Genomic DNA, 110,000 nt, shown 5'->3' with positions numbered 1-110,000 from the left:
CCGTCTGGGTTTTTTTGCGGCCTAGGAGGAGTCGAGTGTGTCACAGGCGCCAACGTCACCGCGGCAACAGGCGCTGGGTGACAAGAGGGAGGGGGCGTCTGGCTTCACTCAGAGGCGACTCACCCAACACTCACCAGTCACCCGGCGCTGAGTGCCCGTTGCCTGAGTTACCTGCGGAGGACATGATAGCGGAGATGTCTGGGGATTTGGAGGCCATTTTGTCACTGTCAACGATAACGTAGCTGTTTAGTTGTTAGAAGGACTCTTGTCGACCATACCGAAATGCTCCTTTAAGACCAATCGATAGAAGAAAAACCTAACTAATCAGGATAATACAGTCCCCTCTCACAATAAAATCCAGAATATAGTATTATTTGACACATTATTTGACCCCTTGAACCCCCAATCATCCTCTCCTGCCAGCTCTCTGTTCAGCGTGTTCTTAGACCGCACACTTCATCTGGTTTTACAAACCACGTCAAGGAACAGTTGCTTTCAGAAACACTCAATCACCCTGGTAAACATCGACTTCCCCTTAGGCATCAGTCATACAGAAGATCCTAACAGCGCAGATCACAGAGTCGCACATGAAATACCCCTGGAGGAGATAACGTATGCTTGTTTCAATCAGCCTCAGGGACTAACATGTCACTGGAAGAAGACAAACAGTGAGAGTGAGTCCCGGTGGTTCTGTGGTATTGATACACTTAAATTAGTCTCCCGCACCTCTTTGATCTCTCGGAGGAACAGGAACAACAGCAAACAGTCATCTGACATCAAAGCCGAACGTAATGAGGGGAAGAGTTGAGTCTAGAAGCCCCGCCTCCTAACTCCTAACCCCGCCTCCTAACTCCTAACCCCGCCTCCTAACTCCTAAACCCGCCTCCTAACTCCTAACCCCGCCTCCTGACACATCAGACAAGAGACATCATGACTGGACCTCGTGCAGCGGAAGCCCTCACGGTGCATGACAGCATCGCAGTAAAACACAAACTGTCCGATGCGTAAGCCGCAATGCAAGACACCTAAACATTTACAGTACACATTTACACTGATGATGTGGTCGGATCACATGACCGCCCCTGGGGAGCAGATGACCACTGTTAGAGACGCAGTGCGGTTGTGGGTTGTTGGGTTGTTGTAGCAACGGCAGACAGGACCTGACAGGTTGGGCCTGCAGGCCAGAAGGAGGGGGGGGTGGAGGGGGAGGGGGAGGGGGAGGAGGAGGAGGGGGAGGAGGGAGAGGAGGAGGAGGAGGAGGAGGAGGAGGAGGAGGAGGGGGAGGAGGAGGAGGGGGAGGAGGGAGAGGAGGAGGAGGAAGAGGAGGAGGAGGAGGAGGGGGAGGAGGAGGAGGAGGAGGAGGGGGAGGAGGAGGAGGAGGGGGAGGAGGAGGAGGAGGAGGAGGGGGAGGAGGAGGAGGAGGAGGAGGAGGAGGAAGGAGGAGGAAGGAGGAGGAGGAGGAGGAGGAGGAGGGGGAGGAGGAGGAGGAGGAGGAGGAGGAGGGGGAGGAGGAGGAGGAGGGGGAGGAGGAGGAGGAGGAGGAGGGGGAGGAGGAGGAGGAGGAGGAGGAGGAAGGAGGAGGAGGAGCAGGAGGAGGAGGAGGAGGAGGAGGAGGAGGAGGGGTGAGCGCATATGAATCTTACCTCGGGGGCCTTTAAGATCTACTGTTTCGTGGGAGGCGTCCAATCAGAAGCCTGTAACAGATTTGCACCCTTGATGTTTCAGAAGGCCTTGGCTCTACGGCAGGCTGAGCTTGGCAGTGCATCTCACCCGCAGATGGTTCCGTGGTGCACACACACACACACCATACACACACACACACACACCATACACACACACCATACACACACACACACACACACACACACCATACACCATACACACACACACACACACACACCATACACACACACACACACACACACCACTCACACACACACCATACACACACACACACACACACCATACACACACATGGTTCCGTGGTGCTCTCCACCTGCCTCGCGGACATAGCCAACTCGCTACCATGTTTGGGTCTGCCTGTGTCTGTCTCCAGTCTTCCTCACTGCTGCCATCATACCTATGATCTCTGCAATCCTAAACCAAGTAAACGGATTTACCGTGTTTGATGTGAAATGGTCTTCACGTAACGTGTAATTAGTGGCTGGTTTGGTGTAATCTAACCTGTGGGAAAGATGTCGCTGCTAAATCTCTCCCATATGGTTGAGCATATATGCTCATATAGAGCACATGTGGTGAAGGTATAACCTGGTGATAGTGTAACCAGGTGCTCAACCTCAGTGTGTGTGTGTGTGTGTGTGTGTGTGTGTGTGTGTGTGTGTGTGTGTGTGCATGTGTGTGTGTGTGTATTGTTACTGATTGCTAAAAGACGGTTAACGTTGTTAAAAAGGTGGTATAGTTTGACTCCATTTAGTGCCCCCTGCTACATTACGTGAGCTTAGAATGGTTCTATCTCCGTTTAGGGTAGTTTAGAGATATTGAGCGTCAAAGTTTTTACATTCCATTATGTTTTGTGAGATGGAACCTTTGTATTTTATTAATTACTAACTCAAAAAAGCCAACATTTTAAAAATAACACCACACAGGCATTAATAAACACCTAAAGAATCAGATTATGTAAAAAAAAAAATTTGACCAAAAATGGAGAACGTCACAATTAGTGGGCTTAGTGGAACTTCCTGCAATGCATATCAACAGCTGCCAGCAGAGGCAGGAACTTTACCTAGCCTACATTTGGCATAATACTGATTGTTGTTTTGGTGTTGTGTAGCAGTAGTCAATATGGTGTGAGCTAATTGGTTAAAAGCGATCCCCTCCATTATTATAAAACCCACTTTATTTGTATAATAGGAAATGTTTATGCTGTGTTAATGATCTCCTTGGAGTTTATGCACCCCTGTTAAAAAAGTCGAGCAGAACGATTTGCAGACGCGCTCATAGACTGATCGTCAGTGTTACAATACAGTGTGGCAGATGTTGTAATCACCTCACAGCACAAACATGGGGATATGGGTGAACAGTGACGCATCAGTGTTCGACTGCTCTGTTATGGCGGTGTGATGCCTGAGTGATGATCTCTATGTATCTGTGATGTATTGCTCTGTTCTGGTTAGTTGGTATTCAGTAAACACATGGACCATGAGCTCACGCCTTGCGAAGAACTCTCTGTCTTCCTCACACCCTGAGCTGAACGAGTCACACATGGATTCACTCTCACACCGTCCATCAGCGGGCGGCCTGCTCCCTGCCCAACGGCAGCTAGCACATCACCGCTCCACTAACTCTCCTGATATCAGACAATATAAAAAACACTGGGCCGACATCCTGACACCACGGCCGCTCGGCGTGCTCCCCTCCCCTCCCCTGTGACTCAGCAGACCTCCAGACCTCCCTCCAAGGAGCTCATGACGCCCTTTAGCAGCATGGATTGTCTTAGAGGGTTCCAGTAAATCAGGATGAACAGCGGTTGATCCCCCCCGCCCCCCCCCCCCCCCCCCTCTGTGTATCTTGGCCCTCCGGTCCTCCTTGGCCCACAACCCACCACGCCTCAGCCCTGTGTCCTGCCAGGAGGTTGATTCATACGCCACGTCTGCAGAAATCAATTACTGTAAAAGTCTGTCCTCGCTGGACATCCACGGGCCCTGATGGATGTTCTCGGGCTCGTGAAAAAGAAGAAGCATTGTAGGTGAAGACAACGGCGCTAACCCCTGGTTTTCACTTCACGGTAGTCTTGCCTTGAAGTTGTGCTCCTGATTCAAGCTGTGTAAATGTTTTGGATCAAGCCTTTTGCTCTGACAGCTCTCTGGCTCATATTGTCAGTCCAGTGGGTTGGTGTCCAATCGTCCACAAGGCAGTATCTCTCAACTCAATCTATGGTACTGATAGACAACAGGAGGTCTCGTGACAAATGAAGTGGCTTGTCAAACCGAGCTGCCTGGAAATAGACACTACGAGGCTATGATAGGCATCGATACGAAGTGGGAAAGACGCCGTGTTTCGCCGTTCCACTGAAAACAAAACCGATTTTGTTTTCGCCAACCTCTCTACACTTTTGAATGATCTGTTCATTTTAGGAAATAAACTATGTTGAGATCCTGGAGCCATTCCCACCCGAATTAGCTGCGCAATTAGGCCGACAATTATTGCACTTTAAACCCGTAAACACTATCATTATGAACATGACAGTTAATGGCACCCTCACTTGAGAAGTGTTCCGGCGTGCTCCATGACTGCCTAGGAACTGGGCTCTAGCAACAAAGCCACAACCTGCATACAAGGAAGCAAACCCCCCCCCCCTGCCGCGTACACATGCGCGTCTGCCAATAATAACGCACAGTGGTGCCAAAATAAAAAACACTCTTTGCCGGGCCACCTTGCATTTAACTCTGGGCTAAGCTGGACCACCCCAGCCAGCGCCTGGGTCCACTAGACATTCCTGCCACTTCAAGTGGTCCAATCAAGTCATTACAGGTACTCGTTTGTGGCAAAAGGTGTTTAATGCTGCTATTGTGTCTCTAAAACTCTCCCTCCATACCACAGATCTAAAATTACACGGATAGCTCATGTGGATTAAACACTAGAATAAATATTGTGTTCGTAGGAGATTTCTGCAATGACTTTATCAACAGCCGTTTAAGGTTGCGGGTGATACTTTGACATTGATATTTTGCCACAGAAATATTGTGAAAACAACAAGAGTCAGTATCTGGTTATAGCTGATACAATCCTCTCACACAACATTTGTACCAACAAACACACATCACCTACTGAAAGCTGATCCAGCCATGCGGCCTTGGGTTACCGTGGGTTACCACCCTATCTGAGGCCAAGGAGGAAGTCAACAGTTTTCTGCAGTTGTATTGTTGCATACTGGCCGCTAAACGGTGTCCGATATTGATCCACTGACTGCTGCAGAACACTAGGGCTGGAGCCTCCCACTTGTCTGTCATATCTAATGTAATTACCTCCTGAACTCCTCTGCTAATGTTCCAGTGGCATCGGTCTCTGTCTCTAATGGCTCGTCTGAGGAGGGGCATCCTGCTTACACAGATGGGCACAGACTGAATACGCTGATGCCCTACCACAATAACACAACCACACATTTCATTGAGACATACTGTATTTGGTGAACTACTGTTATTTTTATTTTTTTTACAATTTAATATGTCTGATTACCTGAACATATTACATATGTACATATTACATATGTAAATATGTAATTATTACTATAATTAGTACATATTCTATTACATATTTACACAATGACTCAATTGAAACCTATTTGGGAGAACTTTCCTTCAAGTTTCCTTCATGGGTTACATGAATGCAGTTGATATATTATATGACTCTAATGTTTGCAACATTGCATTACAAGATTGCATTACCGTTACATTCTTGATGAATAAAGGCCTATCAGAATGTCACTATATTTGGCCTGTTTGTGTGTCTGTCTGCTGTCGGCTCTGCAACATTGATTTCACTTCTTGTTTTGTGGAGAGTTTATGCAAACAGCAGCCAGCTCAATTTGCCACCTTCAATAAGCTGCGAGTTCTGCTTTGGGGGCTTAGAATTGCACCCTTTTAGAATCGGTGCTGTTATATAAGAGTCAAGGATTAGATGCTGGCTAATTTCCACTGTCAGTATTTTTATTTTTTTTATTGGCCGTCAGTTGTATGGCTATTTCCGACGGATGAGCAATAACTTCTCATCTGAACGTTGGAAATGTAAAAGACGAAAATCTAAAGACGAAGCTATAAATTCAGTTGATCTGTTTGTTTGATTCCCATTCCAAACTACACAGCATCATTTTAAATACATATTTTCGAATCAAGAAAACTATTTCGCTTAAATGAAAAACAGCTGAAAACATCTCTGATCCAACTTACAATGACAAAACAAGACATAACACTGGGCTCGAGGCCTTAATCTGATCAACAATAACACACTACCCCTCATCTGCGTATGACTATGATGACGTTACACTGCAGATCCCGACGGTGACGTACATACTCTGGCTGCGTTCGTCAACTCGCTCTGGAAACTAATGCGCGCTCACTCACTCGCCTCTCGTCCAATCAAACGACTTTGATTGGACAAGAACGAACCCAGTGTGCGCTCCGGCCATCCCATCCCCCACTCACCAACACAACCCCCCACAAGTCTCGCGAGTTTATGGAAAACAACCCAGAAAGTCTCGCGAGTTTATGGAAAACCGCGAGTTTATGGAAAACAACCCAGAAAGTCTCGCGAGGTTATGGAAAACAACCCTCTCAACTCTCTCCCCTCTCCCCCCCCGACATCCCACGCCCCAGCGCGCTGTGGGATAGTGGCCGTGTATAAAGTATATCCTCCGTCTCTCCCGATAAGAAGCTCCGAGACAGACCCAGGAGGAAGGAAGGAGAAGGAGGGGGTTATGAAGATGGCGGACAACGCCAAGCAGAAGCGGAACGAGCAGCTGAAGCGCTGGCTGGGCTCGCAGACGGACCTGGAGCCGCCGGTGCTGAAGAAGACCCGGACCCGGGTGAAGTTCGACGACGGCGCGGTGTTCCTGGCCGCCTGCTCCAGCGGGGACACGGAGGAGGTGCTGCGGATGCTGCTGGACCGGGACACCGGGGGCACCGGGGGGACCGGGGGGGGCAGAGCCGACATCAACTACGCCAACGTCGACGGGCTGACCGCCCTGCACCAGGTGGGTTGGGTTGGGGGGGGTCCGGTGTTATATAACATAACGTCCGGGGGTCGACAGTTGGTCGACACTGACCGTGTGTTGTTGTTGTCAAAGATGGTAGACACTGTCAGTTGTCAGTTATGGGGGAGAGAGAAAGAAAGAAAAGTCGTTGTTTGGTACCTGTACTGTAGCAATGACAAATAAAGTCCATTCCATTCCAAAAGGAGTCTCTCGGTCCGTGTTTACCATGTTTACCTGGCCTCTGTCTCGACGCAGAGACTGGGCCGTGTACTGTACTGGGGCTGTGTGGTGGTGTTGACTGTGTTGAATGAGGAACGCCATGAAACACCCTGGTCTGGTCTGATCTAAGCAACACGTCCCACAGTCATGGAGAACAGAGCTAGCTTGGCTTAGCTTAGGAGCTAGCATAACTAGCAACAGTAGGCTGGTAGGAAGGCTAGTAGCCTAACGTAGAGACTGGGCCGTGTACTGTACTGGGCTGTGTGGTGGTGGTTGTGTTGAATGGGCGAGGAGGAACAACCTACCACCCTGATCTGATCTGAGCAGCCAGGGTCTGTCTGTCGGACGAGATCTCTGACTAACACCCCCGTTCTAGAATGAAGGATCTATGCTAATGGTTCTAGAATGAAGGAGACGCTAATGGTTCTAGAATGAAGGATACGCTAATGGTTCTAGAATGAAGAAGGATACGTTAATGGTTCTAGAATGAAGGATACGCTAATGGTTCTAGAATGAAGGAGACGTTAATGGTTCTAGAATTAAGGATACGTTAATGGTTCTAGAATGAAGGAGACGTTAATGGTTCTAGAATGAAGGATCTATGCTAATGGTTCTAGAATGAAGGAGACGTTAATGGTTCTAGAATGAAGGAGACGCTAATGGTTCTAGAATGATGAAGAATACGTTAATGGTTCTAGAATGAAGGAGACGTTAATGGTTCTAGAATGAAGGAGACGCTAATGGTTCTAGAATGATGAAGAATACGTTAATGGTTCTAGAATGAAGGAGACGTTAATGGTTCTAGAATGAAGGATACGCTAATGGTTCTAGAATGAAGGATACGCTAATGGTTCTAGAATGAAGGAGACGTTAATGGTTCTAGAATGAAGGAGACGTTAATGGTTCTAGAATGAAGGAGACGTTAATGGTTCTAGAATGAAGGATACGATAATGGTTCTAGAATGAAGGATACGTTAATGGTTCTAGAATGAAGGAGACGTTAATGGTTCTAGAATGAAGGATACGTTAATGGTTCTAGAATGATGGAGACGTTAATGGTTCTAGAACGAAGGATACGCTAATGGTTCTAGAATGAAGGAGACGTTAATGGTTCTAGAATGAAGGATCTATGCTAATGGTTCTAGAATGAAGGAGACGCTAATGGTTCTAGAATGAAGGATACGCTAATGGTTCTAGAATGAAGGAGACGTTAATGGTTCTAGAATGAAGAAGGATACGTTAATGGTTCTAGAACGAAGGATACGCTAATGGTTCTAGAATGAAGGATACGCTAATGGTTCTAGAATGAAGAAGGATACGTTAATGGTTCTAGAATGAAGGATACGCTAATGGTTCTAGAATGAAGGATACGCTAAATGGTTCTAGAACGAAGGATACGTTAATGGTTCTAGAATGAAGGATACGCTAAATGGTTCTAGAATGAAGGATACGTTAATGGTTCTAGAATGAAGGATACGCTAATGGTTCTAGAATGAAGGATACGCTAATGGTTCTAGAATGAAGGAGACGTTAATGGTTCTAGAATGAAGGAGACGTTAATGGTTCTAGAATGAAGGAGACGTTAATGGTTCTAGAACGAAGGATACGTTAATGGTTCTAGAACGAAGGATACGTTAATGGTTCTAGAATGAAGGAGACGTTAATGGTTCCGTTCCACAAATCGGTGCCGTTTAGTGTAAACAATGGCGTACAAAAAGACGTTTATTTCCTCGGTTTGCTGGTCAGCCAGAGGCTGCTAGACGAGCTATTCTACTTCTACAGGCAAACCACTGCTAGCTGTCTGTAGCTGGTATTTGCAAAAAAAAATGGTGGAAAACGTTTAGCTAACCCTAACCTGAAGCGGCTATCTTGTTAGCTAGATTGTCAGCTAAGACAGCCAGCTGCCTAACCATCTGGATATTAAACCATTATGGGAAATGTAATTTGCTAGCTGTCAGTTTGGAGCACATCGAGTATGTAATGCAGAGATAATAGTGACAGCAGTGACAACAGTGACAACAGAGATAACAGAGATAACAGTGACAACAGTGACAACAGTGACAACAGTGACAACAGTGACAACAGAGACAACAGAGATAACAGAGATAACAGTGACAACAGAGACAACAGAGATAACAGAGATAACAGAGATAACAGAGATAACAGAGATAACAGAGATAACAGAGATAACAGAGATAACAGAGATAACAGAGATAACAGAGATAACAGAGATAACAGAGATAACAGAGATAACAGAGATAACAGAGATAACAGAGATAACAGAGATAACAGAGATAACAGAGATAACAGAGATAACAGAGATAACAGAGATAACAGAGATAACAGAGATAACAGAGATAACAGAGATAACAGTGATAACAGTGATAACAGTTCAAATGGTCGTTGAAGTGCTCTTGTTCTTGGACGGGAGGAGGGTGTTTCTTTTTCATCAGAAAAGATGTTAGCTTCCAAGCTATGCCGCAGTCTACTTTGAAACAGGGTAGAACGACCGATTTACTGCGTCAGACACATACGTGTTATATTTTTGTTTCAATAAATGTTAAGGTTAAGCATACCCCACAGTCTTTGATGATTATAGCTAGCCTACTCGTTGCTAACGACGGTTAGAATAGGAGCCGCGTCTCTTGACATTGACCATAGATTCTCTTCTAAACAAGAAATGTCTGACTTGGTTTAGATCCGAGAGCGGTGTCGTTTATATGACAGTATTGTGATTGACAGCGGCCGGGACAGTTCATTTTCACCATGCACTGTTGATTTTGCAGAATTCCATGGACCAGCACCATTTTCCCTATCTGCTACGATCTGTATTACCTAATCTGTGTTAGATCTGGCCTAGTTTTCCTTCTCTGCTCTTGTAAGGTAGACGTAGTCCAGCTATATCGATATCTGGTCCTGTAATATAGTTTTACAAATGCGTTATGTAATTTGCATGAATTGCAAATTGCAAGCTGATATGCCCTACCTATCAAAATCCCTTTTGGCCACAATCAATTTTAGGCATTCACCGAAATGTCATTAGTTATTACTGTTACACTTTGGATTGGAATCAAAGATGTATTCTATGAATTACCAAGGTGGACCTAAAGTTGTTATCTTTCTGCAGCCTAATAATGGCAGACACATCTGACAGGGAATGCAATGTTTACTATAGGCTACCGGTCGCTTTCAGCTGGATGAAATAAACCACTTTATATTTTGCCAAACAAGTCTACATGATGGTCACTGACCAACATGTTAATGTGATCACTGTGCATTGTGCTACTGATTAGGCCTAACTCTCCATCAAGGCACACACGGCATACCAGTCTCCTCCATATTACAAAAGTAACATTACAAACAGTTGATGATGATAAAGATGTAATGAATGGTTTGTGGATGAGCTGTTACATACTGGAAGTGTCTAATCGTCGATCTGGAGTGATCTCATTGCATTACTCACCACCCAGATGTCCTGTGTGCTAAAGCAATGCATCATCCTCTGTGTGGAAGTGTTGTGATGTGCACCTTGATCAGCTAGGCTGGGCTATACGACGCTAATGCAAGGCTCTGTCTGACCAGGCTTACTGGGCTGTGGAAGCTATGTCCTTGCATGCTGTACCATTGGTTGTTTGTATTTTTAATCACCCCTTCGTTTAGCAGTGACTGAGTCTGCTTTAATTTCAGCTGGAATTAGCCAGCCCCCCCCCCCCCACCCCGCACAGCCCCCACCCCCGCAGAGCCTCGCTGGGTGGAAATGTTGCCTTTTTTTGGACCGGTGTCCAGGGACGAACAGAGAGAAAATAATTTGCGATGCAGCACTTGAGACCATGTCTGGAGAGAGTAGGAGCAGCTCTGTAGGTGTGTGTGTGTGTGTGTGTGTGTGTGTGTGTGTGTCCAGCATGTGATCCCTGGCTTCGGGGTCTTAGAAAGGAGTTGAAGGCGATATAGGGCTTTTGAGTTTAACGTGCTAATCCTAGGATTGCAGGAAGGTCATGCTGATGTTGGTTCACTTAGGTTGCCAGACTCGTCTGACATTCACAGTGAAAGCGTCTTGTCTGTCTGTCTGTGTTGCCTCTCAGGTTTGTTTTGGTTATCCGCCTAATCAGTCCTTGATGGGGAAATTATTATCCACTGTGTGAATCTCTCTGTTCAAGGTGGATTTGTTCAGTGATGTTACCCTGATCATTGAACCTCCCAAAATGGGCTGAGCCTGTCATTAAGAGCCTTTAAGATAATGGAGGCCTTTAGTGTTAATGTGTCCCAGGCCGAGTCTAACAGAATCACGCCTGGTAGATCTGATGTCCCCCACCTCCCCCAATCTGTAACACATTCATCCCTAATAACACCTCTCCCTTTACTGGGTGGATAGGATTAGTGGTCTTCTGCCTGCGGTTTGACCTGCGTATCTATTTATAGAGACAAATGGGGTGTCAATATTCTTCATTGTTGTAGGCTAATAGTTTGCTTAGTGACAATAGTTTGACCTGTCACACTGAAATTAAGATGTATTATTATTATTATTATATCTCCATTAAATGTTTCTGGGGTTGTCTAATGTTGACGACACAAGTCAGTGACCTCTTGTTGTGTTGGGGGTAGCTCCTCAGGTGTAGTGGTGGTTATACTGGTGAGCGCTGACGTTATGAAAACCACACACAAGTTCCCCTGTCTGACTGGGTTTCAGGAGCTACTAAGTTTGGGTATGAGTCACTACAAATGCTCTAGGTAGCATGGCTTTGTAGTGGAGACCTGTCATACATTCAGAGGTTGTGTCTGTCGGTGAGTCACACAATGTAGTCCGGCTCGCTTAAGAGGGTTTAGTCTGTGGGGATCTCTATCAGAAGGCCTCCGCGGTCACGGCGTGCTCCCGCTTTTCCCAACCGCTCAGTGTCGTTCTTGAGGAACCGACAGGTCCTCCTCGGTTCAATTAATTAGGGATGAGTTGAATCTGGTGTTTAACAAAGGCCTGCAAAGGCCTCTGCAGCCCTTCAGGTCCAGGAGTAAAGGGCTAGCTGCAGAACGGAGAGGAGAGGAGGCCCGGGGAGTTGTGAATGAGCCGGGCAGGACGGCGAGTAGACGTGCTCTAGTCAGGGTGGGTAGCATTCCCCGACCCGTCGTCCTGGCGTACATTCCTCAAATGACAGTCGGTGGAAACCATGGCAAAGAGAGAGCAGGCATTCCTCAGCTGTCACCTAACCCTCCCTCTCCCCCACCTCCCCCCCTCTCTCTCTCTCTCTCTCGGCCTTCCCTCGCTCAGGCCAGCTGACTGTTGCCCACTCTGCCCCTTCAAGGCCATGGCAGAGAGAATAAGAGAGGCAGGGTTTGCACGAGAAAACGACCACATGGAACGACTCATACCTGACCTCTCTCTTGATTGATTCAGGACTCGCGGTCCTTTTTAAAATATAATTTACAATCTCTAGCTCGCGCCTTCATCTTTTCGGAATGATATTGTCCAGGGTCTTCCTTACAGTAGATCTGTCAGGTTGGTATGGGTGCTGTGGTATTGATAGGTGTGTTTGCTGTGGTATTGAGAGGTTTGATGTGGTATTGATAGTTATGGTTGCTGTGGTATTGAGAGGTTTGATGTGGTATTGATAGGTATGGTTGCTGTGGTATTGAGAGGTTTGATGTGGTATTGATAGGTATGGGTGCTGTGGTATTGAGAGGTTTGATGTGGTATTGATAGGTATGGGTGCTGTGGTATTGAGAGGTTTGATGTGGTATTGATAGGTATGGGTGCTGTGGTATTGAGAGGTTTGATGTGGTATTGATAGGTATGGGTGCTGTGGTATTGAGAGGTTTGATGTGGTATTGATAGGTATGGTTGTTGTGGTATTGAGAGGTATGATGTATTGATTAGGGATGCTCCGATTTATCGGCCACCGATTTAAATCGGCCGATTTCACTCCAAATGACTCGATCGGTGACCGGCAAAAATGGGCGATCGCAAAAACCGATCTTTTTTTTTTTTTTTTTTTTTTTCTTTTTTCTGGGGAAGACAGATAACTGAACAGAAAACATAGGAGGACGTAACAGTATGTAAACCATGAAGGCCACGTTTATGATGTCTTTTATACAGCCATATCGACTGACTTGGGCTTCAGGCCCTAACTGGGTGATAGGCCAGACTTTTACTATGCCATAAAAATGGGTCTGCGTTTGCTTGGTGCCTAATGGATCAAAACTTTTGTCTAAAAAGCAAAAAATATGTAGGCTGTCCAGTCAGTAGGCCTACAGTTATGTATTTTGTAAAAAATCGGTATCGGTATCGGTATCGGTTGATCTTGAGGAAAAAAATCGGTGATCGGTATCGGCCCCAAAAATCCAGATCGGAGCATCCCTAGTATTGATAGGTATGGTTGTTGTGGTATTGAGAGGTTTGATGTGGTATTGATAGGTATGGTTGCTGTGGTATTGAGAGGTTTGATGTGGTATTGATAGGTATGGGTGCTGTGGTGTTGAGAGGTTTCAGGATACAAGCCAGTCCGTCGGAGAGATGAACGGTAGGCATGACATCAGGAGAAATGTCTCCCTGGTCAGTAGGTCACATGACACACCAGAATTATCACACTGGAATCGATTAAAGATGTCTCTCAGTGTTACCGTGCACAAAGTCTCTTGCCAGGTTGTTAGTCACTTGTGTCTGCATGCACAGGGAGTTGCATAACCCTGACAGAGCAGAGAAAGCCAGCCAACAGCAGCAGCAGCAGTAGTTTAGAATCACACACAAACTGCCTGAATCTCGAAATGGAACAAACTGCCAGGGCACGGGGCCTCACTGCACTCCGGTCCAAATCAACACCAGCTTCATTACATAATTACCCCTGCTCCAGCCCTGGCCCTCGGGTGCTCTCCAACTCACGGGGTGGGCGGGGCCTAACGCCTGAGTCAGACTAACATCTGTACATCGCATTTCTCTACTAGCTCTACCCTGACTCACCTGTTCATAGCTATAGATGAACAAACTGTCACACAGCAGGAGGTGTGTAGGTGTGTTGAAATGCTTCTTGAATCCACCTCTTTTAGTTGGTTAGTTCTTTGTTTGGGAGATGGGTTTACTGGTTTACTGGACGTCCTGAAGGCCTCTAAGTGTTGCCGTCCTCTTTAGTCCCTGTGGCGGAGGTACTAGGCTAACTTTGGGAACGCGTTATGTCTCAGTCATGCAGCGCTCCTAAAACTCTGGTTCCCATGGCTGTAAACTCACTTACCTTTGAGTGAAACGAGGGGAGTTTAAGATTACCCACGGATCAGCTGATCCAAAGTGTGAGTTTGCGTCTGTCTGGACCTGAAAGCTTAGCGCAGGCCGGCCTAATTTGGGCTAAATTAAGTTTAATTGAGTTGAATCAAGCTGTGACTGCTTTACAGGGAAGCATGGCACTCCTTCTCATTACAAGGGACATTTGATACAGTTCACCTTTGAAGATAATGAAAGGAATGGTGAGACTCAGGAGAGGCTGAATACTTTGTCGTTACTGTTTCACACCAAGGCAGAGAGAGAGTTCTCCCATAAATCACAACTTCTGACTTTTCACTGTTTGGACTCTTTCACAACTTTTCACATATCTTAAGATGTTGACCAATAATGACACAATCTGTGAAGTGTCTGTGATTTTAATTGGCCACAGCAGCCGAAATGTAGCATATAGTTTCAGTTAGCAGTTTAACATGGTTTCAGTCAAACTTTCTTGATTGATTTATACGAACAAAGAAGTCCACAGTGCATTCACGTAAAGCCTGCGTCACATTAAGGAAAAGCAGTAACAAGAATGTGAGTTTAGCCTACATATTCGTTAAGACTAATATTTCAATTTCTCATATTCTTTCAAGTAATAATTTAATTAAGACATATAAGAAATGTTTACAGATTTGGTATTTCAGTTTTTCAGCAGTGCAGCCCCTGAGTTCATGGGGACAAAAATACCCCTGGGGAAAAAAGGAAGTGAATATTTCCTATACTGCTGTATTCTAAATGTCTCTGTGCCTCTCTGCTGTATTCTACATGTCTCTGTGCCTCTCACAACACGTTACCTGACTATGTTGGTCAGTCTCTGGCCCTGGCCTGTTTGGCAGAGTACTGTCTCTGCAGGCCTAGCCCAGCACATGGCTCTGTTTGGTCTGTGGAGGAGGGGAGGCGGTACAGTAGGGTGGCCCACTTCTTTTGTTGAAAGCTCACAGAGGAAGAGCCTGAACCCCTGCCTCTCACAGCCCTCCTGACCACAGAGGACGAGCCTGAACCCCTGCCTCTCACAGGCCTGAACCCCTGCCTCTCACAGCCCTTCTGACCACAGAGGAAGGGCCTGAACCCCTGAACCCCTGCCTCTCACAGCCCTCCTGACCACAGAGGACGAGCCTGAACCCCTGCCTCTCACAGCCCTTCTGACCACAGAGGACGAGCCTGAACCCCTGCCACTCACAGGCCTGAACCCCTGCCTCTCACATGCCTTCTGACCACAGAGGAAGAGCCTGAACCCCTGCCACTCACAGGCCTGAACCCCTGCCTCTCACATGCCTTCTGACCACAGAGGAAGAGCCTGAACCCCTGCCACTCACAGGCCTGAACCCCTGCCTCTCACATGCCTTCTGACCACAGAGGAAGAGCCTGAACCCCTGCCACTCACAGGCCTGAACCCCTGCCTCTCACATGCCTTCTGACCACAGAGGAAGAGCCTGAACCCCTGCCACTCACAGGCCTGAACCCCTGCCTCTCACAGCCCTTCTGACCACAGAGGAAGAGCCTGGACCCCTGCCACTCACAGGCCTGAACCCCTGCCTCTCACATGCCTTCTGACCACAGAGGAGGAGGCACAACCGGCTTAGCTTCACAAAGGTCAGCTGCATTAGAAACTCTGTCAGCTCTGAATGAAATGTAATTGTATCCAATTGGGTTTTATGGTGAAGTGGTCCAGTGAGATGGCTCCATGTTGTAATGTGATCTCGCTGGTCGTCCCTCACTGTTTATGCCATTTTAAGATATTTGAGCGTTTTCAAAGAGAGGGCTTTTAATTCATATTTCATAGTTTGTTTTGTTTTCTACAAAATTGTTGTTATTAAAAATAAAGCTTTTGACCTGCCCATATATGCAGCCACTCACGTGTTTAGAATTGCAAATATAGAGGCACAAGAATACATTAAAATGCCACTAAATTATTTATGATATAGCATGGAGACAGATGTAGATGTTATTGTTCTTTTGTCTGTTCAGTCGCCGGTCTTGGAGGAGGGTGACTCAGGGAGGTGTTCGTTGATTGTGTAAGGTGACTTAAGTTTCCGTTTTACGATGTCTACGATGTGTGTTTATATTCAGCTGTGTGGTATGGCGCTCTCACCCAAAAATATGAATCACCACAGAACCAGTCCCCCAGCCCGAGGACTGACAACACTAATATTAGAAACAGGCTCACAGTTTGGCACATTTTACCTGTTTATAATTGGCAGTCTTGCCGTTTCACGCAGACAATGTTGACGTTTCCGATGGAACCTGTAATCATGAGCAGGGAGGCCTCCATGCGTGGAGTTGCACTCGGATGCTTTCCAACATGTCGGGTCATCTGCTGATTCTGACATGTCTGCATTGCTTCCTTGCCCGCTATCTCTCCCTTAGTCAGACTTCTCATAGAAAGCCAATACAATTTCCCTCAACTCATTTAAGATATCCTTTAGTCGTGTGCGTCTATGGCTGCCGACTGAAGGCCCCCCGTGATATACTTCAACCTGATTAAGTTAACTCCTTAACTACTAAATTCAAAGACCAGGTACCATATCTCTTGAATGTTTCTCAAATGTCATTCCAGAATGTTTGTGTTGTAATTATCCCACGTTGACGTGGTGTGTCGGTGCGCCTTTCGTCTGGAAGGTCTGCAGTGGTGAGGACAGTCCTGAAGTATTTCAGATGAGTGTCACTGCAGGTTGGAACTGGTTTCCTTCGCGGTTGAGAGTAGAATTCCTCAACAGGATCCGAGTCGACCCCAGCTCTGCCACGTACTGTGCTCTTACGTGACGGCGGGGCTCTGGACTTGACCTGTCACTCAATCCGACAGGCGCTGTGCGGATGTCAACAAACAACCGTCCCAATGGTCCCAATGGTCCACTAGCTCACGATTAGAAGCTGACACTCGTTATACCGTGTAATTAGTTACCTCGCTCCAGTGTTGTTACTAGAGTAGTACGTGTTACTAGGCAGGTTTGGCAACTGACAGATATGCGATCATTTGTATAATTTCAGACTGTTGTGTTAAACGTAGGGCTTCTGAGTGAGTCCTGATCCCAGTCGTGTGCCCTGTAGTCAGTCTGCGTGTGTGTGCCCATAGTCAGTCTGCGTGTGTGTGCCCATAGTCAGTCTGCGTGTGTGTGCCCCATAGTCAGTCTGCGTGTGGTACGTCTGGGGTCCAAGCCACGGCGAGGCGAGCCAACAGTGAAAGTGAAACTTCAAATATTGCTGCTTCAGAATACTGGCACTGCTAAAACTAGGGAATCCGTGGCTGGATGAGGTAAGACAGCGATTCCGTTCACAGATTATTTTTGTACGAACTTTAGACACAGTGAGTGGTTAATAAGAAAAAGACAGATGTAGTCCTGAAGGTCCTGTGGCGTCTCTCTAATGTAAAGCATCATACATAAGTATTACCATATTTGTAACCAGAAGCCGAGGCCCCCCCCCCCCCCATCACTGGTACTTCCGCTCTCCCCTGCATGCCAATTGATGATGTCACTGTGTGTTCTCCTGCCTATGCAGACTATTTCTCAGCCACATGAGAGGCCGTAGCTCTCTCACTTCGTTGCTAGGGCTCCTCAGGTCTGTGAGAAATAGTCCCGGTGAAGAGTTACCTGTTGACACATTTCTGATAAAGGTAAACCGGGAAAGGGTAAGCTGCCAAGATCTTTGACAGACAGACGCCTCCCCCCCCCCCCCCCCCCCCCACGTCTCCGGCCATGCTCAAGCTTGGCATAGTATCGGGCTGCTGCGAGATGCTTCTGGGATGACTTCAGCCTGTCTCATTCTCTCTTCCCCTGTGGCACCGGCTCACCTCTCCTCTCGATTGGTCTCGAAGCCAACCCAGTGTTCTGTCTCTCCACCAGTCACATGCCTCGCGCTGTGTGTGTGTGTGTGTGTGTGTGTGTGTGTGTGTGTGTTTTTTGGGGGGGGGTTTATGAGATGTTTTTGAACTGAAAACACCTGGACTCGAGACCCGTGAATTCCTCATTGTCTTATGTGTTGTCAGTGGCAGGGAGAGTGTCTGTTGTGGTGTCAGTGGGAGGAGGGAGAGTGTCTGTTGTGGTGTCAGTGGGAGGGAGAGTGTCTGTTGTGGTGTCAGTGGGAGGGAGAGGTTACAACATTCTTTCCATTAATCTGAAAACGGCCTCATCCCTGCAGCGGATGAAGTGGGTGAAAGGTGAAGTGAATGCACCCAACACACCACAGGTAATGCACCCAACACACGGCACCACAGGTAATGCACCCAACACACGGCACCACAGGTAATGCACCCAACACACGGCACCACAGGTACATGCCCTTCCAGGCTATTTGCAGAAAGTTGAAGGGAAACGCAGACCTCCAGACCTCCACTGCCATACGACTCACCAGAACATCAGGAGACCTTACAGGTCGTACTCCGCTGCGTGTGTGCCCCCAATTTCTCTATTTCCCTAGCCTAGCCTAGCCTAGCCTAGCCTAGCCTAGCCTAGCCTAGCCTAGCCTATAGACTTAGTCCTAGCCTATAGCCTTAGTCCTAGCCTAGCCTATAGACTTAGTCCGCCACATGCAACACAAACCTCTCTGTTGTGAAGCCGTCTGCCCCATCCTCCTCCTCCTGATCAGTCCATTGATCTTGGTCTTGTTTTGTGCTGAGCCACCACAGGCCCAGGACTGTGTGCCAGTGAAACTGCTGTGTGCAGTTGTGTAGCCAGGGCCTTTTAATTAGTGTGTGTGTGTCTGTGTGTGTCTGTGTGTGTGTGCGTGCGTGCGTGTGTGTGCGTGTGTGTGCGTGTGTGTGTGTGTGTGTGCGCGTGTGTGCGCGTGTGTGCGTGTGTGCGTGTGCTACTGACAGTTGAAGAGGCTAGTGGAATTAACACTGCAGGCGTATAAACATTCTATAAGCAAATGTTTTCGCCTGTGAAAGCGGAATGCACATCTTCCGTTAGTTGTCTCTTTTGTTTTTTTTGCATTCATTATCGTGTACATTATTATCTGATTGACATATTTTTCTTCAGAGCATGAATACCTGAATACATGAGTGTCAGGTCAGAGAGTTTTAATGAGCGTCTATCCCAGATGTTGATCGCTTGCCAAATAAGTGATTAAGCGCTCTGCCTGTCACGACCTATATGCATCTGGATGAGGGAGAAGCTGTAATGTAAAAGGCACGCGGATCCTCCAATCACAGGTGGTCATTCCTTTTCTGTTAAACTGGAATAGCTTCAGCCCAAAGGCAGCTTAGCCGTCTTGGTTTACTACAGTCTCCTCAGGTCCAAGTGGAGAAGAGGACATTACAGTGCAGTTTACATTCTCCAGGGGTCTGCGTGTAGGAGTTGCCAAAACTCTGCCTCCACCAGAGCTTTTGTCAGTTCAATCAGTTTATGTTCCCTGGCTAGTGGAAGGTGTCTCTGCCCTCTGTCGTCTGTTTGAAAGCTCAGGACTGGGAGAACGCCAGTGCCCCTCTTCTTTCCTGATTGGGGGGAAAGGGAGGAAGGGGGGTGGTTGTGGTGTCAGGGAGACATTCAGGCAGAGAGAGAAACAGGAAGTGTGTGTTTATTTTTCTCATTTCCTTACCAAGGCTCCACGAGTGAGCTCTGCTTCATTTGCTGCTTGCTTTTTTTTTTTTATCACCGAAGCTTCCCTCCCTCCCTCCCTCCTCCACTACCTTCTCCCTCTGCCCCCCCAACATGGAACACACACACCCAGCCACATTGGCCCAGCACTCTCTGTCCCTCCCGCCTGAGAACCCAGCCAGCCAGCATGCATGCATGTCCCTCTCTCCATTGGAGAGCAATGCAACAACCTTCTTAATTGTATAAACTGTTCAGTAGTAGTATGGCTGTGTCGCGGTTCAATGAGTCAACTGAACACTATCTGATGACTGTGGGTTTGTGGGACAATTGCAGGAGTTTGGCCGAACCAGGAGCCAGTACGGTCATGTCTGGTTAGCTTGGCCCCAAACAGGGAAACTCATCTGATCCTATGTGTGACATTCAGCCCAGATCATGTATGGATTCGGATGTGTGAATGGCTAGAACCATTACTTGTAAAATAGCAGTGGTAGGTAGCGATCCATTTCTGCTGTGGTAATGGGTATGGATCCATAGCATGCGTGGCGGGCCGACACAGGCCTGTAGCGTACCCTATCTATATACCCTTACAGGCCTGTAGCGTACCATATCTATATATAATACCCTTACAGGCCTATAGCGTACCCTATCCTAGACCTGTAGCGTACCCTATCTACCCTCTCCGTCCAACCTCTGCCGCGCGGGCTCGGGTAATGACACGGCTGGTGGTTTGATGGTTTGGGTAGAAACGTCAACATTGAACACGGAAGCTCATCAGCTATTTTCCTGCGAAACGACTGTTGGATTACACTGTGTTACTGTACCGTTTTAGATCAGAGAAGTTGGGACAAGACAAGACACACTGTCTCTTGTGTTTCTGTGACCTGTCTGTCTGTCTGACCTCCCTGGCCTCCCCCCCTCTCTGGTGCCCCTCCACAGTAACAGCTCACGGAAACTAACGTGGCTCTCTAGCAGGGCTCTCTAGCAGGGCTCTCTAGCAGGGCTCTCTACAGGCATGATAATCGCTCACCTTTCGGCGAAATTCGCCGTTTTGAATCCAAAATAGGTGACCTACATTCATTTTTATTTGTTTTTTTATTTTATTTTTTTGCAATCTTGTAATTCTGCATGTGACCACCACTAGAGTAAATCTAAAAGAAATCAGATATGAGCACATGGAAGCTAATTTTTCCACAAAAAAAACTTTCCGCCGGGACCGCCTAGCAGGTTCCTTCTCACCTTTTTCACCCCGACCCATTTTCATGCCTGATCCTTATAGTGATGTACACGTAGAGGAGGTCCATATAACAGGACTCTCTAGCAGGTCTCTAGCAGGTCTCTAGCAGGTCTCTCTAGCAGGTCTCTCTAGCAGGGCTCTCTAGCAGGGCTCTAGCAGGTCTCTCTAGCAGGGCTCTCTAGCAGGGCTCTAGCAGGGCTCTAGCAGGGCTCTCTAGCAGGTCTCTCTAGCAGGTCTCTCTAGCAGGTCTCTAGCAGGACTCTCTAGCAGGTCTCTAGCAGGTCTCTAGCAGGACTCTCTAGCAGGTCTCTCTAGCAGGTCTCTAGCAGGTCTCTAGCAGGACTCTCTAGCAGGGCTCTCTAGCAGGTCTCTCTAGCAGGGCTCTAGCAGGTCTCTAGCAGGTCTCTCTAGCAGGTCTCTAGCAGGTCTCTAGCAGGTCTCTCTAGCAGGTCTCTCTAGCAGGGCTCTCTAGCAGGTCTCTAGCAGGTCTCTAGCAGGTCTCTCTAGCAGGTCTCTAGCAGGTCTCTCTAGCAGGTCTCTCTAGCAGGTCTCTAGCAGGACTCTAGCAGGGCTCTCTAGCAGGTCTCTAGCAGGTCTCTAGCAGGGCTCTAGCAGGTCTCTAGCAGGTCTCTAGCAGGTCTCTCTAGCAGGTCTCTCTAGCAGGGCTCTCTAGCAGGGCTCTCTAGCAGGACTCTAGCAGGTCTCTCTAGCAGGTCTCTCTAGCAGGTCTCTAGCAGGTCTCTCTAGCAGGTCTCTCTAGCAGGTCTCTCTAGCAGGTCTCTAGCAGGTCTCTCTAGCAGGTCTCTCTAGCAGGTCTCTCTAGCAGGTCTCTAGCAGGTCTCTCTAGCAGGTCTCTCTAGCAGGTCTCTCTAGCAGGTCTCTCTAGCAGGTCTCTAGCAGGTCTCTAGCAGGTCTCTAGCAGGTCTCTCTAGCAGGACTCTAGCAGGACTCTAGCAGGTCTCTAGCAGGGCTCTCTAGCAGGGCTCTCTAGCAGGTCTCTCTAGCAGGTCTCTCTAGCAGGTCTCTCTAGCAGGACTCTAGCAGGTCTCTAGCAGGTCTCTAGCAGGTCTCTCTAGCAGGACTCTAGCAGGACTCTAGCAGGGCTCTAGCAGGGCTCTCTAGCAGGGCTCTCTAGCAGGACTCTAGCAGGTCTCTAGCAGGGCTCTCTAGCAGGGCTCTCTAGCAGGTCTCTAGCAGGTCTCTAGCAGGTCTCTCTAGCAGGTCTCTCTAGCAGGTCTCTAGCAGGTCTCTAGCAGGTCTCTAGCAGGTCTCTCTAGCAGGACTCTAGCAGGTCTCTAGCAGGGCTCTCTAGCAGGGCTCTCTAGCAGGTCTCTAGCAGGTCTCTAGCAGGTCTCTCTAGCAGGGCTCTCTAGCAGGTCTCTCTAGCAGGTCTCTAGCAGGTCTCTAGCAGGTCTCTAGCAGGTCTCTCTAGCAGGACTCTAGCAGGTCTCTAGCAGGTCTCTCTAGCAGGACTCTAGCAGGACTCTAGCAGGTCTCTAGCAGGTCTCTAGCAGGGCTCTAGCAGGGCTCTCTAGCAGGGCTCTAGCAGGTCTCTAGCAGGGCTCTCTAGCAGGGCTCTCTAGCAGGACTCTAGCAGGACTCTAGCAGGACTCTAGCAGGTCTCTAGCAGGGCTCTCTAGCAGGGCTCTCTAGCAGGGCTCTCTAGCAGGTCTCTCTAGCAGGGCTCTAGCAGGTCTCTCTAGCAGGTCTCTAGCAGGGCTCTCTAGCAGGTCTCTAGCAGGTCTCTAGCAGGACTCTAGCAGGTCTCTAGCAGGGCTCTCTAGCAGGGCTCTCTAGCAGGTCTCTCTAGCAGGTCTCTAGCAGGTCTCTAGCAGGTCTCTCTAGCAGGACTCTAGCAGGTCTCTAGTAGGGATGGGACGATTATCGTGTTTATCGTTAATCGCGATAAAAACACCCGCGATAACTTTATCGTGGAGAATTTTAATTAGTTGAATAATCGTCATAATCGTTTTTTTTTTTTTTTTTTTTTTTTTTTTTTTAAATGACTGGACTTTTTAAATAGGCATTACGTTTTATAAACACTGCTTTGTCTGACTGGTGGTCCCCAGCTGATGACCCAGTTAGGCCCACATAGGTGTTCAGTGAGGTGTCACAGCACACCTGTTCTAAAGGCACTGTTGGAGGTGCGTCAGGCAGCAATGCCCAGCAGGAGTACCATCACCTGTATCATGATTTGATCTGTCTGTTTTTATTGTATGTATTAATGTATGTGACCTATGTGTGTTTTTTGTTGTTGTTAATATTTTTATTGAGTTTCACAGAGACATGTACACAACAGGACATAACAACAACAACTAGTATCCGTGGGGGAGGTTATTGTCCCATTAATAGTAGAAAACTAGTTTTGCACTTTGTTATGCAGTACATTGTCCATAAACAATAACAGAAAATGTTCTTTCTCTTTTTTTTTTTTAAACAAACTAACAAACAAAAAACAAAGACAAACAAAACAAAACAAAACAAAAACAAAAAAACAGGGGGGGAGGAGGCCATGTCACATATCAGAAATAAACAGAAAAGAAAATGACAACAAATGCCATAATATATGGGGGGATCACCCCCATCGGAGACAGCATCCATGTCTTACAGTCCTAAACACAGCGGCAGCACAACACCAGCACAGTAAATAATATTGTGACCCATACATTGTAGATCTGTTACACATTAGTCTTGTGTACTTTCTTGAGTGTAATCCACCAAACCTTTCATTACAATGGCAGCCAGTCTGGTACCAATATAATCTAAGAACGGAGACCAAATCTTATAGAATGTCTTTATCTTACACTTATACCTATATGTCAGATATTCCATAGGAATCATATCAAAAATTACCTTGTGCTATCCAGCTATTGTAGGCGGTTTGCAGTCTATCCATTTCAGCAATATATTTTTCCTTGCACAAAAAGTGAGGATACACAGAAGTCTTTTGGAATGCATACTTTTAAGTTGTTTGTCTGGCAACCCAAACAATAGACACATGGGGTCCTTATCCAATGTAACATCTAGAATTAGATGAATTTTATCCACTATATGTTTCCAGTAATCATCTATATATCTACAAGTCCAAACACAATGAACAAAGCTCCCAACCTCGGTAATACACTTTGTACACATTTCCGATTTGTTATGATCCATTTTATGTCTAAGTTGGGGAGTAATCTGCAAACGTTGTAGTAGTCTAAATTGCGTTTCCTTCGTCCTATTACAGATTGAGATGTCGTTTGCCGATTGCCATATTAGTGACCAAGTTGCTGCATCAGTATTAATGTTCAGGTCATTATTCCAGTCTTTGGGCGTAAATGCAGGTTTGCCTTTATCATATTTCGAAAGTGCTCTATACCCAAGCCCCAGAATGCCTCTCGTCTTTCCAGCAGAGACTATCTCCTCCAGCGGAGAGGGTTGGTGACAGAGGCCAGTGTCTTTTTGGCTATTTAAAAAACTTTTGTATCTGAAGGTATCTGAAAAACTCATTTCGTGGTAGGTCATATTTCTTACATAATTGGTCAAATGAAAGTAGTATTTCCGTATCATATAAATGTCCGATAGTAACCATCCCTTTGCTGTCCCACCGCTTGAAACCCCTATCCGTGGCACCAGGGGAGAAGTCTATGTTGCCCCAAACTGGCGAGAGGGAGAATGTAATAATCTTATGTTATAAATAAATAGTAATATAATTGAGATTTCTCACATGAGCCGCGCGCGAATATCCTCACAGAAATTTGTCTCGCGCGATTGTTCAGCCTGCATGGGTAACGTGACTGTCAAGTCAGCCTTGTCAGTCAGTCACTAACGTATGCTAGCCTTCTCACCATGGCTGCATCGGCCCCGTGTCCATTGCCTCACCTTTCCAGGGTTGCACGCAGGCTTCTATGCATACCTGCAACTAGTGTTCCTTCAGAGAGAGTGTTTAGTGCCAGTGGGCACATACTCACACCTCTCCGAGCACAGCTAAAGGCAGAAAAAGTGAACATGTTGACATTTTTGCACTTTAACCTATCTTGAAGCTTTCAAGTCTCTAAGCCACAAGGCTAGCACTCAGTTTGATGACAGAAAAGTGTCAGTGTTCAAGTTTTGTTTGACAGTATTTTTTTCCTTTATTTATGCAGTGATACCTTATAATTTATCATTACCTTATTTAAGATTTTATTAAAGATTTTTATTTTTGTCAAGATGTTTTTAAAATGATGTTAATGTTATTAACATGATTCAATAAAAATACAACAAAATCTAAGTTAAAGTGATTACAGTGTGTTTTATTGGCATTCTAAAAAAAAGTTTTTTTTTTTTTTTTTTTTTAAATTCTCGCGATAATATCGTGGATCGCGATTATTTTGCCCACGATAATCGTGACATGACATTTTCTAATCGTCCCACCCCTAGTCTCTAGCAGGTCTCTCTAGCAGGACTCTAGCAGGACTCTAGCAGGTCTCTAGCAGGGCTCTCTAGCAGGACTCTAGCAGGTCTCTAGCAGGTCTCTCTAGCAGGGCTCTCTAGCAGGTCTCTAGCAGGTCTCTAGCAGGTCTCTAGCAGGACTCTAGCAGGTCTCTCTAGCAGGTCTCTCTAGCAGGTCTCTAGCAGGTCTCTCTAGCAGGACTCTCTAGCAGGGCTCTAGCAGGTCTCTCTAGCAGGTCTCTAGCAGGGCTCTCTAGCAGGTCTCTCTAGCAGGGCTCTAGCAGGACTCTAGCAGGTCTCTAGCAGGTCTCTCTAGCAGGTCTCTCTAGCAGGTCTCTCTAGCAGGTTTCTAGCAGGACTCTAGCAGGGCTCTCTAGCAGGGCTCTCTAGCAGGACTCTAGCAGGGCTCTCTAGCAGGTCTCTCTAGCAGGTCTCTCTAGCAGGTCTCTAGCAGGACTCTCTAGCAGGTCTCTAGCAGGACTCTCTAGCAGGACTCTCTAGCAGGTCTCTCTAGCAGGTCTCTAGCAGGACTCTCTAGCAGGTCTCTAGCAGGTCTCTAGCAGGTCTCTAGCAGGTCTCTCTAGCAGGACTCTCTAGCAGGTCTCTAGCAGGACTCTCTAGCAGGTCTCTAGCAGGGCTCTAGCAGGGCTCTCTAGCAGGTCTCTAGCAGGGCTCTAGCAGGTCTCTCTAGCAGGGCTCTAGCAGGACTCTAGCAGGTCTCTAGCAGGTCTCTCTAGCAGGGCTCTAGCAGGGCTCTAGCAGGTCTCTCTAGCAGGGCTCTCTAGCAGGTCTCTCTAGCAGGTCTCTAGCAGGTCTCTCTAGCAGGGCTCTAGCAGGGCTCTAGCAGGGCTCTCTAGCACTAGAACAGCCGTGCCTTTTTTACCTACTATAAGAGCTGCCTCAGGGGTCAAATGACCATAGACTTTACAATGGGAAGTTGCTCACGGAACTGCCGAAGAGTTCCGGAACCCTCACTAAACCAACTGTTTTTATTTTATGTGGTATTCTACCTAGCAACAATACTTTGATTGGCTACGAAATACCCATGGCTGCTCTAGTGCTAGCAGGGCTCTAGCACGGCTCTAGCAGGGTTCTAGCAGGGCTCTCTAGCTCTCTATTGTTTCGGCGGCCAAGCGTAAACCACCAAAGTGAAATGTACAGTTACAATCTCCCTAACCCCCCCCCCCCCCCGCTGCCTCAATCCCGGCCTTCTTTTTCCATGGGAATCCCAGGCCCATATATGGTGGTGCTCTAGCAGAGGCAGAGGCAGCAGTCGGGTTTATGGCTCCCGACAGGCCTCATCAACTGCAGGAGCCCAGCTGGCCGCCCCGCAGCGCCGCAACCCTGCCCTGGCCTCCCGCACCAGCGCAGCGCAGTAGCCCTGTGTGCTCTTAACTCCCAACACACTGGCGCACACACACACACACACGCACACGAACGCACACACTTTATTTACCTCCTGTCTGTACTCATACATTTTCTCTCTCACTTTTCGCTCCCTCTTTTTTTTCTCTTTTTTTTTTTCATAGATTCTCTCTCCCTCACTCACTCACACACACCCACCCACACACACACACACACACACACACACACACACACACGAATGGACGCACACACTTTATTTACCTCCTGTCTGTACTCATACATTTTCTCTCTCACTTGCTCCCTCTTTTTTTTCTCTTTTTTTTTTTTCATAGATTCTCTCTCTCTCACTCACTCACACACACACACACACTCACACACACACACACACAAGCGGTAAGAAGGAATTCCTTTTGTGGAAGTGGCTGCTGCTCTGAGCCCTGTGACGCAGCCCGGGAGGCGGGACGGCCGGAGCGTCGGTCCTTGAAGCCCAGAGCCCTCCCGAGTTTTACTTATCTGGGAATTTCTCTGCTGGTATGCTAGACGAGGCCGGGGCCGCGGGCTCGCTAGGTGGCTGCAGAGAGGAAGCAAGCCTGGTGGGGGAGGGAGAGAGAGAGAGAGAGAGAGAGGGGCCTTACTTTGGTCTCCAGCTGAAGAAGCAGCGTTGCCCTCCATACTGTTGCTTTATAAGGGAGTAAATTGGGTTTCCCCCCCCCCACCGAAAGAAAACAAGCGTGGTGTTACTTACCGAGCTTCACCGTGGATGCCCTATCTCTCTCTTTATTACATGAGCTGTTGACACAGAAAGCCAGCAGGCATATTTGGGTTGTACATGTGATAGTTTAAAGCCCAGCCCTTGATAAACGATGTTTTGATTAATCTGACAGCTACTCAAATGTTGCAACCCTCTCTCGCTCTCTCTTCCGAACCGTCTCTCTCCGTCTCTCTCTCTCTCGCCTCCGAAATTAAATTACCAGTTTCATTTTTTCCCCAAAAAACCATCGAGGCTTATCCAAAACACATGAGCAGATGACGGCAGCGTCTGAGGAGAATGACAGAATGGGGGTAGTGGATATTACTGAGTGAGTGAAGGGCCAGTTGAGTTCCACATTTGTATGATTCGGTGTTGATATTGTGCAGGAGATTATGCTATCATTGGGGTTCTATAATGTCGTGTTTTGAGAGGGCTCAGAGTGCCTGGTGGCTGTGCTGCTGCTGTGATCCCGTCCAAAGCCCTGATCACAATTGCAGCAGCGAGAGAGAGAGTGACTCAGGCCTCTGTGGTTTGGGGTTTGAACAGATGATCCGTTAGCGAGCGGCTCTCCCCTCATGGCACACGGTCACACTGCTCAGGTTTGTTTTGGTAGTAGTAGTAGTTTGGTAATCTGCGCCGAAGTGAAGCCCCCAGACGGTTCTTCTTCTTCTGGAAGGTTTCTTGAACCAGGACACACACACACACACACACACACACACACACACACATGACACTCATAAAAGCCAAACTATCCATGTTGTATTTTTGTTGCGAAATCCTACTTCAAAAGAATAAATGCTCGCAACTGTCATGGTTGCTAGTGGGTGTAATTACGTTATGGACGTAATAAATCATGCTGGGAAGTGGACGTTATAGAGGAAACAGGAGTCTCCTACTACTGCTCGGCGCTAGGTCCTACTGACAACCGGGCACACTCACTCAATCCCACTTGGTGTCAGCGGTGGGGGTTTTAAACACCGGCATGTGCCACTGATGCTGGCGTTAATGTAGCGTAGCTAGCGCAGTCGCTGCCAGACCCTGGCGTCCGGCAGAGAGCCCTCCTCCCTCAGCACCGTGGGCGGTCCTGGGCCGGGTGTTTTACTTGGCCGGGGGAGGGCCCTCCTGGAGGAAGGGAGGAAGGGGAGGCGTCCTGGAGTGTCTTCTCCTTGATGTGGAGTGGTGCTAAAGTTAGTTTAGAGCGCTCTGCATGACACCCCCCCCCCCCCCACACACACACACACACAAGCATGCATGCATACACACAGACTATGCTATTTTTAATCAGTCAGATGTCTTCAGCCATTAAGCTACCTTTCTCACTATATTACCATCAAACTATTTCCTTTTGTAATTTGTCCTTCTATTTTACTGTGATGTCTTACGAAGCTCTTGAAACTGTCTATTTTTATTGTCTTTAGAGATTGCCCTAAAAATAAATAATTTTCCTACGGGCTAGAAAACCAGTTTGGATTTAGATATAATTTCTGTATAATAAGAAGCTTTAATAGAGTGCAATGCCTTAATATTTAAGTTTTAGCCCACCCACTTATGTTCATTATTCTAAATAGATTGAAAAATGATTTGCTCAGACAACTTCTAAAAAGAGTTCTCCATAAGTCAGTAGCGCTATGCATGAAATGTGTCAACTGCGGAATCACTATTGAGTTAATCAGGGGAATGTTTTTTGTAGATGGGCCGGTGTATCCCTGTCCACGGTGTCAAGATCCTATCTTTTTTTTTGCAAAGACGGTGCCTTTTAAAGTATGGAAACATACTCTGTCCTTCTTCTGAACTCTGCACACGGGGGTGAGCCTGTCACGGCCTCCAAAACCTCGTTTCAGTTTCTTGGAAGACCAGGTTGAATCTTGTGTGATTTCGTAACGAAGTACTGTAGATACTTTTGAGTCCGTAGCATTTGATCATTTCTTAGTAGCCAGATGATTTTTTTGCGGGGTAAAAACTTCTCCCAGGATAGCAGCATTGAATCATCGTGCTGACTGTCAACACACTACTGGATCAATTGTATATTCAGCTATTGACTTTGCAGATACTTCCACCCTGTCCAAATACTCCTAGACTTGGAGGCTGTAGAGATGAGGTCTGGCTCCTTACTGAGGGGTCGGTCTGCAGAGCAGCGTTGTGTTTCTGTCCTCTGACCATAACGGGTCATGAGAACTGTGCCGGTGTGACCGACAACTTCAACCACGGCTAGAAGTAAAAAAAGAAAAAAGAGAAGGAGAGAAGGAACCCCTCGCCCTCTGTTCTCCAGATTAGCTTTTGATCTGGTCCTGCCAGCGCTGCTCCGTGCGGCTGCCTCCAGGGCTATCTGAGCAACCCCAGTGTGCCTTTAAATGAAGTCTTTTCTCTATTTATTTATGTTTCGTACAAAGTCCCGACAAGGCTGAACTCTTGTCCTCTTTTGGGCTTGGTCGCCACGGCAACGGCCAGGCTCTTAGTGGGAGGGGGGTGGGGGTGGGTAGGGGGAGGAGGAGGACGTCATGGGTGCATTTTTGGGCCTACATTTCGAGAACGGCTTTGCCCATCTTCTCCGCCCGCTAGCCGGGGCTCGAGCCTGACTGAATTCCTCTGTATTATTTTAGGATTAGGCCAGCGCAGATGATGGACACTGTTGTTTCTGCTCTTAATCTGTTCCATATTTATATCCCTGCTGGTCTGGGAGGGTTTATTAAGTTAATCTATAGATAGTGCCCGGTAATCAGCCCCATGTGGGTTCAGCCTTAAACTGAAGAGAATGTGTGAAGTGTGAGACGCAGAAATACCACTTCACTTTCTTTCCCTGTCCTGTCCGTCTGAGAACGACGTGGGTCCTCGTAGCGCTGGGCACAGCCGTCGCGCAGGCTAGCCAACGACTTAGCGTAGCGTCTCTTTAACAGGTGGCTGGGTCCGGCCATGTGCTCTCCGTCAACACTGACAGGGTCAGCCGCCCAGGAACAGAGCATTTGCATTAACCCACTGATGTTATTTCCTGCAGCCACCACACATGTCTGCAACTAGCCGTGCCAGAGTAGCGTAGTCCTGTGCTAACACTGTGGCCAGCCTGCTGTGTGTTTATATGGATCAGGTTTCATTGGGGGGGGCTCTCATCGTTTCTGACTACAGAGAGACGGGCCTTCCCCCCGCCCCCATCGCCTTTCTTGGGTGAAGTGGCACTCGAGGCCGGCCTAGTCACTTCCTCGCACACACACACACACACACACACACACACACACACACACACACACACACACACACACACACACACACACACACACACACACTGACGCGCGGCCAGCGTTCAGCGGATGTTCCCACAGCCGAGAGTTTTCGGGAACCAGGCGGAATAACCCGGTGGATAAACACACAGGTTTGATTTAAGAGTACACCGTCGAGTGTTTTGAGAAAAGAGCGCAGTTAGAACAGTCCCGTATTGTAGCGTTTCTAGATCCCCTCATGTGAAAACGAGGTACTAAGTTCTCTCTCTGTCCGCCAGCGCGGAGATTGAGTGGGGCGCTGCTGAAACCATCGCCGATGCAAGCGAAACCTTCTGTAAACTCCCATCGCTGAGTCTTGTCTATTTTGAAACTGTTTCTAGAATTAATCTGCTACACTCAAATAATCAGATCCTCAGCGGAAGGAACAGGCTAATGCTTCTTCTCTTCCATCTCCAGTTGGCTGATAAACTTGATCGACCCCCCCTAATTGGGTTTTGTAGCACAATTGTGAGCGAGAGACACAGAAAATGGCAGCCTGGCGTCTCCCATAGCAGGCGTGTTGGGGACAACCACAACAAACAACCACAACATACCATAACAACCCCTCTGCCCTGCCCTGGTCGATCCATGTCATGGTTAAGCAGACCTTTGTGTTGAGAGGGCATGTCGGCTACATGAAGTGCATTTAACTCTATTGACTGTCTGAAGTGGAGGAATCCTCCCTGCATTGATTAGTTGACTTAGTAAAGCTCTGTGTCTGTAATTGTCGACTTCCCAGAAGCCCTCTGTGCCTCCATTAGGCGGGCGTTTTCCCAGAAAGGTCACCTAGCCTAGAGGCTCTGCCCTTTACTGGCAGCAGGCTAGGCTAGCTTTAGCTTTATCTGTTCTGAGGCTGGAGCACCTGCTGCGCTGCAGTGATATCCAGCTGACCAGACCCCCCCCCCCCCCGCCCCTGTCTCTCACACCCCCTTGTTCTCTCTGTGTGTGTCCGCGTGCGTGTCAGTCAGTCAGTCAGTCAGTCAGTCAGTCAGCCAACCTATCCTGCTGTCTCAACACTGTGATGAGCGCTAATGAAAGTCACACTCAGCCCTATAGAAATTCCCTCTGTGTCGGGGGGGGGCGGGACCTTCTGCACTTTTTCCAGGAGAGAGAGGGGATGGAATTTTATCCAGAGCATCCAGCGCTGTACTGGCCTCTCACGCAGGGGACTCAGGCTTAGTCTCAGGGCCAAGAGACTCTGACTGATCAGTCACATCTGTCATCAGGAGCACGGAGGTCCACGATGGAGCAGTGGTCCCTGTTGCCATACTTAGACTGTGTGTGTGTGTGTGTGTCTTTGTAGTGTGTGTGTGTGTGTGTGTGTGTGTGTGTGGTCTGAAAGGCTTCTATTAATGTCATTGTTCTGTATAGTTGAGTGTTTATTATAATAATAATAATAATAATGCAGGAACTGAACTGTTAAGTAATGAGTCGTGATGACGACTAGCAAACGTTACTAGAGACACCACGGTCCAGCGCTGCTCCCTTCACCTCTCTAGCCAACCATAAGCCAACAGGCCTTGGATATAGACCCCCCCCTAACCCCACAGCACAGCGTTGCTTCTGTTTGCCTCTCCTGCGCTGCGTAGCCCCTTAACACGCCTGTGACACAGCCGTCTCTCTCTAGCGCACCGGCCCAACAGGTCCGAACGGCAACATGTCGGCCACAGCAGCGAGGTCGCTACATGTCTGCGCTCTGTGTCTGCCCTCTGTGTGTGTGTGTGTGTGTGTGTGTGTGTGTGTCTCTGTGTGTCTGTGTGTCTGTGTCTGCCCTCTGTGTCTGCCCTCTGTGTGTCTGTGTGTCTGTGTGTCTGTGTCTCTGTGTCTCTGTGTCTCTGTGTCTCTGTGTGTCTGTGTGTCTGTGTGTCTGTGTGTGTGTGAGAGCAGCCCCCCCCCCTCTCTCTGACAGAGGCCAGTGGCGGGTGCGAGGAGGCGGGATATAACCACAATGCCGCCTATTATCACCCAGATTAATAGTCAGATTAGCTCCTCCACTCTCTCTCCCCGTAGTGTGTTTAGCCGTCAAATAAAGATGGCTTTGTGTCTGTCTAGATGGCGTTAACCCCCTGCATGCCAAACCCCCGTCCATAGAAGATGACCTAGCATCGGTGTTAACCCCCTGCATGCCGAACCCCCGTCCATAGAAGATGACCTAGTGCTGCTCCCGTTGCATTCCTCGCCGGCTCCTATGTTGGTCAAGGAATGCGCAGTCCCCACCCCCCCTTCACTTAACAGTGTCAGCGTCCCTCCTGTGTGGATTTGTCCCGCAGGCCCCTGAGAGATGACAACGTACAGCAGGGAAGGGGCAGGTATACTTATGGCCCCACCTCCTCCTCCTCCCCTCCCTCACACTGCCAAAGAAAGACACTTGTCTCCTCTCCCCCCCCCCTCCCATCTTCCTCCTCCTCCTCCCCCCCCCCCCCCCCCCTGCTCGCTGCTACGCTACGCGTCCCTTGATGTGGGCAATAACTCTGCCACCTGTCAGCCGTGGACAATTACAGCCATTAAGGGATTACCATTGTTGGAACTCCTGTTGGAGCACCAGAGAGAGAGAGATGGGCTGCAGCTAGCTACTGTGTTAGCCTGGAGGAGGAGGAGGAGGATAGAGGAGGAGGATAGAGGAGGAGATCATAGAGGATGGCTGTCACTTTGCGAGAGACGGAGGCGGGATTAGAGAAATAATGAAGTTTAATATTTTAGCAGCAGTCACTTCTTCTTGTCTTGTTTTTTTAGCAGAACTGGGCAAACACATTGGTCCAGCTGCACGTGTGTGTTTGTACCCAAGGGATGGTGCTGGTGACACAGAGGGATGGCTGAGCTCTGGGCAGCCCAGAGTCATCTGTCACTCAGCCCTGAGCAGCTGGGGCTGGAGCCCCTCACGCCCTGAAGCAACACTTAGACGAGCCCGGGAAAGGTGTCTGTGCACCTGGAGAAACTGTCAAGCAGAGCCTCTTCACAACCTCTTCCTTACCCCCGCCCCCCCACCCCCACACACACACTTACACACACACACACACACAGCCCTTGATAAGAGTGGTTAGGCCCACGCAGGCTCTCAGCCCTGGCCATGTACGGAGCTGTAAACTGCCCAAATTTGGACAAGGACTCCAGCCAGATAGTCGTGTGCCCCAAACATGAAGCCGGTGTGTATCTGTGTGTGTGTGTGTGTATCTGTGTATGTGTATGTGTTTCCCCCTCGCTGATTTTGTCGTCATAGCAACTCGCTTAGAGAGCTGGAGACTTTACATGCTTATGGAGCAGAGGGAGGGGGAGGGGGAGGTCTTAAAGTTATCGACATCAAGGTTATGGCAAAGCAAAGCTTTAAACAGATCGCTGAAGGACATTAATGGCAATATTACCCCTAGTTAAAGCAGCAAATAAACACACAATTATGTTCTTCGTCCCTTGTCCACTGGATTTATTTTTTTTAACGCCAAGAATTTTGGCGAACCGTGTCCAAGTTCAACATCTCTGACCAGCCGTGTTGTACCTGTCCTGATAGACTTCCAGCAGCGAGAGAGGGGTCGAGGGAGAGGAGGGTTGAGGGGGGTCGAGGCCCCTTTGGGGCATTACCGCCGCTTACTGTAATGACTGGTAACTCTGGACCTGTTGCTGTCAGAGTGAAAGGTTGCTGCACTCGCTTGGCATCTTTGATCATCTGGCTGCTTATCGCCTCCCCAGAGGCGTTCTTCCTCCGCTGCTTCTCTCTCAGACACCTTGTTGTCACCTTGTTGTCACCTTGTTGTCCGGCCGGCTTTGAAGCAGGTGACATCTTCACCCCGGGGTCGTCTCAACCCCCCAGGTCATCCTCGCTGAGCTCACCCTGAAGCTGCCCCAGCTCCCTACCCAGCTCTCTCCTTCTCTCGCTGTCTCTCACTTTCTCTCTGTCTCTCTCTGTCTCTCTGTCTCTCTCTCTCTCGCTGTCTCTCTCGCTGTCTCTGTCTCTCTCTCTCTCTCTCTCTTGCTGTCTCTGTCTCTCTCGCTGTCTCTCTGTCTCTCTCTCTCACTGTCTCTGTCTCTCCTTCTCTCTCTCTCTGTCTGTCTGTCTGTCTCTCGCTGTCTCTCTCTCTCGCTGTCTCTCCTTCTCCCTCTGTCTCTCTGTCTCTGTCTCTCACTCTCGCTGTCTCTGTCTCTCGCTGTCTCTCTCTGTCTCTGTCTGTCTCTCTCTCGCTATCTGTCTCTCTCTGTCTGTCTCTCTCTCTCTGTCTCTGTCTCTCACTCTCTCTCTCTATCTCTGTCTCTCTCTCGTTATCTGTCTCTCTCTCGTTATCTGTCTCTCTCTCTCTCTCTCGCTGTCTCTCTGTCTCTCTGTCTCTGTCTCTCTCTCTGTCTCTCTCTCTCTGTCTCTCTCTCTGTCTCTGTCTCTCCCTCCCTCTCTGTCTCTCTCTCTCTTTCTCTCTCTCTCTCTCTCTCTCTCTCTCTCTCTCTCTCTCTCTCTCTCTCTCTCTCTCTATGTATGTGCTATAGTTGGTGGAATGTGACCTTGCTTGTAGAGCCACAGTCCACTGCCTCTCCTCTCTTGAAGGCCTTGGTCTCTCCTTATAGCGTCGCTCTTCAGCCCTAGGCTGGGGACGCCCTCAGCCCGCCCGCACGTGTGTGTGCATGCACACCCACACATCTACACATGCACACCGGCCCACCCCACGCATCTACACATGCTTGCTAGTACACTCCCACAAACGTTGTTTTACATGGTCGCTCTATGTCTGTGTTGTTATGCTGTTGGGACATTGCATTATAGCCTGTGGTGCATCGTCATTGGGTAGCCTAATTGCAAGGTTGCTCACTAAGGAACAGACTAACTCCCATCACTATGCCTTTACAAAGCGCACCAAGGTAGGCCCACCGTTAACCACAGGTTCATTGTGTTCTAACAGAGTTACGATGACACAGGTCTGTAGCTTTCGCAGTGCTTAATAATCTAGGACACGCAGGCAGGTTTCAGTTTGGTGCATGTAGGCATTTTGAAGTGTCATCATTTCAATGTTTTTCCCATTTCCACATTTGTCCTCCTCGACTCGTGTCAAGTCCTGGCACGCTTAACATGAAGACTAAGCAAAGTTTCCTTCCAATCTCTGACTTACCGGTTCCTTGTTTTTTAGCACGCGAAGGATCAGCATATGCTGGGTGACTAATACAGAACCCTGGGTATGATGACACGTTTGTTTTGTATAGCTCGGGGGGTCTTTCCTCCTCTACCACACTTGACTAGGGTGAAATATCAATATCGCCGTGTTGTTTGCGAGTTGCGCATAAATCCATAGGGAGTAGGTAGGTACTTCATCTGAACAATCAGAGTAATGATGTGTGTATGACTGAGAGGGTAGAGCAGTGGTGTAGTCTAGGTGATACGCAGGACTACGTCGTATACCCACTAGGAAAGGCCAAGGATTTCCATATACCCACTTAAAAATGTGTGAGGATACGTAACAGCGTTTTGTGACAAAACTTTCACTTTCATTCATAACATTCACCCCGTCTGTGTTACGAAGCACTTGACTTTTGGACCATTGGGACTCACTATAGCGTCATATACCATCAACGGGGGGAGATGCGACATGAAATATGTCAAAATGCAGCACTATCATGCACAGATCAGCCTTATAACATGTAATGTTAGATATATATAACGTTAGGGAGCACAGATTTTTTTTTATGGCGTTCTGAAATGAACGATATGAGGCTGGGAGGGAAAAATCACAATATACCCACTAGAAACAACTAGACTACACCACTGGGGTAGAAGCATGCGTGTCTTATGTAAGTGAGAGTCAGTGGAAGCCTCACCAGCAGCAGTAGTACGCTGCTCTCCTCTGTGGTATTCCAAGCACCTCCGCTATGTCCCGGCGTTTTGGGAATACCGCCCCGTGCCAACACATTCCCCCCGCCGACTTCTGGAGACGATCGGGAACGATCCATCACAAGGAGCGCAGCGCTCCCGGAGCTGGCCGCCGTTCCTTTAAGCACAGGCCGCCCCCCCCCCCCCCCCTCTGACACAAGCCTCCTGTCAGAGGGAGGGTCAACACACACACACACACACAGAGACAGGTGATGCCAGTTCCTCACACTCTTCTCAGTGTCTTTGAGCCCCGGTAAAGCGCTATATAAATATAATGACTTATTATTATTCTTATGACCTTTCTAACATGCTTCCCTCCCTGTGCTCTGCAGGCCTGCATAGACGACAACGTGGACATGGTGACCTTCCTGGTGGAACACGGCGCCAGCATCAACCAGCCAGACAACGAGGGCTGGATCCCCCTGCACGCCGCCGCGTCCTGCGGGTACATGGACATAGCAGAGTGAGTCTGCCAGAGGGGGAGAGAGATAGAGATATAGAGAGAGATAGAGATATAGAGAGAGATATAGATAGATATACAGGGCTTGACATTAACGCCGTTTTACTTGTAAGTAAAACCTTCGCCGGGTTTGTTTGCGCGAGCACGACGACGCTGCTAGATCCCGGATCTGTTTACCTGTGTGCAGGAAGAACAACAGACGGCGCAGGCGCCAGACTAGACTAGATGATCATGAGTGAAGATATTATCAAAGCCTACGCGCCTGTCGATCACCCGTACGCTTTGATAATATCTTAACTAGCATGACATATCCTAATTCCTGCTTTGCCTATTTAGTGTTCATGATAAACATTTTACTCTCATGCATGTTTGTTTAGTATGCCACTCTTTCTGAAATGTCATGAAGAGTTCAGTTTCCGTTATAAGCGTGTCATGTCTGTGAGTAGTCATGCTGCGCCGCACTGGTTTCAGTCAGTGAAGGCTGTCATGCTGTCATGCTGTCATGGATGGAGTCCAGCTGAGGGGCTACTGAGACCTCTGGAGATATTAGCTGGCCCAGCCCCCCCCGCCTCCACCCACCTCTCCCTGTCCCCCACACAGGGGACCACCAGGACAACACCTAGACTCCATTAGTGACCTCTGTTTCCCCCCCCCCCCCCCACGCTGCCTGCTTGATTGATGGTCCGCCTCTCCAGTTTACTGAGCTGGATAAGGTGACTGTGTACTGGCCCTTCCACCTTTAGGAAACACACTCTTCTTCTATGGTAGCAATAACTCACCAGTGCATCAGGAGTTGTTGGTCAAGAGGTTAGAAATGTAACGATGTTGTTTCTGGATTTACCAAGCGTTACAAGACTCCCCATTCCCTCAACTTTATGGCTGACTGAATGTAACTTTGCTGCCTTTTCATATAGAGAATCTATCCTGGTTATTGTAGGCAGAGCTTGGTGTTGGCAAGGAGCTCACAATACCATATGTATCACCATACATGGGTCACAGTGCTATTGGAATACAATGCCCATACTCTACATGTATTGTAGCTCATCGGCCTTGCGCTTAGCGTCTCCGCCCTGAGATTGGGAGGTCGTGAGTTCGATCCCCGGCCGTCGTACCAAAGTCTATAAAAATGGTACCCGATGCCTCCCTGCTTGGCACTCAGCATTAAGGGTTGGACTGGGGGGGGTAAGACCCTGCGACATACCAGCATCATGTCCAGGGCCATGTTCCATGTTCTCCTCACGCTATGGAAAAGGAGATAGGCTCCTGTTAGGCTCGAGAACCATCGGTTCTCAAGGCTACTTACCTACTTACTACATGTTTACTGAACATTGGATGAACTGAAAAGGTAATCTAGTGCGTTGTGTGTCGTGTGTGTGTGTTGTGTGTACCACATGCAGTGTTTCCCCTACCATTGCCTTGGGGGGGGCGGGCCGCCCCCCCAACGGGACCTCCCGCCCCCGCAAGAAAAATGTTCAAAGTCAATTTGGTTCATGTTTTTTATTTTATTTTATTTTTCTTAATAATAATATTTTTCTCCCAGTTGTATATGGCCGAAATATGTTTATGTGGTCGAAATATGTTTATTCTGTGTCATTTGCCTAATTTATGTGCACCCTCATTTAATATGTTTCTCCTCTGTGCGTTTTGCTGCCACGCTTGTCCGCTTGTCTCCTCGTTTCACGAAGGGCGGGGCTCAGCTCCCTCCACACACACGCTCTGACGTGCTCATCTCAAACAAGCCATTCGTCTCTGCTGGAAGTGCAAATAAAGGCCAACAATCATAGTTTTAGTAATGGACGGACGTAGACCCCAAACCTCTGACAAGCAGGCTAACTTCCCACGTTTATTAAACGCACCCAACCCGAATCTGGCGATATGGACGATTTTAGACGCTTTTTAGGGGTGCTTGAGTATCCCTAAATTTCATCTCAGCACGACCTAAAAAAGAATAATCATTATTATTATTATCATTATTATTATTATTATTTTCTGAAATCATTCTAGCCCAATTACAGTCATGATGTTACACACTCCGGTCCAGTAGCCTACATACACGCACCTCGTTGGTCCGCAAGTAGTCTCGCGCTTCGCCCAGAGAATAACTGTTTAGCGCGCGCGTGTGTGTGCGTGCGTGTGTGTGTGAGAGGTAAGCAACCGTAGCAAATATAATTTCTGAATTTCTGACAGAAAACATTGGTTCAAATTGTTCGTTATTATTGTGACTTAACTAGAAAGTGTCTGATTGTAGTTCCATGGTGACTATATGAAAGTGTCTAGTTCCATTGTGTGAATAGTGTTAACGAACTAGCAAGCTAGCTAGCTAGCTCAGAGGTGATTAGTAATAATAGATGGTAGTAGTAATAATACAATATGTCTTATTCTGCTAGACTTGGGCTTTATGGTAATAAAATACAATAAAAAAGTGGATTGAAGCATTGGAACAAACCCTCACTCATTGGAAATGGAACAAACCCTCACTCATTGGAAATGTCTGTTTCCCTTTTTTTTTTTTTTTTTTTTGGACATAAGATTGTTTTTCAGGTGAGAGAGTCAAGTCAAAATGACATTATCTGACTGCATTGCCCACAGCAACCCAATATACAATTAGAATGATGTTATAAATTGATATGGATCAATGTATACCTCTTATTAGATTATACATATTCTGGTTGTTATGTTTGCCTTTCGGTGGACAGCAAAAGAGGGAGAGAGGAGGAGAGAGAGGGAGAGGAGGAGGAGAGAGAGCAGGATGGAGTCAGCACACCAAAGAGACAGCAAGAACCAGGTGAGAAAGTGGACAGGTAGTCAAGACCACAAGTAGCCTTGAGAACCTATGGTTCTGGTGCAGCACCCTCAGCACCCCCCTTCATTACTTGTAATAGGATGTAATAAACGTTTGACACACATGGCAATAAAAAAACATGAATCTTGAATTAGCAAAACATTTTTGCTATTTTAACATGTCAGCATGTCATCACTGACAGATGACAGGTAGATAATGAAAGGTAGTAAAAAAACAGAAAAATGATGTTGCCAGACTTGCAGACTTTTTAACCAGACCCTGTCACATATGTTTGTGTGTGATTGTCAGTGCAAAGAGGGAGAGAGGAGGATGGAGATGACACAGAGAGAGAGAGGGAGCAAGAGCAGGAAGAACCAGGTGAGAAAGTGGACAGATAGTGAAGTCAAGATTGTTATAGTGTCAAAACAGTAAAACAATTAATACAAAATAAGTGATGGCTTTGTGGCTCAACAATAAAGTCTATAAATTATCATATTTGTTCTAGTCACATAATTGATATTATGATATTACAGAGATAACTTGTTCTGTTACTAATCTGCTACACTAATTGTGGTGGGGGGGGAGAAATTAACATTTCACAACCGGGGGGGTGGGGGGGTGGAGGATCCATGCCACCCTCCCAAGGCAGCAAACCTAGGGGAAACACTGACATTGTACAGTGATGATTGAGTTTTTTATAGTTGGACATATGATTTCTTTTCAGGTGAGAGAGTAAAGTCAAAATGACATTATCCGACTGCATTGCCCACAGCAATCCAATATTCAATTATAATTATGTTATGAATTGATATGGATCAATTTATGCCTCTTATTAGATTATAAATACTCTGGCTGTTTTGTTTACATTTTGGTTGACAGCAAAAGGGAGAGAGGAGGATAGAGAGGGAGAGAAGGAGAGAGAGCAGGATGGTGTCGGCACACCAGAGAGAGAGAGAGAGAGAGAGAGAGAGAGAGAGAGAGAGAGAGAGAGAGAGAGAGAGACAGCAAGAACCAGGTGAGAAAGTGGACAGGTAGTCAAGACCACATAAGTAAGTAGCCTTGAGAACCGATGGTTCTGGAGCCTAATGGCCCATAGGGCAGGAGCCTATCTCCTGTTTCCGTAGCGTGAGGCGGCTTAATGTACAAGTACACCCCTGGACATGACGCTGGTATGAGGCAGGGTCTTACCCCCTGGGGGGGGGGGTCCATGCCACGGTCCATGCCACCCCCCCAAGGCAGCAAACCTAGGGGAAACACTGCTGTACTATATAGGCCTATTATAGATGTAACACCCACAATCCCCCAAAGAAACACATTGATGCTATGCCTGGATTATCAGTACAGTATTGTGAAAAAATACTGCGATAATCCGCTGGACCATTTTTGTTTCACAGCCGTAGTACAGACTGATTTCATTAGTACAGACATGGTAATTCATGGATCTCTAGGTGGACTACAGAGTCACATGAGTACTTCATGTTCAATTGTCTTAAGGGCTCTGCACACAGCGTGCGATTTCTGTTGCGCGTCAACATTCCATTTTGAAGTTTGAATGGAAGTCTATGAGAACATCGCATTTCAACACACACGGCCCCGATTTTAATCGCACGGCGAAAATTCGATTCCATTCATTTTGAATGGGACAAAGCACACGGCGTGCGAGTTTTGTCGCACTGTCAAATTTGTGCTTTTTGTTGACGCGCAACAGAAATCGCACGCTGTGTGCAGAGCCCTTTAGACTAACTAACACCAGTGCAAATCAATACAATCCTAAAAGCTAGCCTGTACATTCATCGGCCACTTTATTAGGTACACCTTGCTAGTTCGACCCCAGTTTGCCTTCAGAACTTTTTTAATTCTTCAACTAGGTACTAGAATCATTCCACCGAGATTGATCCATATTGACACTAAAGCATCACACAAAACTTGTGCCAAGTGACAGTTGCAATATTTTCCCCCCACCATTACACCACCACCACCATTTTCGTCCAGAGAACTGCCGCTCACTGGATATTTTCTCTTTTTCTGACCATTTTCTGTTACCCTAGAGATGGTTGTGCAGGAAAATCCCAGTAGATCAGCACTTTCTGAAATACTCAAACCAGCCCGCCTGGCACCAACACCCATGACACGTTCAAAGTCACTTAAATCACCTGTCTGTCCCATTCTGGTGCTGGTTTGAACTCCAGCAGATGGTCTTGACCATGTCTACATGCCTAAACGCATTGAGTTGCTGCCACAGGATTGTCTGATTAGATATTTTCGTTAACTTTCACAGTTGACAAGGTGTACCCAATAAAGTGGCCGGTGAGTGTATATCACTATAGATCAGCCTCATCTTGTCAAGGGGCACCGTGTTCAGCCTCCTCTTCCTGGTTTGTGATCACATGTTCATGGCAGCAGCTGCCTATCAGATGGCTGCAGTGTCTGGCATGTTTCTGGTGGTGTAATAAATATGGAATAAATATCAAGGAATCGGGGTCATCGGCCATTTGTCGAGTTTTGCTTTCTCGAGTTGCTTTCGGGGTGTTTTCTTTCCCTTGTCCTTTTGAGGCAAGAAGGCCGTTTATCGGGAACAGAAGACAGCGGAGATCTTATCTGTGGACATTTAAACAGGCTAAGGAGGGCTGAAGGAGCGCACTTGCACTCGTTCTTGTGCATATTGGGAGTGTGCTGTTGTGTGCTGTGACCTGTTTTACTTTCTTACTGTGTTATGTTACGGGAGCCGGGCTCGAGCACTGTCATCCTACAACCAGAGACCGCAGGGCTGTCCAAGTGAGAGCAGAACGTGTTACGGTTATTGATGACTGCAATTACATCTTTTACAGTGTTCCATCACTATAATTGGTTGAGAGAGAGAGAGAGAGAGAAATAGATATATAGGCTATAAAGACCCTAACCCTCTCCTATAAAGACCTCCCCTATAGGGGTCATAAAGACCTCTCCTATAGGGGTCATAAAGACCCTAACCCTCTCCTATAGGGGTCATAAAGACCTCTCCTATAGGGGTCATAAAGACCCTAACCCTCTCCTATAAGGGCCATAAAGACCTCTCCTATAGGGGTCATAAAGACCCTAACCCTCTCCTATAGGGGTCATAAAGACCTCTCCTATAGGGGTCATAAAGACCCTAACCCTCTCCTATAGGGGTCTTGCCTTCAGACCTCACCATCACCTTCAGGACTCACTCATGTATGAACGTTGTGTGTAATTAGCTGTCAAATCTTCCGATTGATAATTTTCAGACCGTGGCACCAAACGTTTCCCTAGCGAGTATTCTCTGGTTAGCTCTGGTTAGCTCTGCCCCAGGACAGGCCTGCTGTGTCCCCAGAGACAAAGCCTCTCTTGTCTTTCCTCCCAGTGAGATGAAGGAGAGATGTGAGGGGCCTTGTCTGATGCAGAGTGACTAACGGAGGAGTCCTGTCTTAGTGTGTGACTCTGGGACCTGGTGTGGGTGGGGGGGTGCATAGCAGAGCCGTCTAACCCCCCAGCCCCGTCTCCAGTAATGGGGCCCGCAGAGCCGGAAGGCAGCCAGCGGCTTTCTCCCCCCCCCCCCCCCCCCCCCAAAGTCTTTGGTGTCAAACCCACAGCCATCCCAACGGCAGGGCTGGACTCTAAACCGCCACGCCTTGTAAAACCCAGCGAAAATAGGCAGAGTAGAGAGTTAATAGGCAGAGTAGAGAGTTAATTCAAGACAATGTGAAACAGTTCAAACGTAGCGGGCGGTTAGCGAGTCGCCGTTATGAGGGAAGTGGCCGCGGGATGCGCCGGGTTTCAAGTGGTGTTCGGTCCTAATGAGAAGGGCCTGCGTCGCTCCGCGGCTTAATTGGTAGCAGCAGTAGTCAAGATGTCCTGCGGTAGGAGAGGCTCTTGAATTAGCGCATGGGGAGAGAGAGCGCAGCGGCAGAGAGATCATCTGAGAGTGATTGACAGGAAGCCTCGTCGTCGTCGGCGCGCTGATTATGTTGTGAATGTGGACGGGCTGCTGTCGGTCGAATTCCAGAGTGATGAGAGGGCCTCAGGTAGGGAGGGAGAGAGCCTCAGGTAGGGAGGGAGAGGCCTCAGGTAGGGAGGGAGAGGGCCTCAGGTAGGGAGGGAGAGGGCCTCAGGTAGGGAGGGACGGGGCCTCAGGTAGAGAGGGAGAGAGGGCCTCAGGTAGTGAGGGAGAGAGGGCCTCAGGTAGAGAGGGAGAGAGGACCTCAGGTAGAGAGGGAGAGAGGACCTCAGGTAGGGAGGGAGAGAGGGCCTCAGGTAGGGAGGGATGGGGGCCCAGGCCGTATCCACTACCACTGGATTGTGACACTCGTCCTTCGTGACACATTCACTAGGTTGTGTGTCCCAGTGGTGAGGCCGAGAGTGAATTATTGACAGTTATGGGAGATCCATACATCTTCCATTCCTCTGAAATAATGTCCTGCTGTGAGAGTGTGGACTGTGTCTTGTCTTCAACCTTTTCCCACCCAATGAAGTCTGCGCAATGTAAACACACGTATCTAAACTACAGTTAAGTGAAGAATGTGTGCGTTTGCTACGGTGTTCCCTGTCCTGAGTGTGTGTGTGTGTGTGTGTTTGCAGGTATCTGATCACTCAAGGGGCCCACGTCGGAGTGGTGAACAGCGAGGGAGAGACGCCATTGGACATCGCGGAGGAGGAGGCCATGGAAGAGCTTCTGCAGAATGAAATCAACCGACAAGGTAGGCGTGCTCTACCTCTCTCTACCTCTCTCTACCTCTCTCTACCTCTCTCCCTCTCTACCTCTCTCTCTCTCCCCCTACCTCTCTCCCTCTCTCTACCTCTCTACCTCTCTCTACCTCTCTCTCTGCCTCTCTCTACCTCTCTCCCTCTCTACCTCTCTACCTCTCTCTACCTCTCCCCCTACCTCTCTCTCTACCTCTCCCCCTACCTCTCCCTCTACCTCTCTCTCTCTCCCCCTACCTCTCTCCACATCTCTTTCTCTCTCCCTCTGCCTCTCTCTCTCTACCTCTCCCTCTCCCTCTCTACCTCTCCCTCTCCCTCTACCTCTCTCTACCTCTCCCTCTGCCTCTCTCTCCCTCTCCCTCAACCTCTCTCCACCTCTCTCCCTCTGCCTCTCTCTACCTCTCCCTCTCTCTACCTCTCCCTCTCTCTCTCTCTACCTCTTCCTCTACCTCTCTCTCTCCCTCTCCCTCTACCTCTCTCTCTCTCCCTCTCCCTCTACCTCTCTCTCTACATCCCTTTCTCTCTCCCTCTACCTCTCTCTCTCTACCTCTCCCTCTACCTCTCTCTACCTCTCCCCCTGCCTCTATCTGCCTCTCCCTCTGTCTCTCTCTGCCTCTCTCTACCTCTCTCTCTACCTCCCCCTCTACCTCTCTCTACCTCTCTCTCTCTCTACCTCTCTCTCTCTCTCCCCCTACCTCTCTACCTCTCTCTACCTCTGTACCTCTCTCTCTCCCCCTACCTCTCTCTCTCTACCCCTCTCTACCTCTCCCTCTACCTCTCTCTACCCCTCTACCTCTCCCTCTCCCTCTGCCTCCCTCTACCTCTCCCTCTACCTCTCTCTACCTCTCCCTCTACCTCTCTCTACCTCTCCCTCTACCCCTCTCTACCTCTCCCTCTACCCCTCTACCCCTCTCTACCTCTCTCTCTCCCTCTCCCTCTGCCTCTCTCCCTCTCCCTCTGCCTCTCTCTACCTCTCCGCCCAATTCTGGACTGCAGGGATTTTACAACTCACCTCTCACTATCAATTACATCACTACCATGTTAGAACATGTACTAGAGTCATTACATCACTACACAGGTTTAAGGGTAATTTGTTACCCTAATTAGATGACTACAATCACAGATGAGTGTTTGCTACGTTGCTACCATCGTTCTGTGTGTTGCTCCCAGCCAATCAGTTATGAGCAGCCCTCTAAAGTAGCAGGCAGCGATGGAGGCATCTAAGCCGCGGTGACCCAGAGTCACAACCAGGCAGCTTGGCAGCCGTCCAGCACGTCTGCCCCCAGCTGGGTTCACCAGGCCTGCCCAGGCCATCAGGAGACACACAGAGACACACAGAGACACACAGAGACACAGAGAGACACAGAGAGACACACAGGGACACACAGGGACACACAGAGACCATCAGACACACACAGAGAGACACAGAGACACACAGAGACACACAGAGCCTAAGAGACACACAGACACACACACAGACACACACACAGACACACACAGACACACACACACACACACACACAGACACACACACACAGAGACACACACAGACACACACACAGACACACACAGACACACACAGACACACACAGACACACACAGAGACACACAGAGACACACACAGACACACAGGGACACACAGACACACAGAGACCATCAGACACACACAGAGAGACACAGAGAGACACAGAGACACACAGAGACACACAGAGCCTAAGAGACACACAGACACACACACACAGACACACAGAGACACACAGAGACACACAGAGACACACAGAGACACACAGGGACACACAGGGACACACAGGGACACACAGACACACAGAGACACACAGAGACCATCAGACACACAGAGAGACACAGACACACACACAGACACACACAGAGACACACACAGACACACACAGACACACAGAGACACACAGAGACACACAGAGACACACAGAGACACACAGAGACACACAGGGACACACAGGGACACACAGGGACACACACAGAGTCACACAGAGTCACACAGAGTCACACAGAGTCACACAGGGACACACACACAGGGACACACACACAGGGACACACACAGAGACACACAGAGACACACAGAGACACACAGAGACACACACAGTCACACAGAGTCAAACACACACAGAGACACACACAGAGACACACAGAGACACACAGAGACACACACAGTCACACAGAGTCAAACACACACAGAGACACACACAGAGTCACACAGAGTCACACAGAGTCAAACACACACAGAGACACACACAGAGACACACAGAGACACACAGAGTCACACACACAGAGTCACACACACAGGCACACACAGACACACACAGAGACACACACAGAGACACACAGAGTCACACAGAGTCACACAGAGTCACACAGAGTCACACAGAGTCACACACAGAGACACACACAGCGACACACACAGCGACACACACAGAGACACACACAGACACACACAGAGACACACAGAGACACACACAGCGACACACACAGCGACACACACAGCGACACACACAGAGACACACACAGAGACACACAGCGACACACAGCGACACACAGCGACACACAGCGACACACAGCGACACACACAGACACACAGAGACACACAGAGACACACAGCGACACACAGCGACACACAGCGACACACACAGCGACACACACAGCGACACACAGAGACACACACAGACACACACAGAGACACACAGAGACACACAGAGACACACAGCGACACACAGCGACACACACAGACACACACAGCGACACACACAGCGACACACACAGAGACACACACAGAGACACACACAGAGACACACAGACACACACAGACACACACAGACACACACAGACACACACAGACACACACAGACACACAGAGACACACAGCGACACACAGCGACACACAGCGACACACAGCGACACACACAGCGACACACACAGCGACACACACAGAGACACACAGAGACACACTAGGGATGGACGGTTTTTCGGTTAAACCGAAAACCGGGGTTTATAAAAATAGAAACGGTTTTTTATCAAAACCGTCTGAAACCGTTTTTTTTTTTTTTTTTTTTTTTTTGAAGAATAAAATAGAATAAGAATAAAACTGGAACATGTCACATGTTTGTCGTGTGTGAAAATAACAATGATACAGTCTGAATCTGCCGCGCAATGAGTGAGAGGTTTGGTCAGTTGTGAAGAATAACTGAGGATTAATATCTAATTGGGATTATATTTAAGGGTAACGAATCACTCTATGGGAAAGATAGTTGCCTTCAGTTATTGGTAGATAGGAAAGGTTTTTTACAATTACTCGCTTACATTTAATAAGATCATTTTCGCTGCTCTCTGTAAAGCACATTGGGTCACTTTTGTGAGAAATGCGCTATAGAAATAAAATGTGATTTGATTTGATATCAATCAATCAATCAAACTTTATTTATGTTCTATAGCACAAATCATGCATTGAATGTAACTCCAAGTGCAGTATTTACTAAACCACAATATAATAAAACAAGAGCTATACGGATCAAGAGTGTTTGTGCACAGCGCCACTGTGTGTGAAGGCGCTACTGAAAGTGATGACAGAACGCATGTCTCAGAAGATACGCGGTCACTTAGTGACGCAAAGGTAGTTCTGTATTTATCTCTATCTGTATTAGTACATTTATTTTGAAAGCTCTATTTTGACAGCTCTACCATGGGCACTTTTATTTTGATGGGGCATTCTTTGTTGACTGACTTACGACAGTTCAGGACGAGTCAGTCTCGCGGCATGTGGTTTTTATGAAAAGCTTTAAGTATGTTCACTGCATAATTCTAAGTCTAATATTTCAGTGATTATTGAGCAGTATTCAAATATTTAAATACATTGAGCAGCAGCTGAAACTTTGTCTAAGAACCAAGATATTGAGAAAGCAGTTCATTCAATGAAGACGCTGTTCCAAGAGATGATCTTCCGTGCAGGCGTGCACCCTGGATCAGCGGAGCTGGTGTGTTAAGTGTTCATGTGTTTTCATGTATGGTGTAGCTTACAAAAGTCTGCCTTTCCACTTATATTTGTGAAACTAAGTAGCCTAAATGTGTTGCGACTGTGCTTACGGTGTTTTAATGGTGTTCGACATGAGTGTATTGTAGCAGTAGGGCTCAATTATTTGAAATTGGCGCTCTTTAAAAAAAAAAAAAAAAAAAAAAAACTTTTTTTTTTTTTTTTTTACTGTATTTTTCGGTTAACCGGAAAACCGCGGTTTTACTCTCTGACGGTTTTTCGGTTTCAATAATTGGAAACCGTCCATCCCTAAGACACACACAGAGAGACACACAGAGACACACACACACACAGACACACAGACACACACAGAGACACACAGAGACACACACAGAGTCATACAGAGACACACAGAGCTGCGCCGGTCTCACTCTCCCTCACTAATCCTTCCCCCGCGCCTACGTTACGTACACAGTGTCCAGGTATGTCATAAAGGACTTATGAAACTAAGTGAGTCACGGCGTCACGCTGCTTGCTGCTTGCTGCTCGGGGGAAAACTCACATAACAGAGAATTGTGATCCACAAAAAAATAAAATAAAAATAACCTAGGCTTTTGTGATGAAACTAAACTGGATGGATGGAGGTTTCTATTTTTGACCGGGGCATTCTTGAAATGATGAAATGTAGCTAGCTACCCCCCCCCCCCCCCCCCCCCCCCCCCTGTTGAGAGGCCTTGTTCAGGCATGTGCTAATGGCCCTGGGGGTAGGGGATGGCTCCTCCCTTGTGGCAGTATATGAGCAGCATACCCCCCCCACCCACCCCCGCCCCATCCTAGCTAGCTAGCTTCCTTGCTTAGCCACTCCAAACCCTATGGACCTCTCTCTGTGTGCCTCCTCACAACACCACCTCTGCTGCTCAACCCTGCACAGCGTTACACAATGACAACACGTTCTGAAGCCACCTAGAGGGAGTAGCTACACACGAGGCAGAGAACTAGAAGGGTGTCACATAGAACACATAGAACTAGAAGGGTGTCACATAGAACACACAGAACTAGAAGGGTGTCACATAGAACACAGAGAGCTAGAAGGGTGTCACATAGAACACATAGAGCTAGAAGGGTGTCACATAGAACACAGAGAACTAGAAGGGTGTCACATAGAACACATAGAGCTAGAAGGGTGTCACATAGAACACATAGAACTAGAAGGGTGTCACATAGAACACAGAGAACTAGAAGGGTGTCACATAGAACACATAGAGCTAGAAGGGTGTCACATAGAACACATAGAACTAGAAGGGTGTCACATAGAACACATAGAACTAGAAGGATGTCACATAGAACACATAGAGCTAGAAGGGTGTCACATAGAACACATAGAGCTAGAAGGGTGTCACATAGAACACAGAGAACTAGAAGGGTGTCACATAGAACACAGAGAGCTAGAAGGGTGTCACATAGAACACATAGAGCTAGAAGGGTGTCACATAGAACACAGAGAACTAGAAGGGTGTCACATAGAACACATAGAGCTAGAAGGGTGTCACATAGAACACAGAGAACTAGAAGGGTGTCACATAGAACACAGAGAGCTAGAAGGGTGTCACATAGAACACATAGAACTAGAAGGGTGTCACATAGAACACAGAGAACTAGAAGGGTGTCACATAGAACACATAGAGCTAGAAGGGTGTCACATAGAACACAGAGAACTAGAAGGGTGTCACATAGAACACAGAGCTAGAAGGGTGTCACAACACATCCTACAGCCATAATTGGAATTATTCAGTTGTCTGTGTAAATGGTCAATGGTAAATGGACTGACTTATATAGCGCCTTATTCCAAAGCTGCTTTACGACGGCCTCTCGTTCACCCATTGGCGACAAGCTGCCATGCAAGGCGCCGGCCCGCTCATTGAGAGCAATTTGGGGTTCATTCATTGTCTTGCCCAAGGACACCTCAGCCGGGGTTTGAACTCGCGATCATTAGATTCCGGCTCAACCTCTTGAGCCACAGCCCTGCCCCCTGTGTGAACTGACCCGCAGGTGGAGCCCAGGTGTGGAACCCTACGTGGACTACAGTCACATGAACCAGATCTGGATATAGGGAGGAGGAGGAGGAGGGAGGGAGGAGGAGGAGGAGGAGGAGGAAGAGGAAGGTAGGAGGAGGAGGAGGGAGGGAGGAGGGAGGAGGAGGAAGGTAGGAAGGTAGGAGGAGGAGGAGGAGGAGGGACCTGGAGCCAGGGTGGCTGAGTTGTTTAGGCCGCGGCATGGCCAGGCCCCCTGTCCTTTTAACACTTCTCTTCTCAAGGGCTTAATATATAATATGCATTCAGCCATAATAACCCCCCGCCTGCTGTGTGTTAGCATGTTAGCATGTTACCCTGCTTCTTAAAAGCATGTTACGTAACAGGCGGCGGCTTTAGTCTCTCAGCCGGCAGGCAGCAGCTGTCAGCCTCGCGTGGCCAGACCGCGGCTCCGCACCGCCGCTGCAGATCCCACGCTGACAGACGCAGGGCTCTGTGACATCACAATGGGACACCACGGCATTCACTATAGTCATGTGATCCACCGCATCAGACAGACGGGGCTCCTCATAAGACAAGCCTCTTTTTTAGCATGCCAATTTTTCCACCCTCTGGACTCGTCTGAGTAATTGTTGTTGTTGTAGGGAGCTGCAATTACCCTGGCGAACGAACGGTCCTGCTTGGACCAGACCCCATCTGAGCTGGGCTGCGTTCTCTGCTCAGAGCTGCTGCTGTTACATAAGGGTCGCGTACTACCGCCCCTGTATGTTTGTAATGTGATTTGATTTTCCCCTCTCAGAGAGACCCCAGTTACGGGGTTGAACTTGTTAAGGACCACAATTCCCCCACCGACGGCTTGAGTTGACCTTCAGATCTTCTCCCAGACCCTCCTCTCCTCACATGGGTCAGGTGACTGGGCCGCCTCGCGTCCCTGTCATGTCCATGCGTGGACACCCTCCTCCTCCTCGCCACTAGTGAAGCCGTGATCCCCACCAACCCCTGGTAGTTTCACGACTCCGTGGCTGGGGGGGGGGGGGGGGGGGGGGTCATCTGGCTTTGGGTCGTCAGCAGTTTGCTTCAGCTTTCAGATTAAAGCAGTTTAATTCTGTCCTGTGCTTTTAACTTCCTCAAAGGGCTCGGGCTATATGCTTCCCTTAGAGGATCCTGATGTTCGCTTGAGGGTAGATTCTTTTGGACATTTTCATTTTGGCTTCACCAGACCATATGTAGGCCTAGTCTTGAGAGAGAGAGGGGGAGGGAGGGAGGGAGAGAGAGAGAGAAAGAGAGACAAGGCTTAATCAGTCTGTTTTTGGACTACTGGGTTTCCTCTCTTTGTTTTCTCAGCGCCCTGGTAGAAGGTGCAACGTTCTCATGTAGCCTAAAATCAGCTTTGCTGCCAGCTTCTCCACCAGGCTGCTTTAGGGTCTGATTCAGGGTATATTATTTAGGGTATATTAGTCGTCCTGCTTTTTATAGAACTAGTTAAGGCGACTCCCTAAGCATTTCTATAAAACATTTGTCCTTCCACTGCAGTAGATCATATTCCCTATTGTCGTGGACACAATTTAACAACGTGTGTCCTCCTTTTGAAGAAAGTCTCAATAATTGATTGTGTTCCTTGCATATTTACTTCTACACTTACTTCTACTAACTACACTTCGACGGTAGACACTCCTTGTAGAGACAGGTTACAGAAAAATGCCCTTTCTTAAATACACAGTCATTTAAGAATGTAAAGTAATTAGACAGTTTTAGAATCCCATTATTAAACTCTAGATTCCTCTCCCTGTGATGGTGTTTGTCAACCATGCTCTGTGTCCATCTCTAACCTTTAGTACTACAGTCACGTTCCAGCAGTGCTGGCTGTGCGCTGAGCAGCCCAGAGAAATAAAGGCCTAATTGATATCCACTATGACAGCCCAGTGTACTGAAGGGCAGAGTGCTGCTGAACACTGCAGCCACAGAGCCTTCTGCCCTCCACTCTGACCCCTGGGCCAGCTTGAACCCATTTATCCAGCCCATCTCACTGTTCTGTGCTGTACTGCAACGTACCTATTTAATTGGACCATTTCATTTGTTCAGTCAAGTGTTTGTTGCCGTATAGACCCTCATCTCAAGGGGTTATCCTAATAAAAGAAATGTACCCTACCATTACACCGTTATTATAAATGGGCTTGTGTCTTGGCTGCCTGTCATAGTGAACAACAGGCTATCGTCGACGAAGAGTGTAAAACGCAATGGGTATGGCTTGTAGTTTAGGATGATATTCACACAATGCCATCAAAACTAATGTGGGACTGCCCTGAAGCGCAGCTAGTAAACAGTACCTTCTTGTCCCTGGGCTTAGGAGACCATTCGAGACTTTTGGAGTCTTCTGATTTCTTCCCACGATTTGAAAAGCAGTGCACACTGCAGACAAGCAGGACTCTGTCAGTGAATTTGTGCAGGAATTCTGAGCGAGCTCCCCTAGCTGACAGATCCCTGTCCCACTGTCCCCTGTGTTCTCTCCTCCGCTGGCCCGGAGCCAGACCTCTGGGTGAAGTTAACCGCTGCCTGGCCATACAGCCAAACTCACACACTCACAATCTGCTTTTTGCCTTCATGCAGGGTATCCGCGGTGTCTTGAAAAATATTAAAAGTTGATAAATCAATTTGGGGAAAATCAAGACCCTTAATAAGTATTCAAATGTCTTCTCACGATTTTATGAGGTCTTGAATTTTGTAGATATTTTTCTGAATTAGACTCTGTCCAAAGAGTTTGAGTCCTAAAAACTATTAGTAAAAGTTTGTGAATGTATTAGTTTTATTAAAAAACAAAGATGAACCGGACATTCTGTTGTATGATAGTGATCTAGTCTATTGCAAACTAAAACTGTTAAGTTAAAGGTCTCACTGATGTATACAGTTACAGCTCGAAGTGGCGGTGAGGTCTTGAAAAATATTGACAAGGTCTTTAAAAAGTCTTAGAAAGGTATTGAAATTAACCTCAAGATTCCTGTATATACCCTGATACAGCCAAACTCATACACTCACAATCGGCTTTCTGCATTCATGGTTCAGCCAACTAATCTCATCAACCGTGACAGGCGAAGTCTTAACCCAGGCACTTAATCACCACTGACTTGACCAAAACCCGATCTGTTCCCGATTGAATTCAGACGCTGTTGTTCCCTATGACTTTAGATCTTTGACATAATCTCCTGTCGATATCTGATTTGACTTAATTTGCCTCTTCTGCCAAGTACTTCTCTATTCATGAAATGGGGAAACTAAGTTGAGCTTATTTGCGGGCTGAACGAGATATGTAGAAACGGTAACCTTTAGGATCAGCTGACATGTTGGTTTCTACCCTGGCCTGTATACTTCTGCTCATTGTTTATGTAGCTGGGTACAGACAGCTCTCAGCTGAGCAGGGAGACACTCAACGAGCTCTGAACAAGCTCTCCCAATGTCTGCCTTCTCGCCTTCCAGCCCAGTGTCAACAAGACAATACAAGCCTGTTCTCACAGCAGCCTTTACAGTATAGAGACTATAGCTTAGACATACTGACCCACATAGCAAGCTTAGGGCATATGGTTTTTTTTCCTCCAAGAGCTGTAATAAAATGGACAGAATTCAGGAGTAAACAATTCATCAGAGGTCAGGTGCTCAACATCAGCCTCTAGTGTACAGAAAGGAGTGTTATTGTTGAACAATGGGGGTTGATAGCTTTCCTTTAACTCCTCTGCTGAACCTTAAGCAGATCACATTTACTTAAAGTGTAGGCCTACAGTAGGTGGTTTGGATCTGATGTATAACCATGCAAAGAATAACAAGTAGTGTCTAAGTTAAACATGTTTTGCCTGTGTTTATACAACGTTCCAGGTCACATTTCTGCTGTGTCAACTGCAGGAACTCCATCTGACCTTTCATTCATCGCAGTTTAGTTTGAAATAGAACTCTGGACTGTAGAACGTTAACTCAATAGAACTCTGGGCTGTAGAACGTTAACTCTGGACTGTAGAACGTTAACTCAAGGGCATGTTTGTCAAGAATTTGTGTCTTCAGTGTCCCTTCGGTGTCTAGAAGAAATAACGGTTCTCCAAATCAAATAGATTTGAAGTTTTTACACACACGATTATAACACCCGGTCTCATGTTATGTTATTGGCACATGAACACACGATAAAGAAATAAACAAAAAGAAAGAATACCTGTGGCTCCTTGCCTAATGGCTCCTTTGAGCAGCTTACGTTAGTTCCCCGGGGCTTGATGTTGGACAGACCGACCAACCAGCATCATGTCTTGGCATAGTTCTGCCTCCTACTCTGTGTCCCTAGTTGAGCTTAGGTGTTATAATAATAATAATAATAATAATAATAATAATAATAATAATAATAATAATAATGCATTTTATTTATAAAAGCACTTTACATAAGAAATTATGTAAATTAAAAACAAGAAGATAAAACAATAAACATTTTCAATTAAAAGTCTAAAAAAAGGCTCTATTAAAAAGGTGGGTTTTAAGGCCTCGTTTAAAAGCATCCACAGACTGTGGTGCCCTTAGGTGGTCAGGGAGAGCATTCCACAGCCTGGGAGCAGCCCAGCAGAAGGCCCGATCTCCCATGGTGCGGAGCTTGGTCTTGGGGGTCTTGAGGAGGTTGGTGGCAGTAGAACGGAGGGTGCGTGAGGAGGTCTGAGGGGTGTGGAGGAGTGTTGGAGTGCCTACCTCTCTCCTTTAAGCATCCGTTAGTCCCTGGCCTCAGAGTAATGATGGTCACCTCTCTCCTCCCTCCCTGCCAGGCGTGGACATGTGTTAGTCCCTGGCCTCAGAGTAACCATGGTCACCTCTCTCCTCCCTCCCTGCCAGGCGTGGACATGTGTTAGTCCCTGGCCTCAGAGTAACCATGGTCACCTCTCTCCCTCCTCCCTGTCAGGCGTGGACATGTGTTAGTCCCTGGCCTCAGAGTAACGATGGTCACCTCTCTCTGCTCCTCCCTGTCAGGCGTGGACATGTGTTAGTCCCTGGCCTCAGAGTAACGATGGTCACCTTTCTCCTCCCTCCCTGTCAGGCGTGGACATGTGTTAGTCCCTGGCCTCAGAGTAACCATGGTCACCTCTCTCCCTCCTCCCTGTCAGGCGTGGACATCGAGGCGGCCAGGAAGGAGGAGGAGCGGATCATGCTCAGGGACGCCCGGCAGTGGCTCAACAGCGGTCATATCGGGGACGTCCGACACGCCAAGTCCGGGGGCACGGCGCTCCACGTGGCCGCCGCTAAGGGATACGCAGAGGTGCTAAAGTAAGTCTGCCTTTCCCTCAACTTGCCTACGCTGCCTCTTGAACCAACTATAGTTCCCAGGGCTCGACATTAACGCTGTTTAACTTGTCCGGAGCAAGTAAAACTTTCGCCGGGTTTGTTTGCGCGAGGACGACGACGCTGCTGGATCCTGGATCTGTTTACCTGTGTGCAGGAAGAACAACAGACGTCGCCAGACTAGACTAGATGATCGTGAGTGAAGATATTATCAAAGCGTACGGGTGATCGACAGGCGAGTACGCTTTGATAATATCTTCACTCACGATGCTCTAGTCTAGTCTGGCGCCTGCGCCGTCTGTTGTTCTTCCTGCACACAGGTAAACAGATCCATGATCTAGCAGCGTCGTCGTGCTCGCGCAAACAAACCCGGCAAAAGTTTTACTTGCAAGTAAAACAGTGTTACTGTCGAGCCCTGGTTCCTTAGGGTTGTGGCCGAATCTATAGTCCACCTCTATGGATTATCGACCCATTATACTGTTCTTAATGCTGATACTAAGATGAAGACACATAGGTTATGTTTCTTAAGTGTTAAGCGTTTGTTGACGTAGGCCTAGCTCGAGGCTGCTGCTAATAGCCATGACTCAAGTTGTTGAATGCTTTCGGTCAGCGTGTTTGCTCATCATGATTACATCTATTGCTCTGGCCTGTCAGAACCCCGTCCATCTGCTCTTGGGAGTGGAGCCAAGATGGCTCCCACCCACTCCACTGACATAGTTAGATGGCACCAAGACGTGTCATGCACGATGGGAGACACTCCAAGAGCTCTCCACCGTTCCCTGGCCTGAAAGTGATTTAGTGAAATTGGGAGCGTTGAATCTTTGCACACACTTTGTTTTGCTTTTCCACATTTTTAAGAAATCTTTGAGTTGTGAGTTGTGTTTTTAGGGTTTGTTTATGCCTCATGAATACAACAAGGACAGAATGCTGGCGGTGTTCCAGAAGCCTGGACCCTGGCAACCACGGCAACCGCGGACAAGATTAGATTGCTGCACCAAATCCAAGAACCAGATTTGCTAAATCTCATAAACACTATTTTTGTTTCTCTCTGCCCCCCCCCCCTTCTGCCTCCAGGCTGTTAGTCCAAGCAGGGTATGATGTAAATATTAAAGACTTTGACGGCTGGACTCCACTCCATGCTGCTTCACACTGGGGCAAAGAGGAGGCCTGTAAGATATTGGTAGAGAACCAGTGTGACATGGACCTCATCAATAAAGTGGTGAGTACAGTGTGTCCAGACCCACGTAGGATATGAATGAATGAATGAATGAATGAATCGTTTAATGACCACACGACCTAGGTCGGTGGAATTTGTTTTCGGTACAGGTGGAAGCTCAATACAGCAGTGTCAAAAAAACACACACACATTGCACATAACTATCACATGGACATGTACGGTACACACAGCCACAAGACAAGAACATATTTACAATTTATTAGGGCTGTCCCAAACGAGTATTTTTCTAACGATTAATCTAGCGATTACTTTTCCGATTAGTCTAACGACTAATTTAACGGAAATATTTTTTTATACTGTTCGAAAAAAAGAAAAAAAAACATGTGTAGGCCCCTTAATTTCCACCTCACTGCTATGTTTAGCCAACTTGAATGCCAACATGGCCATTTAGAAGTCTGTCCATCACCACAACACATAGCTAGCTAGTAGCTACATAGCTAGCTAACGTTACTCTCGCTGCTATGTTATGATTAGCTAAATTGATGCTAACGTAGCATGCGAGCTACGAGCTAGATAACATACAGTAGGTGCGAGCACCACAATGACAATAGGCTACCGTAGCTAGCCAGCTACATAGCTAACGTTACTAACACCAGAAGACAAGACATACAAACTGTGGTGAGCTACATTGCTTGTGTAACATTAGCTAGTAGCTATCCATTTTTCAAAAGTGAACAGAAATACAATGGTGACTTACGGTGGTGCTATCTTGTGGCTGTCTTCACAAAGAGCTCCAGGATGCTTTCGCTTGAGGTGCTCGTTCATTGCAGACGTACTGCTGTGATGGGCCATTTCATTTTTGCTTATTTTTTTTGCTTATTTAAAAAAAAAAAACATTTCCGACTAACCGACGCATATTACGCAAACCGACGTATTGACGTAGTCGATGACGTCGACTAATCGTAACAGCCCTACAATTTATAAAGTGCAGTACATCTGGCAGGGTTATTGCAGTGGGTCAGGTGTTGAGAGTCCTTATAGCAGAGGGGAAAAAACTGTTTTTGAAACGGGATGTCATCCTAGAATCAGTTGAATTCTGGACTACGGATGATGTCATGTACTCTTTTTCAAATAAAGCTGCGTATGTGCATGCGGTCTTCTCTCTCGTACAGTAATACTTGTTCTGAGAATTGTGTGTTTTTGTCCTCAGGGTCAGACTGCTTTTGATGTAGCAGATGAAGATGTTGTTGGCTACTTAGAGGAGCTACAGAAGAAACAGAACCTGGTAAGCCTGTTTGGGGCTCCTGCTGACATCACTTATTAATATAGTTGTGGAAAGTGAAACCGAGGGTCATACTTGTACGTTTGCAGGCACCCTTGCAGAAACTCAAATGCTTTTTTGATATATATATATATATATGTTACGGTACATGTGGGAAAACTACGGTTAGGGTTAGGGGTAGGGTTAGGGTTAGGGTTAGACATGCCAGCATGTAACAAGTCGACGTAGCACATAACCCTAACCCTAGTTTTCCCACATGTACCGTATTCCCACATGTACCGTAACATATATACTGTATATATATATATATTTATGGGGCGGCTGTGGCTCAGCTGGTAGAGCCAGCGTCTAATGATCGCAAGGTTGGCAGCTCGCAGCGGTTCAAATCCCGGCGGGCCACATGTCGAAGTGTCCTTGAGCGAGGCACTGAACCCCTATTTGCTCCAGGGTCTCCTTCAATGGCTCTGACGCCTTGCCTAGAGCGTACGGTAAATAGATTTAGTTTTACTCTGTGCAATGACGAAGCTTGAATCCATTTCCCTGTATGAGTGACTCAGGAACTAGCCGCAATCCATTGTGACAACGATGCATATTTTCCTGTTTCAGCTAATGAGCGAGAAGAAGGATGTAAAGAAGTCTCCCTTGATAGAAACCACAACCACTGGGGACAACAATCAAACTATTAAATCTCTCAAAAGGTAAAGGGCCTGGCCTGGGAACAGAGCCTCATTTGGTGATAAAAAGAATGTCTGATTGAATACAAGTAGAGTACTCATTTTGGGCACCTGTCGATACCCGTATGGGTACTCTGTACCTGTCGATACCCGTATGGGTACTCTGTACGTTTGGAAAGGAGTGCCTCACATCAACAGGCCAAGGAAATAATCAAATTCAGGACAAACAGAAACATGCTTACTGTGACTCTCCAGTCAGACTCATTAGTGTCTGTTGTTCTGACGAGCTATAGCAGCTTCAGCAGGTTATATTAGGCTGCAAATAAAGCAGATTAGTGTTTTTATAGACTCCCATATTTGGCTGATGTTTTGGCTGATTGCTGAAATGCAGCAGTACTTTTCTTCACATCTCCGCTTTTGCGCTTAGCCTTACCCGCTAAGCGCAAATGTTAAACTGTATATATTATTATTATTATTATTATTATTATTATTATTATTATTATATTTTTAAACGTTTTTATGCCAGTACTCGAACAGTCAAACCATTTAAAATGCCCTTAGTGCACACTAGTATTGTTTTGGGGTATTTGAGTATCTCTCTGATACCAAGTATGAGTATCTGAACCTCCCATCAACCCTTAAAATTAGTGTTGTTCCGATACCGATACTAGTATCGGCATGGCCACCGATACGCACAAAAATGCTGGTATCGGTATCGGCGAGTACTTTACAAAAACGGAAGTTTTTTATTTTATTTTTTATTTTTATTTTTATTTTTTTTTACTTAAGTTTTACAAAAACTTTACGAGTTTTACAAAGGTTTTGAGCAGTGCCAGACTAAGTGTTAGCAATAATTTTACATCGAGGTGAGTATGCGGCTCAAAAAACATGTTTTTTTGTTTTGTTTTTTCAAACGCCGTGATATCGGATCGGTACTCGGTATCGGCAAGTACTGCACGGTCAGGTATCGGTATCGGGATCGGGATCAAAAAATGGTATCGGAACAACACTACTTAAAATGGTCCTGGTTGATTCTGCCTGTTATGTTGTTATTATGTTGTTATTATGTTGTCCTCACCCCAGGGTAGCCATGTCACACTGAAAGTTCACTACAACTCAGTGACGCCATGTTAAAAATGTATGTCTGCTGTTTTAGTTTGCGATACCAGAACAGGTCAATTTTAAACCATAACCTTCTGAAGTGTGTGAGTTATAGTTTCCCAGTGGAGTCATTTCAACTAGGCTGTGGCGCTGACCCGTTGGTGCTGGTTGTCTGTGTGTTCCTCCCAGCAAAGAGACGCTCCTCATGGAGCCAGAGAAGACCGCGCCGCGCATCGAGACCCTGGAACCGGAGAAGGTGGACGAGGAAGAGGAGGGCAAGAAGGACGAGTCCAGCTGCTCCAGCGAGGAGGAAGAGGAGGAAGACTCTGAGTCTGAGACTGAAGCGGGTACGTTGCCCCTCTTACCCGCAAACACTCGTAGTTAGTCAGAGCCCCTCTCACCCGCAAACACTCGTAGTTAGAGTCAGAGCCTAGAGTGGTTAGAGTCAGAGCCTAGAGTGGTTAGAGTCAGAGCCTAGAGTAGTTAGAGTCAGAGCCTAGAGTGGTTAGAGTCAGAGCCTAGAGTGGTTAGAGTCAGAGCCTAGAGTAGTTAGAGTCAGAGCCTAGAGTAGTTAGTCAGAGCCTAGAGTAGTTAGAGTCAGAGCCTAGAGTAGTTAGAGTCAGAGCCTAGAGTAGTTAGAGTCAGAGCCTAGAGTAGTTAGAGTCAGAGCCTAGAGTGGTTAGAGTCAGAGCCTAGAGTAGTTAGAGTCAGAGCCTAGAGTAGTTAGAGTCAGAGCCCAGAGTGGTTAGAGTCAGAGCCCGCTGCCCAACAGGTGGATGTCAGGGTAGATGGACGGGACAGTAATGAACTCAATGACTTCGCCCCAGTATGAACTCAGAACCTTGGCCCCTGGCCTCGTGGCTTACATTAGAATTAGGTCAAGTCTTAAGGCCTTTCCATCCCCGTATCCATTTAATTCACATGAATTTGTTGTATGAAAATGTTGTATGTATGTTGTCAGCGTTGGTTTAGGATTTGTGGTGCCTTCCATAACTCGTACCCCCCACCCCCCCTCCCCTCTTCTCTTTCCCTCCCCCCCACCCCCCCTCCCCTCTTCCCTCCCACCCCCCCTCCCCTCTTCTCTTTCCCTCCCCAGACAAGAGCAAGTCGTCTGCTCCGGTGAGCAACAGTACCAGTACCAGCACTGTGCCAGCGCCCGCCAGCATCACGGTGTCCTCCTCCCCGACCTCCCCGACCAGCCCCACTAACCAGGTGACTCCCACCTCGCCTGTCAAGAAGGTACGGCCTAGAGGATAGGTCTAGGTCCCCCCCCCCCCACACACACACACACACACCCGACTTCTCAGGAACAGTCTTATCTGATTCTGCAGAATATATAACTGTCCGAGTATATAATTGTCAGAGTATATAACTGTCCGAGTATATAACTGTCCGAGTATATAACTGTCAGAGTATATAACTGTCAGAGTATATGTGTGGTGGCCTGGGAAAACCCGTCGGATGTCGCTGGCGTTCGTTCGTGGCAAAGAGCAAATATTTTCGCGATTTTGGCGATTTTGATATTATGTGGTATTCTAGTACTTTGAACTCCATACTACATTATGGTGAATAAACATTTTAAGAAAACAAAAGAGAAAGTACTTATTTTTATGTTTTTGTGGCGGGTAGTTTGCTAGCGAAACAACATCACGTTGAACGTGTCTCATTCTCAGTTAAGCAACGCACGCACACATGAGCGAAAGGAGAGACGATACTTCCACCTGTGTTATTGCCAGTTTACTGATGCTCACAATAAGCATAAAGTAATAACATCTTAACTAGAAGACACACAAATGGATCTGTCCCTCGCATACCGACGAGGCAAGCAGACTAACACCGCATCACAAGCAGACTAACGAGACCGGCCGATCTGCATAGGCTCCTCCCCCGACCCGGAGGAGAAAGGGGAGGATTTCTCCCCTTTCACTTTTTTTGATATGCTACATTAAAATGCTCATAACTTTTTAAAATAAAGGGCTATCTCAGTCATTCAACCAGTTATGAATAGCTGAGAACTTCTAATTTATGGAAATATTTAAAAATGAAAATGTCAAAATGCCACCATGTGAAGGGTTTTCCCAGGCCACCACACATATAACTGTCAGAGTATATAACTGTCCGAGTATATATAGGCACTAGTACCAAAACACACCGTTTGATTTCAACACGTCTCTCGGTAGAGATCGACACGACTGTCTTGAGCGAGCGGTCGCAGCTTTCTTACGTCTGCTGCGAGAGAGTGATGTGATGTTACCGCGTCACGCTGGTCACGCTGTGTCACGCTGTGTCACGCTGACTGCGCTCGCTTTCCTTGCAGTATGAATTCACCATCCATGCGAGCGCCCCTGGCACCAGCAGTCATCCCCATGCCTCCAGCGTACACAGATCAATATAATTCACTATCTATTTAGTTTAACTCCGCTTCAACAAACCCGGCGATCTTAAGCTGGTCTGAAGTGACGGGGTTTACATGAACCAGGCTGTGTTTGATGTGAAGACTGACCGTGGTGAACAGTAACACTCTCAACACCGCCGTACACTGTGTACAGAACGCTAACAAGTGTCACGCCTCGGCCCGGAGTCTGAGAGTTACGATTAGTTGAAGAGTAGAAGAGCGCCTGGTCTTTCACAAACATGGCAGGAGTGCACAGGGAAAGCGGGGGGGGGGTAAATGTGCTCTCCATCCCTGTTATTGGCTGGGGGAGAACGAGACGCCAAAGGGTATCAGTAGTGGTTATTATTAATACAGACTCAAAAAGCAGCATGGAATTAAATAATGGAATGACAGGATTTCCCCATGTGTCTGCCGCCCTCTGCTGGCCAGATGAGGTTCTGCGGCTGGATGGGTTTGTTCTGACCCTCAGTCGTATCAGCCAATCACTGTGGCCCTATTCTCCTCAAAGGGCATTACTGCTCTTGCCATAAATGCCACTACCATTACTCACCATTAGACCCTCAATGACTATTAGGCTAAACACAATGCCATGTCTATCTGCTCCCTTTTGTTTCCCCTCCGCTATCTGGCTACAGTCCCATTCTTTGACATTCTCATGTTTTCCCCATTGGCCCGAAGACCTATGAAAGTTCTCATGTGCGCATGCTGTAATGAGAATGCTGTAATGCTGTAATGAGAAGGAAATGTCTCCCGTTTGGTTTCATCATTTGTTTACCTGATTACACGTCCTGGCTTGTGGACTCTCCCTTTAAGACAAAATCCGGACTATGAAATATGTCCCCCACTCTCCCTGATATTTCCAAAGACAGAACCCTCAGTATTGCTCTTAGTATCTTTTTTAGAAATGCCCTTTTTCTCCCCTCTCCTTCTTTAATGTCTAGCGCGCGCACACACAACTGCAATCTAACAAGAGTGACCCAATCCTTAACAACGTCCAGTTTGAGACTAGCAACGTGTATCGTCCTTTCAAAGCTCTAATACAACAGAGCCGTCACTCATAAACTGAGACGTAAAAAAGCGACTCTCGACTCCCTTGTCAGTAAACATTGTGTGGTGTGTCCAGGCCTTAAAAATCTCTCTGTCTGTGCCATGAAGTGTTTCTCTTGCTGCTGCTTTCTGTTTGTACAGTATCTTCTCTCTCTGTTTCTTGCTCTCCCCTATCCACTACTCTCCTCTTTTTTTTCTTCTTCTATCTCTTACTCTCTCTCGCCCTCTCTCCACCGCCCCTCTCTCATCACGGCTCTTGTCTTGGTTGGCTTTAGTCTGATTGTATTACTCCTCCCCTACCTATGGCGGAGCCAAGCTGTCCTGCATTGTGGCGTCAAGGCTTGCGCAAAACTGGCATTTCTCTTATGCCCAAAAAACCTATGGTGAGGCATCGGTGTGTTTCAGCGTTGTTCCCCCTCTCGCCCCGACAATGACTTACCAAAGCCCTAACCAAACCCACCTCTGCCTTGAATCTAGACAACGCTACTAAGTCCCTCCCTCCCTCCCTCCCTCCCAACACGGTGTTTCTGCACGCGTCTTCAAACTCACTTTCCTTCCTACATGCTTTCACTGTGTGTCTATGTGGTCTCTGTGTTTTTGTGTGTGAAACAAACGTGTCCTCCGGTTCCTACTGCCCATGTTAATGTCTCCGTGTGAGCGCTGTGTGTGTAGTGTACCAGCCCCCCCATAGGGACTGTGTGTGTAGTGTACCAGCCCCCCCACATAGGGACTCTAAGCAAACAGCGGTTGACAGGATGGCTACGGCATTCGAGAGAGAAAAAGATCTGCGCGATTCTGGCTCGACGCGTCCTGCCGTCGTAGACGTATCACGTATTACGGCAAACCGGTCGTTCTCCCGTAGTTGGGCTACGATGATGGGAAGTGTTGAACACGACAGAATCGCGCGTGCGCGTAGCAGAACTTATTTGTTTTCCCTCGAACACCGCAGCCGTCGCTGAAGTCCCTGAAGTCCCTGATGCCCTTGTGTTGACAACTTGTAAACCTTAACACCTTTAACACGGCCCTTTGAATCCTGTCAGGTCCAGTGGACCCCGTCCAGTCTCCTCCGCGCACTAACACTACCAGAGAGCTTTATTCACATTAGTCTCAAATGACCCCCCCCCCCCCCTCTCTCTCTCTCTTTCTCTCTCTCTCTTGGAGTGAGCTTGGCAAGAGTTTGGGTTAAGATTAGGGTTACTCTGACCCAGAGTCAAAAGCATTCTTATTCTAGTGTTGTCGAGCTGTGAGAAACCCAGAGGAGAGAGTGTGTCTCGAGCATGCCTGTCTGGACCCTCTGACCCCGCCCCCCCCCCCCCCTCCTCAAAATGTCTCCAAGGTAGTCGTCAGTCCACGAAAGGTTGTCATGGGCCGCGCTACATAAGACGACGGGGGCGGAGTCTGCAGACGATTCCGGCCGACCTCGTCTGCTTCTGGCCTCTGATTAACCTAACCTCCGACCTGTGGACCTCCGCCCCGCCCTGTGTTACTGACCCGGCCACTAAATCCCCCGACTGCTGCCTCCGTCCTCACTGAAACCCTTTTTATCAACGTGTGTGAAGCGAAGGCTAACTGCTGGTTTAACCTCTGTTTCCCCCTCCCCTCCTCCTCCCCTCCCCTCCCCTCAGGTGACCCCCCCGCCCGCTGGTAAGGTCTCCCCCAAGGCGGAGAGCAAGGAGGACAGTAAGGACGAGTCTCCGTCCTCCTGGCGCCTGGGTCTGAGGAAGACGGGCAGCTACGGAGCGCTGGCCGAGATCACCGCCGCCAAGGAGGCGCAGAAGGAGAAGGACACGGCCGGGGTGATGCGCTCCGCCTCCAGCCCCCGCCTCTCCTCCTCCCTGGACAACAAGGAGAAAGAGAAGGTCCGCAACCCCCCCCCTCTGTCCGTAACCCCCCCCCCCCTCTGTCCCTCCCCCCCCCCCCTCTGTCCCTCCGCCCCCCCCCCCCCCCCCCTCTGTAACTGTAGTATGTCTTCAAAGCAGCTGGCTGAGGGAGCTGGAATGTGGAGAAGGAAGTCATCGTTTATGTCGATGTCGGTTTGATGGTTTCAGGCTGTTTGTTAGATGATGTCGTATCTAGAATGTTTAGCGGTTTGTTTGGAAGTTAACTGACGCGTCCGTTGGAAGCCGTTGGTAGGATCGGCGGACTCGCGTCCGTTGTGTTTAGACGCCCTGACGATAACGTGTGCAACTGTCTTTACCTCCAGGAGAAGGACAAAGGAACCCGCCTCGCCTACGTCGCTCCCACCATCCCCAGGAGGCTGGCCAGTACATCGGACATAGACGAGAAGGAGAACAGGTGAAGAAGAAGACCTGTGCTGTTGTTCTGTCTGAATTTGGGGAGAGTGCATTGACGCTAGCGCCTCCTGCTGCTCACTGCTGTGTGCTGCAGGCCGAGTGTGGCCACCAGCACTGTGCATGTTGCTGCTTAAACGCAGCTGCCCTGCTGCCCTCTGAGAGGTCAATGACAAATAATGAACACGTGGAACAAGTGTTTCTATAGAGTTTCTATAGAGTGTAGGATTCTACTGTTCAACACCTGACACCACGCAGTTCATTTAGCCAGAGATAGACCTCCAGCCAAGTACATAGTTATCTGATGCATCCTTACATACTTCACTGATACGTTGTTGGTGATGGAGTAGAACCTGGGGTACTATTGTAGAACCTGGGGTACTATTGTAGAACCGGGGGTACTATTGTAGAACCTGGGGTACTATTGTAGAACCTGAGGTACTATTGTAGAACCTGGGGTACTATTGTAGAACCTGAGGTACTATTGTAGAACCTGGGGTACTATTGTAGAACCTGGGGTACTATTGTAGAACCTGGGGTACTATTGTAGAACCTAGGGTACTATTGTAGAACCTGGGGTACTATTGTAGAACCTGAGGTACTATTGTAGAACCTGAGTTACTATTGTAGAACCTGAGTTACTATTGTAGAACCTGAGGGTACTATTGTAGAACCTGGGGGTACTATTGTAGAACCTAGGGTACTATTGTAGAACCTAGGTTTCTATTGTAGAACCTGAGGGTACTATTGTAGAACCTGGGGTACTATTGTAGAACCTGAGGTACTATTGTAGAACCTGAGTTACTATTGTAGAACCTGAGTTACTATTGTAGAACCTGAGGGTACTATTGTAGAACCTGGGGGTACTATTGTAGAACCTAGGGTTTCTATTGTAGAACCTGGGGTACTATTGTAGAACCTGAGGTACTATTGTAGAACCTGAGGGTACTATTGTAGAACCTGGGGGTACTATTGTAGAACCTGGGGTACTATTGTAGAACCTGGGGTACTATTGTAGAACCTGAGGTACTATTGTAGAACCTGAGGGTACTATTGTAGAACCTGGGGTACTATTGTAGAACCTGGGGGTACTATTGTAGAACCTGGGGTACTATTGTAGAACCTGAGGGTACTATTGTAGAACCTGGGGGTACTATTGTAGAACCTGGGGTACTATTGTAGAACCTGGGGTACTATCGTAGAACCTGGGGTACTATTGTAGAACATGGGGTACTATTGTAGAACATGGGGTACTATTGTAGAACATGGGGTACTATTGTAGAACATGGGGTACTATTGTAGAACCTGGGGTACTATTGTAGAACCTGGGGTGCTATTGTAGAACATGGGGTACTATTGTAGAACCTGAGGTACTATTGTAGAACCTGGGGTACTATTGTAGAACCTGAGGGTACTATTGTAGAACCTGGGGTACTATTGTAGAACCTGGGGTACTATTGTAGAACCTGAGGGTACTATTGTAGAACCTGAGGGTACTATTGTAGAACCTGAGGGTACTATTGTAGAACCTGGGGTACTATTGTAGAACCTGGGGTACTATTGTAGAACCTGGGGTACTGTTGTAGAACCTGGTGCTATGGTAGAACCTGGGGTACCATTGTAGCGTGTGGTTCCAGGGACTCTGCTGCTAGCCTGGTGCGTAGCGGTTCCTACACCAGGAGACGCTGGGACGACGACCTGAAGAACAGCGAAGGCAGCGCCTCCACCAACAGAACTACACCCAGCTACCAGCGCAGGTTAGCCACGCTACGCTAGCCACGCTACGCTAGCCAGTCCTCCGCCCCGACCCCCCCCCTCTCCTCCTCACCAATCACCAAACATCAGACCAGAGCCCCCCGATCCATCTGATGTATCCATCTAGTACCAGTCATGTTGATATAGCTGTTAAATAACCAGACTAACAACGTAGATGGTCGTCCACACAAGACTCCCTTCTGTAGTTGGTTCAGGGTTAACAGAGCAGCTAGTACATGCTATCAGAGCAGCTAGTACAGGCTAACAGAGCAGCTAGTACAGGCTAACAGAGCAGCTAGTACATGCTAACAGAGCAGCAGCTAGTACATGCTAACAGAGCAGCTAGTACATGCTAACAGAGCAGCTAGTACATGCTAACAGAGCAGCTAGTACATGCTAACAGAGCAGCTAGTACAGGCTAACAGAGCAGCTAGTTTTGATTGATTGTTTATTTAAGGTAAGCCCCTTGAGAAGAATCTTCTCATTTTCGAGGGGGTCCTCACATATGACAGTACAAACATAATAATAACGCATAACAAATAACAATACAAAGCACCTACACACACTCACACACACAGCCCGTCATCACTCCACAACCCACCACAACCCACCACTAGTACATGCTAACAGAGCAGCTAGTACATGCTAACAGAGCAGCTAGTACATGCTAATAGAGCAGCTAGTACAGGCTAACAGAGCAGCTAGTACAGGCTAACCGAGCAGCTAGTACATGCTAACAGAGCAGCTAGTACAGGCTAAGAGAGCAGCTAGTACATGCTAACAGAGCAGCTAGTACATGCTAACAGAGCAGTAGCTACTCTGAGAGCCGACGCAGATCAGCTGACCGCCTCTCTGTCGCTCGCACGACTCTTCTTGTCCTGTCAGGTTTTTTGGTGCCTGTAGTTTTACTGTTTAGTCTAATCAGCCTATTAGCCTGAACGGCTCCAAACAAACAAACTACAATACCCATCACCTACGGCACCAAAAAACCCCAAGACACCGACAAAGTTAGAGTCAGAGCTTTAGTACTATATCTGTATGCGTCTGTATATAAGTGTGTGTGTGTGTGTGCGTTCCCTGCTAACATGCCTCTCTCGCCCACACCCCCCACCCCCACCCCCACCCCCCACATCTCCCTCTCTCCCTCTTTCTCTCTCTCCCTCTCTCTCTCTCTCTCTCTCTCTCTCTCTCTCTCTCTCTCTCTCTCTCTCTCTCTCTCTCGCCCCCCCCACCACACACACACGCCGCTAGCACGTCTCACACGCTAGCTCTAGGGCGCAGCGGCAGCACGCGGGACGTGCCCGCCAAGTCCTCGTCCGCCTCCAGCTTGGACCCTAACGCCTGTAACGCTAAACCCTGGCAGTCCCACTACCAGGCTTACAGCATTCACCGCAGGTACCCCCCCCGCCCAGCACCACCACCACCTCTCTGGCCAGCGCCCACTCTCTGTCTGTGCAGGGGTGCAAACTTGTCACCTTTCTGCTAAATTAGCCGTTTTTATCTCAAAATAGGTCATCCATGTGAATCGTGTAGATCTGCAAAAAAATTATTTTGGATGGGAGAGAAGGGCGGGGGGGTCTAAGTCTCATCCAAGTCACATGATGCGCACACTAACTAATCTTCCTGTCTGCTGAACTCTGCTGCTGTTGAGATAACTTTTAGCTTCAGGCAGCAAGGTACAATTCCAGACAGCATAGAGAACACAGTCACAGTAAACTGTTTTTGAAGTAGTTCTGCAGGTGTTAAGGTCAGTTGCTGCCGCTACTTACACATGCATCATTGTTAGACCACCGTTAGTGCTAGAGATATCTATTTAACACCATTAGTTCTAGCGCTATCCCCCCCTAAGGTTAGCCGCAAAAAAAAAACTGACACCTTTTTGGGCCATCACCAGTTTGCACCCCTGTGTCTGTCTGTCTGTCCGTCTGTCCGTCTGTCCGTCTGTCCGTCTGTCCGTCCGTCTGTCCGTCTGTCTGTCTCTGTCTCTCTCTGCTACGTTGGAATGCATCCCGTGTTTTGTACCTTTGTTGTTGTTTTGTTCACCTCCCCCGTCAACTAAGGTGAGACCGAGGAGATGGGATGACAATGTGACTTGAATGCGTCAGTGTGTTTTTATTTAATTCTTTCTCCGAACCTGACCTGGTTACTGTTTTAGGTAAGGGCGATGGGTTCTCTCCCCCCCCCCGTTTCACTCTCTCCTTCTATCCTTTCCCTCCCTCCCTCCCTCCCTCCCTCCTCTCTCTCTCCCTCCCTCCTCTGACTGTGCCCCCTGCTGTGCGCTCCACAGTGGTTCCTTTGGAAGGAAGCAGGAGGACCTGGGTTCCACCACCACCACCTCCTCCTCCTCCTCCACCACCACCCCCTCTGTTACCTCTCCCACGGGCCACCGCGGCCTCCTGCTGTCCAGCCTGGGCTCCTCCTCCTCCTCCACCCGCACCGGCTCCTCCAGCCTCACCAGCAGGTACACACACACACACACACGCACGCACACACACACACACACACACTGGCTCCTCCAACCTCACCAGCAGGTACACACACACACGCACGCACACACACACACACACTGGCTCCTCCAACCTCACCAGCAGGTACACACACACACACACACACACACACACACACACACACTCACGCACACACACGCACACGCACACACACACACACACATAAAGCGCTTTGAGTTGCATTCATGTACGAAAGGCGCTATATAAATAAAGTTTTACTTACTTACACACACACACATACACACACATTGCACTCCCTACTGCTTGGCTAATTGGCACACAGACACATTCCACACCTCCACCACTCACACATGTCCAGCTAGGCAGCATGTTTGTTCTGTTTGTTGTTGTTGTTTGTGTTTGTTCTTACTTCACCTCTTGGCAGAGATGATGAGACGTGATTATCTCACCAGGCCAGATGCCCTTAGAGTACCACACCCCGTGGCGTGTGAACCCCCCATCTCATTGTGTCTGTGTGTGTGTGTGTGTGTCTGTGTCTGTGTCTGTGTCTGTGTCTGTGTCTGTGTGTGTGTCTCAGGTACTGGGCGGAGGAGAGTGCGGAGAGGGAAAAGGACAAGGAGAAGGAGTCTGCGGCCGTCATCCCCACCATGAACACTGGGCCCACCATGAACACTGGCTCCACCACCACCACCACGTCCACCACTGGCACCATCATAGGCTCCGATGGCAGGGAGCGACGCAGGTACGCACACGCACACACACACACACACACACGCGCCTTGTCTATTAGTCTACATACATGACATTGTGGGAGTGTGTAGAAACGAGGAGACGGTAGACAGGTTGTCGAGTCGGACGTTTTACTTCCCAACTTTGAATGTCAGACCAGCAGCAATAGTATGACAGTGCAACAGCATATCGTAATAACAACTTCACGTGAAACTCTCGTGTATCTCGTGTAGTATAGCTAACAGTAAACACTACCCAGAAAGCCCCTGGGTTGAACTCTCAACTCCTCGTCTTAAAGGAGCCGCACCTCCTCCCTAGTCTCGGGAATGTCTTATGTTAAGTGGGTCACCACAACATACATATTCCATCATAGTCAATCTCATATATTCTCCCTTATCTATGTCAAATGGAAGTGGCTCATCCCCTCCACACCAGGTAATCACCCTGGTCTCTCTGCATAGTTGGTCTCTCTGTATAGTCGCTTTTAGGATCAAGTTCTGTTACGTGGCGGATGTGTTGCCACTATTTGAGAAGCGGGTGTGATCCCCGGCCACGTGTACTAACCCTAACCCTACACACAGCAGAGGAGAGGTGTACTAACCCTACACACAGCAGAGGAGCAGAGCAGAGCAGAGGCAGCCAGTCTGTTTGAACGGGGTTAAGAGCTTGTCTTCCCGTGAAGCCAGGGGTGAAGTAAACCACCTGCTGTGGGCGGGGCTTAGCTCCGGCTTCTCCTGCGAGTTCTCCTTATATGGACGATGCTCGGGAGCCACACAGCGTTTCCTCAAGGCCAGGAGCTTGACTCACTCAAGTGAATGAGTTCATACTTCTGCATGACGGGATCAGGAGACTTCTGCTCCTCCTGAGGAGAGGAAGCACATGACCTCCCTGCCTCCTTCTGTGTGTCGTCCTCCGTATGCGCTCACGTAGTTTGAGAAGAACTCTTCATACCAAATAAAAGGTGAAAGGAGATTGAGAGATTGCTACAGAGCTCAAAACAGAGCGACTGAAAATGGAGAAGATATAAAAGAAACCGCTACATCATTAGTCACCATTTTAGATACCCCCCCCCCCCCCCCACCCCAGCAGTCCTCCATCCCCCCCGCACCCCCACCCCAGCAGTCCTCCATCTCAGACCTGACGTCTGTGGTCCCTGTGCTCATGTGTTGTGTTGTTCCTGTCTGTCCTTGTTGCAGGTCGTACCTCACGCCTGTCAGAGATGAGGAGTCTGAGTCCCAGAGGAAAGCCCGGTCCAGACAGGCCCGGCAGTCCAGGAGGTCCACACAGGTTAGTCCCCCCCTCCCTCCTCCTCACCTCCCTCCCTCTGGGGTCCACACAGGTTAGTCCCCCCCCTCCCTCCTCCACACCTCCCTCCCACCTCCCTCCCCCTGAGGTGTGTCTGTAGTCTAGGAGGTCCAGGTTAGGATTGATCTAATGTAAACACCATGGTGACGAGCAGTGTGTCCTGAGCCCAGTGAAGGCTGGAGTTTATGGAATGATAAATGTTTTAACATATCCTTCTTAAAACGTAGCGTAATGCCGTTGTGTGGCTTTGTTTAATTGTAGCTGCGCTTAGTGTCGCTGAACGTTGACAGTTTTTTTTTTGTTGGTTTATTGCAGGAACATCACAATTAGTGTAAACTGGCACAAATACCAAAGCGTGGCAGAGTTGTTATGAGGAGAGGCTTGTTGTTTACAAGCTGAGGGAGTTTGGGCTGTTCCCTCTCCTCGTCTCACACGCCGTTTCCATAGCCGTCTCGAACACACTCGGAATCAACAAAATATGTTTCTGCTTAAACCTCCCAAATGACCTATTAAATTGTACACTCATTAATACAGAAATAAAGTTGACACAATGAGTGTCTGTAATGAGTTAGAAACATTCCCCCGGAATAAAGCTCTCCACAGATAATTCGTTACAGACGACCATTTTGTTGCGTCTCTTCCTTCAAAATGGCTGAACAGGGATGGATGGGGCTTGGGACTTTCCTCCACACAGAAGTTCACCCGTGTCTGAACCTTCTACCTTCTCTCCCAGGGCGTGACTCACTGACCCCTAACCCTAACCTTCTACCTTCTCTCCCAGGGCGTGACTGTCACTGACCCCTAACCCTAACCTTCTACCTTCTCTCCCAGGGCGTGACTCACTGACCCCTAACCCTAACCTTCTACCTTCTCTCCCAGGGCGTGACTCTCACTGACCTGCAGGAGGCAGAGAAGACTATCGTCCGGAGCCGCCCCCTCCGCACCCGCGAGGAGGAGAACCAGGAAAAGGAGAAGCAGGACAAGGAGAAGCAGCAGGAGGAGAAGAAGGAGACGGAGGTCAAGGAGGATGACTACAGGTCCAGGTACCGCAGCTTCGAAGAGGTACGAGGCTTCCTGCATTTCTGCCACATCGAAAAATCCCTGTTGGGTTTTGCAAGACTGTCACAACAAGAGTTCTAACTGACAAGTGTTCTAACTGACAAGAGTTCTAACTGACAAGTGTTCTAACTGACAAGAGTTCTAACTGACAAGTGTTCTAACTGACAAGTGTTCTAACTAACAAGAGTTCTAACTGACAAGAGTTCTAACTGACAAGTGTTCTAACTAACAAGTGTTCTAACTAACAAGAGTTCTAACCAGTGGCGGCTGGCCGATAGAGGGCGCTGGGGCGCCGCCCCCACCTTCACTTCCTAGTTGCGATTTGTAAAAGTTTTTTAAAAAAATAAACATTGTTTATTCACAAAATGCGGCTGATATTCTGTCGGCGCCTATCAGCATTCATTAAAAATCCTCCAATACAATAAACATTTTATCTGTGTGTGTGTAAAATTCACTGTTAAAATACATAGGGGGAGGAGTCGGGGCGCCGGCCGAATGCAAGTCTATGGCAGGCCAAATACTTTTGGCTTACACGTGAGCTGTAGCAGCGCTCCAATTGGCTGTCTCCTATTTCTCGGCCGGGGCGCAAAAATTATAGGCTTACCTAGGCTGCAGCCTAGGGCCACTACCACTAGGGGTAGTAAAAATAAAAAAATGCCCTGAATATCCCTGAATATCCGGTTGTTAAGTCTGACGTCAAACGTGACGTTTTGCAATTTCCGGCTCCAAACCAGAAATACATCATTGTGCGCGCGACGCGAGAGAGTTTTTGCCGGGTGAGATGTCTTCAGATAGAAAGTAAGCAAGTTGAAACGTTAGCAAATATAATTGCTGAGTGTTCTAACAGAGAAAGTTGGTTATAATTGGTCGTTATTATTGTGACTAGAAAGTGTCTGACTGACACTTGACAATGACTATAATTCCATTGTAAATAGTGTCAAAGAACTATCAAGCTAGCTAGCTAGCTCAGAGGTGATGAGATGAGCTAGTCTGCTGCACACATGCCAGCTAACGGCCAAGCTCCACCATGGCCATCGAGCGTTGCGTCAGCGTTGCGTCTAATGTGCGTTGCGTCCGAAATTGGGATCAAATGCATTGTAATCAATGAAAGGTGCTCCACCTGCTGCGTTGCGTCAGCGTTGCGTCAGCGTTGCGTCAGCGTTGCGTCCGATGGCTGCGTCCAAAGTAGACATTCAAAAAAGTTTGATTTTTGACGGTGGACGCAGACGTCACAATGAGACCAATTGTACCACGTGGTACCACGGACAGCTCCAAGTACGAGCTAGCCAGTGGAGCTAGAGTAGAACGTTGACGTTGACGCAACGTTGACGCAACGCAGCAGGTGGAGCTTGGACAACGGGAAGTTGACGCAACGCCGATAGCGAGTTGACGCAAGGCAGCAGGTGGAGCTTGGCCGTAAAGAGCTAACTGGAGGCACTTTATTATTTTACTTAAGTTAAATTAGATATACAATCTTTCTTATTCTGCTAGAATTGGGCTTCATTGGTAATACCATAATGGCATATTTACAGTACATGGACAGTGGATTGAAGCATTTGAAATGTCTGTTTTGTATAGTATAGTTGGACATTTTTTTCCAGGTGAGAGAGTAATGTCAAAATGACATTATCTGACTGCATTGCCCACAGCAATCCAAAATTCAATTATAATTATGTTATAAATTGATATGGATCAATTTATACCTCTTATTAGATTATAAATACTCTGGTTGTTATGTTTGCCTTTTGGTTGACAGCAAAAGGGAGAGAGGAGGATAGGGAGGGAGAGAAGGAGAGAGAGCAGGATGGTGTCGGCACACCAGAGAGAGAGAGAGAGAGAGAGAGAGAGCAAGAACCAGGTGAGAAAGTGGACAGGTAGTCAAGACCACATAAGTAAGTGGCCTTGAGAACCTAATGGCCCATAGGGAAGGAGCCTATCTCCTGTTTCCGTAGCGTGAGGCGGCTTAATGTACAAGTTAGTACACCCCCTGGACATGACGCTGGTATGTCGCAGGGTCTTACCCCCTGACAAGTGTTCTAACTGACAAGTGTTCTAACTGACAAGTGTTCTAACTAACAAGAGTTCTAACTGACAAGTGTTCTAACTGACAAGTGTTCTAACTGACAAGTGTTCTAACTGACAAGTGTTCTAACTGACAAGAGTTCTAACTGACAAGAGTTCTAACTGACAAGAGTTCTAACTGACAAGAGTTCTAACTGACAAGAGTTCTAACTGACAAGAGTTCTAACTGACAAGAGTTCTAACTGACAAGAGTTCTAACTGACAAGAGTTCTAACTAACAAGAGTTCTAACTGACAAGAGTTCTAACTAACAATGTTTTTCGTGACTTTTCTGTTCAAGTCACGGTTGTCGTTCTCACTAGGTACGGTTTGGTAAACCGCGCTGTCGTCTCTCTCTCTCTCTCTCTCTCTCTCTCTCTCTCTCTCTCTCTCTCTCTCTCTCTCTCTCTCTCTCTCTCTCTCTCTCTCTCTCTCTCTTTGTCTCTCTCTCTCTCTCTCTCTCTCTCTCTGTCCAGACCTACCAGCGCTACCGGCCCTCCTCCACCTCCACCTCCACCACCTCCACCCTCACCACCGCCTCCACCCCGGCCTCCACCGCCACCCTGTCCTCCTCCTCCTCCTCCCTCAACAGGCCCAACAGCCTGACAGGCATCACCTCCTCCTACAGCCGCGCCTCCAGGGACACGGAGAAAGGTCCGGCATGGAACACATCTACACACACACACACACACACAAACACTGGAACCACACACACACACACACTGGAACCACACACACACACACACACACACTGGAACCACACACACACACACACACACACACACACACACACACTCACACACTGGAACCACACACACACTCACACACTGGAACCACACACACACACACACACACACACTGGAACCACACACACACACGCACACACTAGCCTCAGGCAGATCTCTGCTTGTCTTCGTTGCATGAATATGGAATCGTGACTATATATAGTTATGTACATACCTTACTGCATTAATACCCTACGGTGATTGATGCACATGGCTTACTTGTGGAAACTGAACACACACGCACACACACACACACACACACACAGACAGTATACACACGCTTTTCACTTCACCGCTATTAAAGGTGCGCCAACGAAATGCCCCCAGAAAAGGTCAAATATAGACACACAATATAAATTCCGTGGCTGGCTCAGTACCCGGCCTTATTGTAAAGCCGTGCGAGCGCAGACAGGTTCAGCTGAACCCCCCCCAGCCACATTCACATGGGAAATGTGCCACATGCAGATTAAGAAGATGGAGAAGCACGGATCAGGTTGCCTTAAATTAAATAGCTTCTCTCCTCAAAAGAATAACCCCAGTAAAGCATCCCTAGGATCCCTAGGACAGAATTAAGCCTTTCTGTTTCCCCCAGAGACAGAAACAGTGTCCACTTTGTGTTCCCAGGGCCAAAGCTGCTTTCTCTGAACCCGAGCCAACCCTCAATTGTTCTCCTAAGCCCGCTTGTGCAACCGAATGAACAGAAGGATCTGACTTAGGTTATGATGAATTTAAAAAACGTTTTCTTTTATGTGATCCTCCGGGTACTTAATGATCGCTGGTCAATCTGCGTGATATCCAACTGTCACGCGCAGGCTTGTGGTCCGTTTAGAACTCTCTTATTCGAATTCTGTCGGTTTGAGATCGATGCGGAGCGGTCCGCGGTCGTCCCGACACGTTCACCCAACCTGGCCCAGTCATGCAGACAGACAGCAGACACTCACTCTACTGTTTGTGTGATGGACAGAATCTGACAAGACGGAGGAGGAGAAGGAGGGCGAGGACAAGTCCCAGCCTCGCTCCATACGGGATCGCCGGCGGCCCCGAGAGAAGAGACGCTCCACCGGGGTGTCCTTCTGGACCCTGGACGTAAGACACACACACATACACACACACACACACACACACACACACTGGGGTGTCCTTCTGGACCCAGGACGTAAGACACACACACACACACACACACACACACACACTGGGGTGTCCTTCTGGACCCAGGACGTAAGACACACACACACACACGCTCCACTGGGGTGTCCTTCTGGACCCAGGACGTAAGACACACACACACACACACACACACACACACACACACAGCTGATTTGAGATCTACGGCTCTAACTGATTCAGCAGTACAACTCCTCCGACAAGGAGCTACACAGTCTAGGAGCTACACAGTCTAGGAACTACACACACACACAGTCTAGGAACTACACAGTCTAGGAACTACACAGTCTAGGAACTACACACACACACAGTCTAGGAACTACACAGTCTAGGAACTACACAGTCTAGGAACTACACAGTCTAGGAACTACACAGTCTAGGAGCTACACAGTCTAGGAGCTACACAGTCTAGGAACTACACAGTCTAGGAGCTACACAGTCTAGGAACTACACAGTCTAGGAACTACACAGTCTAGGAACTACACAGTCTAGGAGCTACACAGTCTAGAAACTACACAGTCTAGGAACTACACAGTCTAGGAACTACACAGTCTAGGAGCTACACAGTCTAGGAACTACACACACACACAGTCTAGGAACTACACACACACAGTCTAGGAGCTACACAGTCTAGGAGCTACACAGTCTAGGAGCTGCACAGTCTCACAGCTCCTGACATTCCGTGTGCTTTTAGACTTTTAATGGCTGAAGATAATAGTGTCCTGCGGTGGTGGGTGACCCCTCTCCCGTGTCACTTCCTGTGTTCCAGAGTGATGAGAACGACCCGGACCAGCTGTCTGACTCAGAGGAAGGCAGCACCAAGGGCGACCCTCAGGTAACCTCTCGCCTCTAACCCCAACCCTAACCCTCAGGTAACCTCTCACCTCTAACCCTAACCCTCAGGTAACCTCTCGCCTCTAACCCCAACCCTAACCCTCAGGTAACCTCTCACCTCTAACCCTAACCCTCATGTAACCTCTCACCTCTAACCCCAACCCTAACCCTCATGTAACCTCTCACCTCTAACCCCAACCCTAACCCTCAGGTAACCTCTCACCTCTAACCCCAACCCTAACCCTCAGGTAACCTCTCACCTCTAACCCTAACCCTCATGTAACCTCTCACCTCTAACCCTTACCCTCAGGTAACCTCTCACCTCTAACCCTAACCCTCAGGTAACCTCTCACCTCTCGCCACGCGCCCTCGGCCACATCCCCACCCCGGCCCTAAAGCAGAGAGGCTCAGAGGCCAATCAGGGAGGAAGGGACTCTTTTGTCAGAACATCTTTGGTCGTCTTCACTATGGAGAATCGAGACCTTTCCTGTGACACACACACGTACACACACACACGTATCCTGTAGGTTTCTCTCTTTCGTCACCTCTCATCCTCTCATCTTGTAGAGTCACGGCCAAGCCAGGCTTCTCTTTGATTTGTCTTTTGAACTGCTGTACAGTAAAGACTTCCTCCTCCCTCCCTCCCTCCATTCTTTTATTTTCTTTCTCCGTCTCTACCTGCTGACTTTGGAATTAATAGCTCCCCTTTTCCCCATCTTCCTGTGATTGTCCCGTTCCTATGGCGACCTCGCTAACCAAAAGGCAATCTCTCAACCCTGGTTCAATACGTTCCCCAAACAATCCGCTGCTGCACAAAGGGAACATGGCCTACTGATGTCTACTGATGTCACGGTGCATTGTGGGAGTAATCAGAGAGGTTGAAACTCCTTCCATTTTCATTCTTAGGAACATTGTAGAGTTAGAAAAAGAAAAACACACAAAAAAATGTTTCACCAAATTCTATAGGCTGGTTACTATGGTTACTACAGGACTGTTCTATAGACTAGTTACAATGGTTACTACAGGGCTGTTCTATAGACTAGTTACTATGGTTACTACAGGGCTGTTCTATAGACTAGTTACTATGGTTACTACAGGGCTGTTCTATAGACTAGTTACTATGGTTACTACAGGGCTGTTCTATAGACTAGTTACTATGGTTACTACAGGGCTGTTCTACAGGCTATCTTGAGAGGAATCAGACAGATTTCCAGACGTCCTTCAGTCTCTTGGTCTCTGTGCAGTGACACACATTTCCAGAACCCCTGTGCAGGGTTGTTGTGCTGTGTCTGGAGGAGGGGGAGGAGGGGGAGGAGGAGGGGGAGGAGGGGGAGGGGGAGGAGGAGGGGGGGGAGGAGGGGGGGGAGGAGGGGGAGGAGGAAGGTCAGTGCGACTCCCTGAGACGGAGTCTCTTAGCCGTGACTTCCTGTTAGCCTGGGCGTGTCCCGGGTGGCGGGGGGGGGGCAGACAGCCGTTCTGGCTCCGGATCAGACACACGCGGCAGGGAGGAGGAGGAGGAGGAGGAGGGAGCAGCCAGCTCTCCTCTCTTTGTTGTTGGGGGCCGCACGCTGGGGCGGGGGCCATGCTGGGGCGGGGCCGCGGCAAAACACAAAAAAAGGAAACGGGCCATTATCTCTGCATGGACAGGCTCACTCTCCCCCTCAGAACGCTCGCAACCTCCACCCCCCCAACCTCCACCCCCCCAGACATGTCCGCTTGTTCCACCAGGCTGTAAGGCAGCAGCCCTCTGTGTGGCAGCAACCAGAATGACTTAGCTTCATTCCGACACTTAAACTAAACATTGAACTCATCCACAGTCTCTGGGAGCTGGTGGGTTCCTGCCCCCATGCTGCATGTCTCCTAACCTTTAGAAGGTTCAAAGCAGGTTTTGGTGTGTTTGTGGGAAGCAGCTGATTTTTCCATCCCAACCTGCAATCAAGAGCTGTTGTATGAGTCCACGCCGCTCTGATGTCTGCAAGACCTGCTGACACCAAAGTACTTTTCCTGGCAATTAGCTTCAGGAAGCTACAGGGCTGGTCCTCTAACCCCCCCCCCCCCCCTCCACTGCCTGCTGTCTAACCCCCCCTCCTCTGCCTGCTGTCTAACCCCCCCCCTCCTCCACTACCTGCTGTCTAACCCCCCTCCTCCTCTGCCTGCTGTCTAACCCCCCCCCTCCTCTGTCTGCTGTCTAACCCCCCTCCTCTGTCTGCTGTCTAACCCCCCCCCTCCTCCACTACCTGCTGTCTAACCCCCCTCCTCCTCTGCCTGCTGTCTAACCCCCCCCCTCCTCTGTCTGCTGTCTAACCCCCCTCCTCTGTCTGCTGTCTAACCCCCCCCCTCCTCCACTACCTGCTGTCTAACCCCCCTCCTCCTCTGCCTGCTGTCTAACCCCCCCCCTCCTCTGTCTGCTGTCTAACCCCCCCCCCCCCCCCTCCACTGTCTGCTGTCTAACCCCACACTCTGAAGGCTCTGCTGGTGCAGCGTGAGTTAGAAGCAGGGTGTACGGGGGGGGGGGGGGGGGCACTAAGGCCCTGAGGCCTGGCAGGCTTGGCACCTGTTCAGGATTGTGTGTGTGTGTGGGGGGGGCGGGGGACTATAGCTGCAACAGAGAGGTCAGGTGCTTGGAGAGAGAGAGGGAGCTGGAGGAGGGGGGGGGGGGGGGGCGGGGGTGGAGTGGAGTGGGAGAGAGAGTGAGAGAGACAGAACATGTGCAAAGCATGGTTGCTAGCATGGAATATTAACTAAGCAGCACATCTAAATACCTGAATCGTTTCATGTTAGTCGTCTTTAATGCTGGATAACTCGCCACAGTGAGAGAAGCAACTTCTGTACTACCTTGTACACTCCTGATGCCTCCCGCCGTCAACGGGACGTTGCTGATATCGCCACTCTGCTCCGACCGTTGCCGAGCGCAACAACAACAACTAACAACCCTCTAATGCACACTAATTGATCATGTACATTCCAGATGGCGCTCTTGTCTAGACACGAGGGAAACTCAACCACTCTGCATTATGTCAAGTACAACAAGCCTGGCTAGTGTTAACATGGGGTAAAGACATGAAGGTAACTCTCTCCCTTTTTTCTCTTTTCTTTTCCAGAGTGACCGACTGTCCAGGTACGTTCACCTTCTTGATGATAGGGGGGTGGGAGGGGGGTGGGAGGAGGGTCACATGGTAGGAGAGGAGGAGGTCACATGGTAGGATGCAGGGTATCCACGGTGTCTTGAAAAGTATTAAAAGTTGATAAATACATTTTGGGAAAATCAAGACCCTTAATAAGTATTAAAAAGTCTTCTCACGATTTTATGAGATCTTGAATTTTGTAGGTATTTTTCTGAATTAGACTCTGTCCAAAGAGTTTGAGTCCTAAAAACGCTTAGTAAAAGTTTGTGAATGTATTAGTTTTATTAAAAAACAAAGATGAACCGGAAATCATGTTGTATGATAGTGCTCTAGTCTGTTGCAAACTCAAACTGTTAAGTTAAAGATGTCACTGATGTTACAGCTCGAAGTGGCGGTGAGGTCTGGAAAAATATTGACACGGTCTTTTAAAAAGTCTTAGAAAGGTATTGAAATTAACCTCCAGATTCCTGTATATGCCCTGAGTAGGAGATGAGGTCACATGGTAGGCTTTCTATTGTTCTCCACAGGAACGAGAGCAGCACTTCAGCCTCCGACCGCTATGACCACCTGGGTAGCCGTGGCTACGGCGAGGGTCGGAGGTCATACACGAGCAGGCTGGACAGAGATGACAGCACTGACTATAAGAAGGTAAGAGAGACAACACTGACTATAAGAAGATATGAGAGACAACACTGACTATAAGAAGATACGAGACAGCACCGTTAACTGCAACACTAGCCCAGCATCAACCTCAGTCAACCTCAGTCACGTCTCACCAGATGGAATAACCACCGCTTCAGAACTAGGGGTGTTTCTCTGCTCTGAGGGTTGACTGTAGGAAGGAGTACTGTCATAAGCGCATCTTTATGGAGGAGTACTGTCATAAGCGTGTCTTTATGGAGGAGTACTGTCATAAGCGTATCTTTATGAAGGAGTACTGTCATAAGCGTATCTTTATGAAGGAGTACTGTCATAAGCGTATCTTGCGTACATTTCTCTTCAGTATGACTGTTGCGGCTTTGCTGTGGGGGTTTAGCTGTGTTCTCCTGACTGACATGTTGACATGTTCTGTCCCTCTCTTCTCCTCAGCTCTATGAGCAGATCTGACATGTTCTGTCCCTCTCCCTCCCTCAGCTCTATGAGCAGATCTGACATGTTCTGTCCCTCTCCCTCCCTCAGCTCTATGAGCAGATCTGACATGTTCTGTCCCTCTCCCTCCCTCAGCTCTATGAGCAGATCTGACATGTTCTGTCCCTCTCTTCTCCTCAGCTCTATGAGCAGATCCTGGCTGAGAACGAGAAGCTGAAGGCTCAGTTACGTGACACGGACCTGGAGCTGACAGACCTGAAAGTACAGCTGGAGAAGGCTACACAGGTAAGGGGGTGGGGGGGGGGGGGGGGGGTAGCAGCCACACAGGTAGGGGGATGGGGGGGGGTAGCAGCCACACAGGTACTGTAGGGGCTGCACAGTAGTACTGTAGTGTTCATGTTGACATTAGACAGACAGTCATCAGGAGGAGACAGGACCGCTCCTCTGTGGTTGTTTAACTCTTCAACCCTGCGTGTGTCTGTGGTTGTTAACACGTCAACCCTGCGTGTGTTTGTGTTGCAGAGGCAGGAGCGCTTTGCTGACCGGTCGCAGCTTGAGATGGAGAAAAGGGTAATGACTGATTTTATTTGTTTTTTTCCTTTAACGCTCCAATTTGTGTTTATGTTCAGCTTAGTGTAACAGGTGTGCTCTTACTGTGGTCAAAGACAAACAATCCTATTACTGTTATATAATGAATTTATTCTGTAGATAAACTTTAAGTTCGATCTAATTTGAAAGTGATACAAATGAAAGAGCTAGCTAGAAGAATGTTTCCCATGTTTGTTATGATGTCTTTGCCCTAACTGAGTACATAGTCGTAGTAGTAGTGGTTAACAGCATGGTAATGATGCCAACTGGTTTATGTCTGAAGGTTGCGAGCAGACACCAGTACCAGCTGGGGGGTAGGATGGTCTTATGGTCTTAACCTGAGTTCCCACAGTGTACTGCCTCTGCTGCTGGCTGCTGCCTCACATGTAGCTGGTGGGGGGGGGGGGGGCTGCCGTGGGTGGGTGGGCGGGGGTCCCACCACGGCCCAGAGCACAGAGCACCTTCTCTCACGTGTTGTTGAACCTTTCAGGGCAGCGTGTGTGTGATCACCACCTCTCTGAGGTCTCTCTGACTGTCTGTCTGTCTGTCTGTCTGTCTGTTTGTGAGGGAGTGTACATGGGTGTGTGAGGAAGAGTACATGTGTGTGTGCGGATGGTTCAAATATTCAAATATATCAATGTTTTTTCCCCATTTTGCATGTGCTTTATATACTGTTCATCTTGACAAGTGTTCTTCACCCCCCCCTGTCTCTCATTCCATCTCATCTGATAACTGACCCAAACATCACCCCATCGCCTCTAGCTTATCTTAACCAAACCCATCTCCTATTAATGATCTACCTTGGTTTCTGCTTAAAGTCCAACCAGATTCCAGATCCACCTTCCTGATTCCCCTGGAATTCCCCAGGCCGTTGCGTTCAGCATACCTTCCCAGCAACATACCTTCCAAGCATGGGCATATTCGACCCTTCCTCTACATTGGTCCTGCCAGTACAGCTGTAGTGATCCATGAGTCATTTCATTAGCTTGTCTTCGTCAGAGATCAGAGCAGCATTTCATCCCTTTTAATTTCCCCTAAACCCTCCCATAACCTTTAACCATAGTGTGTGTAACCATAGTGTGTGTAATCAATCAGATTCTCACTGTTATCATCTGTGGCCATCAGAAGCAGACAGTATCTTACTGTACAAACGGCACTAAACCTGCTCTGTAGACTTTAGGTTGGTCTCTCTCTCTCCTGCTTTGACATGCTTTCACCATCATGCGTGTGTCCCCCTGCTCCGTCCTCACCCTCCTCCCACCCCCCTCCCACCCCCCTATCATCATGAAGCTCCGCAGACTGCACCTGAGTTATGCCCCTTCTGACATGAACAAGCTGGTCTGACTCCAGCTAGGCCTGACTGGCCCTGCCAGAGTCACTCCAGGCTCCGTGTGTGTGTGTGTGTGTGTGTGTGTGTGTGTGTGTGTGTGTGTGTGTGGGGCTGTGTGTGTGTGTGTGTTGGGGAGGGGGGGGGGCATAACTGGTGCAGAGTGTGGAGCCTGTCTATGGTTGGTTGCGTGTGTGTGTGGAGCTTCCTGTCCTGAGCTGTGTGTGTGTAGGCTCATCTGCCCTCTGGTAAACCAGGGTTAACATGTGTGTGTCGTCCCCCCCCCCCACAGGAAAGAAGAGCGCTAGAAAGGAAGATCTCTGAGATGGAGGAGGAACTCAAGGTACTGCTCACCTGCCTCACCTGGCCTTACCTGGCTGGCCTTCCCCAGGACCAGTGTTGCTCTGTGTGGTTGTGGGGTGTGGTTGTGTACGGGGGGGTTCGGGGAGTTCATGTCAGCCAGTAGCCAGATATTGTTGAACACACTGCTGTTCTGCTCTGACCTCTAGCTAGGGTTAGCTAGGCCTCTCCGTCTTTAAACACCCTGAGGAAAACACCCAGTGGTGCCTGAAGACGACTTCTTAAAATGCACTTTTTTCTTGTTGTTTTAGTTTTTTTTCTTGATCTGCCAAAACGACTGTAGCATTATGGGAGTTTAATTAGTCTCACTGAGGCTGGGGGGTTCTACTGAGGGTGGAGGGTTCTACTGAGGGTTCTACTGAGGGTGGAGGGTTCTACTGAGGGTGGAGGGTTCTACTGAGGGTTCTACTGAGGGTGGAGGGTTCTACTGAGGGTTCTACTGAGGGTGGAGGGTTCTACTGAGGGTGGAGGGTTCTACTGAGGGTTCTACTGAGGGTGGAGGGTTCTACTGAGGGTGGAGGGTTCTACTGAGGGTGGAGGGTTCTACTGAGGGTGGAGGGTTCTACTGAGGGTTCTACTGAGGGTGGAGGGTTCTACTGAGGGTGGAGGGTTCTACTGAGGGTGGAGGGTTCTACTGAGGGTGGAGGGTTCTACTGAGGGTTCTACTGAGGGTGGAGGGTTCTACTGAGGGTGGAGGGTTCTACTGAGGGTTCTACTGAGGGTGGAGGGTTCTACTGAGGCAGGAGGGTTCTACTGAGGGTTCTACTGAGGGTGGAGGGTTCTACTGAGGGTGGAGGGTTCTACTGAGGCTGGAGGGTTCTACTGAGGGTTCTACTGAGGGTGGAGGGTTCTACTGAGGGTTCTACTGAGGGTGGAGGGTTCTACTGAGGCAGGAGGGTTCTACTGAGGGTTCTGCGGTGGTTTCATCATCAACCAGTTGATCTCCCTGTGTTTGACATTGTGGGCAGCAGTAGCAGCAGCTATGTGTCCTCGTGCTGCTGGTGCTGTCAATCACTAACCCCCCCCCCCCCCCTCTGTCATTGGTGCTCCATAAAATAAAAGCCTTGTTTTCCACTGTTAAACCCTCAAGCCCCTCCCCCCTCCCCCCCCCCCCCCCTCCACCATCTTCGGCCGCTGTTTGACCTTAGGCCCTGCGCCACCTGCGCGTGTCTGTGTTGTTCTGTGCTTGTTGACACATTTCGGGTCACTGGATTATAATCTGTTGTGACGTAGATTGTAAACTCCTCTAAGGACACAAGACTGGATGTTGTTCTGGGACACGGGGCAACAAAGTCTGTTATGCTGCTGTCAGCAAGCCGTCTCCCAGCACTGCTGTTCTGTGGTGTCTTATTACTGGGTTATAGTCAGCCCAGACGTCCTATCTCTGTCTCTCTGTCTCTCTCTGTCTCTCTCTGTCTCTCTCTCTGTGTGTCTCTCTCTGTGTCTCTCTCTGTCTCTCTCTCTGTGTCTCTCTCTGTGTGTCTGTCTCTCTGTGTCTCTGTGTCTGTCTCTCTGTGTCTCTGTCTCTCTGTCTTTGTCTCTGTGTCTCTCTCTCTGTGTCTCTGTCTCTCTGTGTCTCTGTCTCTGTGTCTCTGTCTCTGTGTCTCTCTCTGTGTCTCTCTCTCTGTGTCTCTGTGTCTCTGTCTCTGTGTCTCTCTCTGTGTCTCTCTCTCTGTGTCTCTGTGTCTCTCTCTGTCTCTCTCTCTGTCTCTGTGTGTTTGTCTCTCTCTCCCTCCCTCCTAGTGTGCTAGCGTACTATATAGATGTCCATCTCTTCTACATGCCAGCAGGGAAGCTCTTGCCATTCCTTCACAAACTCTGTCCCATTGCTAACAACCTTTTGTCCTGTTCTTCTCTCTGCCTTCTTCATTCTCTTCTTTTCTTTATTCTCTTCTTTTCTCATTTAATGTGTATTGTCCTCTCTTCACTTTTCTTTCATTCTCTCTCCTTCCCGGTTCCCTTTTTATCTGTGTACACCCACCCACCCCCTTCTCCTCCTTCCTGTTCTCTTCCTCACTGTTATGCCCTGCCTCTCTGTCTGTCTCCCTCCCCCCTCCTCTGTCTGTCTCTCTCCTCCCCCCTCCTGTGTCTGTCTCTCTCCTCTTGTCTCCCTCCCCCTCCTCTGTCTGTCTCTCTCCTCTTGTCTCTCCTCCCCCCTCCTCTGTCTGTCTCTCTCCTCCCCCCTCCTCTGTCTGTCTCTCTCCTCTTGTCTCCCTCCCCCTCCTGTGTCTGTCTCTCTCCTCTTGTCTCCCTTCTCCCTCCCCCTCCTATGTCTGTCTCTCTCCTCATGTCTCCCTTCTCCCTCCCCCTCCTATGTCTGTCTCTCTCCTCATGTCTCCCTTCTCCCCCCCCTCCTCTGTCTGTCTCTCTCCTCATGTCTCCCTTCTCCCTCCCCCTCCTATGTCTGTCTCTCTCCTCTTGTCTCCCTTCTCCCTCCCCCTCCTCTGTCTGTCTCTCTCCTCTTGTCTCCCTTCTCCCTCCCCCTCCTATGTCTGTCTCTCTCCTCATGTCTCCCTTCTCCCTCCCCCTCCTATGTCTGTCTCTCTCCTCTTGTCTCCCTTCTCCCTCCCCCTCCTCTGTCTGTCTCTCTCCTCTTGTCTCCCTTCTCCCTCCCCTCCTCTGTCTGTCTCTCTCCTCTTGTCTCCCTTCTCCCTCCCCCCTCCTATGTCTGTCTCTCTCCTCTTGTCTCCCTTCTCCCTCCTCTGTCTGTCTCTCTCCTCTTGTCTCCCTTCTCCCTCCCCCTCCTATGTCTGTCTCTCTCCTCTTGTCTCCCTTCTCCCTCCCCCTCCTATGTCTGTCTCTCCTCTTGTCTCCCTTCTCCCTCCCCCTCCTATGTCTGTCTCTCTCCTCTTGTCTCCCTTCTCCCTCCCCCTCCTCTGTCTGTCTCTCTCCTCTTGTCTCCCTTCTCCCTCCCCCTCCTCTGTCTGTCTCTCTCCTCTTGTCTCCCTTCTCCCTCCCCCTCCTCTGTCTGTCTCTCTCCTCTTGTCTCCCTTCTCCCTCCCCCTCCTCTGTCTGTCTCTCTCCTCTTGTCTCCCTTCTCCCTCCCCCCTCCTATGTCTGTCTCTCTCCTCTTGTCTCCCTTCTCCCTCCCCCTCCTCTGTCTGTCTCTCTCCTCTTGTCTCCCTTCTCCCTCCCCCTCCTCTGTCTGTCTCTCTCCTCTTGTCTCCCTTCTCCCCCCCCCCTCCTCTGTCTGTCTCTCTCCTCCCCCTCCTATGTCTGTCTCTCTCCTCTTGTCTCCCTTCTCCCTCCCCCTCCTATGTCTGTCTCTCTCCTCTTCCTTCTCCCTTCTCCCTCCCCCTCCTATGTCTGTCTCTCTCCTCTTGTCTCCCTTCTCCCTCCCCCTCCTATGTCTGTCTCTCTCCTCTTGTCTCCCTTCTCCCTCCCCCTCCTCTGTCTGTCTCTCTCCTCTTGTCTCCCTTCTCCCCCCTCCTCTGTCTGTCTCTCTCCTCTTGTCTCCCTTCTCCCTCCCCCTCCTCTGTCTGTCTCTCTCCTCTTGTCTCCCTTCTCCCTCCCCCTCCTCTGTCTGTCTCTCTCCTCTTGTCTCCCTTCTCCCTCCCCCTCCTATGTCTGTCTCTCTCCTCTTGTCTCCCTTCTCCCTCCCCCTCCTATGTCTGTCTCTCTCCTCTTGTCTCCCTTCTCCCTCCCCCTCCTATGTCTGTCTCTCTCCTCTTGTCTCCCTTCTCCCCCCCCTCCTCTGTCTGTCTCTCTCCTCTTGTCTCCCTTCTCCCCCCCCTCCTCTGTCTGTCTCTCTCCTCTTGTCTCCCTTCTCCACCCCCTCCTCTGTCTGTCTCTCTCCTCTTGTCTCCCTTCTCCCTCCCCCTCCTCTGTCTGTCTCTCTCCTCTTGTCTCCCTTCTCCCTCCCCCTCCTATGTCTGTCTCTCTCCTCTTGTCTCCCTTCTCCCCCCCCTCCTCTGTCTGTCTCTCCTCATTTCTCCCTCCCCTCCTCTGTCTGTCTCTCTCCTCTTGTCTCCCTTCTCCCTCCCCCTCCTCTGTCTGTCTCTCTCCTCTCTTCTCCCTCCCCCTCCTATGTCTGTCTCTCCTCTTGTCTCCCTTCTCCCCCCCCTCCTCTGTCTGTCTCTCTCCTCATGTCTCCCTTCTCCCCCCCCTCCTCTGTCTGTCTCTCTCCTCTTGTCTCCCTTCTCCCTCCCCCTCCTCTGTCTGTCTCTCTCCTCTTGTCTCCCTTCTCCCCCCCCTCCTCTGTCTGTCTCTCTCCTCTCTTCTCCCTCCCCCTCCTATGTCTGTCTCTCTCCTCTTGTCTCCCTTCTCCCCCCCCTCCTCTGTCTGTCTCTCTCCTCCCCCTCCTGTCTGTCTCTCTCCTCCCCCTCCTGTCTGTCTCCCCCCCCCCTCCTGTGTGTGTCTCTCTCCTCTTGTCTCCCCCTCCTCTCCCCCGCCCCCCTCCTGTGTTGTGGTTTTCCTGCAGAGCGCCCCCCAGGTGAGGCAGGTGCAGGCCCTGCGGCAGGTTAAGGAGCGGTTGCAGGCAGAGAACCGGGCGCTGGCCCGCGTGGTGGCCAAGCTCTCCCAGGCCTACAGCCACCTGTAGCCCCGCCTCCTCACCCCCCACCCCACCCTTCTCATGCTCCATTCGCGCTCCGCCCCGCGCCCATAGACAGGCAGGTGTCCCCAGCCGCCCAGCCGCAGGTTTCCACCTCCCTCCCTCCCTCCCTCCCTCTGCCTCCCCAGAGCTTTTGGTTTTCAGATTGGGGAGTGTGTTTTTTGAATTTTCGACCGGGCACTTTCTCTTTGCAATACACTTAACTGATCATAATACACTTAACTGATCATAATACACTTAACTGATCATAATACACTTAACTGATCATAATACACTTAACTGATCATAATAATCAATCAAATTAATCATATTTACAAAAAATATCTGACTGCTCATTTTCATAATAGGTGTCACTGAACTAAACCTGAATTATAATTGATGGTTAGTTGATACTTGCATACATGTTTTTTTTACAAGCCATCTAAATGTGTAAATGTGCTGTAAAGATGGAAAATGCCCCATGTTTAGTCCTATCCCGCGTGTGACGTCTTGAAGCCTTTACTAGAGTTGTTTACGTTGGCTTGTTCTGGCTTCTCTGCATGAAGTGGCTTTTCTTTTTTGCCTCAAATTGTGGAATTTTTATGGGATGGACGTCCCCCGTCCCCCCCCCTCCCCAGTCCCAACCTGAGTTTAATTTCCCTCCTATAGATGACATCAACCCAGCCTGGGCTCACAACAGGTGTCCTCACAGCCAGGTGCTGTGTACTGGTTAGACATGTGACCTATCCTCCAATTGGCTCTGGTCCTCCACACCTGCTCCCTGCTCAGCGGGATGCCCAGCTCATCACCCGATGAATGTGACATCCACCTGATCCATTCAGGTCTCACACGTTGGTTGACTGTCATCTGTACCATGTTAGAATGCTCTATGATTTCTCCAGTGGACAGTGAAGTTTGGATTCTGCCCCCCCCTATACTGGCCCCCCCCCCCAGTATATTGTGTTGTTTTGTATAGCCCATACTGTGTGTCTCAATTAGGGATCTTTTATAAGACTGGACCAGCTGTCATGTGTTCTACTGCATGGCTTTATGAAACTGCATAGCCGGTTTGTTTTTGATACACATGTGGACATTCTACATGGACGTTACTATTTCTGCCTTTTGTATGTGGTGATATCTTTTGTGTGTGTGTGTGTGTGTGTGTGTGTGTGTGTGTGTGTGCGTGCGCTAGGCAGTTGGACATCCTCATTAAGACTAAGTTCTTCTATTGAGCAGCTTAGGGGTTTAATGAACTCATGTAATTGATTTTTCCAAGTCTTTTGCAGAAGATTTTATACCGTTAACTCACACACATAAATACGATGGCAAAGCAGTGGTATAATTACGCCATTAGTGAATTATACAACAACAATCATTCTATTAAAGTAGGGTTGAGCTGCACCAAGAAAATAGCCTCAGTGAACAGCAGTTAGATGGTAGAAAAGGTAGAAAAGGTAGAAGGAAACGTTCTCAGTTCAGAATCAGAATAGCTTTTATTACCTCCAAGGGTCTTGGACATAGACACTTGCAGCAGGATACAACATCAACAATAATAGAATAAGTGGTTAAGGTAAGTAATAATAAAGTAGAATAAGGTACTAAAGTGATTGTAGTCTTACTACAGTGGGACCAGTCAGTCGTACTGCAGTAGAACAGTAGTGCAACATGCTGTTGTAGCTTCATTCAGCTTAACTGCAAGACGAGCTCATATCTGCTGCCAGGTACAGCAGCAGGGTTTAATGCGGCGATGTGAGTAACGCTCCGTCATGCGTTTCTGTCCTGTACGCGTCCAACAAAGGAACAGTGTTTTGTTGTGAGGGTTTTTGCTGTGCTGTGTGTTTGAAGACTAGACTCCGTTTGTTTCCTGGCTGCCAGTGAGCCAGTCTCTGGTCATGCATGGCTGTTCAGCACAGAGACTGTGGACCGCGGCGTGCTTTGCTCTACTCTCGCGTGAGAACGACGACCGATGATCTGAACAGAGTGGATGTGGAGAGAGACTGTGGCCGTCCAGGACACAGACGCAGACGCAGACGCAGACACAAACACAGACACAGACACAGTGTTGTAGAACTGGACTGAGTGGTGAACTCCTCCCAGTCTGTCAGGACACGTCTAAGCACTCATACTCTCTCTCTCTCTCTCTCCCCCTTTCTCCTTTTCTCTTTCAGACGCTACCGGACCTGAAAGCGGACAACCAGAGGCTAAAGGACGAGAACGGAGCCCTCATTCGAGTCATTAGCAAGCTTTCCAAGTAGAACAGAGCCCCCCACCACCACCACCCCACCCCCCACTCCCCCATGGCAGTGACTAATGGAATTGCACATTTAGATATTAATTGCAACAGACATCAACAACAAGAAGAATCCTTCTCCCATCTCTGTCCTCCTCCCCCGCAGCACCCCACACCCCCCCCCCCTCTCCACCCACTCCACCCCCCCCTCTCCACCCTAGGTTGTTATCCACTTCACCCCGTGGCTGCTGTCCAATAGAACCACTGAGTTTACATTAGTGAAAAGGAAGATGGGGTTGTGAGCGGCATGTAAAAGCGCTGTAGGCGGGGAAGCCTCGAAACTATTTAACCAACAAGCCTTAGTTGTACATAAACACATCTCTCTCTCTCTCTCTCTCTCTCTCTCTCTCTCCCTCTCTCTCTCTGTCTCTCTCTCTCTCTCTCTATCTCTCTCTCTCTCCCTCTCTCTCTCTCTCTCTCTCCCTCTCTCTCTCTCTCTCTCTCTCTCCTCTCTCTCTGTCTCTCTCTCTCTCCCTCTCTGTCTCTCTGTCTCTCTCTCCCTCTCCCTCTCTCTCTCTGTCTCTCTGTCTCTCTCTCTGACTCTCTCTCTCTGTCTCTCTGTCTCTCTCCCTCTCCCTCTCTCTCTCTCTCTGTCTCTCTCTCTCTCTCTCTCTCTCTCTCTCTCTCTCTCTCTCTCTCTCTCTCTCTCTCTCTCTCTCTCTCTCTCTCTCTCCGCTGTCACAGAAGAACCCTTATTATTATTATTATTATTCAACACCTGATTTTTTTATTATTATTCGTGCCACGATCTCTCTCTTTATTCGATGTCATTTTTTGTTTTTGTTTACTTTGTTCCTCTACCTGTGTAGAAGTGGTGTGCGATGTGCATTCTCCTTTTAACCCCCCTAACCCTAACCCCCCCCCCAAAGTGCCAGAGGTCCAGTAACCTTACGGAGGCTCTGCAGCCCAAGAGAAGGTTTCCCAGCGCTGCCCCCCCCCCCCCCCCAGTCTGTGCATGTGAAACCCCGACACACACACACACACACACACACTCCCCTGTCCACCCCCCACCCCTCCATCTCTGTACCTTCCTGTGTCTTCCTCAAAGAGGGAAACGGATTCCTGGCTTGACAGAACAAAGGTGGACTTGGTGGAATTTAAGCTTTCACTGTATGTGCAATATGCATTTATTTCTTATAAAAAAATGCTTTAATGATGAGTCCATCACTAGTAGGATCTTCACTCCTCTTCCACCTCTCCGTCGCTCACCCCTCCTCCCCCTCCCCCCGCCTCCCTTTGTTGTTGTTTTTTTCTTTCAGTTTGTAGTGTGGTAGTTGGTTCTACTCTGTATTCCTCACTTCATTAGCCGGTACTGAGTGATGCTGTATATACCTGTATGGATCGTCTGAGAGCAGCACATGGCATGCACGTTTATTGGTTCCCGTCTGTTACTTATTAAGAATATACAAACTCCAGAGGACAACAAAGTGTGTTTTAACTATTTTTCTTCTTTTATAGTCTAAAGACATTGATCATGACATGTAGGGCCTCTCTCTGCTAGGAGGTTGGCTGGCAGTGTTCAGTGCTTTTTTTTGTTTTCAGTTTTAAAAGTGTTCACGGTAATTGTGAGATAAGAATAATAATATAATGACTTCACCACATTTCACATATTGTATTCAGTGTCTTTGACAGAGTGCTGTTCTTTCATTTTCTTTTTTTTTTTCCTTTTTTTTTTTTTAAGCTGTAGTACTAGCTAAGGTGTTGTCACTAAAAGATCTTAGGTATCGCTAACCCAGTCCTTTTTACAATGTCTACATGCACTGTCACACGCACTGTCACATGCACTGTCACATGCACTGTCAACGCCATGTGAGGAGTGTTGATGTCAGGTGTAGAAGCCTCGCCACCATCAGATAGTCCAGCATCCAAACACACATTTTATGCATTTCAGTCAGTGGCCTTTTTAAGAATACTGTAATAAAGAAAAGAGAAAAGCCGCTGTAGTGGACTGTTGGCCGTCTCCTCTTCTGGTTTAGATTTGATTTAGTTTTTTCGGGGGGGGATTCTTTTTGTTTTCTTTTTTTTTTCTTTTTAAATTTCCCGTCATCTTGTAAGATAGGTGTGTGGCTTCATCCCAAGCGAGCTGTGCTGTGACTACCAACCACTGAAGAGTTCATTACAAATAAACTTGTACATTGTAAAGCCCTCGTGTTGGCTATTTTTATTCCTGTCATTCATGAACTTGTACACTTTAATGTGAATTTATAGCCCTTAAAAAAAGAGGGGAAAGGCAAATAAACATTTTTATGAAACATGTTTAAATGGACGACCCAGACAAAGATACTTTCTTGGTATAAACAAGGAGGAAAAGGCACATTGAGAAATTTGAGTGAATCATGGAAATGGCTGATGGACAAATAGATGCTCATGACCTTGCAAAGTAAACCTGATGAAGTGTAAACAGCGGACCCTGACAGTTTGACTGTTAACATTATGCTGACTGTATAGGCTGATTGTTCTAGCAGACCTAACATAGGCACTGATCTCTGGCTTTGTAGCGTTTTTATTTATTCTAGAAGACAACGGAAAACTGTTAACGGTAACATCTACTTGATAGAAAAGAACAGATCTTGCATCAGTACAAAGCTTGCTATGACAATTTTCAGAAAAAAAAGAAATGTATTTTGACATTTGGCACAAATAAAAGCAAATCATGTTGTGTTCAGTTGTCCTTAATTTTATTACAGTGTTGTATGTAGTCTGGGTGACTGCAGAGGTCAATAACATGGTATCATGTCTCTCAAATCTATTGGCCAAAAAGAGGTAAAAACAAAAACCAACCTGTGATCCTTTGAGTTCTCTTATGAAGCGCCCATGCGCTATGCTGCCACTAGATGGCGCACCCTTTTCTATGCTGACCTGTATTCCTGTTGGCAGTTAGGAGTAGAGGTTCAACATCTAACAGCAACTCATCATTTTTGACATTAAGCAGATGCCTTTATCCAAAGTGACTTACAAATACATTTGTCTAAGTAAGATAATCATCTATCCATCAGTCTAGTATGTTGTTCTATAATCTATAGTGACCATTGGGTGTAGGACTGTTCACCAGTTCACACTCACACGCCACACCTCAAATTTCTCACGCCGAGAAATAACAATTGTTATCCATCAATATCTGCCGATCTCCTGTCTATTTCTATCTTTGTCTCTGTCAATAAGTTGATTCTGTCTAGCGTCCGTTTGTCTCCACTCTGACTACAACCCTCGAATATGAGTGAATATGAGAATATGAGTGGATATGAGAGAATATGAGTGAGTATGAGTGAATATGTACATTTGTATCTATTACTCTATCTACTGATACATTTCTATCTATTACTCTATCTACTGATACATTTCTATCTATTACTCTATCTACTGATACATTTGTCGTGACTACTGCGTCGAGCGTCACATCACTAGAGGAGAGATTGGCAGTGACATTCCAGATCAAATCCATGATGGGACTTTGCTCATCATCCTCCTCTGTCCTCTCACACTCATGTCTTTCCCCCTCCTTGAATCTTCTGTTATTCAACACGAGTGTGAAAACGGATTGTATCCTTTATCTCAGAGACACTATGGCACACAGTTTCTTAAATAGGCCTACTCACTTAATTTGGGTGAGACGATAGGCCTACTTTGCAACTTTACAGTTTTGGTAACTGTTTTTTGTTTCTCTACTGTAACATGACCAGGTACATTCATAATAATAACAGTAATACTTATTATTAATTACAATTTACAATACAAATACAACTCTCCCAAAAAAATTAAGATCAACCACCAAGCCCTCATTCTGACCCAGGAAAAACCCTGGTATGTCCTGTATAACATGATAGCCATCTATGAGCAATGCACTGTATATAAGATGATGACCAAGGGTCTTTCTGCTGCTGACCAAGGGGCTGAGTCCTGTTGATGGGGCCCAATTTTCTTTTAGACTCTGTAGGCTACTGTATTTGTTTATTAAGACTTACATAAATATGATATATTGTCTGAATTTGTCTTGTTTTATCAAATGTTCTCATTATTATTATTGGTTTATTATGAACAACATGTAAAATTGCAGGAAACTAGCACAAATAATTGGGTGGGAGAGAGGGGCCGCCGCTGCCAAAACGCGCACAGTTTTGGGTCGCTCCACCGCCCAAAAATCTCACTCCAAACTTTTGGTGAAACTTGGCAGCCCTGACTGTTATGGTTCAGGGTCAGTGTGGTAGCTACATGCTAACAGTCTCTTGATAAGTCGTAGGAAAGATTTGACTGAAAAGAGCAATAATGAAGCATTCCAAACAGATCTCAGACCTGAGAACACTCATTACTCTACCTTATCAGTCTACACTACCGTCAGAAATGATGTTGGGCAGCTCAGACTCCCACTTCTCTGTATGAGAGTCAGGTGTTGGACTGTCGAGTGTGAGGACAGTGGATGGATGTAGTTCAGTCCACCAGAGGAGTGGGGGGGGCGTGAGGCCATGCAGTTCTGCAGCTGCTGCCTGCAGCAAAACAACTCATTTGTTGTCCCCCTGTCTCTCTTCCTTTTCCTGCTCCTGAAATCACCCTAGTATCACCATAGTATCACCATAGTAATCCTTTTCTGTGTGTTCCCACTCGTGATTATGTTCAAAACAAGAAAAGTCTTTTTATTGAGCTAAACATATTCATCCAGTTTGTTCTGAAAAGAGAACTGAACATGAGGAAAATTCAAGCCCTTGAATAATTTGAAGGAGTGATTTGATTAACACACTGCTATTAGAACGTCAGGATTAATTTGGGCAGCCTGCTTTGTGTCAGAAGGACGTTTCTTGTTTTTTAAAGCTTCTCCCAATATCTGCTCCTGGCAGAGAGAGGGTTCTGCTCCAGTGGTCTTTAAAGAACAACGTGCTCAGATACTGGGAAGGGGATAAGTGGTGGTATGTGCCATAATTGCCCAGAGTCATGCAGAAATACTTCTATTTTTCCATGTGCGTCTGTACAAGCAGCACAATAGTGCTGGGCCTCAGCTTGGTTGGAGACTTGTGTTGACATGGACATTCCTCCACGGCCACCTCAAGCAGATCGTCTCCATCGGGATCTTGACCAAAGCTAATGAGAACAAGATCACTTGGAGAACTTCCCGGGTTCTAGAAAGTACCAGAGATAATTATAGAAACAATTGGGTTTGATTATCGTAGCCTAGTCGTTTCATGACTTTCCCATTAGTTTCGAGGGGAAGAGGACAATGTTAGGCTATTTCGAATTGATTGATGATAATGTACTCGCTTTATCCACCAACGGTATTTGATCCTTTTTTCAGGTAACTTGGTTCTTCTGTCATGCTCAAACCTCAACCACACAGCAGATGGTTTGGCAGGATTCTGGACCGACAGTACCAGTCAAACGTTTGGACACACTTCCCCCTTCAGTTGAATGGGAAAGTCTGTCCAATCCTTCGACTGGTACTCTACATTACTACACAGAGTATAGTACTATTACTATTAAACACCTAATCAGCTAACCCTAACCGTATAGATTAAGATATGTATTAGATGTTGAAGATGGATGCAGCTAGATGCAGGTAAGAAGTCATAAATGTTCTACTTTGGAAAGCAGGATTTGTCACCCAGCTGCATTCTACAAGTTTCCATTAAAGACCCGAAATACATCTGAGCTCCTCCTGTTCCTTCTGATTTCCTTCTGATTTCCTTCACTTTGAGTCTCTCGCCCCAACTTGTTATTAGCTCACCGAGGCACAAAGAAATGTGAATTTCTCCCAAAATAACTTTCCTCACCGAGGCTTAGTCACTAGTCAGCTCCCCCCCAAAAAACATCACATGATTGATCGCTCGCTTCTTTGATTCCTGACAGCAGCGCTCCCATAAGATGATGATGTGTTTTTTTTCGGGTATTCAGAGAGGGGGAATTAGATCTCCCAAGCTCCTGTCACACACTCACTGATCCCTTCCCCACTCACATCATTCTTTCCACCGCCGCGGCCTAATCTCCTCCTCTCCTCTGTGCCGTAACTTTGCTGAAGTTGCAGAGTGCGGTGGTGGCAAACGGCAGAGGAGCTAACAGCTAAAAACTACCCGCCCCCCCCCCCCCCCCCCACCCCAATCTGATACACTAGGTGAGCAAAGCTCGATCAAACAATGATGGATGACTGTGGTTTTCTACCCAGCTGAAGCAACGTTACTCCTGTTAAGTAGCGAGGGATTACTGAGACTGTTGCTGTTGTTGAGAGTGTTGGGTGCAAGAGGGGAGAGAAATACCTGGGAGTTGGATCAATTTGAATACTGTGCTCTGGAGTGTGTGGGTGTGTGTGAGTGTGTGTGTGTGCGTGCGCGTGTGTGTGTGTGTTTGTTTCACTCATCGCATACAAAAGGTGGCGGTTATACAACAATGGGAGTCGCTATTCCCACCCTCACACTCTCCTCTCCCTTTCACCTCCTCTCCCTTTCACCTCCTCCCTTTCACCGGGGTGTCAGACAGGGAGCAGGAATTCACCCATCCCCAACGGACTCCACATACTCAGACACTAACATGGGTTTGGAGGGTTTGGATGGGGCCAGAGCAGGTCCAGACCTGACACGGTACAGTAGCGTTACTGCAGCCTACCCTGCAATTTACAGATTCAACACCTGCGACAGCCGCAGGGGAAACGGCAGCATCCAATCAGCTCTCAGAGAGATGTGCTGACTCAGTGGTACAGAATAATGAGCAGTGAAGAGAGCAGGTTGGCTGGCTGACCCCCCCCTACACACACACACCACGCCACAGTCAACAGATGGCATCCTGCAGATGGCAAGGGCACGGGCAGCCGTCGGAGGGCACGGGGGGGGGGGGGGTACCAGCCTCACACACGCTGGGCAGAGAGGAGGAGGCCAACGCCTGCGTCACTAGAGGGGAGGGGTCAGAGATCAGGGGTCAGACCCTGGGTTATACAGAACTACAGGGCTTAAAGTTCTCCGGCACGGTGCCGGATTTCCGCCGCGGGGGAATTTTGAGATTTTTTTTGTATTTTTTTAAATCGCATGCTATTTGTTTACATCGTAATTTAAAGACTCATCTTCAGCAAAGAGACAGTTCCGCCTACCAATGGTATCACATTGCTCAAGCCGACCAACGACTTCTAGCCAATCGGAGGCAGAGTAGTGGGGCGGGCCTTAAGAAGTTTGAATGAGTGTAATGTTAGCTTGTAAGAGACGTTCGCTTTTAGCAGCCCGCTATCTTGCTAACTTTAGTAAGAGTCTATTAAAATGGAAGCCAAGTTTCTTAAACCTGGCGAAGACACAGCTATACTAGAACGAGGAGTAAGGAATAAATGGCGCTGGGCATGGATAGAGGAGAGTAGTGAGGGGAAGCCTTATGGGACGTGGTGCCTCAAACTGAGGGAGGAGCCGGGTGCTTGTTTCTGTACGCCGTGCTCAAAGAAACCCGTCTACGGCAGGATAGTATGTACCAGTGGAGGCTCCTCCATAGAGGTGGACGCGGCCTGGCCTCCCCAATCATTTGAGAGAAGAGAGAGAGAGATTTAAAAAAGCAATAATTATATTTATTTTATTTATTTATTTATTTAACATATTATATTATATTAATATTATTTCCGTTTTGTTCATAAATCTGAATTTTTCCATGGCTAAAACCCAATATTGCAATTGTAAAGCACCTACAGGCCAGAATCCCTATCCGTTTCTATTGAAGGAGGCCAGGCCTCCTGTCGGAAAGTCCAGGCCTCCTGTCGGAAAGTGGTTTCTCATAGAAGTCAATGTAATGCAATTTTTCTCATGGCAATATTTGATTGGCCAAATCACTGAAAATGGGTGGGCACAGGAGGCCTTGCCTCATCATGCATTGAGTCCAGGGCTGAAAGATTGACATTTTGTTCGTCCAATCACATGAACGCCAGTCACTTCAGTGCAGGACACGCTAGAACACCCATGGCTATTATCCCTGAAAATAATAGCTCATTTGGCCAAATACTTTTGCTTAAAATGACCTCGGAAGTCGGCGAGATTCTTGCGCGATTTATACATCGAATAGGTAGACAACATTTAGGATTTATTGAACAGTTTTATTTTTAATATTAATAATGAATAATTGTATGTAGTATGTTGTGGTGAATGTTGTGAGCCTCAGCAGAAGGGACAATAGCTGCTGCAGGCGGACCATGACCCATTGTGCAGGTAACTTATTATATATGTTGTTTGAGTTCTATGTTTTGGTGCATTTTGTAAGAGTCCACTCGTGGTGTTGCTAGCATTCGCGAGCTAGGGCATGGCTAGTCAGTAACTTCATGTTGCATTCCACGTGTAGTACCTTTTTCCGCCACACGCGTGTATGAGTGCTGTTCTGCAGGATAAATATTAGAAATGGATGAAGTATTGTTCTGAATTGTATATTGTGTGTCTGATTGACATAGTGTTTGAGTGCTTTTGACATGTCATTGATTGTATGTAGTATGTTGTGGTGAATGTTGTGAGCCTGAGCAGAAGGGACAATAGCTGCTGCAGGCGGACCAGAGATTCATGCCAATTGTTTTGTTTATTTGATGACCCATTGTGCAGGCAATAAAAGCTGCTTCATCCACCATCCTGAGAGTGTCCCAATCCCTTCAGTACCGCCAAACACAAATTAATAATTTTTAACAAAGACAGATAAGAAGAACAGGGAACATTCCATCGCGAGTGAAGCGAGCAAGCGGAAAAAAATTTGGCCTCCTCAATTCTGGAAGTCACCAGCCTCCACTGGTATACTATAGTATATATATATATATACATATATATAGTATAGTATAGTATATAGTATAGTAGTGGGAAGAAGGTTATTGCTCGACATGCCTCAGATCCCGGTCACCAAGCTTCGGTTCGAGCGCTTGCTCATACAACAACCTTGCCGGGAGCGACGGCTACAGGTAGCCTACCACTTCATCTTCAATGACCGACCGTGTTTGCGAGCAAAAGATCTGAGTGTGCGCGTTTATAGCTGAACATGATCTGTCTTTCACAATGGCTCAGCCACTCGTCGATTTGTGCAAGAAGCTATCAGAAGACAAAAATGCACTGACAAAGCTGTCCGTCTCCAATAAGCACGCCAGCTATTTAAACACACAAGGCCTTGCCCCGGAATTTAAAAAACGGCTGTGTGAAAAGCTTAAAAAAAGTTTTCAATGAATATCGACGAAGCTACTAATCTTAACATGGACAAATCCTCAATATCCATGTTCGATTTTTTGATGATGATCTGGCCACGGTAACAACACAACACCTAGCCAGCAGGAAAGTAAACATCGCCAACTCGTCAGCCCTCATGCAGGAGCTCAAAGATATCCTGGAGTCCAATGGTCTTGACTGGTCACTAGTCATCAGTATTCTACTTGATGTAGATCTATTGATCTATTGTTATAGTGATAGTGGCTTAATAAGTGATGCAATCAGTTTGGCCTTAAGTGATTTAATCAGTTTGTTCTTTTAAAGACATCTAAATATATTTCAGGCGAAAAAGTTTCAGGCACAGGATCCTTTCCCACTTTAAGCCCTGGAACTAAGCCACAAGGTCAACAAGAGGATGTGGTCTCCTGAGTGGTCAAGGTAGTCCAGGTTATACAAGGTTCTGCGTCTGTCTAATGTTCCATTCTATCAGTGAACACCCAAGCTTGAAACTAAAGCTGGCGAAAACAAATCATAGGGTGTAAGTAAGTACAACACAATAGTAACTGGTCTGCTGTTTCCTGCAAATGGTGAATAGTAGAGCTAGCTCTCTCTCCCTCCCTCTCCTCCTCTCTCTCTCTCTCTCTCTCTCTCTCTCTCTCTCTCTCTCTCTCTCTCTCTCTCTCACACACACACACACACACACACACAAACCTCACTCATGGAGACTTTGAAAGCTTGGGTTGTGCAATACCATTATCTATCTATCTCTCTCTCTCCCTTTGAGGAAGTCTCTCACCCTGGTCCCTGTTGTCCCTTTCTGTCTAACTTCCTTCCTGTTGCTGGCCAGGCATCTTCCAGTGGGCCGTTTAGCTACGACACATTCCACCAAGGGGCCTCCGCCCCCCTGGACCTCTGCTGGTAAGGCTAACACAATCACTGGGGCAGTCCTGACCTCACTGTCACCCTTTCTCTTGAGGTTCTCTTGAGCCTAATGGCCCTTAGGCAGCAGGAGCCTATCTCCTGTTTCCGTAGCGTGAGGCGGCTTGATGTGTGAGTCCACCCCCTGGACATGACACTGGTATGTCGCAGGGTCTTATCCACTGCAACATCTTGCTGAGTGCCAAGCAGGGAGGCATCGGTACCATGTTATAGTCTTTAGTACGACTCAGCCTGGTATCGAACTCATGACCTCCCAATCTCTGGGCGGACACGCTAACCGCAAGGCCACTGCGCTGGTACCTCATGGTAATGTCACCCTATGGTACTGTCCTTTAATACAGTAAGGAGATCATGACCAAACCATAAGGCAACATCATTATAGCTCAAAATTGGTAAATATGAACATTATACATTATGGACATTATCGTGGTGGTGAAGGATTATGGAATTCTTCTTGAATTCAACCCTCCATGAAAATGTGCATATTATTGTATGGGCACACAAGGGTATAATTTTCACTTTATAGGCCACCTCAGGATTCTTTACTTCAGCATAACTGTGGGATGAATAAAGAAAATGGTGAAAGCAAGAGTGGTGATTGCCATGTTATGTTTGAATATTAGATTTGGGCTAACAGCAATGAAGCGTTTGCGGTTTGCGGTTTACGGCTGACCTGTATTTTTCTACTCAACCACAAACGTGTAGTCATAAGGCTACGTGTGTTATGTGTTACATGGAGGAAAGACTGATCTTGGCATGTCTTGGAAACGCCACATTGCTTTTAGAGGAGGTCTTAAATCCACCAAGATAGATAAGACCCAAAGCTGTGTGAATCATTTAGTTCAGAAAGGGAGTGAAACACACTTATCTCTCCAGTTCAAAATACACTATGTGGAATGCTAAGTTGCTAAGTGGGATTTAGTTGAAAGCGAAGCAGATTTAGTTTTGGCACGGAGGAGGGAGACACTATGAGTGACAAACACTGTGTCCCCTCATATATCTGCTTCCCAAAAGCAGACAGAAAAATGCCAAATATGCAGCAGTGTGACCCCGGTACTTGCATCGAAAGCTATTTTTAGGCCAGGCCTCTAACTCAATGCGTCTAGGTACCTCCCTTATCTGTGATGGAGTCACTCCCTCCTCCCTCCTCCTCCTCCCTTATCTCTGATGGAGTGTTTGATCGCATGTTCAGTCGTTTCCAGGAACGGTGCATTTTGACACGTTTCTGGAAGCAAACCTGCAAGCTGCAAAGTTTGTTGTTGATAGTTTGTAAACCATTTCTTGGGGACTATCCAAATAAAGTGATGCAGAAATGTATTTTGGACACATACTTGGAGCGTTGATAATGTTGCCTGAATGTCATTGCAACCTTGGAGTACCGTAGACTCCTGGAAATAACATCAGCTGAGCCCATCAGCGGCTACAGTTACCAGCACACCACAGCACAGCTAAGTTATGGGCCTATTATCACGGCGTGAAATGAGATTACAACAGCCAATGCCTATAAGTTTAAATCACCGGGATATTCCTGCTGGTCGGGATGTTGGGTAATAGTCCCTAAGAGGCAGGCAGGAGCTGTGTACAGCCGTGGTAAAGAACACAGTGATTGAATTGGTAGGCTTGTCAACCAGAGTTATTACAATGGAGCTCCAGAAACCACAGCAGCCCAGATGCAGTAGATCCCTTAATCAGACTCATTACACGTACACATGGATCCATGTAAATAACTCCAGGGGGACGAGGCCGATCCAAACAGCACGTTCAGACGTTGCAACAGAGACGGAAAAATAAACAACAGGATTATGTGAATCCAGTGGTGCTTTTGGCTCTGGTTGGTTTGATTGTGTAACACAGAGCTGGGATGTATGTGGTGTATATGTTACGGTACATGTGGGAAAACTAGGATTACTAGGATTACTACCCCTAACCCTAACCCTACCCCTAATCCCAACCCTAACCTTAACCGTAGCACCCTAGCACCCTAGCACTTAGTACCGTAACATATACATGGGTGGGTGAGAGGAGGGTAGGAGCGCTGGCTGCATGCTGACAGGTCAGAGGTCAAGGCACTTGTTTGATCCAGGTGGGATGCAGGGGAGGCTGGTGGAGGTAGAAATCAGAGGACGGGTTCTATTGCATTCCTGCATTACAATGAGCCCGTCCTCCGATGTCTACCTCCACCAGCCTCCCCTGGTGGGATGTCTACCATGTCTACATGTCTACCCTACAGTTTGAGCCTGTGATGACTAAATGCGCCGGCATCCATCTGCTTGGTCATTTCCCATTCATCTATTCAGCATTCCCACCCACTCTTATCACAAGTATCTACAATGTGAATCATATTTGCATGCGCAGAGGGGAGAGTACTAGTTTTCAAGTGTGTATAGAAACTATGCAAGAAGTGGACATGGCCATGGTACCGTGTTGTTGTTGGTGGTTGTGTGGTATTGTGTTTGTTGTTGAGAGATGAATAATGGTCATGGTCACCCCTAAAGGCTCTGTGACTCATCCTGCGCCAGAGCGTGGGATCTGCGTGGGAGCGCACGAGCCTCGGCAACACACTATCTGTCATTGTGAAGAACAATTAAATTCCTTCAACAAAATATAATATGACAATGACATTTTGTGAAAACTTTGAGAACTAAGTATCTTTCTAAGGAGCAGTGACGGTGAGGCTACACGTGCACGGAGGCAGCAACTTTCCAACACAGAGCAGGAGCCTAAGGTTGCAGAATTACTGTGGACATCAGCAATCCAACCTCGGGTTCATTCGTGAATACTCGTGTATGTTCGGGGACAGCCCAGCAGAGGGAGAGGGGCAGAGCTGTTCCCTGGGTTGTTGCGTGTGACTGATCCAGTTTGCCAGTGAAGCATTATTCATTCCACCGTCGCCTGCTGTTACTGTTCACCTGAGAGACCGAAAGCTTTATAACAGGTGAGTCTCATTGAAAACACCTCTCACACATACAATAGATGACAGTCTGCTATATTGATATGTAATGTATTAACCCATAATGAAACATGTTGGAGAAAGGACCACTAACTAAAAGTGATCGGGTCGTTTTAACTTTGGCACAAAGTTCGCTGTGCGTAATAGGGCTCGTTGGTGGCTTGTTTGAGTCGCTATTGAGCGACTGTTGTATCTTTATATCTTTATATCAACTTTGTATTTTTGTATCAACTATATTTAATATAATAGTCATTTAGAAAAAGTTTTGCCTATTTAAAAACTAACTGTCATTCTCCTTACCTGTCTGTAGCCCAGCGCTATTAAAGGAATGCGGAGTTATTAAATGTTATTAAACAGTAAAGGAGAGTGTTATTAAACAGTAAAGGAGAGTGTTATTAAACAGTAAAGGAGAGTGTTATTAAGCAGTAAAGGAGAATGCATGTTTGGTGTTATTAAACAGTAAAGGAGAGTGTTATTAAACAGTAAAGGAGAGTGTTATTAAACAGTAAAGGAGAGTGTTATTAAACAGTAAAGGAGAATGTTATTAAACAGTAAAGGAGAATGTTATTAAACAGTAAAGGAGAGTGCGTGTTTGTCAGATTCAAACGGAAACTTCTATTTCCTCACCGAAGCAGCATCGTGGTGGTCCAGCAACTTCCAACCAGCCCCTGGTGAAACACTAGTTTACACAACGGAAGGGAACATGGCAACTGGTGGATTCAGACCAAACGCAACGACAGACTTCCTGGAGGAGTGGAAGGCCAAGCGGGAGAAGATGAGGGCGAAGATGCTCGGGGACATCGCGGCGGCCACCGGCGCGTCCACGGCCTCCCTGGGGACCTCCCTGGGGACCACCCTGGGGACCACCGGCAACAAAAGTGAGATGCGCAACGCCACCTCGAGCATTGAACTGAACAACAACGGCAACCCGGGGTCCGCCGCTGTGAACTGCGGGTCACCCTACGCCATGGCCCGTTCGTCCTCCACCTCGGCTCTGAAGAGACCTGAAGAAGACCCGCAACCACAACCACAACCACAACCACAACCACAGCCACAACCACAACCACAACCACAACCACAGCCCACCCCAGCCGCCAGGGTGGAGAGTGTCCCCGCAGCTAACCTGAAAAGGACCTCGGCGCCGGAGAAAGTGCCACAAACCCCACCGGAGGCGAGCCCCCCACCTGCATGCAACGACAGCGACAAGGAAAGCCCCTCTTCCAGTAAAGGCAAAGAGAAGAAGAGCAGCGGGCCCAGCGCCAGGAAGGGGAAGGGACAGATAGAGAAGAGGAAGCTGAGAGAGAAGCGCAGATCAACAGGTGTTGTCAGCATCCCTTCCAACGAGGTGAGTACCAGCTGACCAGCATACTGGCGGCTGATGACACTATTAATTATATACTCTATACTCTATACTCCATACTATATACTCCATACTCCATAGTGAATGAACAAGTTATGAGACTACTCTATATTCCCAATACAGATTATATGTATTCTTTCTGTCCCTGCTTAAAGGCATTATTATTATGATTATTATGATTGTGGTACTTCCATACACAGTCTTGTATTCATGTTGGTGTTTTCAAGGATAATTATTGAGTCAAATACATGAAAAAGTGGAAATCAAAGGGGAATGCTAAACACTCATTCCATTAAAACTCTCCAAAGTGCCAATGAACATGTTGGTTCCGGTCCAATGTTGACATGGTCCTCCTGTCTGGCACGGAGGTGCAGACAGCCGCCTCAGCGGGCTGGAGAGGCAGGGGAGAGCTGTTGTTGCTCTTAAACACGTCACAACCCAGACTCAACCAGCCATGCTGATGAAACATTACTTTGATGCCCCTCAGTCTATCAACCCACACTTACAAACATGTTTCTACTGTTATTTCACATTAACAAACACTTCAACAAGCATGGTTGAATACCCAAATCATGTTCCTAGTGCACTGCACATGGTGAATAAAGTTGAATTGAATTGAATTCAACAATCTGTGGGGAATGTTCAGTTATAAAAACGAGCATGTTTTAGTGTTTTAGTGGCTTGACGTTAGCTTGGTGCTGTGAAGCGACATGGTTGTCGTGCCTCTTCCTCTTCCTCTGCCAGTCACCCATGCGTGCCGCCCTCCCTCGGGGGAGCTCCACTTGGAGGTTGACCAATGTCTCCGTTGGCTCTGGGCGTCCTGTTATTAGGCGCTGCGCGGTGCCAAGGCAAAGTCATCTGAGAACTGGTCAGACGCCAGGCCCTAAATGCTAGGTTTCGGCCTCGCTGATCGTGCCAAATATGTGTGATCATGCCCTTATGGTTTCCTTGTTCTTCTAACTGCTGAAGCAGAAATGCTAGAAACTTGCTGCGTAACATATTGTATATTTATCGCATTGCAAACTGTCATTTTCATTCCTTTCCACAAATCTAAACAGTACCGCAGCATCACGGCCTGTATGACTGGAACTACAAGTCCCACCAGTCCCATTGTGTCATGGTTCTTTATTGACTAGGTGCGCTGGCATAATCCCTCCAGCTATGTCCTGTTGGGGTCAATACATCCTGCTGCTGCTGAGGGGCTTTCAGGGTGACAGGGAACCCGATAGCTCCACTCTGGCTGTGATGGGCTGATAATGGCTTCACGGTTAACTGGAGCAAACACTCGGGTCTGTGTAGCGTCAACCAGGACCACCTCCGACATTCCAGGAAGGTGTCTCCTTTCTTACCCCCCCCCCCCCCCCCTCCTTCCCTGTCTCACCCTTTTGGCGGGGAAAGGGATGTGTCAGTGGCAGTTTGAGACCCCTGTGACCTGAGAAATTCTTACGGCACAAAGGAGTACCGCTTGACTGTGTGTGCGTGTGCGTGTGTGTGTGTGTGTGTGTGTGCGTGTGTGTGTGCGTGTGCGTGCGTGCGTGTGTGCGCAAGTGAGAGTGTGAAGGTTACACCCTCAGTGTATCTTGGGTGAGGTTTTCTCTCTTGTCCCCTAGGTCTAGTACGTACTGTGTGTGTGGGGTTGTTGTGTCGGTGTGTCCCATCGGCTGCTGATTGGCCCTGATCTATCCTGCTCATTGTCTGGGTCAGATGTGTTCCAGTACGCTGGCTGAGTTACGAGGCCTGGTGGAGACAGAGGGACTGTGGTGCTTCAGCCCAGAGAGCTGAACGTTGTTTCATGTGCACAGGATTTCCCTGATAAAGGCTTCTGCTGCTGCTGGTGTGTCTGGGACACCCAGGCCCTTCAGAACCAAACATTCGTCAGCGTGGGTGAAAGGCTCCAGGACCGTATGATCCTAACACACATCTGTGCCAACAGCTTTGACCATTAGCACACTGGCGATCGGACCGCGGGGTAGCCAAGGGGATTTTCACAGAGCTAGTTCCTGATTATGCCCCGGGCGTCATTAATACACGTTGTGTTGTTTATCATAAGTCTGTCATAAGCGTAATGGACTGTGTGTGTGTGTGTGTGTGTGTGTGTGTGCATGTTTGTGTGTCGTGTGCATGTATGTGTGTGTTTGTGTGTGTGTGTGTGTGTGTTTGTGTGTCGTATGCGTCGTGTATGTGTGTGTGTGTGGGCGCGCGCGCTATTTAATAGAGGGTGGTGTCAACGTCTGATATCTTTATCTTTACAGTTTATTTTTCCCTTGAGAATTCGGATCAACAATGTGGTTAATAAACGAGGCTCCATTGTTTGACAGTTGGCGCTCCCTCAGAATGTTTATGGTCCACTTGTAGAAGCGACAGGATCCGATTGGTCCGCTTCTGCTTGCCAACTGAAACAGGTTTTTTTTAAAACCCAGGTTGCATGGTTGTTACCCATTCTTACATGACATAATCTTTTATAAACCGCAGTTTCAAATCAGATATAGTTTTGACACTAGCATCAATGGCTCTGTAGACCACTTGTCATCCCCTGACAGACTATTGAATTTGTCCACACGCTATAGTCTGGAACATTCTCCAGTGAAGCGCTACGGGTTCCATGTTGGCACCCAGAGGTTTTCCTCAGGATCACTTCATGTTGTTGTGTCTAAAGTAGCGTTGCTGTTTACACACTGAAGGGTAGCGTGACGGACAGTCTGAGACAGAGGCTAGCAGTACAGCTACATTACATCCCCATGGGAACGCCCTGGAGAATGTCATATCTGACATAGATGTGATAAAGTAGTCTTACACAAATGTATATGTTTATCACCTCTCCGGCTATCAAAACAAGCCTCGGTCAAGAGAGACTGATGTTTTTCACAAGCAGCAGCTGTGGCGTTGTGGTAAAATGGCCATCCTAAGGCGGGGGGCTTCTTGTTGCTACTCTCTCCTTCTTGTTGCCTCTCTAGCTGGACGAAGCCTCTGGGAGCAGCAGCCTACGTTCTAACCCGACTACGTCCTCACACGGTGCTGCGGTCATGTTGCTGTTTCCGTCGGTGTAAGGTTTCCACCTCTGAGGCTGCCTCTCGTCTTGCTGTAGAAACATCATCAATTATTCTGTTCAACAGGCCTCCCGTGGTTTAGAGTTATGGGTAAAGCTTTCATACGCCCCTTTGAATAGGTGAGAAAGTGGGCAGAAATAGGTTTTCTGTCACTTAATTGTGAGGTAAACAGTTGTTTGTTCAAGTCACTAGCATCAAGTGTCGCTACTTACAGGCAATGAAAGGAATGTAAGGATGGATGTCGGAGGCGGGTGGAGTGAGTTTTACTGAAGCACTTACTAAAGGCGGTGCTTTATGGTGAATCAAGTCCCAGCTGAGGTGTGTTGTTGGTGAACCTCTTAGCTGTGACTTTAATCACGATAAAGAACGTCCCTGAGTGCCTTAAAGCTTTTATACAATGGTTACAAAATGTGACAAGAAAAAAATGGTTCAAGTATTTATATATTTTGTGATAGATTTCTGTGGTTTCTGCCCTAGGCTCAGAAATATCGTTTTCAAAATGACCACTCCTGTCAAGGTAACACGATAAATAAATGGTTGTTATTCTAGTGTTTGTGCAAGGATAGAACAAGCATTGTGATTGGCTGAGAGGTGTTTGAAGCTTTGCTTTATTCCCTCATAAATGAATAGCTCTGTGTTTTAGCTGCATAAGTTGCAGTAATATTCATGTGCAAACAAAGCGTCCCTCAGCTGTGATTGAATTACGGAGATTCGTTTTCTTTCACAAATTCGCTGTTTTGTTTTGTAACAACACATCTAAATCCCTTCCAAACAAGGTCACATCCTCACAGCGAATACCACAGGGATGGCATCATAGGCTTAGGTAAGCCAGGAGTTATTTGGGCAGTTTTTTGGGAAGTGCGGTTTATGAAAGTATGCTAAACTCTTTAATTGAAACAAGCATTTTTTTGTTCTTTAGCCAACAGCGCCTGAGAGTTTACAAGACCATGTGTTAGGGTCGACTTATTAAGACTTCTACATTGTTAACGACTGTCACAGGAACAGCTCGTTAGGGGTGAGAGAAAAAAAGAAAGAAATCCCAATAGACCTGTTCTGAGAAACTTGGGGGATTTCCAGGAGAGGAGTGGGAAGAATGTGGTTCTCCAGCACATAGGCCCTGTTCCTGTTCCTGCTTCTGAGACATTGTTACCAGGTAGACCCCCTAACTAACACCTTAGACCCCTGCACACCGGGGCACCCCGAGGTCTCTCAGCACGTCGTAAAACACCCGCTCCCCCTAATCGGCTGTGGCATTGTTGTTTCTGTGCAGGTTTCAGGAATGTTACGTACGCGTCGGCTCTCGTTAACACGCCCTCTGACTAGGTACGGCGC

At 48.0% G+C, this 110,000-nt stretch overlaps 2 protein-coding genes across 2 annotated transcripts; both read left to right on the top strand.

Moving 5' to 3' along the window:
- Window positions 1-6,433: 6,433 nt before the first annotated feature.
- On the top strand, window positions 6,434-91,221 carry ppp1r12a (protein phosphatase 1, regulatory subunit 12A; the record flags this gene model as incomplete). Its single annotated transcript, XM_080537489.1, has 26 exons — window positions 6,434-6,709; window positions 36,888-37,018; window positions 44,373-44,491; window positions 55,646-55,805; window positions 56,895-57,039; window positions 58,208-58,282; window positions 58,886-58,977; window positions 60,244-60,401; window positions 61,151-61,293; window positions 65,122-65,355; window positions 65,700-65,791; window positions 67,425-67,544; window positions 68,794-68,937; window positions 69,830-69,943; window positions 70,588-70,752; window positions 71,936-72,026; window positions 72,924-73,106; window positions 75,640-75,817; window positions 76,913-77,034; window positions 77,882-77,947; window positions 81,048-81,064; window positions 81,599-81,719; window positions 82,341-82,445; window positions 82,683-82,730; window positions 84,368-84,418; window positions 91,135-91,221. The coding sequence occupies 26 exons, from the start codon at window positions 6,434-6,436 to the stop codon at window positions 91,219-91,221; spliced, it is 3,237 nt and encodes a 1,078-aa protein (XP_080393615.1).
- A 13,013-nt stretch (window positions 91,222-104,234) lies between these two features.
- LOC308164425 (PRKC apoptosis WT1 regulator protein-like) lies at window positions 104,235-105,621 on the top strand (the record flags this gene model as incomplete). Its single annotated transcript, XM_080538526.1, has 2 exons — window positions 104,235-104,246; window positions 104,897-105,621. The coding sequence occupies exon 2, from the start codon at window positions 104,965-104,967 to the stop codon at window positions 105,619-105,621; it is 657 nt and encodes a 218-aa protein (XP_080394652.1). The 5' UTR covers window positions 104,235-104,246; window positions 104,897-104,964.
- Window positions 105,622-110,000: the final 4,379 nt, after the last annotated feature.

Source organism: Nansenia antarctica (genome assembly GCF_963989245.1).
Source record: "Nansenia antarctica genome assembly, chromosome: 8".
Classification (NCBI taxonomy): domain Eukaryota; kingdom Metazoa; phylum Chordata; class Actinopteri; order Argentiniformes; family Microstomatidae; genus Nansenia; species Nansenia antarctica.
Note: the sequence above shows the minus strand (reverse complement) of the source record. Positions and strands in the feature narration are given on the sequence as shown.